The sequence below is a fragment of the Ovis aries genome, chromosome 3 (assembly GCF_016772045.2).
Source record: "Ovis aries strain OAR_USU_Benz2616 breed Rambouillet chromosome 3, ARS-UI_Ramb_v3.0, whole genome shotgun sequence".
Classification (NCBI taxonomy): Eukaryota; Metazoa; Chordata; class Mammalia; order Artiodactyla; family Bovidae; genus Ovis; species Ovis aries.
Genome location: NC_056056.1, coordinates 104,476,051 through 104,617,694, shown reverse-complemented (window position 1 = coordinate 104,617,694; position 141,644 = coordinate 104,476,051). Strand labels below are relative to the sequence as shown.

General features: G+C 46.9%; 5 protein-coding genes and 1 long non-coding RNA gene across 10 annotated transcripts in view; 5 read left to right on the top strand and 1 right to left on the bottom strand.

The window, feature by feature from the left end:
* Positions 1-16,306, top strand: part of MAL (mal, T cell differentiation protein) — a 24,058-nt gene extending 7,752 nt beyond the window's left edge. Inside the window, exons 2-4 of the mRNA XM_004006175.5 lie at positions 10,233-10,400; positions 11,849-11,974; positions 15,759-16,306. Coding sequence (XP_004006224.1) covers positions 10,233-10,400; positions 11,849-11,974; positions 15,759-15,833 — 369 coding nt within the window. The 3' untranslated portion in view covers positions 15,834-16,306. The remainder of the gene's footprint in view (positions 1-10,232; positions 10,401-11,848; positions 11,975-15,758) is intronic.
* Positions 16,307-44,954: 28,648 nt separating this feature from the next.
* Positions 44,955-65,633, top strand: LOC101117493 (myelin and lymphocyte protein-like). Of its 2 annotated transcripts, none has more exons than XM_060413985.1 (4): positions 44,955-45,563; positions 54,473-54,640; positions 55,752-55,874; positions 65,091-65,633. In XM_060413985.1, the coding sequence occupies exons 1-4, from the start codon at positions 45,471-45,473 to the stop codon at positions 65,091-65,093; spliced, it is 387 nt and encodes a 128-aa protein (XP_060269968.1). In that variant the 5' UTR covers positions 44,955-45,470; the 3' UTR covers positions 65,094-65,633. The 2 variants fall into 2 exon arrangements, with proteins under 2 accessions (XP_060269968.1, XP_027821598.1); XM_027965797.3 differs by lacking the exon at positions 65,091-65,633 and adding an exon at positions 58,744-58,938 and having other exon boundaries at positions 45,254-45,563.
* MRPS5 (mitochondrial ribosomal protein S5) lies at positions 63,244-87,430 on the bottom strand. Of its 2 annotated transcripts, XM_027967113.2 has the most exons (12): positions 87,350-87,430; positions 82,695-82,775; positions 80,258-80,395; positions 76,845-76,970; positions 75,357-75,590; positions 73,616-73,650; positions 71,848-71,938; positions 70,579-70,625; positions 70,058-70,115; positions 69,689-69,751; positions 65,870-66,006; positions 63,244-63,622 (listed from the first exon to the last, which is right to left on the bottom strand). In XM_027967113.2, exons 1-12 carry the CDS (start codon positions 87,405-87,407, stop codon positions 63,398-63,400), a joined length of 1,293 nt encoding a protein of 430 aa, XP_027822914.1. In that variant the 5' UTR covers positions 87,408-87,430; the 3' UTR covers positions 63,244-63,397. The 2 variants fall into 2 exon arrangements, with proteins under 2 accessions (XP_027822914.1, XP_027822915.1); XM_027967114.2 differs by lacking the exons at positions 76,845-76,970; positions 80,258-80,395; positions 82,695-82,775; positions 87,350-87,430 and having other exon boundaries at positions 75,436-75,574.
* A 247-nt stretch (positions 87,431-87,677) lies between these two features.
* LOC105611091 (uncharacterized) lies at positions 87,678-105,619 on the top strand. The gene is made up of 3 exons (XR_001038977.5): positions 87,678-87,793; positions 91,600-92,044; positions 98,878-105,619. It is a non-coding gene; the product is annotated as an uncharacterized LOC105611091 (long non-coding RNA).
* An 8,832-nt stretch (positions 105,620-114,451) lies between these two features.
* On the top strand, positions 114,452-124,509 carry ZNF2 (zinc finger protein 2). Of its 3 annotated transcripts, none has more exons than XM_004006173.6 (5): positions 114,452-114,495; positions 119,363-119,431; positions 120,419-120,545; positions 122,052-122,165; positions 122,661-124,509. In XM_004006173.6, the coding sequence occupies exons 2-5, from the start codon at positions 119,402-119,404 to the stop codon at positions 123,665-123,667; spliced, it is 1,278 nt and encodes a 425-aa protein (XP_004006222.3). In that variant the 5' UTR covers positions 114,452-114,495; positions 119,363-119,401; the 3' UTR covers positions 123,668-124,509. The 3 variants fall into 3 exon arrangements, with proteins under 3 accessions (XP_004006222.3, XP_042102443.1, XP_042102441.1); XM_042246509.2 differs by having other exon boundaries at positions 114,452-116,045; XM_042246507.2 differs by having other exon boundaries at positions 114,452-116,045; positions 122,049-122,165.
* A 3,296-nt stretch (positions 124,510-127,805) lies between these two features.
* On the top strand, positions 127,806-140,417 carry ZNF892 (zinc finger protein 892). Its single transcript, XM_012173864.5, has 5 exons — positions 127,806-128,147; positions 129,087-129,175; positions 133,288-133,390; positions 134,169-134,255; positions 136,451-140,417. Exons 3-5 carry the CDS (start codon positions 133,306-133,308, stop codon positions 137,719-137,721), a joined length of 1,443 nt encoding a protein of 480 aa, XP_012029254.2. The 5' UTR covers positions 127,806-128,147; positions 129,087-129,175; positions 133,288-133,305; the 3' UTR covers positions 137,722-140,417.
* Positions 140,418-141,644: the final 1,227 nt, after the last annotated feature.

Genomic DNA, 141,644 nt, shown 5'->3' with positions numbered 1-141,644 from the left:
ATTCAGGGCTGGTTTCCCTCAGGGTTGACTGGTTTGATCTCCTTGCCGTCCCAGGGACTCTCTCCCTCCCACTCTGTGATTGAGCTTCGTCTTCAGCATCAGTCCTTCCAATGAGTAGTCAGGGTTGATTCCCCTTAGGGCTGACTGGTTTGATCTCCTTGCCGTCCAGGGGACTCTGTCCCTCCCACTATGTGATCAATATTGCACTCACACTGGGGCAGAACGACCCGTGCTGAGTCATTTTAATACACCAAGGTCCTAGGACCTGAAAACATCTGTAGGAACTACAAGAAAAGCTGTCACACAGTGATGGGCAGTGGGAAGAAGGGCCACAGAGCCAGTCTCAGCTGACCTGAAATTCCACACTGGAGCCTTGGTTCCTATTAGAATGCAGTCGGGCTAGGAGGGGAGGGGCAAGAAGAGAGGAGCAGGAAGGAGGGGGAGAGGTACCCCCTCATGCTTATGACCAGTGCCGTGGAGAGAGAAGGGTTCTGGGGAGGAGGAGATTTCCCTGCAACCCCCAGGAGGAGGGACTCCAGCCTGGAGAGGGGCTGACAGTCCACACTCGTCCAGTTAACATCACTACAGACCTGAACTCACAGCCTATCTCTGAATCCCAAACCTCTCTCCATCTCCTCACCAACAGACTCAAGGCCCCTGGGTCCTGGCCTCACCCTCAGATTAGAGGGGCCCTAGTGCACACGTGCTGTTCGTGCTGCTCATGGGGGTCTCAGGGCAGGAATCCTGAAGGGGCTTGCCGTCTCTCCTCCAGTGGACACATTCTGTCAGCCCTCTCCACCATGACCCGCCCGTCCTGGGTGGCCCCAGGGGCATGGCTTAGTTTCATTGAGTTAGACAAGGCTGTGGTCCTAGTGTGATTAGATTGACTAGTTTTCTGTGATTATGGTTTCAGTGTGTCTGCCCTCTGATGCCCTCTTGCAACACCTACCATCTTACTTGGGTTTCTCTTACCTTGGACGTGGGGTACCTCTTCACGGCTGCTCCAGCAAAGCACAGCCGCTGCTCTTTACCTTGGACGAGGGGTATCTCCTCACAGCCACCCTCCTGACCTTGGAGGTGAGGTTACTCCTCTTGGCCGCCACCCCTGGCCTTGGGCGGGGGGTAGATTCTCTCGGCCGCTCCTGCACTGTCACAGCCTGGCACTCTTGGCCGCTGCCCCTGACCTCAGACGTGGGATAGCTCCACTTGGCCGCCCCCCTGACCTCAGATGTGGGGTAGCTCCTCTTGGCCACCACCCCTGACCTCGGATGTGGGGTAGCTCCTTTTGGCCACGCTTCTGTGAGGATACTGAAAGAGGAACTCCCCAGGTCGGTAGGTGCCCAATATGCTACTGGAGATCAGTGGAGAAATAACTCCAGAAAGAATGAAGGGATGGAGCCAAAGCAAAATAATACCCAGCTGTGGATGTAACTGGTGATAGAAGCAAGATCCGATGCTGTAAAAAAAAAAGATTGCATAGGAACCTGGAATGTTAGGTCCATGAATCAAGGCAAATTGGAAGTGGTCAAACAGGAGATGGCAAGAGTGAACATCAACATTCTAGGAATCAGCGAACTAAAATGGACTGGAATGGGTGAATTTAACTCAGATGACCATTATATCTACTACTGTGTGCAGGAATCCCTCAGAAGAAATGGAGTAGCCATCAAGGTCAACAAAAGAGTCCAAAATGCAGTACTTAGATGCAATCTCAAAAACGACAGAATGATCTCTGTTCGTTTCCAAGGCAAACCATTCAATATCACAGTAATCTGTCTATGCCCCAACCAGTAATGCTGAAGAAGCTGAAATTGAACGGTTCTATGAAGAGCTACAAGACCATTTAGAACTAACACCCAAAAAAGATATCCTTTTCATTATAGGGGACTGGAATGCAAAAGTAGGAAGTCAAGAAACACCTGCAGTAACAGGCAAATTTGGCCTTGGGATACAGAATGAAGCAGGGCAAAGGCTAATAGAGAGTTTTGCCAAGAGAACACACTGGTCATAGCAAACACCCTCTTCCAACAACACAAGAGAAGACTCTACACATGGACATCACCAGATGGTCAACACCAAAATCAGATTGATTATATTCTTTGCAGCCAAAGATGGAGAAGCTCTATACAGTCAGCAAAAACAAGACCGGGAGCTGACTGTGGCTCAGATCATGAACTCCTTATTGCCAAATTCAGACTTAAATTGAAGAAAGTAGGGGAAACCACTAGACCATTCAGGTATGACCTAAATCAAATCCCTTATGATTTTACAGTGGAAGTGAGAAATAGATTTAAGGGACTAGATCTGATAGATAGAGTGCCTGATGAACTATGGATGGAGGTTCATGACACTGTACAGGAGACAGGGATCAAGACCATCCCCATGGAAAAGAAATGCAAAAAAGCAAAATGGCTGCCTGGGGAAGACTTACAAATAGCTGTGAAGAGAAGAGAAGTGAAAAGCAAATGAGAAAAGGAAAGATATAAGCATCTGAATGCAGAGTTCCAAAGAATAGCAAGGAGAGATAAGAAAGCCTTCCTCAGTGATCAATGCAAAGAAATAGAGGAAAACAACAGAATGGGAAAGACTAGAGATCTCTTCAAGAAAATGAGAGATACCAAGGGAACATTTCACGCAAAGATGGGCTTGATAAAGGACAGAAATTGTATGGGCCTAACAGAAGCAGAAGATATTAAGAAGAGGTGGCAAGAATACACAGAAGAACTGTACAAAAAAGAGCTTCATGACCAAGATAATCACGAAGGTGTGATCACTCACCTAGAGCCAGACATCCTGAAATGTGAAGTCAAGTGGGCCTTAGAAAGTATCACTATGAACAAAGCTAGTGGAGGTGATGGAATTCCAGTTGAGCTATTTCAAATCCTGAAAGACGATGCTGTGAAAGTGCTGCACTCAATATGCCAGCAAATTTGGAAAACTCAGCAGTGGCCACAGGACTGGAAAAGGTCAGTTTTCATTCCAATTCCAAAGAAAGGCAATGCCAAAGAATGCTCAAACTACCACACAATTGCACTCATCTCACATGCTAGTAAAGTAATGCTCAAAATTCTCCAAGCCAGGCTTCAGCAATACGTGAACCATGAACTCCCTGATGTTCAAGCTGGTTTCAGAAAAGGCAGAGGAACCAGAGATCAAATTGCCAACATCCGCTGGATCATGGAAAAAGCAAGAGAGTTCCAGAAAAACATCTATTTCTGCTTTATTGACTATGCCAAAGCCTTTGACTGTTTGGATCACAAGAAACTGTGGAAAATTCTGAAAGAGATGGGAATACCAGACCACCGGACCTGCCTCTTGAGAAAACTATATGCATGTCAGGAAGGAACAGTTAGAACTGGACATGGAACAACAGACTGGTTCCAAATAGGAAAAGGAGTACATCAAGGCTGTATACTGTCACCCTGCTTATTTAAATTATATGCAGAGTACATCATGAGAAATGCTGGACTGGATGAAGCACAAGCTGGAATCAAGATTGCCAGGAGAAATATCAATCACCTCAGATATGCAGATGACACCACCCTTATGGCAGAAAGTGAAGAGGAACTAAAAAGCCTCTTGATGAGAGAGGAGAGTGAAAAAGTTGGCTTAAAGCTCAACATTCAGAAAACGAAGATCATGGCATCTGGTCCCATCACTTCATGGCAAATAAATGGGGAAACAGTGGAAACAGTGTCAGACTTTATTTTGGGGGGCTCCAAAATCACTGTAGATGGTGATTGCAGCTATGAAATTAAAAGACGCTTACTCCTTGGAAGAAAAGTTATGACCAACCTAGATAGCATATTCAAAAGCAGAGACATTACTTTGTCAACAAAGGTCCATCTAGTCAAGGCTATGGTTTTTCCAGTGGTCATGTATGGATGTGAGAACTGGACTGTGAAGAAAGCTCAGTGCTGAAGAACTGATGTTTTTGAACTGTGGTGTTGTATAAGACTCTTGAGAGTCCCTTGGACTGCAAGGAGATCCAACCAGTCCATTCTGAAGGAGATCAGCCCTGGGTGTTCATTGAAAGGACTGATGCTAGAGCTGAAACTCCAGTACTTTGGCCACCTCATGTGAAGAGTTGACTCATTGGAAAATACCCTGATGCTGGGAGGGTTTGGGGGCAGGAGGAGAAGGGGACAACAGAGGATGAGATGGCTGGATGGCATCACTGACTCGATGGACGTGAGTCTGAGTGAACTCCGGGAGTTGGTGATGGACAGGGAGGTCTGGCGTGCTGCAATTCATGAGGTTGCAAAGAGTCGGACACGACTGAGCGACTGAACTGAACGGAACTGAGTGCATGCATGTACGCTCAGTTGTGTCCAACTCTTTATGACGCCATGGAGTGTAGCCCGCCAGCCTCCTCTGCCATGGAATTCTCCAGGCAAGAATATTGGAGTGGGTTACCACGTCCTTCTCTAGAGGATCTTCCCAACCCAGGGATCGAACCCGAGTCTCCTGCATCTCTTGCATTGGCAGCTGGATTCTTTACCACTTGAGCCACCTGGGAAGCAAAAGGGACACTATCTAAGTCTATATTGGGAGGGTGATGTCATAATGGGTCCCCCAGAAAGAACAAGCCTACTGACAAAGGGGCCACAAGGGCAGAGCACCTCGTAAGTAAACTGAGTCACGAAGCCTTAGCACTACTCCTAGTGTTCCCCATGGGAGTAGCCTCAGAGGCCAGAGTTCTCAGTTGGTAGAGGAGGAGACGGTCCCCACACAGAGAATCTCTGACCTGCCCCCAGACACCTCCATAGGGTCAGAGGAGGGGACCTTGTGCAAATTTCTGGGCGCTGCCCCTGTCCTGGGCAGTGGTGCTTAGCTGGACCTCTTCACTGGGGTCCTGACACTTTCGCCAGGACCTGCCTCTGCCCTCGGTGGCCCCAGAGCTGCTCAGGTGGGGCTTGGCCGAGAGAGGACAGGAAGGGAGAGGCGGGCCCCAGGTGCTAGTGTAGCTTTGAGTAAAGTCTGCCTCCTTGGCCGGACTTGCCCTCAGCGCAGTGTCTGCTACATGCACGAGCAAATGACTGAATGAGTGGGTGACTGAGTACGTGAGCAGATGGAAGAAGGCTTTCCTTAGACTTGCTGGGAGCCCAGTCCCTCCACACAAGGGTGGAGGGGCTCATATCAGAACTAGCGCTTGCTTCCTGCTCGCTCTGCCTTTCAGAACCGGAAGAGGCCCCAGCCTCGCTCTCAGACCCGTTTTCTTGGGTCCTGGGGAAGTCCTCAGTGCTCTGCCCTCCCTTTCCGAGCTGCCTCCTGCCGTCTGATGCTCCCGTCCTCTTGACTTGGTGACTGTTCCCTTCTCTGCGGCTTCTGTTGCTGTTCAGTCGCTCGGTCGTGTCTGACTCTGCGACCCCGTGGCCTGCAGCACACCAGGCCTCCCTGTCCCTCACCATCTCCCTGAGTTTGCTCAAACTCATGTCCTTTGAGTCGGTGATGCCATCCCACCATCTCATCCTCTGTCATCCCCTTCTCCTCCTGCCTTCAATCTTTCCCAGCATCAGGGTTTTTCCAATGAGTCAGTGGCCAAACTGTTCTTCTAAGTTCATCCTTAGCCAGCCTCTACACACGTGCACACACACACATGCACACACACACACACGTGCGCACACACACACACAGGAGAATGCCCTCAACTTTACCTCATGGAATGATTGCTCTTTTCAGTCAACCAAGACTTAGAGCTGGGACTGCTGCTTCTCCAGGAACATGGTTTCTCTACAGGTCAGGCCACCCTCACAGGCCTGCCTGGCATCACAGTGATCCCTGACTGCCGAAAGAGTTCAGTGAGCACAGACACTTCCAGAAACACGAGCTGGAGCTGCTGTTCCTGGGAGAGCACCTGAGGGCTTGGGGGTCCCGGCTGGCTGTGTTCTGTAGCCAGTTCCCTGTAACCCTCCAGAGTTAGAGGCACAGGCTCCTGTCCACACATGCCTTCAGGACCGCCCCCTACCCTGGGAGCTTGGGAATTCTGACCCTGAGCCCCTGGAAACCACGCTGTGTGTCCGAACAACCTTGCATAGGACATCCTCTTTGGGAAATGTCTTGCCTTGTTATTGGAAGAGTGCCTGCTCGTGGTGGCCTTGACAGAGTAAAATAGAACCCCAGAAAAATATTCAGAGAATTTGAGCAATTCTGCCTTGTCCTCAGTGAACCGAGTCCTGCAGTAAAAACACTGGACGATTGTGGACCCGGAGCTCTCGGCCTTGCACAAGCGAAGGAGGCGGTCTGCCAGTCTCAAGAATGTGCCGATGGAATCCTTTTCCCTCTCTTGTAACCAAAGCTCATTGTTTGAAGGAAGGCTTTCTCATCTTTCTATGTCCTTTCTGTTCCCTTTTGCAGAAGCAGACAAATTTCCCCCAACTTTTGATTTCTGGGAGATGGTAAGGTTTTCTCTTTTCGATGCTTTTGGAATTTTAATTTTAAAATTCTGGGTCCCAGCAAGGTCTAGCAGGGATAAGTGCATGTTGCCATCCTGACTGACTGGGGTTTGCACGTGGCTGCAGGTGAGGCTTCCCCACATCATACGACAGTCGTGACAGCAAGCATCCAGATCACTTAGTGTGCGCTGCTCCTGCAGGCACAGACCCATTTCACCCCAGCCCCATGGGGTGGGACCCGCTGCCGCCACTGTTTTTCAGATAGGGACCAGAGAGGAAGGACTTAGCCCAGGGACAACCAGTTGCCAGCAAAATGTGGCAGAGCTGATGGGAACTCAGTAATTCTGAAATCTACACCCTTAACCACCTTCGCCTGCCTCCTCTTGATTAATTCAGAAATGAAAAGACAGAGGACTTCTCTGGTGGTCCAGTAGTTGGGACTCTGAGCTCCTGATGCAGGGGCCACAGGTTTGATCCCTGGTCAGAGAACTAAGATCCCGCATGCTTTGCAGCATGGCAAAAAAAAAAAAAGAGAGAGAGAGAGAAAGGACCTACTCTGAGTTCACCTGAGAGCCTTCCCCAAGACCACCTGCTGAGGAAATTTTATTCACAAAAATAATTTGATGGGGGTGAACATCCAATAACAACTTCTTGGCAATTTTTTGTCTAGTTTTGTACAACGCCCTTGGCTCTTACAGCACTTCACCTCCGCTCAGCATCTAAAACCAGACAGAGTAGAAGATGGCAGTTTCCAGTCCTAGAACACCAGGGTGGCTCAGATCCCCAGCTCCACTCCATTCACACACACAGGCTATGTCCTTGCGTCCAGAGGACACCCAAGGAGGAGTGACTCCCACGTTCGGGGCAAACAGGGATGGAAGCTTAAGAAGAGGAAAGGAAACTTCGCACTGGAGCCACTTGGGAACTGGAGCGGCATCTTGGCCAGCATTGCTAGACACTAGAGACAGAAGCCATTTCTTCTGGTTTGACAAGAGTTACCGGAACATCATCCATGGACCGACTGTGTTATGGAAACACATTCCAAAGCCTTTGCAAAGAGTTTGGGATGTCTGCTTCTTGTCCTAGAACTCTGCTCCTCTCCTGGGCATGAGACCCAGGCACTGGGGTTTTGAAGGTGACCCAGGCAGTGTAGACTGATGGTTAAGGACCACAGTGCCTTAGCCCAGGCACCACCTCCATTGTCCAGCATGGGGATCTGGGACCCAGAGAGAGCTCAACCCTGGTGACTCTCAGGCCACTCAGCTTAGAGACATTCGTCTGAGACCACCCCTGCCGGCTTCACCATCCCTGTTATGGAGGATGATGTCCAGGTTGCAGACTAGGGGTGACAGAGATGACTGGAAGCTGGAGCCATGTCTCCACTGGTGTGACTGACATTTCAAAACCATTGCCTCTCAGCGTGCTTCCTGGGAGCTGGGAGCCCCCTCCGGGTTTTCTTTAGGAGGAGAAGAGCTTGAACCCTCACCTACCCCTTCGCTCTTGACAAATATTTGGCCGGTGGGGTGCTGAGGCCAGGGTGGGGTGGACTCCCTGCCCTGGACGCCTTATCTCCTGGGTGTGGGTGTTCGGCTTGTTCTGTTTGCTCTCTGCAAACGTTGTAGGTGGAGTGTGGCCTGGCACCGGCTCAGCCACATGATTTATGCTGAATCTCGGCTTTCCACTGAGTGGGGCCAGGGAAGCCTTCAAGCAACTCATGTGGAGGTCACACTGCCTCCAGCCGCAACTTCTCCCACCCCTGCGTCCCAACCTCTTGCCTTCTTAAGCCATCCTTGCTGCTCCAGCAGCCTCTAGGTCCTGAGGTGCTTGTTCCTCCCCTGGAAAGCCTTGTCCTGACCACTTGGCCAGGCACAGTAGAGAATCTGTCTGCCAGTGCAGGAGAGGCGGAGATGTGGGTTTGATCCCTGGGTCGGGAAGATCTCCTGGAGAAGGAAATGGCAACCCACTCCAGTATTTTTGCCTAGAGAATCCCATGGCAGAGAAGCCTGGCAGGATCACAGAGTCAGACATCACTGAGTGATTAAAAACAAATGAAATCAGCTAAGTCCACCTCCCCCTTCAAACCTCTATGGGGCCATGTCCCAGTTGGTGCTACTCTGCCCGCTCAGGGCTGGTAATTGTCTTGAGTTGTCACTGACTGACTCGGGGTCTGTATGCCCCAGGCTGCTGGCATCCTGGGTTAGCAGTCTTCCCTCTGCCTGGGTGATGCCAGGCACAGGGCCAGAAGCTTCACACGCATACCCACAGTTTCAGGCAGTTCATACCACCGTAAGTACCATTTGCAGTGGAGGAAGCTGGGGCCTCCTCCAGAGGGTTTGGTGGGGAGGCCCTCCCACATTATGTGCCGGCAGGGCCCTGCTCATGTGACGGGCATGCCACATCCACCCTCTTCTCCAAGCCATGCTCTCGTGCCTTCCAAGTCCAAGTCCGTCTCACCCATCGGCACGCTCACATCCTTCTGTCCCTGTTACTGTGAAAAAGGCCTAGCAGTCTGTTTGATCTTGGAGGCAGTTATGGATGAGCCTACACACACATCTCATCCTGGCAGTCTGAGGGGTTTACCTGATGGACTTTGCTCCACTGATTATTGGAAAGTGTGTCCCACTAGCTCCAGTCACCACTAGAGGAATTTTCTGGTGAGAGCTGCCTGCATCTGACTCACTGGGCCCACCTTGGCTTTGATAACTGCAGATTCTTCACTGCACTGATTTTTCTACCCAGATGTGATGGTCCTCGTGCTTCTCAGCTTAGAGTCTCAGAGGACACCTGTGAGGAAGTGCCGCCTCTCACCCAGCAAGCGGGCAGCAGGTTCAGGGAGACAGGGTCGAGGTGTGGCCATGTGCAGTCACACCACAGGGGATGCAGCGCTAGGAGGGGGCCCATCCTCAACCCTCAGACCCTCAGGAGGATGGTGCCAAGCTCTGCAGCTCCTTGGGCCCTCTGACTGCAAAGCTGCGTGCGCCTGTGTCCCAGCCCAGGCCTCTTCTGGCTAGGGACGCTGGGGGAGGCTGAGGTGACCTCACTGGGATGGAGAGGGACAAGGAGAAGGGAAGGCAGGCACAGAGACTCCCAGCATGACTATGCCTTGTCCACAGAGGGAGCTAGACCAGGGCACTGAGGTCATGACCCCTATGTCTGTCCTTATGATCCTGGGGGCTCCCTGACCCTGAGGACGCGAAGCAGGGTGTCTTCTGGATAATGATGGCAAGGAGGGGTGTTCCTCTCATGCCTGTCCTAGGAAACCTGAGATCCAGCTGGCCTGGGCCTCCCCACTCCACCCCTCCTCCAACAGTCAGAGAACTTCTGAGACTTGGGGATTTCAAGATCAAGTTTTTTATTAAATGCTAATGATACAGTGTGGCTAATTTGTTCAGCCAAGACCAACAGAATCTGCTGCTCACTACCATTTTATAAAAGAAAGAATATTTGGGGGAGTTCCTGGGCAGTCCAGTGGTTAGGACTTGGCACTTTCACTGCTGTGGCCCTGGGTTCAGTCCCTGGCCCACAAACTGCACAGCATAGCCTTGCCCTTGCCTCGACCAGAAGGATATTTTTCTATAAGAAATACTAGGGAAGATATAATCCCAGAATTTGCCCTTTACTGATAAAACTGGATGGTATAAATCCTTTCTAGGGATAACATTTTTAAGTCACATGTGCCTTTGTTTCTCCATCTCACAAATGGGTCAGGCCCACACTTGGGACACTGTGAGGATGAACTGAGTTAGTATTTGTGAAATGCCCCTGGTTCCCCCAGCGTGACCTCGGGGCCTGGCCCTTCTGGTCTGACCGTCAGTCTTTCTCACCCTCCCTCTGCAGGTCTTTGGAGGGCTGGTGTGGATCCTGGTCTCCTCATCCCACGTGCCTATTCCCCTAATCCAGGGCTGGGTCATGTTCGCATCTGTGTTTTGCTTCGTAGCCACCACTGTCCTGGCCTTCTTGTATGTAATTGGCGCCCACGGCAACAGAACATCATGGATCACCCTGGTGAGTCCAGTGCATGTCTGGGGCAGGGGGTAGTGATGGACGCTCTCCCCCGGGAGGCGGGCTTTCCCAGTGCTGGGTGAGGAGCCCTGTTGGTGTCTCCCGCCCGCCCTCCAAGGCCGAGCGGCCCACAGCATCCCGGGGCTCCCGCGGCAGGAGGCTGACTGACACTGTCCCTGCCTGGGTCTCCGGGGGCTGCTCTGCCTTCTCCTCTGCCATCACCCCTTTCCTGGAAACCAGCAGCCCAACATCCCTCCCTGTCCCTCCCGCACCTGCCAGGGCTCGGTCGGCCTCTCCCACCACCCAGCAGGACTGGCTTTCGCCTCCAGGGAGGGGCCGGGGTGCCGGGGGTGGGTCCCGCTGCCCAGTGTGAGGCATGCTCACTGCCCCGCTCCCGTCCCCGCCTCTAACGCGGGGTCACCAGAGAGGAGCCTGGCCGGGGAAGAGGATGGCCTGTGATCTCCCTTCCGCATGAATTCTGCCTTGAGGGCCGTGAAGAGGGGAAACTGACACCTGGGCCACCTGCCCTGACCTCCCCTGGACGGGGGTGGGGCTGTTAGCCAGGCCTCTTCCTCTCCAAAGGCCTGCAGCCTAGACTTTAGAAACCCCCTGAAAATTATAACTACTCAAAAGCCTGCTCTAGTGCTTTTTTGAAAAAAAAAAAAAAAAAAACATATTTACTTGGCCGTGCGGGGCCTCCGCTGCTTTGCTTGGGGCTGCTCCAGTGGGGGTGAGCGGGGCTCTCTCTGTTGTGGCGCCCGGCTCCCCCCTGCAGCGGCTCCTCTGGCTTCCTCTGGCTGCGGCGTACGGGCTCTCGAGCTCAGGCTCCGCAGCTGCGGCGCACGGGCTTAGCTGCCCCGCAGCATGTGAATTCTTCCCAGACCAAGGACCGGACGTGCCTCCTGCACTGTCAGGTGGATTCCTGCCCACTGCGCCACCAGGGACGTTCCTTTTGTTTTGCTTTTAAACATAACTGGAGCCCCCATCCCTGGTCATCCTTCAAGAAAAAGGCTAACAACAAAACAACAATACGAATGGCCTGAGTCTTTCTGAATTGAACACCGAGGCCACATCCAAACTGGGGACTGTGACCACAGCTGACACTTCTCGGGCCCAGAACTGATTTCTACCAGTTGCAGCGGAAAGGGCCACTCCCCGACCCACGACTAGATCCCACCTCACGGGGAAGCAGCGCCCCTCCTCCAGCAAAGTCCTTACTCTGCCTCCAGACCAGCAAGACTGAGCTCAGCCCATCGACCGACGCTGGGTGATCAGTGTCTCTGAGGAGGGGGTGGGGCGGGGTGACAAAGGAAGTGGCAGAGGCTGGAGGAGGCGCCTGGCCCAGGCCAGGCAGGGTCAGGCAGGGCGGACAGGCCCTGCTGGGACCACAGCCGCCGCAGGCCTCCCAGCCGGCTGCCCCGTCTCTCTGACGGCCCTTTCTGACCCCGCAGGATGCAGCCTACCACTGTGTCGCCGCCCTGTTTTACTTTGGCGCGTCTGTCCTGGAAGCTCTGGTCACCATCGAGCTGCAAGACGGCTTCTTCTACAAATATTACCATGAAAACATCTCTGCTGTGGTGAGTCCCCAGTCAAGGTGCCCTGTTCCCAGCTCCCACTGCTCGCGTCACAGGTACTGAGTGGAAGGCTGCCCAGGCCCTCCCTGTTATTTTTTAGTTCACTAGACTTCAATTAAAATAAAACTTCCCCTCATTTCTGAAGAGACAGAGCCCCAGAGGAGGGGACTGGTGTGCCCCGGCTCCCATGACTGCCAGTCGGTGCGCACTGCCCAGGCTGGGCGAGCTTTGAGGAGGCAGGTGGAGGAGGGTGCGTGACCGCGGGGGCCGGGCAGTGTGTGAGCTCCTATGGACAACCTGATTTACCCCCCGAAGCTTCCCAGTGAACAACGGGTGGGACAGGTGCTGGAACCACCTTCCCCCCGTCAGGAGGACAGAAGGGATGAGATTATGTATCTGGGGGGCACCTTGCCTGCAAGTCTCTGAGCTCTGAAGGGAACATCCTCCGCCTGGGAAGCCAGACCCTCTGGCAGGCTGTGAGGTCATACTCTGAATCGTCTTGTTGCTGGAATGGGTCAGGATAACAGGGAATAAGAGAATATATCATTTCATAAAACTCTTTTCCAGAGTTACACATGTGTGGGCTTGCCCCAGTATGCTGACTCGTTATATCAGATACATTTCGAACTGTGGATATTATTTAAAAACCAAGAAAAAGCTTCAGAAACAGCACTTAGATTTCTAGTGAGCAACCTATGAATTAAGTAAACCCCAAGGTCAGATGTGATGACAGGTCACAAGATGCCCGCCCCAGTGCCAAAGCTGTGCTGCCCCCACCCGTTTGAGGAAAGGCAGGACAAAGGCTGAGAGAAAGCCCACGGGGTGGGCGCCGCTGGGCTCTGGGAAGGGGGTTAGTGCAGGTGCGCTTCCTGCTCCCAGAGGGACGGGTCTCGGGGAGAGTGCCTTGAAGCCTGTCTGCTAGCCTCCAGGGGCCCATCCCCTACCCTGGGGAAGCCACATGCTCCCCTCAGCTCCCAGCTGCTCCCCAGTTCCATTAGCAGGGCCTTCTCATGGTCCCTGGGACCCCCTCAACTGTCCCACAGAGTGGGAGCCTCTCCCATACGGGTGCATCTCCCAAGCTGGCTGGATTCTAAACAGAATCACAGCAGGCTCTCTTTCCCTTGAGAAGAGTCACTCGCCTCCTCCGTCACCTTCAGATGACTGTTTCATTGCCCCCTCACTAGAGAAACCACAGGTACTGCTCCCAACACGACCCCAGAAGCCTTCTCTCTGAACAGACATCAGCCAGGCTTCTGACAACCAGTTCTGTAGAATTACTGCTGACAAGGGCAGTGAAACCTAGATGGAATGTGGATAGTGGGCCAGCACTTGACTAGCAATCCGAGTGGGGTGAGTTAATGACCCTGTCCACTGGTCTAATCTCTAGTTGAAAACCGCCGGGCTCTACCACATTCTGACTTTTTTCCTTTCTATCAAAATACAGCATAGATGTCTTGGGTTTTCCTGGTGACTCAGCCATAAAGAATCCACCTGCCAGTGCAGGACACGTGGGTTTGATCCCTTGGTCAGGAAGATCCCCTGGAGAAGGAAACGGCCACCCACTCCAGTATTCTTGCCTGGGAAACCCCATGGACAGAGAAGCCTGGTGGGCTTCAGTCCATGGGGTCACAAAGGAGTCAGACACGACTTGGCAACTAAATAACAGCACAAATAGGCTTCTTGAGGGGTGAGGACACAGGGGTACAGCTTGATGAATTTCCATAATCCATCCATTATTCATAGTTCACAACCCTCCGTGTAACAAACATCCAGACTGAGAAGCAGAACATAACAAGCAGCTCCCAGAAGTCCCCTTCGTGCCCTGCCCAGTCATCGTGCCCCTTCACTCAGGATAAACCCCGTCCTGATGTCTAGCTTCTGGGACCCACTCCACCTGCTTTGGGTCTTCATGAGCACTGGGTGCCTGCTCCCATGTCTGGCTTCTCTCCCCACATCAGGATGGTGCGGCTGTTCCACACCGCTGGGTGGGGAAGTAGAGGTCTGTTCTCTTTGCTGGTTACTGTTCCACTGATGACTACACCAGCATCATCTATTTATCCTTCTCATGACTGATCATGTCCCCATATCTTTGTGAGCTCAGTTGGAGAGCGGTGCGAAGACTCTGGCAAAGTCACGGGGGCAGAATCAGGAATCTAAATGCTGCCTGCGGGCGGATATGCTGGGCTGAACACACCCCCCTCCCCCACCAACCAGGGGAAATATGAGCCCGTTTTCATGTAAAGTCACATCTTTGTATTCAAAATATCAGTTGCATCCATGCACGGGGGAGAAGGGATCCTGAATACAGGCTCAGGATGTAACCCCAGACCTTGCCCAGACTGCAGACACCTTTCCCACGATCTGGGGTGGGGTGGCGGCGGCGGAGGTGGGGGCAGTCTGAGGATGTGAGAAGGTGTGGCCAGACCCTCTGCCCCACACGCCGGGCCTTCACGAGCATCTGACCACCCCTCACTCTCTCCGGTAACTCCACGCCTTCCTCCAGCGCTCAGCTTCCCCCTCTCTCCTGGGCTGCACCAGAGGGATCCGAGGATTGGTGAGAGTTGCCTAAAAATGGCTGGAAATTTTCTGGAGAAATCTGGTGGTTCCAGGGTCTTAACCGTGGTGGACAGCAATGGCCATCACTCACGGAGAGGGGTTTCTGAGGGTCTGAGTTCACCCACTCCTGGTCCTGGCTCTCAGTCTCCCCAGTGTGCCGCCTCCCTGCCCCTCTTCTGAGGAGCTCCTGCCGAGGGTCTCTGCTGGGCCTTGAGTCCCCACATGGGACACTGCTCCTGCCTGATAGGCAGAGGCCTCTTTTGAGGGGCTTCTCACTCATCTGTGACTGCTCCCTTTGGACAGGGTATCTGATTCCCAGATGGATTTTCTTGCCTGGTTATTAAATAACTCAAGTTACTCACTGCCCCTGGCAATGAGGGTGAGGGTTCGCCCAGGTGTGGAGGCAGGGCGAGGGAGGGCACCGTGACTGCTGGTTTTATGAGAATTTTCAAGTCACGGGAGTGCAGCCAGTCGGATGCTGTGCCTGGGTTGGAAACTCTTGACCCTCACACCCAAGGTCACAAGCCAGGTGCAGGTATTTGCTAAGGGGCAGGAAACCTCTGGGGACCAGCCACCCAGAGCTGGGTGATACTCTCCAAAGCGAACACAACCGATCGGGGCCTTGAAAGGGCACGGAGTGACCTTTCTGCTGCATTTCCTGGCCTCTGCTCCCAGCAGCTCTCTCAGTAAGCCCCATCCTTTGGCCAAAAGCTCAAAATCCCTCGTCCCCATCTCAGCCCCTCACTTCCCCTGGCCTGGCTCCCTCTGAATAAAATTCTGGTCGGGGTCAGAAGATACCCAGGTGTTCAAACTCTCTTGGCCAAGGCCACTGGGATCACAGTGGCGGACTCTGGTCCTACTGGTGTGCAGGAAGGAAGTCTCCCACGGAGAGCAGGACACCGTCACCTGCAATCATCGCTGGAGGGGCCGCTGGGGGCCCTCGTCTCTAGTTAGGCAGCACTGACGTGATGACGTGCAGACAGGGGGTTGGCCTTGCACGCCAAGTCCAGCGTGCCATGAGGTCGCCTGGCGTCTGTGCTCGGCATTCTGGGTCGCACCCGGGCTCCACAGGAGAGCACGTCTGCACGTGTGACGGGAAGCAGTGGCGTCCACATGCTCCGGGGCTGCCAACCCCGAGCACCACGAGAGCGGCCAGCCCAGCATGGACAGCCCATGGCTTTCCGAACTCCCCCGTGAATAGCCAACTAATTGTCACTCATCTCGGTTGCAGGTGTTTTCGTACGTAGCCACCCTGCTGTACGTGGTCCATGCCGTGTTTTCCTTAATCAGATGGAAGTCTTCCTAGAGCAGCAGAACTTTAGCTGAACACCAAGCGGGTGTTAACCGATCGGCCGGCATTCCAACACAACACTTTAGAATGCAGAATGTTCTTGAGAACAGATAAAGAGAGGTTTATTCTCCTGTATACCTTCATGTCAGAGTAAGGGGGCTTGCTACGTTTATCCTCCGACTGTTGAGCTATCTTCCCAAGATCATTTCCTATTTGAAAGGGGGCAGTGGGGTGGGAAGTGAGGACTGACCGTGACACCGGACTGCTGGCCCCTGGACTGGATCGTGAGGACTGCCTACTGGAATTTTCCTCAGGCGCTTCTGAGGGTCCATCTTGCAGCAAGTTTCTCCATCTTCACGGATATTCTGCATCTTCAAGGATAATCTACCCGTTGTGGGGAATAAAAGTCATTCAGCAAATATTTGCAGATGTCCACGGTGGGATGGGATAAACCCTTGAAATACTTTATAAAGTGTCTTTATGTTCAATACTTTTGTGGGAGTGTTTTATTTTTTAATTCTCCAGCATGGGAACACCATCATGTCAGCCTACTTTCTGAGGACTCCTTGGGTTAGATAAAATCTCAGAGGCAGCTGCAAAGGGCACTTCAGATGACAGCTGTGTGTGCCTGGCCCCTGCATCTCCAAGAGCCCAGAGAGGGTATCCCATTCTCCCCAGCTAACAGGGAGGTCAGATGGCTTCACTCTTTCTAGAAACTCACCAAGCTATCAGCCTGGGGGACCCCTTCTTTTTCCTACAAAACAAAGGAGCCTGTGCTCAATGAGAAAGTCCTTACGCCAAAAGAAAATGGGCAGACATTTCTTCTCACTCTATACAAAAACTGATCAGAAATTTTCTGGGCAGTATGTTCTATGTCAGGCTTCCCTGGTGACTCAGTGGTAAAGAATCCTCCTGCCAAGGCAGGAGACACGTGTTTGATCCCTGGGTCAGGAAGATCCCTTGGAGAAGGAAATTGCAACCCATTCCAGTATTCTTGCCTGGAAAATCCCATGGACAGAGGAGCCTGGCAAGCTACAGTTCATAGTGTCCAAAAGATTAGGACACAATTTAGCGACTAAACAACAACGTTCTGTGTTCTATTCCCATTAGGAACGTGAATTAGAAACTGCTTTTAGAATTTCCCTGGGTCACTCCATAGGAGATAAAGGGGACTGGGCTACCATGTGAAATGAAGCGTGATGACAAGTGGCAGTGCCATGCTGGGTATGAGTTGTCTGGGTCAGAAGGAAAGAGGATGATGAGGAAGGCGGGCCCTCAGCTAGAAATGCTAAAAGCTCAGCTCCTGTTATGAAATGCTCCATTATCACTTCAATCAAAGATGTTAATGATGTTCCCGAGCTGGGACACCAAAACAAGTGCCTCAGAGGCTGGTCAGGTCCCAGCGTGGAGGTGAAGGGGCAGAGGCTGGACAATCGCTTCCGAGTGGGCACGCAGAACAAAGAGTCAAACCTCAAGCAGACATCTTACTTGACATCTTACTCCCCTTCTGGTATAGGGACCTGTGACTAAACTGGGTCTCAGTGGTGTCTTCAGGAGCTATTATCCCGTGTAATTGTACCAGAAAAGGCCATTTTCACTGAGTCCATTTAAGTTAAAATTTTATAGTATTAGGAACAAAAGGACAGGGGCTATATCCTGAAAAATACAAGTACAGGTTAAGAAATGATAGGAAGTTTGACACATATTTAACAAAATTTCCAATTAAGTGTTGACTGAGGGAAGTCTCATTTTTCTCATGATGTGCCAAGATGCTAATAGGCGCTCACATTCAACCCCATCAAAAAAAGAAAGAAAGAAACCAGAGGCTTAACTGAATGCTTTTTCAATTACCCAGTTTAAAGGAACTTCAACATGCTCTCTGTTTCCCTTTTCAGTTGCCAGTTGTCTAACTCTAAACCTTCATTAGTCCCAAGCTTTGCAGAAGATTCTCTGACACGACTTTCTCATTCCTCCTATCCTGAGTCATCTTTATCACCTGGAGTTTCATTGAGCTTTCGGTTTGCCTCCTCTCTGCAATGGGTGTAACAAGGCTCTTGCCTTGGGCCAGGCAGCTCCCGTATAGAGCGCCTCCTGTCATCCTCCAGTTGGGCACAGGACACAGCCACGACTGTCCTTCCACAGGCAGGGAGATGGGTGTGCTCGCTGGGGAGAACTGGAGCTGGTGGGCCTGGCCTCCTCTGCCCCTGAAGCTCTCTAGTCACTCCCTGCCCTCAGGTGCCCAGACCTGTCCCCACGAAGGTCTGTCCTCTGGCTTCTCAGGAAGTGACAGTGAGACAAGACCTTGTAGTGGACCTGAGGCCAGTGGGCACAGGACATCGGTGAGGGGGTGACACCGGGCACAGGGGCAGCCCTGGACCACCAGCGGAGTCTGCAGGCAGCCACGCAGCTGGGTCCCAAGGACCCCAGTCCAGGTGACACTTTGGGTGTCTTTAAGTTCACAGAACAAAGAGCTAAGATCCTCCATGGACCTGAGAAAGGGGTAAGAAGAAGCCAGTGTCTGTGCATGACCGAGAGCCAAAGCTTGCAACACAGAACAAACCACAGTGACTATAAACGAGGGTGAGGGTTGCATCACGAACCAAAGGAAGGAGACGCTGCTCTGGATCACATCCCACCCGGACATTCTGGAGGCTTCCACCTGTGACTCCAGTCTTGTGGACCCTGTGTTTCTCGGGGACTCTGGGGGACATCCGGAAGGTGTTTCTTATGGCGGGCAGGTGGCCTGGTGGGGGCTTCAGCCACATATAGTCCCCCTCTGGGAACTATCTTCTAATACCCTTCCCTTCCCCCACCCCCTTCTGCTCACAGTTGCAACAGATCTGCCCTTCTCCTGGGGAGGACACAGTTTAGAGGAGTTGAGATTCACGTTACATGCCTGGTTTGTGGTGGTTGTTGTTCAGTCACTAAGTCGTATCTGACTCTTTGTGACCCCACGGACTGCAGCACACCACGCTCCTCTGCCCTCCACTATCTCCCAGAGCTTGCTCAAATTCATGTCCGTTGAGCCGGTGATGCCATCCAACCATCTCATCCTTTGTTGCCTCCCTCTCTTGCCTTCAATCTTTCCCAGCATCAGGGCCTTTTTCAGTGAGTCAGCTCTTCACATCAGGTGGCCAAAGTATTGGAGCTTCAGCTTCAGCATCAGTCCCTCCAGTGAATATTCAGGGTTGATTTCCTTTAGGATGGACTGGTTTGATCTCCTTGCTGTCCAAGGGACTCTCAAGAATCTCAGAATCCCCACAAAAGCCCAAATGAGGGATTGAAGGACACTTCATGGTGACCTTATCGGGACAGAGGGTTCCCACTGCCAGCCGTGGGCCGTAGGCTGGTGCAGCCTCCAGGCCCACAAAAGGGATTGTTGTTCACGGAATTGCTCGGGGCGGCTCGGGGTCACAATGGGGCCTCTGAGGGCACAAAGCGCCTGTGGGCTCGCCAAGTGTTCCTGTACACATGGGCATCTGCCCAAGGCATTTGAAATAGCATGACTTGAGAAAAAGATTTAAAGTGATTTTCCCCACTCTCTCCACATAATCCACGGGCTTTGTTCTGTCTCCATCATATGGTCCTGGCAGCATCTAAGAACTGGGGTGCTGAAGACAGATGCCAGGGCTTCTCTCTGTGACCTCTCTTCTCTCACAGATGACCTGGGACAATCAGAATGCCAGGCTCTCTACGTGGTACCCAGAGAGGTTTGATACATGCAGGGAGCTCAACTTCCAAGATGTCCTTCAGTCAGTTTACAGTCAAGGAGAGCCTGGAAGGAGGCAGGCACCCAGGGACGTGATGGGACAAGACACGCCAACGACACTGCGTGCCCTGTGCTGCCTGAAGCTCTTTATTTAGTCAGTTAGTCCTCATGACAACCCTATGTGGTGGATACTATTCAGACGAGGACTCTAGACACAGAGAGGTTAAAGGATTTACCCAAGATCACAGATGAAGCAGGTGTTCCGAGGACCTAGCTCCACATCCCCCAGCATCACCTGTCATGTACCACATCTCACAGGATCTGGGGGTGCAGAGCTGCCAGGCAAATCCCTCAAACCCACAACACTGACAGGCGACAGTGAAGGTTCCAAACCACACACGGGGAGTGTCAGGGAAATCCAGGGGGAAGCCCAGCCTGCCAAGGAGGTGTGTCTGCGACAAGAGCACCTGGAGGCAGGGAAGCTTCCCCAGGCAGAGCCAGGGCAGTGATCCGCCAGGTGAGGTGGAGGAGGTGAGGTCTCAGGAGGTTAGGAGGGCCAAGGCATGGCCCTGAAGGTGAGCACCCACTGGACAGTGGCCACTCTCCTGGTGAGGGATGCTGTGCGTCTGGGCAGTCGAGGGGGTGGTAGGAGAAGAGGGGTGGACAGACAGGCTAGGCTGGGAGAGTGATCCCACGGAAGACAGTGGCTTACGGCATGGATGCTGAGCCAGCACACGAGTATGGCCTCTTACTCAGCCTCACGGCCCTTGCCTGCAGAACAGGAATATTTGTCTTGCCTCACAGGTTGTTGGAAGGATTCAAGGACTTGGTTCAGCTAAGCACCTAAAACCAAGGAAGGCTGACGGAAGTGCTAGCTGGGCTCATCATGATGGGCACAAAGGAGGGAAAGATCTAGAATGATCCTGTTTCTAACCAGGGCAGATGATGGTTATTGGCATTGTGCTTATTAATTAACCGTGTTCCCCTGACATTGTCATAAATTTGGGTTGATACTTTTGCTTTTCCCCACAAAAGTGAATATTTAGTCAGTAATGACGCACTTTAAAATAGCTTCACCTAGTTTATGACAGATTGAAATCATAAGGAAATAATCACAGTTCAGCCATACAAAATAGGGCCCATGGCCATCAAGGATCTGGTCTCAGACACAGCCTTGCACCACTGGCAACTTCAACTTTTTTCTGAACTATATCAAACCAAGGACACCAGTTGTTTTTAAACAGTATCTGCCAGCTGTGAACTTGTGGTCTCAAGGTTGTTCCCCCTTCTAACTACACAATAATTTCTGACTCCAGCTGATCCTTACCTCCTGCCAGCTCCAATTACAATTCTTGATCAGCAACTCACGTAACTAAACTGTGGCCTTGTGGGCTTCCCTTTATAAGTTCCCTCCATTTTGTGGTCTGACACAATTCAACTGCTTCTTGAATCTGGGTCTCCTGGGCTGCAGTCCTAAAAAAAAAAAAAACAAATTAATGCCTCTTTTTCCCAATTCACTCATGGCTCAGACAGTAAAGAATCTGCCTGCAATGCCGGAGACAATGGTTCAATCCCTGAGTTGGGAAGATCCCCTGGAGAAGGGAATGGCTGCCCACTCCAGTCTTCTTCTCTGGAGAACCCTATAGATAGAGGAGCCTGGTAGGCTAGAGTCCATGAGGTTGCAAAGAGTTGGACACAACTGAGTAACTAACGCACATTTTTCCAATTAAGTCTTCATTCCCCAAATTTTGGTTAACATAGTAAACCAGATTTTAATCCCTTGGGAAGGAAGTCACTTCTGCCAGAGCCCTCTGACCACTAAGTGAAGGGCACTGGGATGGCCAGAGTCACAGTCATCTGACCAGACCCTTCAGCCCCTCAGGTGCCCTGGCATGAGTAGCCAGACCTCAGAAGCCTCCCTCCTCCATCCTGGGGGCAGGGCTGGGAGGGGTCTGGGACATTACTGATGCAGAATGGGGGGCTGCAGAAGCCAAGAGACTGGCCAGTGCACCCAATGAGTTGGCACTGGAGCTGGCAATCGGCCACAGGCCTCCCAGTCACCTCCTCTGCCAGCCGCCCACCTTGTTTCCTGCCTCTGCTGCCCACCTCGTCTCCCTTCCAGTTTTCTTAAGATACAATCATCATATAACACTGGACAAGTTCAAAGTGTACAGCATAATGACTGCTCTATATATATGCTGTGAAATGCTGCCACGATTAGTTTAATTAACATCTTAATGGGCTTCCCTGGTGGCTCAGAGGTTAAAACGTCTGCCTCCAATGCGGGAGACCCAGGTTCGATCCCTGGGCCGGGAAGATCCCCTGGAGAAGGAAATGGTAACCCACTCCAGTATTCTTGCCTGCAGAATTCCATGGACGGAGAAGCCTGGTAGGCTACAGTCCACGGGGTCGCAAAGAGTCAGACACGACTGAGGGACTTCACCTTCACCTTCACTCACACAGTTAACACAATCTTTTCTCCTGGGGATGAGAACTTCGAAGATTTACTCTCTTAATGATTTTCAAATACACAGAAGTGTACTGTCATCTATCATCATTATGCTGTACAATACATGCTTAGGACTTATTTATCTCGAGTGGAAATTTGTTCCTTTGACCATTTTCACCCAGTTCCCCCTCCTCTGCCACCCACAACTGCTGGCAACCATAAATCTGATCTGTGTTTCTACCATTTCCTTTTCTTTTCCTGTTAGTTTCCACATAGAAGTGAGATGATACAGACGTGTTCTTCTCTGTCTGATTTAACTTCTCTTAGCATAAGATAATCACTGTCTCAGAGAGATACCGGCACCCACCTGTTCACAGCAGAAGCCAAGACACGGAAACAATCTAACTATCCGCTGCCAGGAAACTGAGGGCATTACACCGTCCTCTTTTAGGATCCCGCCACTGCTTCCTCCCATATGCACCGCGGCAGGACAGACAGGGAGGAGCTGAATTCACAACCTGCACTGAAGGCAGGGTCAGAGGTCAAAAAGAGCCATCTCTGTGAATGTAGGACAGTGCCCAGGCTCTGGGGCCACTAGTAGACCCTGCGGCCTTCAAACTCTGGGATGAGAACCGATGACAACCTCGTGGATCACCTAAGACCACGTCCAGCAGCAGCTGGTGGAAGGCATGGCCATCCCTGAGAATCATGTGCAGATCATTTATCTTCCTGTATGACGACAATGTGTCCCCACACCCAGCCAGCTCCAACTTTTGGGTGTCCTTCATTCTATACCCCCAGCTTCTGCTTTTTAAGCCAGCAAGCACCTCGCCCAAGAAGACGCCTTGACTGGTTGCTTCTCTGCAGAACCAGCCCACAACAGGACACAGTGAGGCTAGAAAGACTGAGGGACTCTCACCAACTCCTAGGAGAGCAAGAGGCAGAGGGAGGCAAAGGCCCTGGAGGCCCCTCCTATGACTCATTCCTATCACCCAGGTCAGGAAGGGCTGGGAGGCAGGGGGAGTGCAGGTAGACAGACCACATATTTTAGCCAAGCCCTGACTCCTGAAAGCGGGGCAGGGGCCTCCAGTCTCGGCCTGCACCCCGCCTTGGGCAAACAATGACCAGAATGCACTCTGAGATAGCTTGCCTGGGGAGCTGGCCTTGTCGCTTAGATGTTCAGATAGGGCTGCCTGCGCTTCACCCTACTCACCTGAGTCAGGTGGGTTTCCAGCCTTCGATTCTGGGGGAGGGTCCCTGACCCTCTCAGGGGGTCTCCCCACAGGGTGTCCTGTATGCACAGCCCCCTAATTGTACTGGAAGGAACAGGGGTTTCTGGCCTCACCCCCAGGCAGGTGGGGAGGGGTGATAGATGAGAAAGCTGCCCTAAGGTCACCTTAGGGCCCTTTCTGCCCCTCACCACCTGCTCAGCTCTGTCCTTCCTGTGTTAAACACGAGAGACCTGAGTGGCCAGCGTGCGTTCTCAATGGGACTGAAGCTAAGAGCTCCCCACCGCTTCTCTGCTGTCATCTCACAGCGATCCTACCAGGCAAACGCTATTACCACTTCCACTGTTCAGACTTTGGACTACAGCCCGCTGAGGTCACTGCTAAGAGGCTGAGACCAGTCCTGACCCAGGCAGGTTGAGCAGGTGCCCAGGCAGGGGAACCACCCCTGCAGAAATGTTCCACCCCCCACAGTCCCATGTACCCTCCGAGATGGGTCTCCCCAACTCCCCCAGCTACATACAGGTTCTCAGATGCCCCTGTTCACCTTTGGAGTTTCAAAGGGCCACTGTCCCCTGAAGATGCTTGCATTTCAGCACATGCATGCATGCGCCCTCAATCATGTCTGACTCTTTGCTACCCCATAAACTGTAGCCCACCAGGCTCCTCTGTCCATGGAATTTTCCAGGAAGTAGGTTGAAATTTCCTTCACCAGAGGATCTTCCTGACCCAGGGATCGAACCCAAGGCTCTCCCATCTCTTGCACTGGCAGGTGGATTATTTTATCACTGTGCTACCAGAGAGTATGTGTGGGCACCAGGACCCCATCCTTCCCACCCCGGATACACTTCCCTCAAGGAGATTGTTCTTCCAGCTAGGGTGAGAGAACAGACCCCCAGAGAGTGGACACCCCCTCACAGTCTGGCTAAAAGGACCTTGTATTTTATTTGACACAGCCACACCATCAGATGTGTTCTTAAGTCCCACCGACCTGCCTGGCTCCAGAGTCACCAGGGCCTCAGCCAGCCATGGTGGCTCATGCACGAATTGAAATCGATTTGAAACTCAGGTCTCTTCTCACCTCGCTGTTGGTTACCCACTCCAGTACAGAGAATGACCTCACCTCCTATTTCTAAAAAAAAAACTTTTCTAAGGACTAAAAATTTAAAAAGGGAGGAGGAGAAGGAAAAAGGGAAGAAGTTGTTTAGAGGAATCTCCTGCTTGGTTGTCCTCGCTGGGTTCTTTGCTTTCTCCTGGTCCTTTCCATAATACAAACCTACCTCCATCCTCTTGGGCCCTAGGGAGTTGGGGGAGGGGGTAGGAATGAGGGCGGGGCCTTCCCTTGCCCAAGCCCCGTCCTCCTCCCAGCATCCCTTGCGGCCCACAACCTTCAGCCGCCACCTGCTACCTGCTGGGTTACACCTCAGCTCCCGCCCCTCCAAACAAGACCAAGGTCAACACCGATGGAGCCACAGAGTAACAGCAAGACCCAAATACAAGAAAACAGCAACAGCCCCAATCAAACCAAAAAGACCCCAAAGCTCTCCGCCCACTGTGCTCTTCCCCTTCACAGCCAGACTTCCAGGAGAATCGTCTCCAGGCCCGTTCAGAGCTGAGCCACTTAGAGCACGACAGTGGTCACCACCAACCTATGAGCTCCCCAAGGCAAATAAGCTGGAATTCAGGTGATAGGACTAACCTCTTCTTTTGTGTGAAACCTAGTTTCAGTGGCCTACAGGGAGCCGTGTGCAGATGCCTGGCACCTAACACCTCACCAACACCCTGATTGGCAGCCACCTTGAGGAGAAGCTGCGCCCCGCAGTCAACCCAAGATGGCGGTAGTGGGCCGTGTGCACAGACGCTGCCCCGCCCATCAGTCTGAGGTTCAGGGAGCAGCGCGCCTGCGCCAGACCTCCAGGAACACGCCACGCCCGCCATAGCCCAGAGCCTATAAAGTAGTCCCGCCTTTATTGAAAATTATTTCCCTGCAAACATGAAAGAAATTGCAACTCTGAAATCTTGAGTGCAATAGGACAATGCTTCAGACACACACACACACGCACGCACACACACTCAGATATATATTTGAATCTCATTATTTGCAGTATTTTGGTAAAGTTACCACAGACACTGGCTTAGTAAATAGTGAACTACTTCTCCTAGGGTAAATATAGGATCGGGTTCTGTAAGCCTGTGGTCACTACATTTTCACCAGCAGGCAAATACATCATTTGTTCTATCTGTTTCTGTTTAAAGGTACCTTGTTTAATGTAATTTGTTGATTCATTCACATTGAACTCACGGTCAACAGCACTCTAATTTATTCTTGAATGAACCTTATTAACACAGGCATTTTCTCTGTAAGGCATATTGCAGCTTTTTAGTACTTAGTCAACAGCAGCCAGCATTATGCTTGGGCACTATTTGAAGAAGCAAAATAACCAACACAAGGCACAAAAATGCAAAACACATGGCACTAAATGGACCATAAAAAGGATGCTTGATATCAGGACAAGGGCTGAAACCTGAAGGCAGAGCATCACCTTGTTCAACCTCAGCCAAAAATTGTGTATCAGGCAAGTCAAGTTCCTAAGTAGTCTGCACATGTCCACATACGGCTGTAGAAGTGCCATGAGGGTTGATTTGGGAGTTACAGGTGAAAATTAGCAAGTGGGTCAACTCACAGTACAGAACCAGAATTAATGAGAGGCAGTTGCACATATGGCTTCCTTGGTGGTTCAGTGGTAAAGAATCAGCCTTCCAAACGAGAGACACAGGCTCAATCCCTAAGTCAGAAAGATCCCTTGGAGAAGAAAATGGCAGCCCCCTCCAGTACTCTGGCCTGGGAAATCCCATGGACAGAGGAGTCTGGCAGGCTACAGCCCATGGGGTCTCAAAAAGTCAGACACAACTGAGCAACAACAACAGTAATTGTACATATCGTTGAGGAATACATGACTGAAGTTGTATTCAAGACATTTGGCAGATACAAGACCTTTTTGAATTTATCCTCCCAGTTTGTGGTTTGGCTTTTTTTTTTCTTAATACTATCTTTTGAAAAGCAGAAGATTTTATATTTATGAAGACAGATTTACCAAAAATCAGTCACCACCTGCTCCCTACTGGGTTACACCTCAGTAACGGCACATTTTTGTGCTGTTTGTGTTTCTAAGACACCTCAGTCTTTGCCTACCCCAAAGTCTTGAAGATTCTTTTTCCTACACTATTTTCTAGAAATTCTATTGATCTAACTTTTGTGTTTAGATCTACGTTCAATTTTGAGTTAATTTTTGTGTGTAGCCTAAAGTGAGATTGATATTTTTTTTTTCCTGTACAAATATCCAAGACTTCCAGCACTACGTGTTGAAAAGACTATGCTTTTCCTCATTGAATTACCTTGGCGCCTGGGTCAAAAATCAGTTGGCCATATTTGTCAAAAATGGTTTCACAATATGCTTGTAGTCTATTTCTGGATTCTTTTTTGTGTACCCCCTGATTTGTGCTATCTTTTAGTCAATACCACACTGTTGTACTTTTATAATAAGCCTTGAAAACAGCTATTGTAAGCCCTCTTTTTCCTTCTTTTTCAACATTGCTTGACTCTTCTAGGTCTTTTACATTTCCATATCAATTTTCTGCCTAAGGAGTCTATGATTGGGATTGCGCTGAATCTACAGATCAATTTTGGGAAAACTGACATCTTAACAATAAGAATCTTCTAATCTTTAAATGTGGCATATCTCTCCATTTATTTAATCTTCTTTAACTTCTCAGCAACTATTTTTTGTTTCTTTTCTTTTATTTTTGATGGTACTGAAGAATTTATTTGCAGGGCAGCAACGGAGAAACCGACATAGAGAACAGACTTATGGACATGGGGAGAGGGAAGGAGGGGCTGAGATGTATGGACAGAGTAACATGGAAACTTGCATTACCATGTGTAAAATAGATAGCCAATGGGAACTTGCTGTATGTCTCAGGAAACTCAAACAGAGGCTCTGTATCAACCTAGAGGGGTGGGATGAGGAGGGAGATGGGAGGGGGGTTTGAGAGGGAGGGGATATACATATACCTATTTTGGGGCTCCAAAATCACTGCAGATGGTGACTGCAGCCATGAAATTAAAAGACGCTTACTTCTTGGGAGGAAAGCTATGATCAACCTAGATAGCATATTCAAAAGCAGAGACGTTACTTTGCCGACTTAGGTCTGTCTAGTCAAGGCTATGGTTTTTCCAGTGGTCATGTATGGATGTGAGAGTTGGACTGTGAAGACGAAGAATTGATGCTTTTGAACTGTGGTGTTGGAGAAGACTCTTGAGAGTCCCTTGGACTGCAAGGAGATCCAACCAGTCCATTCTAAAGGAGATCAGCCCTGGGATTTCTTTGGAAGGAATGACGCTAAAGCTGAAACTTCAGTACTTTGGCCACCTCATGCGAAGAGTTGACTCATTGGGAAAGACTCTGATGCTGGGAGGGATTGGGGGCAGGAGGAGAAGGGGACAACAGAGGATGAGATGGCTGGATGGCATCACGGACTCAATGGACATGAATCTGAGTGAACTCCGGGAGCTGGTGATGGACAGGGAGGCCTGGCGTGCTGCGATTCATGGGGTCGCAAAGAGTCGGACATGACTGAGCGACTGAACTGAACTGAGCTGATGGCTGATTCATGTCTAGGTTTGACAGAAAACAACAAAATTCTGTAAAGCAATTATACTTCAATTTAAAAACAAACAAATTTAAAAAAAGAGAGAGAGAGAGAAACCCGAAAGAGGGAGGGACCCAAGAGGAACTTCCATGGACAGAGAATGTAGAAAGACAGCCACAGTGTCTGTTTCATGCACCTTCCAGCTGCCCTCTGTGGACTTGGAGGGATGGAACCAGAGGGCAGACAGCAGAGAGGGGCAGGGCCTGGGTCATACCAACTTGGCATCCATCCTGGTATTGTCCCCCAAAACCTGGAATGATGGATGCCTGCTGGGATCTTGCCAAGCAAACCACAGTGGCCATGCTGTTTTGGGGGAGGTGAGTGTCATCCTTGAAAAAAAAAAACTTATTTTGAAATAACTTAAGACTTGAAGAAACTGCAAAAATAGTGCAGAGAATTCTCACATTCCCTTCTGTTACGGGCTGACTTGACATGATCTTACACACATTGTCAATATCCTTCCTTTTTATGCTACTGTATATGACATTTTCATTTTAAATGTTTGGTGCTATATGTGGAAATGTAATTGATTTTTGTATACTGATCTTGTATGACCTTGCTAAGCTCATTTAATAATTCTAGTAGTTTTTCATAGATTCTGTGGGCTTTTATATAGATATAATCATGTCATCTGTGAATAAAGACATTTTATTTTTTCCTTTTCAATTTGGATGCCTTTCACTTCTTTTCCTTGCCTTATGACACTGTCTAGGACCTCCATTACAACACTGAATAGTTGTAGTGAGAGTGAGTATTCTTGCTTTGTTTCCAATGTCAGAGAGAAAGCATTCTGTCTTTTACTACTAAACAAGGTACTTGTTGGAGGTATCTCACAGATGGTTTTGGTCAGGTTAAAGTTGTTGAAGTTTTTGTTTTTTATTTTCTGAGAGATTTAATCATGAAAAGTTGCTGAATTTAGTTATATTTGTCCAATGCTTTTTCATCATCTGTTGAGATAATCAAATGGGTTTTCTTTAGTCTGTTAATATGGGGAATTACATCAGTTGAATTTTAAATGTTAAACTAACTTCACATTGTAGAATATGCTCCCGTTGGCCATGATGTATTTTTAATGGATTTGTAGAAAAATGCTTTTTGTTGAATTCAACCTTCTAATATTTGCCAAAGATTTTGTGTCTTTTGTGTTTTGGCTTATAAGGTTTGTTGTTCTATAATAGTCTTGTAATGTGTTTGTCTAGTTTGAATATTAGGGTAAGGCCTGTCCCATAGAATAAGTTGAGAAGTTTTCTCTCCGTTTCCATTTTCTGAGTTCTGCAGGATTAGTATTATTTTCTTTTTAAAATGTTTGGTTAAATTAATCTGCACCTGAAGTTTTATTTGTGTGATAGCTCACATCTATCTGTTCAGTTCAGTTCAGTTGCTCAGTCATGTCCAACTCTTTGCGACCCATGAATCGCAGCACGCCAGGCCTCCCTGTCCATCACCAGCTCCCGGAGTTCACTCAGACTCACATCCATCGAGTCAGTGATGCCATCCAGCCATCTCATCCTCGGTCGTCCCCTTCTCCTCCTGCCCCCAATCCCTCCCAGCATCAGAGTCTTTCCCAATGAGTCAACTCTTCGCATGAGGTGGCCAAAGTACTGAAGTTTCAGCTTTAGCGTCATTCCTTCCAAAGAAATCCCAGGGCTGATCTCCTTTAGAATGGACTGGTTGGATCTCCTTGCAGTCCAAGGGACTCTCAAGAGTCTTCTCCAACACCACAGTTCAAAAGCATCAATTCTTCGGCGCTCAGCCTTCTTCACAGTCCAACTCTCACATCCATACATGACTACAAGGAGGTCTAAAAGCTGCTCAGAAGTTCTAAAATGTGGTCTAGAAACTCAAATGGGGAATCCCCTGGAGGGTCGCTAAAGGATACTGTGGATGGGCTGTTTGGTGAAGGAATCTCAACATCACTATCTATCCCAAGAAAGCTACTCCTTTGCAGGTCACTAATTAACTCCTGCTCACTGAATGTAGTTGACCTGAGGTCAACCCCAGTCTTCCTGACCTCTCATCAGCAGTTGATACCATTGGGACTCCTTGCTTCGACACTGCTTCCTTCCTGGGCTTCAGTGACTTCACACTGTCCTGTCTCCCATCCATTTCTCTGGCTTGGTGACCTGCAGCATTCCATGTGAAGCTACCCTGCTTTCTGCTCTGTGTCCACATTCTTCCTTGAAGAAATCACTCACACCCGTGGGATGATGCCTTAGTCCATTTATCACCTCCCTTTATCTCAGCTCCAGATCTATGGACACAACTGCCTACAGAATCTTCTAACCCCTGAAAGTCATGCCTCCATTTGATTGCGCTGTTTGTATCTTTCAGTAGAGATTTACTGTTTTCCCCTTAGCAATTCTGCACATTGTCTCTTATATGTTTTCCTGTGTTCTTTATAATTTGTGTTGCTATCATGGCTAGAATCTCTTTTATGTTACTGGTCATTCTGGGACACTGGCCACTTGACAATTTCCTATGGGGTTGCCTGAATCTGGCCATCCTAAGCCTCCCTTGTATTTGCTCTAAGAGTTTGTCCACTGATCTTCTTGGACTATGTCGGAGGATCATGTCCACTACAAATGAAGACTGGGTCAACCCCAGAGTCAGAACTAATGGTGGAGGAGTGGGCATGCATGTCCTATTTCATCCTTAAATGGAAGGAATGTTTCTAAGGCTTCACCCTTAAGTTCCAGGTTTACTCTGGTCTGTACGATGAATCACATTAAGGAAATTCTCTTTCCTCCTAGTTTGCCAAGAGATTCTTTTCAAGAGTGTGTGTAACTTTGATCAGTGTTTCGGGCCTCTCTTGGAGCAATCCCAAGGTTTTCTCTTTTAAGCTGTTACTTGTTACAAAGAGCTGGACACGACCGAAGCAGCTTAGCATCCACGCACTACTAAATTAAACTGATAGACCAGTGAACCAATTCAGAAGCCATTGTTCTGGCAGCCTCCTGGACACCCTAACCCCATCATGTGATGATTTTTCCTTCTCAGGGGATCAGACAGAGAGAATAAACCAGGGCTCATGTTCTCAGGCTGGTTTCACCAGGATCTGTGGCACTCACATAGCAGCATTGCGTAGATCTGCACACTTTCCATCTCTAACCAGTCTTTGAAGACCAGGCTTGCTTATTGTTTAGAGAACAGTTTCATTCCTCATGTTCTGAAGGAGGAAGGAGCCAAGGTAGGCTGTGCTCCAGACCTGTGATTTCTGCTTTCAGAAAGCTAGCACTCAGAACACCCCACCCCCACCCTCAGTCATGCCCTTGAGACCTGGCTATGGATTGTAGGCAAACCCCTCCAAGTCCACCTCTGGATCAAGGGTGCCACCGACACTGGAGCCCAGGACATTCAGGCTCAGGAGAAATTGCACCTTGGGTAGAGAGATGGTAGGGATGAGCAGTCCTTTGGCCTCCGTGTCGTGTTGTCTTGAAACTTTGCTCCCAGACAACAAAGGAATCAAAGAAAAGCTTTACCCAGAATGAGGAATAATTCCAGCAGGAGCCAACACACTAATGCTGTAGTGTTCTTTATGTAAGCCATAATTTATTTGGGATTTTTCTTTGGATGCACATATAGGGTTGATAGAGTTGTCTTTTTGTGTGTTGCCCAGACTTGGGAAGCTTTAAAGAAATACAGCCCTGGGCCCAAGTTCTGGAGATTCTCATCCATTTGCCCCAAGGTTGATACAAGAATCTGTACTTTTAAGAAGCTGATTAGAGTGTTATTATCAGTTTTTAACCATTTTTAAAATGTTAGTTTTCGTGGCACTGGGTCTCCAGTGCTGCGTGTGGGCTTTCTCTAGTTGCAGAGAGTGGGGCTGCTCTTCACTGCGGTGTTCGGGCTTCTCCTCATGATGGCTTCTCTTGTTGGAGAGCACAGGCTCTAGGCCATGCAGACTCCAGGAGCTGCAGAATGTGGGCTCGGTAGGTGCGGCTCTCAGGCTCTAGAGCACAGGCTCAGCAGTTGAGGCACATACGCTCAGCTGCTCGGTGGCATGAGGTATCTTCCCGGACCAGGAGTCAAACCCCTGTCCCCTGAATTGGCAGGCAGATTCTTATCCACTGCACCACCGGTGAGGTTCATTTTTTAACCACTTTTAAGTGAAGTATAGTTAATTTACAATGCTGTGTTGGCTTCAGGTGTACAGCAAAGTGATTCGGTTATATGCGCATTTGTGTGTGTGTGAATGCACCCCACTCCAGTACTCCTGCCTGGAGAATCCCACGGAGGGAGGAGCCTGGTGGGCTGCAGTCCATGGGATCGCTAAGAGTCGGACATGACTGAGCGACTTCACTTTCACTTTTCACTTTCCTGCATTGGAGAAGGAAATGGCACCCCACTCCAGAGTTCTTGCCTGGAGAATCCCAGGGACGGGGGAGCCTGGTGGGCTGCCATCTATGGGGTCGCACAGAGTCGGACACGACTGAAGCGACTTAGCAGCAGCAGCAGCATACATATATTTGTGTGTGTATATGTGTGTATATGTGGAGTTGGGCAAAAAGTTTGTTTGGGTTTTTCCGTAAGATGTTACAAAATACTTGAACAAACTTGAACTATTTGGCTAACCCAATGTATACTTTTTCAGAGTCTTTTCCATTATAGGTTATTACAAGGCACTGAATATAGCTCCCTGTGCTAGACCAGTGGTCCTTGTTGTTCACCTGCTTTATACATAGTAGGGTGTATATGTCAAGACCAAGCTCTTAATCTGCCTACCCCCACCCTCTACTGTCCTCTCTGATAAGCATGCATTTGTTTCCTATGTCTGTGAGTCTACTTCTGTTTTGTAAATAAGTTCACTTATATCATTCGTTTACCCCCACATATAAACGATACCATATGATATTTGTCTTTCTCTGTCTGATTTACTTGACTTAATATGACAATCTCTAAGGTCATCCATGTTGCTGCAGATGGCATGAGTTCATTTCTTTTTATGGCTGAGTAATATTCTACTGTGGGTGTTTGCGTATACATATATCTCGCATCCTTTTTGGAAGGCCCTGATCTCAGCATCGTTATCACTGAAACCTAGAGTTTCACGGAGGGTCTCAGAGATCACCTGGACACCTTACAGCCTGATCCTCTAGGGCCAGCTCTAGCCAGAGTGAAGCAGGAGTGTGTGTGTGTGTGTGTGTGTGTGTGCGCGCGCGCGCGCGCACATGCACACTGCCAAGTCCAGCTCTCCTAGAGAGCTGGGGGGCTTTCTGATTTTATAAACCTATGGCCCTCACCCTGAGGACCCTGGGGACTGGATCTGAGCATCATCTGTAATTCAAGCTCCTACATGCCCTTCAGCACTTTTTTTCAGATATGTGTAGATGTGTTTGTGATGCTAACAAGCATCATTTAAAAACATAACCAAATTCAGAGCAGCTTTCTGTTGGTTTTTATTTTCTTTATCAGCAATCATTAGAACTGCATCTACTCTTAGATATATCTCGGGGAAGGAGCCAGTATATGGTTTTTATTTTTTATTTTCCAGATTCTAAATAGAGATCTTCATCCATGGAAAGGCTGGGGATTCAAGGGGAGAAGATCTCTCCAGAATCAGCAATGGCCTTTGAGTTAAGGAGCAGTTGTGTGGCCAGCAGCCATCCCCCCCCAGCTCCGCCCCACTGGGGTGACCCACTGGCCAGATGCCATCAGGGATTTGAGCCACACCAGTCTGTGACAGTGAGGGCTTCATAGGAAGGGAGGCTTCGGAAGGGAGGGAGCCATTTGACCCATGCAGGAGAGGGAGGCAACCTGGCGGCCATCCAAGTGGATGCCTCCCCACCCCACTGAGGCTGACTCACATTCTTAGGGGTTTCTCAGCACGCCCAGCTTCTGGGCACTAGCAGCCTCAGCCTGCTGTAAGGCCCCAACACACCAGAACAGGCCCTCACTGCCGAGCAAACTCAAGGCCCCTCTCTAGGTGTGACTGAGCAATGAATGCGGAGAAACCCAGTGAGCGTAGACTCCCAGGCTCACATCACATGTGCTGGCCACTGGAAGTCCCACGTGGCTTCCTGCTGAGGGGAGGGCAGGCTTTGTCCCTATGAGTCCCAGGACACAGAAGCCCGGACAATGGTGCCATTTGAGAGTAGGCAGCAGTGTGAGTGCGTGTGTGTGTGTGTATACGTTTGCACACATATGTGTAAGTAAAAGACTGTATTTTCCTGAACTATCTTTTTTCAAAAATGCATATTTATTTATTCACTTATTTGGCTATGCCAGATCTAGGTTGTGGCATGCAGGATCTTCCAACTCTGTTGGGGCGTATGGGATCATTTGGCAACCCACTCCAGTATTGTTGCCTGGAGAATTCCATGGACAGAGGAGCCTGGCAGACTGAAGTCCAAGGGGTCGCAAAGAGTCGGACATGACTGAGTGACTGAGCACGGGATCACTGGGCTTCCCAGGTGGCACCAGTGGTAAAGAACCCGCCTGCCAGTGCAGGAGACGCAAGAGACCTGGATTTGATCCCCGGGTCGGGAAGATCCTCTGGAGTAGGAATTGGCAACCTGCTCCAGTATTCTTGCCTGGAAATCCCGTAAACAGAGGAGACTGGTGGGCTACAGTCCATAGAGTCCCAGAGTTGGACACAACGAAGTGACTGAACACACACACACGGGCTTATTAGTCGCAGCATGCAAACACGCAGCTGCAGCCCGTGGTATCTGGTTCCCTGACCAGGGATTGAACCGCAGCCCCCAACATTGGGAGCACAGAGTCTTAACCACTGGACCACCTAGAAGTCCCTCCTGAACTGTCTTGAATCTCCACCCTATTCTCACGGCTTTTCCCCCAAGCCCATTCGCTCCAGCTAGGAAGTCCTATTTGTCCTGCTGAGCTTCTGAAAAATCATCCCTCCGACCTTCTCAAGGGAACCTCAGGCCTTGTTGTTCTCGCCCCTGCCAACCAGTGCTCTGCTTTGCGAAAGCTGGCACGACACATGCTCAGATCGCTGCTCTTGTGCCCACTCTCAGAAGTCTGGTCTCCGAGGATCTCCATTTCCAAATCCTGAAATACTCATTCTTGCTCTAGTACTTTGGAGCAGTTTCTTTGGAAGCTGCCTTCCTGCTTTACAGCTTAATAACAGGAATTCCCTCAGGGTTCTTTTTAGCTCAGTAGAAGGGAAGGAGGGACTAGATGGGACCCAGTGTTGGGAGTGGTTTATTGCTCTGTTGGAAGCCGCCAGCTTTGGGCAGAAGCTGCCAGGGAGGGCTACCAAGAAGGCTCTGGGTAGGAGGGAGGCTCTCACCAGCCCTGGGAGCAGAGGGTGAGGGCTCTTGGAAGTCTGCTCACAGCTGGTGGGCTTGGAGTAAACAGAAATAAAACCCCCAGGGTGGTGGGTGAGGACAGCTGGAGGTTGGAGAGAAGTCTTGCTCCCCACTAACAGCTTGGGACTCAGAAGGGGAGTGCTACTCACATTCCCGTGGGGCCTCTGGAAAGGGCTGGACAGGTTCAGGAAGGAAGAGACTGCAGATGGCCGGAGAGGCACGTCACCAAGCGGGACTTCAGGAAGGGGTGCGGCTGTGGGGGTCTCTTCTGAGGACTGCTGTGATCCCAGCATTGGCAGAGGGCCTGAGGTTAAAGTCCCCTTTAAAAGGACACACACGGGTTTCCTGAGGGCCACAGAGAACATGGCTCGTGGGCTTCAAGGAATGACCCTGGCTGCAGGGATGGCAATCCCCCTCACCCATGATGCTCCCTGGTAGCTGCCCAGAAGACGTGTCCCGGACCCAGCTCAGGAGGCAGACGGAACATGTACTGGGCCTCTCTCCCTGGCCTTCAAAATGATATGCTTTTAAGAGTGTTTGCTGGTGGCTCAGTGGTGAAGAATCCACCTGCCAGTGCAGGAGACACGGTTTGATCCCTGGTCTGGGAAGATCCCACGTGCTGTAGAGCAACCAACCCCATGCACCACAACTACGGAGCCTGTGCTCTAGAGCTCTGCAGAGGAGAAGCCGCTGCACTGGGAAGCCTGTGCACCACAGTCAGAATAACCCCCATCGCTGCAGCCAGAGAAAAGCCCGCACAGCTACGACCACCCAGCACAGCCGCAAATAGATAAGTATTAAAAAAAAGAGTATTTGTCAACATGAATCTTAGTAACTGAGCTCCTATGAACCAGAGGTCATCACCACTTCCATAGCGACAGCTCCATTTGTAGGATGAAAAATCTTACCCTGATTGTTTGGTTATATCTGCGATGCTCCCAAAGAGAGAGACTCCTAGTTTAAGTTTACCAGACACTGAGTTCATCCCCAGGAATGAGATGAGACAAAAATACTACCACCCTGCTGTGTGGGCCCCTACAGATTCCCCCAGAGGCAGAGACAACTTTCTTTCTAAGAAATCACCATTGTCCAAAGTGAAACTTAAGCTCAGGACTTACAGCTGCTTACTCAGGCAGGGCTTCCAGTGAGGGTCTCATGGCTGTGTCAGTCTCCTGAGTGAAGGACCCGGGGTTCTGCCTACTCAGTGTCAGGAACTGTTCCCCATGAGCCTGGAATAGCAGTCTCAGCCCCAGTTAATGAGCCGCTTGGTCTACCCTTGTTTTATTTTTAATTTTTTTGCTTTTTTTAAAAAAAAATATGTATTTATTTATTTTTGGCTGCACTGGGTTTTAGTTGCAGCAGCTGGGATCATTCCTCGTGGCGTGCAGGCTTCTCTCTACTTGTGGCATGCCGGTCCAGAGCACGCGGGCTCTGCAGTTGCAGTGCGTGGGCTTTGGTGGCCCACGGAAGGTGGGATCTTAGTGCCCTGACCAGGGATTGAACCCATGTCCCCAGCATTGGAAGGTGAATTCTTAACCGCTGGACCACCAGGGAAGACCTATCTCCTTGTGTTAGACCCTGAGAAGTAACAGCAGCCCCAGCCCACACAGCTGGCTTTTTCTGACTTCTTCATTGGCCATATGGCAGAGGTTGGACTGAGTCTTCCATCAGTTGAACAAGGAAAGGTTGTTTTCTTTCTGCCCCTTAGCCCGTAGGCTCTCTCTTTGCATCACTAATCAAAGAAAGAACCTTCTGAAGATTTCCAATGCCACCTAATCACCATTTGCAAGCCCTGCATGAGAGGAAGAGAGGCAAATGGGCTTCTTTCAAGACTAGTCTTTGTAGTCTTCCAAACATATTCCAGATCTGGAATATGTTTAACTTGAACTGGGATGCTGCTGCTGCTGCTGCTGCTAAGTCGCTTCAGTCGTGTCCAACTCTGTGCAACCCCAGAGATGGCAGCCCACCAGGTTCCCTCATTCCTGGGATTCTTCAGGCAAGAACACTGGAGTGGGTTGCCATTTCCTTCTCCAATGCATGAAAGTGAAAAGTGAAAGTGAAGTCGCTCAGTCGTGTCCTACCCCTAGCAACCCCATGGAGTGCAGCCCACCAGGCTCCTCCGCCCATGGGATTTGCCAGGCAAGAGTACTGGAGTGGGTTGCCATTGCCTTCTCCTAGTAGGGGATTATAGCTCCTAGGAATCCCACATCTAGCAGTTCAAGTTGGAATGATTTACCTGTGTAGTGGGCAAGCATTTCCAACTGCACAATATTTCTTTGAGAAGAGAGATACTTTCTACTAGAATGATCAGTTTCTACAGGGTAGCAGGTACTGCCTCATTCAGTAAACAGAACAGGGACTATTGGGGGAGCTCTGCCTGCCCCCTGGTGGTTGTAACTATAATTTCTTAAATGCATTTTTATTCATTCCGTTTAATCTGAGCTCAGTCTTTGTTGCTGCGCGTGGGTGCTGCCATGGGCTTTCTCTAGTTGCAGTGTACGGGCGTCTGGTTGCAGCGGCTTCTCTTGGTGCACAGCGGGGCTCCAGAGCACAGGCTCAGCAGCTGTGGCCCAGGGCTTAGTTGCTCTGCAGTATGTGGAAGCTTCCCGAACCAGGGATCAAACCTGCATCCCCTGCATTGGCAGCCGGATTCTTGACCACTGGACTACCAGGGTGGTCTCGTAACTGTAACTTTTTAACCATTTTAACGACGTTTCAATAACAAAGGACACATGTTTAGAGTATACACTTTGGAAAATGTTGACATTGCATGTACAGTGAAGCTATCACCCGAGTCAAGATAATAAGCATACCCGTTGTTTGCAAAAGTTCCTTATACCCTTCTGTCATCCCTCCCTCCACCCTCTCCTATTCCCAGGCAACCACTGATCTACTTTTTGTTACTATACATTAACTTGCACTTAATAGATTATTACAAAAAAAGGAATCATACAATGAGATAAATCTTGTCTGCCTTGTTTTACTCAACACGGTTATTTTGAGATGCATCCATGTTGGGTATGTATCCTGCTTATCTCTGAGCAGTAATCCTCATATGAACATAGTCCAGGGCGTGTATACTTTCACCTGTTGAAATATACCTGCATCGGTCCAGGTTTTGCCTATTATGATTAAAGCTGCTATGAACATTTATACTCCAGTCTTGGTAAGGCTTGCTTTCTCTTGAATACATGCCTAGAGGGAGAATGGCCAAGTTGTAAGTGTATCTTTGACATTTAAGCTGTCAAATTGCTTCCAAAGTGGGTGTGCTAGTCTGCATTCCCATCAGCAATGCACAACAGCTTCAGTTGTCCCAGATGCTCACCAACATTTGACAGTAAATCTTAATTTTGGACATCTTAATTGGGGCATAGTGGTATCTTAGTGGTTTTTATTTGCATTTCCCTAATTATTGATAAGGGCTTCCCTGATGGCTCAGTGGTAAAGAATCTGCCTGCCAATGATGCCAATGCAGGAAACGAGGGTTCGATCCCTCGACTGGGAAGATCCCCTACAGAAGGAAATAAGCAACCCACTCTAGTATTCTTGCCTGGAAAATCCCATGGACAGAGGAATCTGGTGGGCCATATAGTCCATGGGGTTGCAAAGGGTTGGACACGACTTAGCAACTAAACAATTCTTAATAAACATCTTTTCAAGCCTGTTTGCCAGTGCTATATCTTCTTCGGTGAGGTGTCTGTTCATGTGTCTTGTCCATTTTTTATGGGGTTGTTTCTTTTCTTATTGCAAGTTTTCATAATTCTATATGTATCTGAGTACAAGTCCTTTATTAGACAAGTGATTCATGAATATTTTCTCCAGCCTGTGGCTTATCTTTTCCACATCCTCAACAGAGTCTTTGAGGAGAAGAAATTCTTAAATTTGATGCAGCTTAATTTACCAGTATTTCATGGATCATGTCTTTGATATTCTATCTGAGAAATCTTTGCCTAACCCATGGTCACAAAGATTGTTCCTCTCTTTCCATCTGCAAATTTTGGATTTGGGTATTACAAATAAGTCTAGGAAATATTTTCAGTTAGTTTTTGTATACGGTTTGAAATATGAATCAAAGTTCATTTTTTGTATATGGACATCCAACTATTGTTGGAAGAGGGTGTTGCTTTCAACAGTGCACTCTCTGGGCAAAACTCTATTAGCCTTTGCCCTGCTTCACTCTGTACTCCAAGGCCAAATTTTCCTGTTACTCCAGGTATCTCTTGACTTCCTCCTTTTGCATTCCAGTCCCCTATGATGAAAAGGGATCTTTTTTGGGTATTAGTTTTAGAAGGTCTTGTAGGTCTTCAGCATTGCTGGTTGGGGCATAGACTTGGATTATTGTCATATTGAATGGTATGCCTTGGAAACGAACAGAGATCATTCTGTCATTTTTGAGATTGCATCCAAGTACAGCATTTTGGACCCTTTTGTTGATTTATTATTTTCAGCCAAAGATAGAGAAGCTCTATACATTCAGCAAAAACAAGACTGAGAGCTAACTGTGGCTCAGATCATGAACTCCTTATTGCAAACTTCAGGCTTAAATTGAAGAAAGTAGGGAAAACCACTAGACCATTGAGGTATGACCTAAATAAAATCCCTTAAAATTATACAGTGGAAATGACAAATAGATTCAAGGGATTAGAGCTGATAGACAGCATGCCTAAAGAACTACAGATGGAGGTTCATGATATTGTACAAGAGGCAGTGATCAAAACCATCCCCAAGAAAAAGATATGCAAAAAGGCAAAATGGTTGTCTCAGGAGGCCTTACTGAGAAAAGAAGAGAAGCTAAAGGCAAAGGAGAAAAGGAGAGATATACCCATTTGAATGCAGAGTTCCAAAGAGTAGCTAGGAGACATAAGAAAGCCTTCCTCAGTGATCAATGCAAAGAAATAGAGGAAAACAATAGAATGGGAAAGACTCAATCTCTTCAAGAAAATTAGAGATAACAAGGGAACATTTCATGCAAAGATGAGCACAATAAAGGACAGAAATGGTATGGACCTAACAGAAGCAGAAGATATTAAGAAGAGGTGGCAAGAATACACAGAAGAACTACACAAAAAAGATTTTCATGACCCAGATAACCACGATGCTGTGATCACTCACCTAGAGCCAGACATCTGGAGTGCAATGTCAAGTGGGCCTTAGAAAGCATCACTACAAATAAAGCTAGTGGAGGTGATGGAATTCCAGTTGAACTATTTTAAATCCTAAAAGATGATGCTGTGGAAGTCCTGCACCCAATATGCCAGCAAATTTGGAAAACTCAGCAGTGGTCACAGGACTGGAAAAGGTCAGTTTTCATTCCAATCCCAAAGAAAGGCAATGCCAAAGAATGTTCAAACTACTGCACAATTGCTCTCATCTCACACACTAGCAAAGTAATGCTCAAAATTCTCCAAGCCAGGCTTCAACAGGACGTGAACCGTGAACTTCCAGATGTTCAAGCTGGATTTAGAAAAGGCAGAGGAACCAGAGATCAAATTGCCAACATCCACTGGATCATCGAAAAAGCAAGAGAGTTCCAGAAAAACATCTGCTTCATTGACTACACCAAAGCCTTTGACTGCGTGGATCACAACAAAGTGTGGAAGAGATGGGAATATCAGACCACCTTACCTGCCTCCTGAGAAACCTGTATGCAGGCCAAAAAGCAACAGTTAGAACCGGGCAGGTTCCAACAACAAACTGGTTCCAAATTGGGAAAGAAGTACGTCAAGGCTGTATATTGTCACCCTGCTTATTTAACTTAAATGCAGAGGACATCATGGGAAATGCCAGGCTGGATGAAGCACAAGCTGGAATCAAGATTGCAGGGAGAAATATATATAACCTCAGATATGCAGATGACACCACCCTTAAGGCAGAAAGGGAAGAGCCTTGATGAAAGTGAAAGAGGAGAGTGAAAAAGCTGGTTTAAAACTCAGCATTCAAAAATGAAGATCATAGCATCCAGTCCCATCGCTTCATGGCAAATAGATGGGGAAACAGTGGAAACAGTGTCAGACTTTATTTTGGGGGCTCCAAAATCACTGCAGATGGTGACCGCAGCCATGAAATTAAAAGACGCTTGTTCCTTGGAAGAAAAGCTATGACCAACTAGACAGCATATTAAAAAGCAGAGACATTACTTTGTCAACAAACGTCCGTCTAGTCAAGGCTACGGTTTTTCCAGTGATCACGTATGGATGTGAGAATAGGACTATAAAGAAAGCTGACCGCCGAAAAATTGATGCTTCTGAGCTGTGGTGTTGGAGAATACTCTTGAGAGTCCTTTAGACTGCAAGGAGATCTGACCAAAGGAAATCAGTCCTGAATGTTCATTGGAAGGACTGATGCTGAAGCTGAAACTCCAATACTATGGCCACCTGATTTGAAGAACTGACTCATTTGAAAAGACCCTGATGTTGCGAAAGATTGAAGGTGGAAAAGAAGGGGACGACAGAGGATGAGATGGTTGGATGGCATCACTGACTCGATGAATGTGAGTCTGAGTGAACTCCGGGAGCTGGTGATGGACAGGGAGGCCTGGCATGCTGCAGTCCATGGGGTCACAAAGAGTCGGACATGACTGAGCGACTGAACTGAACTGAACTGAACTGATCCAACTATACCAACACTGCTGGTTCTATCTTTTTCTCACTGAATTGCCTTTATATCTTTGTTGAAACTCAACTGATCACATTTGGTGGATGTATTTTTATACTCTATTCTCTTCCATTGATCTATTCGTCTATATTGATGCCAACACCATACATCTCAATTTCTGTAGCTTTTTAGTCTGTGCTGTGTGCTATGCTGAGTCACTCAGCCGTGTCTGACTCTATAGCCTCCCCAGGCTCCTCTGTCCATGGGGATTTTCCAGGCAAGAATACTGGAGTGGATTGCCATGCCCTCCTCCAGGGGATCTTCCCAACCCAGGGATTGAACCCAGGTCTCCCACATTGTAGGCAGATTCTTTACCATCTGAACCACCAGGGAAACCCAGCTTTATAGTCTACTTAATCCCAAATATTTTCTAATTTGCCCAATTTAATTTTCTCACAGCCTTGTGCTATTTACAATATTTTCCAAATATTTGGATTTTTCAGATATTATTGATTTCTAATTTAAAACATTTGATCATAAATACACTTTGTATGACTTGAATCCTTTTATACTGGTTGAAACTTGTCTTCTGGACCATAGTGGTAAGTGTCCTAAATATTCTTGAATCTAAATGTAAAACATAAACCTCTTCAGTTCAGTTCAGTTCAGTCACTCAGTCGTGTCTGACTCTTTGTGACCCCATGAATCGCAGCACACCAGGCCTCCCTGTCTATCACCAACTCCCGGAGTTCACTCAAACTCATGTCCATCGAGTCAGTGATGCCATCCAGCCATCTCATCCTCTCTCATCCCCTTCTCCTCCTGCCCCCAATCCCTCCCAGCATCAGGGTCTTTTCCAATGAGTCAAATCTTTGCATCAGGTGGCCAAAGTACTAGAGTTTCAGCTTCAGCATCAGTCCTTCCAATGAACACCCAGGACTGATCTCCTTTAGGATGGACTGGTTGGATCTCCTTGCAGTTCAAGGGACTCTCAAGAGTCTTCTCCAATACCACAGTTCAAAAGCATCAATTCTTCGGCGCTCAGCTTTCTTCACAGTCCAACTCTCACATCCATACATGACTACTGGGAAAACGATAGCCTTGACTAGATGGACCTTTGTTGGCAAAGTAATGTCTGTGCTTTTTAATATGCTATCTAGGTTGGTCATAACTTTCCTTCCAAGGAGTAAGTGTCTTTTAATTTCATGGCTGCAGTCACCATCTGCAGTGATTCTGGAACCCCCAAAAAATAAAGTCTGACCCTGTTTCCACTGTTTCCCCATCTATTTCCCATGAAGTGATGGGACCAGATGCCATGATCTTCGTTTTCTGAATGTTGAGCTTTAAGCCAACGTTTTCACTCTCCTCTTTCACTTTCATCAAGAGGCTTTTGAGCTCCTCTTCACTGTCTGCCATCAGGGTGGTGTCATCTGCAGGTCTGAGCTGAGCAGGCCTCACTCACCCCACAGTCCCAGGAGGCCACCCAAGGCTGGAGCGCCCACAGCAGGACTGTATGCACAACGGGGTGAGCGACGGGTGCGCTTCCACCAAGGATGGGTTTCTCCTGGGCTGGGAGATTTTACTTGCTGATGAAAATTCTAGTTCCTTTTTGAAACTGTTTCCTTCCCTAGGATTGCAAGGCCCCTTTTAAGAGTTCAAAGTGAGGCAGCGGGGATGTACACAGATCATCCTTTGGGTGCTCCAAACATTGGGTGCTAAGTCGCTTCAGTCACTTCAGTCCCACCCTTTGCAACCCTATAGACTATAGTCCACCGAGCTCCTCTGGCCATGGGATTTCCCAGGCAAGAATACTGGAGCGGGTTGCCACTTCTCTAGAGGAACTTTCCAACCCAGGAATCGAATCCTCATCTCCTGTGTCTCCTGCCCTGGCAGGCGGGTTCTTTACCACTAGTGCTTCCTGGTAAGCTCAGATCAGCCTTTGATTTGGGTCAGATTCCAGGTGCAACTTGCTGGGCAGGTGGCAAATTCTGCTGCAGAGCTACAGGGTCCCACCCCTCTTTGGGACAGGGAGATTGAGTCAGATTAGTCTCAGGGCTGAATGGGGGGACAAGACTAAGTTGAGATATGCTTTATACTATTTAGTTTGACGTAGTTACTTTAAAAAGACAAAAGAAGGGGAAGTATTTTTAATCTTAAATGAGAAGAGGAAAAACTCTTGAGTTTTTCTTTTTCTACATCCAGAATTCAAACCACCACGGCCTGTGTTTTTTAGCAGGTTTGTCTTCGAGGCAACTAACACCAATTTTTAAAGTTCTGATTCTATGGTGAGGCTCATTAACACATACAAGAGAGCAACAGAAGATGAGATGGTTGGATAGCATCACCTATTCAACGGACAAGAACTTGGCAATCTCTGGGAGATGGTGAGGGACAGGGAGGCCTGGCGTGCTGCAGTCCCTGGAGTCGCAAAGAATTGGACACAACTTAGCGACTGAATAACAACATATACACAATTTTGCCTCTTTTCTCCCGAGCCCAGCCTGCCTTTGGCCTTTCCAGCTCTGCCCCAGGAGCCACTCTGGTCCCCACAGAGATCATAGTCTTTCCAGCCTTCAAGACTCTCCAGGCGCACCTTGCCCCCCTCTTCTTGCTCAGGCTCGCCTCCCTGTCCTCTTGCAGAACCCATCTGTGCCTGTTTCCTTCTGTCCTGAATGTCTCGGCTCTTCCCCCTGGTTCCCCAGCAGAGTGGCTCTGACCCCCTCAGAGATTGCCATATCTATCCGGCAGCTTCCCAGCGTGAGGAGCAGGGCCTGACCATCCTCCGGGGCCAGTGCCTGCTGCTCCTCTGCAGGGAATGCTGCCTCCTCCCTCCAGGTAACCACTGCTCACTCCTCAAGGGTCCCTTCCTCCACAAGCTCCCTGGACCCCGAGCCGGAGCCAGGCTGGGCTGGTGGGTGCTCTTGGGTCTCTCTGCGCTCTCCTCCCAGCATCAAATGAGGTCATGTGAACAAAGAACCTATGGGGTCCTAGGCACTTAGCAAGAACTGGGCAGTGCTGGCTCCCTCCCCGCTCCAAAGTTCAAGGCCGAAGTGACTGCCCTCAACCCATCGCCCAGCAGCTCCAGCGTGGAGTGCAGGGACGACGGGGCAGGGTTCCCAGTGCTGGCTCCTGGGGCTCAGGGAAAGGGGACGGGAAGCCAGAGCGAGTCTCAGCACCGGCCCTGCAGCTGTGGGCAGGACTGGGAACTGGCGCTTCCTGGAGCCTGGAACCAGAGGTCACAGATGCTAACTCACCCAGCAGAGAGACGAAGAAGTCCGCCCTGAGGCCAGCTGGAGCAATGGTGACGGCAAGAGTGTGAAGACAAGGAGTTCTGAGTGCTGGTTTTTGACAGAGATCATTCTTAAGGGATGGTGACCATCGCTTGCTAAGACCCAAAGTGTGCGAAGCGCCTAGCCGAAGTGGTTTTGTTAGGCTCGAGTTTGGAGGTGGAGTGCAGACCTGGGACGCAGGAGCCAAGTCCCCGCCCCTACTCCCGGGTGGTTCAGGGCGAAGCCCGACGGACTAGGGCGGTGGCAGGGCCCCGCCGGCAGCGGCCTGGGGCTCCTCTTTCCTTGGCCCCGAAATTCCGGCCTCAACCCTCGCGGGTGCACCTGGCTCCCGAAGCAAATGCTCGGTCAGCGCGGAGCCAGAGACGCGCGCCTCTGATTCCGAGGCGGACACCCGCGCGCCTGCATGGCCACCGGAACGGCTTCGGGCGGCCACAGGCTGCCCAGGGGTTCCGCGGTCTTCACCACCTTCCCCGACCTGCTCTTCATCTTCGAGTTTGTGAGTCGCGGAGGACCAGGGAGGGCGGGCTGGGACGGGATGGGCTGGGCAGTGCCGCGCGCGCTCTCCCCGGGAGAGCGCCCTGGTCCGGGCACTGGGTGGGGTAGAGAAGGAGAGTGAGGACTGTCTCTTCCCCACCGCCACACGCAGTCTTCTGGCCCCTTCTAGCCCACGACGACGGGGAGACCGTCACCGGGGCTTAGCTGGAGAAACCAAACACACGGCTCAGTGGTCGGAAGCTGGCCCGGGTCCACCGGCAGCGCGCCGGTACCAAAGCTGCGCTCCCAACTTGCTTCCCATGGGCTTCTTGGAGATCGACGTCCTTGTAGAGGCGCCCAGCTCTCTCCATGGTTAGGAATTTGTTTTAAAAATATAAAAATCGGCAAAAGAAAGATGAAGTATTACCAAAAGAGGTGTGGGGATAGGGCTGGTGTTGGAGGAGAAACCGAATCCGGATTATTTTCTCTTGGACGTTTCTGGCGAGTGAACGGAATTTCGGCAATCTGGAAATGATAAAAGCGGCGTAGTTTGCTCGCCACAGTCATTGTGCCCAGTGTGAAGCATGGAGGGAGGGAGAGGGGCCTGTGAGAGCCGGGTGACCTTGAGCATCCAAGGTCTCCTTCCCCTGCAGTTGGTCCCTCCTTACACTGGAGCCGCACAGCCTCAACCCGCGGCTGCGGGAACGCACTTCCTCCTCTGGGCTCCTGTGAAGTGCTCCCTGTGGGACTCAGCCTAAACTTCCCAGGGCCTCGCCTTAGGCGGTGGAGGGGTGGCAGGCAGGCTGTATTCCTTCTGTGGCTTTAACACCAGAAGCCTCGAGTCTCATTTCCCTGAAACCCCACCGCAGAAATGGCCGCCTGGAGAGTCCCTTGGAAAAGAAAACGTCCAAACCTGTTTAGAAACGGGACCCCAGCTTCTTGTCTCCTGATTGTGAAGGAGATGTGAACAGCAAAGGAAGCAGGTTCTGTCTTCCCTGGAGGGTTCGGGGAGATGGCAGAAGGGGTCAAGGTAGCCTGGTCAAGGAGCTGACATCTAGGCGAGGCCCTGGACACCTCTGGAGCTAGCCAGCCACACCATTTGTAGGTGGGGACACTCAGGCCCAGAGTGGAAAGGACTGGTATCCACTAGAATGTCCCTTCCCAGACCACTCATCTCCGCTTCCAGTCAGCACTGAGCCTGTGCTTGCTCAAGGTTTCTGGAAATGATCCTGTAGAACCTAAGACCAGGGAATAAGTAGTAAATGGCTGGTTCCTTCAGAGCCTACTGTGTTTACAAAGGCAAGTTTTGTGACCGAAAGAGACGCTGGCTAAAGGTGAGGTGCGGCGGGGCAGAGAGAATTTTTCAGCAACAAAAGGACTTGCTAGTGTCTCGTAGGTTGCCGTGATGAGCGGCTTGCTCTGCCTTTGTAACTGTTTGGGGGGCATTATAACAAGAGTCAGGAGTGTGTTAGTTGGGCTTCATGCAGAAGACTCTGGTGCACCCTCCTCCTCTTGCGCGGACAAGGTCTGGCTCAGGTGGCAGCAAGTGTGTGTGCTGGGGGTAGGGGGATCCCGGCATCACAGAAGGGACCTCCCAGTGCCCTCGGCCTCTTTTGTCATCACAGATTAGTGGATGGAGTGCCAGAGTGAAGGATGAGCCCAGCCTGCTGGGGGGAGTCCTAGATGATGAGGAGGATCTCCCTAAATCAACAAAAGTAGAAAACCAGGTGTAGGAAATCTCAGCTCTATGGACTACCTGAAATGCGTCATTTTGATGCCTGCAGATAGTAGCGGCTTCTAAGAAAAATGTCTCCTTTACCCCAGATCCTTCTCTCACACCTGTCTTAGAAGTAATTTTTTTCTCTTCCCCATCAGCCCCTGCTTTCAGGATCACACCCCTCCCACTTCTAGAGGGCCCTGATGCCTCAGTGTCATCCCAGATTTTTTACTTCCTCCTTGAATTGGGGATGGGCTCACTGGGTGCCTGGGAGGGCAGAAAAGAAAGCAGAGGCCCGTTCTTTACATTTTCGTCTGTACAAGTGGTGCACATACAAAGCTGTACGTGCTTTGATGTGTGGAAAGAGAACTAAAGGGCCTAGGAAGGAGCTGGTCAATCTGGGGAGGGCTGTTTATGTTTTTTTTTTTAATTATGAACCGTTTCAACAACAAAACATATACACCCCAGTTAAGAAGATGGACAAAGGACTTGAATACACAGTACTCCAAAGAAGACATGCAAATGGTCAATAAGCACGTGAAAAGATACCCATCATCATTCATCATTAGGAAAATGAAATCAAAGCCGCGGTGACTACTGACCCATTGTGCGACAGCTACTGAGCCTGCAGGCCCCGGAGCCTGCGCTCCTCAACTAGGGGAAGCGCTGCCAAGAGCAGGCTGCGCTGCAGCTGGAGAGGGGCCCCGCCCCACGACTAGGGAAGAGCTTCCGCAGCAGTGAAAACAAAATGAAAAAGTGAAATATTTTAAAAGCACAATGAGCTACTACTCCACGTGAAATTAGGACTACTGTTATCAAAAAACTGGGAAATACGTTACGGCTAAGATGTGGAGAAATTGGGACCCTCAGACATTGCTGGTGGGAATGTAAATTTGTTCACCTGCTATGAAACACAGTTTGGTAAGTCCTCAAAATTAATTACCAGCCATCATCACAAAACTCTACAATGATGGAGAGGGTGTGGAGAGAAGGAAATGCCTCCTGCACTGTTGGTGCAAACGTAAATCGGTACAACCTCTATAGAGAACAGTAGTATGGAGACTCCTTAAAAAACTAAAATAAAGCTGCCGTATGATACTGCAATCCCACTCCCGGGCGTATATCTGGAGAAAAACATGGTCTGAAAGGAAATGTCCGCCTCAGTGTTCTTTGCAGCACAGTGTAAAATAGCCAAGAAATGGAAGCAATCTAAATGTCCATTGACAGATGAATAGGTAAAGAAGATGAGGAAATACATGCAGTGGAATATTACTCAGCCATTTAAAAGAATGAAATAGTGCCAGCTGCAGCGACATCAGTGGGCCTGGAGATGACCATACGAAGTGAAATAAGTCAGATATCCCATGATATTGCTTATGTGCAAATCCAAGTATACAAATGAACTTATTTATAACAGAAACAGACTCACAGAGAATAAACGGCTACCCGGGGGAAGGGGCAGGGGCAGGGATAGATTGGAAGTTTGGGATAGACATGTACACACTGCTATATTTTAAATAGATAACCAACAAGGACCTACTGTATAGCACAGGGAACTCTGCTCAATATTATTTAATAACCTAAATTGGAAAAGAATTTGAAAACGGATAGGTGCATGTGTATGTATAGATGAATCACTTTGCTGCACACTTGAAATGAACACAACTTTGTTAATCATCCATCTTCCGATGTAAAATTAAAATTTTTAATTAAAATTTCAAAAACATAATAATAATCACCACATGACCCAGCAAGTCCAAACCTAGGTTTATGACCAAAAGAATTGAATACAGAGAGCTGAATAGGTTCATAAATATGCATGTTTATAGCAGCTCCATTCACAATAACGAACAGGTGGGAATAGCCCAGATGTCCCATCAGCGGGTGAATTAATAAAGAAACTGTGACATTCCATGCAATGGAATATTACTCAGCCTTAGAAAGGAATGAAGCATTGATCCAAACTGTAGACTTAATAAATCTGAAACCGCCATGCTCAGAAACCGACACAAAAGGTCACATGGTGCAGGATCCCATTTATATGAAAGGCACAGAATAGAGAAAGCTATAGACACAGAACACAAATCGGTGGTTTACCAGGGCCTGAGAAGAGAGGGAAATGGCGAGCCGTTTAATGGGCATGGTGCTTCCTTTTGGGGTGATAAAATGTTTTGGAGTTAGAGATGGCAGACTGCACAGAATCATGAATGTATTAAATACCACCGACTGGTCAAGGTGAAATGGTTCATTTCCTGTTGTGCCAATTCCACGTCAGTTTGTTTTTTCCAGGTTCAATGAATGAGACAGGGTGCTCGGCGCTGGTGCACTGGGATGACCCAGAGGGATGGGATGGGGAGGGAGGTGGGAGGGGGTTCAGGATGGAGAACACATGTACACCCGTGGCGGATTCATGTCAATGTATGGCAAAACCAATACAATATTGTAAAGTAATTAGCCTCCAAAAATAAATAAATAAATAAAAAGCGAATCTAAAAATAATAAGAAGAATTTATTTATTTGGGCTGAGCTGGGTCATCGCTGCTGTGCGGGCTCCTCTGGTTATGGGAGCGGGCTGACTCCCACTGAGGTGTGTGGGCGCCTCCTCTTCTCGCAGCCCACAGGCTCGAGGGCATGCGGGCCTCAGCCGCGCGGGCTCCAGGGCACAGGCTCAGTAGTGGCCCACGGACTTAAGTGTTCCGAGCCATGAGGGATCGTCCCAGACCAGAGTTCAAACCGGCCTCTCCTGTATTGGCAGGTGGGTTCTTTACCACTGGGCCACCAGGGAAACCCCTCCACTTCAGCTTCTTAAAAATTAAGAACTATTTCAAACATTATAGAAAAGTATATATAATATTTTTGGAGAAGGAAATGGTAACCCACTCCAGTATTCTTGCCTGGAGAATTCCATGGAAAGAGAAGCCTGGCGGGCTACAGTCCATGGGGCTGCAAAGAGCTGGACACAACCGAGTGGCTAACACTACACCATATACAATACTTTAATGAATGCCCTTGTACTTATCTCTGTTTTGTCAAGTCTTAATGTTCCGCTCAGTATTAAGGGAACAGAACTTTCAGATGACATCTAAGCCCCCTGGATACTCTGCTTATTACTGTCTCTTCTTCCAGCTACAGAACCACCCCTAAGCTGAATGTGTGTTCAAGATTAAAACTTGACTGCACCCCTAACTACCTATGACTACACGTGGTGTGGTTTTATGTTTTCTCACTTTATGAAAGTTTTGTTGCCCTGTACATATCCTTGTGCAACAGGCTTTTCATGCAGCCTTGTTCTGAGGTTCGTACATGTTGACGCTCTTTATGCATCTTCTGTTGACTGGCGTTTGGGCGATTTCCAATCTGCTTCGTTTTGATATTGCAGACGGCACTGCCAAAGAACATTCTTGGATGTTGGGAATTTCTTTCAGGAACACACACACTGGGTCATAGGGGTTGCACATCCTCCTATTCCCAAATGTTAGCACATCAGTGTCCAAAAGGGTTATTCCCCCTTCCACAGCCCAGGAGCGGAGTTACCAAGAAGCTAATAAATATTAATTAAGCTTGGGACCCCTGCTTGCGCAGACTGTTCCCAAGACCCTGGCCTGCTTTGCATTCTTTTAGAAAGAAGGTTCCCATATTGTATAACCTTCCTGACTCCCACCAGCAGCTTATCAAAGGCTCCATTGTTCCCGGACCTTGCCTCACTTGGGGGTCAGACTTTGTAATTTTCTGCTAGTCCAACGGGTGTGAAAGGCTTGATCAGCTTTTTAAAATCTGTGGTCCAGTGAGTTGTTGCTTACTCCCAGGCCATACTCCCATACCTGACTTCCCAATAGCCTGGGAGTTGCAGATGCCAGACCTTCAGCCTCCAGGTCAGCAGGGTGGACACCACTCCCCCCGCAAGACCAGGACACTGCCGGGGAGCAGGGAAGAGTGGTATCTCTGGTGGGGAATGGCAGCTCTCCCCGGGCCTGCACCCCTACCCTGGAGCTCCTGACCTCTGAAGGCTGCAGGGCCGTCACAGGAAGAGGGAGACAGGCACGACTGGGTGCTGTAAGCCTGTCTCTCTGAGCCACACACACCACGCAGCTGTTGCCAGAAGTGGGGTCACGGGGGGAGGCGGGGGAGGGCCACTTCCTCTGCAGTTCACCAGCCCCAGGGCCGAAGGACAGCTAGCAGCAGGAGCAAGGCTCGTGGGGCCGTCTCCTCGCCACCACTGCCGCTCTTCTCCCGGCCATTCTAGAGCCGACCCTACATACGAGGGCAGTGTCATGGTGAGCTGCCCTTGCGTCACCTTGTGTAAATGTCTCACACACGCAGGGGTGTGTGACCTGGGCTCCACAGCCAGCCTGTCGAAGCTGGCACTCAGCAGCTGTGGCGATGTGAGCAGGCAACTGTGCCTCAGTGTTTGCATCAATAAAATGGGGACATGGCAATATAAACCTGTGGGATGCTGTGAGGAATAAGTGAATGTCATATACACAAAGCTCTTAAGACAAGTGATGCACACAGTTACTGCTCAGTAGCAATCAGGTGCAATTATTAATTTATTAATGCCTCAAATGCATGGTCTGAGATCACCTGGCTAGTGTGTGCTGAAAGGGGGCAAGTGGGGAGAGGGCAGGGGCAGTAAGGATGATCCACACCACCTTTTCTTTAGAGGCCCTTCTCAGGCAGGACGCTGAGTAGATTCGGGGGTGGGTGAGGCTGTTGAGGGAACATTCAACTTGTCTCTGGGTCAAGTACCACACAGATAACCTATCTCAAGAAGGGCGTCCCAAAGACTCTTCTCCCCAAAGAGGGGAAACGGAGGGCAGAAGTGGGCATGTCCTCTGCCAGGAGCCGCTCTGGCCAGCCTGACCAGGGGTGGTGACCAAGGAGAAGAGGATGCTGTGGCTGCCCCTCCTGTCTTGTGCCTTCAGGGTGGCACCAGCACGGTGCCAGGACCCTGGGGAAAGCTCTGTGAATTCTGAGCATGTATTAATAGCAAACTGCTATATCTGCCAGAAGGCGTAGGAGCAGTTACCACTGGGCCTGTCGTGTCAGTTTATCACCGTCTGGCCGGGCACTGTTTCAGGGCAAGGGCACCCCTGGCACTAAACCTTGCCCCCAATCTCCCAGAGCCTCCATCGTGCCCTCCAGCTGCCTGCTGATAAGCCAGACACTGTGGATCGAGGGACCTGGCCAGAAGGGGGCCACCCTTCCAGCTCTTACATCTTAGGACTCCTCCCTAAGACAGACCAGCCCTCAGTGGCCGCCGTTCACGGTGCCCCACTGTGGGTGCCGGTGCGGCTAAGCCCTTCATACCCCGCTGACCTGGAAGCCCACTCTGAGAGCACCCTTTCCTGTGCTGCAGGCCAGTCCTGGGGTCTGTTCCCTGCCTGACACGTGACTCTGCCCATGTCCCTGGCACACACACGGGGCTCTCTGAGACACTAGGTCTCAGCATGCGTCCGCAGGGAAGGGACTGGCATTTATCTCCTACCTGGCCAAGGTGTATGAATCAGAAGAGAATCCTCGACCACAAGGGCAGAAGGGTAAAACTGACGCCCACACCCTTCCCAAAGAGAGAGCCTGGGGCCCTGCAGAGCAGCGCCGTTGGCTGGGGCGCTCTGCTCACTGCTGCAGGCGCACTGCTGTGAGCTCACCACGCTGCCGGCCCCCTGGGTGCCTCCCATCAGATCTCCTGTTTTTCTTGCACCGAACCCACTCCTGTCTGATCTAAGAGTCCAAGGATTTTTCTTTTTTTTTGTCTCTTACGGCTGACATTCATATTTTTCATGAAACCTCCTTATTCCTCTGTATCCTGCTGGGTAAAGCCAGTGGGCACAGGGAGGGAAGAAGGTCCTTCCAAATGAGGGCAAGCCTGTCTACAAGCCCTTGGCTTTGTGGATCTGAGGTCATGACCTCTACATCTGTCCTTACGCTCCTGGAGCTCCCTGACCCTGAGGACAGCAAGCAGGGTGTCTTCTGGATAATGACGAGGAAAAGAGTACTTCTCTCATGCCTGCCCTAGGTCATCCAAGACCAGGCCCTCTTGGGTCCTTCCCACTCCTGCCACGTCTCCAGTAGATAGAGTGCTTCCTGGACTTGGTCATTTAGGGGCCAACTTTTTTTAATGCTAATAGCATAGTGTAGCTAATTCATTTTGCAAAGTAAAACCAAAAGGATCAACTAGCCACTACCATTTTATAAAAGAAAGGATATTTTTATATCAAAAATACTTGCTGTTATTCAGTTGCTCAGTCATGTCCGATTCTGTGACCCCATGGAATACAGCACACCAGGTTTGCCTGTCCTTCACCATCTCCTGGAGTTTGCTCACACTCACGTCCATTGAGTCAATGATGCCATCCAACCACCTCATCCTCTGTCATCCCCTTCTCCTCCTGCCTTCAATCTTTCCAGCATCAGGGTCTTTTCCAATGAGTTGGCTCTTTGCATCGGGTAGCTAAAATATTGGAGCTTCAGCATCAGTTCGGTTCCAATGAGTATTCAGGGTTGACCTCCTTTAGGATTGACTGGTTTGATCTCCTGGCAGTCCAAGAGATTCTCAAGAGTATTCTCCAGCACCACAGTTCAAAAGCATCAAGTGTTTGACACTCAGCTTTCTTTATGGTCCAGCTCTCACATCTGTACATGATGACTGGGAAAACTATAGCTTTGACTATATGGGCCTTTGTCAGCAAAGTGATGTCTCTGCTTTCTAATACGCTGTCCAGTTTTGTCATAATTTTTCTTCCAAGGAGCAAGCATCTTTTAATTTCATGGTTGCAGTCACGGGATTTTGGAGCCCAAGAAAACAAAATCTACAACAGTTTCCACTGTTTCCCCATCTATTTGCCATGAAGTGATGGGATCAGATGCCGTGATCTTAGTATTTTGAATGTTGAGTTTTAAGCCAGCTTTCTCATTCTCCTCTTTTACCTTCATCAAGAGGCTCTTTAGTTCCTCTTTGCTTTCTGCCATCCAAAAATTAGGAAGGATATAACCTCAGAACTAGCTCTTCTAATGATAAAACTGGATGGCATAAGTCCTTTCTAGTGCTAACAAAATTTTACCTTGTATATGACTCAGTTTGCCCATCTCACAAATGGTTCAGTATGAGGATTAACAGAATTAAATATTTGTGAAGAGCCCTGGCTCCCCAGAGTAACCTCTGGGCCTAGGCTCTCCTGGTCTGACCGTCACCCCTTCTCTCCCTCCCTCTGCAGGTCTCTGGGGGGCTGGTGTGGATCCTCATTCTCTTGACCCAGGTGCCTGTCCCCCTGGTCCAGGGCTGGGTCCTGTTTGTGTCTGTGTCCTGCTTCGTAGTCACCACGCTCCTGCTTTTCCTCTACACTGTTGGTGCCCATAAGAACTGGAATTTCTGGATCACCTTGGTGAGTCCAGCCCTGCATGTCTGGGGCAGGGGGTAGTGATGGACGCTCTCCCCCAGGAGGCGGGCTTTCCCAGTGCTGGGTGAGGAGCCCTGTTGGTGTCTCCCGCCCGCCCTCCAAGGCCGAGCGGCCCACAGCAGCCCAGGGCTCCCGCGGCAGGAGGCTGACTGACACTGTCCCTGCCTGGGTCTCCAGGGCCTGCTCTGCCTTCTCCTCTGCCATCACCCCTTTCCTGGAAACCAGCAGCCCAACATCCCTCCCTGTCCCTCCCGCACCTGCCAGGGCTCGGTCGGCCTCTCCCACCACCCAGCAGGACTGGCTTTCGCCTCCAGGGAGGGGCCGGGGCGCCGGGGGTGGGTCCCGCTGCCCAGTGTGAGGCATGCTCACTGCCCCGCTCCCGTCCCCGCCTCTAACGCGGGGTCACCAGAGAGGAGCCTGGCCGGGGAAGAGGATGGCCTGTGATCTCCCTTCCGCATGAATTCTGCCTTGAGGGCCGTGAAGAGGGGAAACTGACACCTGGGCCACCTGCCCTGACCTCCCCTGGACGGGGGTGGGGCCGTTAGCCAGGCCTCTTCCTCTCCAAAGGCCTGCAGCCTACACTTTAGAACCCCCTCCATTCACAACTACTCAAAGCCCCGTTCTAGTACTTTTCTCCTTTTAACTATCTGGAGCCCCACTAGACTGCTCCCCAAAATGAACAACGAAACAATGGACACGGCCTAACCTTTTCACTCTGCACTGGCGCCAAGACCACATCTTAGCTCCGGACTGTGACCGTGCATAACACATCTCACGTCCAAAACCGATTTCCAACAATCCAAGAGGCCCTCTCCCAGCCCTTACTAGATCTCATCTCAGGTGAAAGTCCCTGCTCCTTTAAAGTCCTTACTCTGGCTCCCAAACCAAGGAGCAGCCCTGGTTAGTTAATCAGTCCTTGTGAGGAGGGGGCTGGGGTGGATTGGAGGTTGGGCGGGGAAGGGGCAAAAGGAAACCATGGAGGGTAACAGAGGGGCCTGGCCAGGCAGCGACAGGTGGGGTCAATGGGCCCCCCGGGACCATAGGTGCCCACGCCACCACTGGCACCCCATCTCTGATGGCCCTCTCTGACCTGCAGGACACAGCCTACCATTGCCTCGCCGCCCTGTTTTACTTCAGCGCCTCTGCCCTGGAAACTCTGGTCACTATCGGCCTGCAAGATGACATATACAGACATTACAGTGAAAACATCTCCGCTGTGGTGAGTCCTCAGCTCAGCCTCAGTGTCCACAGCTCCGGCTGCCCACCGACGGGGCTTCTGAGCAGAAGGGTTCCTGAGTCCTCCCTGGTGGTTCTTAGTTTGCTTAGTTCTCAACCAAGTAAACCTTCCCCCTCGTTTCTGGAAAAACAAAGCCCCAGACGAGGGAACTGATGCGCCCAGACCCCCTCGGGCACAGTCAGAGCTGCAGTGCCCAGGCCTGCGCTAGCCAGGAGTCTGAGCCTGGGCGGGCTTTGACGGGGCAGACGTGGGAGGCGGCGTGACCGTGGGGGCCTGGCGCTGTCGGAGCGCCTGTGAACAGTCTCATTTTCCCCTCACAGCAGCCCGAGAATGCGGGTGCCGTTATCACACCCATTTCACAGACGGGGGACCAGGGCCCCGAGAGCCTGCACAACCCCCCCAGGGGTGACCAGGAACTGGAGGGCCCGGGGGTCCAGGCCAAGTGCTCCGTCACCCACACTCTTAGCACAAATGTGAGCACAGAGTCTGCCCACCTGGGCTCCAGGCTGTCCCTGAGGGTCTTCCAGGGAAGCTCGCGGTCAGGGTGGGGGCAGTGTTGAGACCAGGGATGGGAAACTGAGGGCCAGTGCCTCCCAGGCCCTGGCTGTGGGGCTGCGGGGAGGCCCCTCCAGGCACAGCGTGTCCAGACCTCCAGCTGTGGGTGTCTGCTTCTGGGATTAGCCCTTTGTCTCTTGTCCACGGTATCTCCTTCCTGACTGCTCTGCGAACCTGTGCAGTAAGAGGGTGTGAACCTCACACTAATTCTTTCTGCGAGTCTCTTGCGCCTTCCGAGCCTGTTTGCTCACCTGTAAAATGAGATAGCAATTCTTTTTGTTTCCCTGGAGGATGAGAGAGCTATTAAACCACTTCTTTCCAAGGCTTCCCAGGTAGCAATGGGTAGAACAGGGGCTGGAACCTCCCTCACCCCATTAGAATAGATGGGGTGAGACTGTGTCTTGGGGGCACCTTGCCTGCAGGTCCCTAAGCTCTAAAAGGAACATCCTCCCACTTCAGGGACAAGACCCCTTAGGGGGCCGTGAGTTCATGACTTAATTTTCTCGTTGCTGAAATGGATCAGAATGACAGGGAGTTCAAGAGAGAGGGGACATATGTATAACCTGTGGCTGATTCATGTTGACGTATGGCAGAAACCAACACAATACTGTAAAGCAATTACCCTCCAATTAAAAATACATAAATTAAAAAAAGAATGGCAGGGAATGAGAATGTATTGTTTCCTAGAACTCTTTTCCAGAGTTGTGCTTGTGTAGGCTTGCATCAGGGTGCTAATTCATATGAGATGCATTCCTAACCATAAACATTGTTTAAAAGGCAAGAAAAAGTTGAAGAAACATTACTCCTTACTTAGATTTCTAGGAAATCCTAGGTCATATGTGATGACAGACCACAACATGACCATCCCAGGTGCCAAAGCTGTGTTCCCTCACACCTTTTGGGAAGGGTAGATCGGAGGGCAGCAGAGGACGAGATGGTTAGACAGCATCACTGACTCAGCGGACATGAACTTGAGCAAACGGGAGATGGTGAAGGACAAGGAAGCCTGGCGTACTGCAGTCGATGGGATCACAGAGTCGGACACCACTGAGTGAACAACAGAACAGAGATTGAAATAAAACCCACGGGGTGGGCGCCGCGGGGCTCTGAGAAGGGGGTTAGTGTGGGTGCCCTTCCTGCTCCCAGAGGAAGGGGTCCCGGGGATAGAGCCTCGAAGCCTGTCTGCTAGCCTCCAGGGGCCCATCCCCTTCCCTGGGGAAGCCACATGCTCCCCTCAGCTCCCAGCCGCTCCCCAGTTCCATTAGCAGGGCCCGCTCATGGTCCCTGGGAACCCCCTCAGCTGTCCCACAGAGTGGGAGCCTCTCCCATACGGGTGCATCTCCCAAGCTGGCGCCCAACTACAGCAAGGCAGCACCTGGGTTGCTCCTCTTGTCCTTGGGAGGGTCATCCGCCTCCTCCGTCACCTTCAGATGACTGTTTCTACACCCCACAGTAGAGAACCCGTAGGTACCTCCCTCATCCCAACCCCAGCAGCTGGAAATCTTGACCCCACACCCAAGGCCAAGCCAGATGCAGATGTTTGCTTGTGGGCAGGCAGCCCTCGGGGCTAGCCGCTCCGAGCTGGGTGATAGGATAGACGGTGCCCAGGTGAAAAGATGGCAGGTCAGGGCCTTGACCAGGCACAGTGTGACTGTTTGCCACATTTCCTAGCCTCTGCTCCCAGCAGCTTTCTCAGTAAGCCCCTTCCTTTCAGTAAAAGCTCAACATTCCTCCTTCCCATGCCAGTCCGTCACTTCCCGTGTCCTGGCTTCCTGGCCTATGGTTGTGAAATTCAGGATCTTAGCGTAAAATTCTGGTGGGGGTCTGAGGATGTCCAGGCAGCAATGAGACCTTAACCAGAGCCAGCAAACCCACGCGGTCATATTCTCTGAGCCAGGCTGCTGGAATCAAAGCTGGGGGACTCTGGTCGTCCTGGTGTGCAGGAAGGAGGTTTTCCATGAAGAGCAGGGGATATTTGCCTGCAAATATCTTTGGAAGGGTCTCTGAGGGCCCTCGTTTCCAGCTGGGTGGCACCAAATGGAGATGTGTGATGGCAGATGGTTGACTTTGCATGCCAAGGTCAGGGAATGCAATAGGTCACTGGAGTCAGTGCCTAGAGCATCCTGGGCTACACTTGGGCTCTGAAGGAAAGGATGACTGTGTGAGTGACGGGAAGCAATGGCTGTCCACACACTTCAGGGCCAAGTGTCATGCGAGCAGCCAGCCCAGCTTGGAAGGCCCATGACTTGCCCTCTCACCAGGCACCCCCGTTAATGGTTATTTTTCTTGGTTGCAGGTGTTTTCAATCATAGCCACACTGCTGTACATGGTCCATGCTGTGTTTTCTTTAATCAGATGCAAGGTTTCCTACAGGAACAGAGAACATTCCTGAAAACAGACAGTGGTCACTAATCAGGCCGTCTTCCAGCATAACATTTGAGGCTGCAGAATTGCTCTCGATTGTGGAAAAATAAAACAAAAAGCGACGTTCTCTCTCTTTGTGGGTGCTGTGTTGACTGTTCATGTACCTTAGTGTCAGGGTAAAGGGCTTGCTACCTGTAGCCTCCAAGAGTTGAGAAGTCTTTCTAGGGTCATTTCCTATTGAAGGCGGTGGTGGCTTGGGAAGTGGGGACTGTGATCTGAGAGACCACAAAACAAGGATCCCCACTGGTCTCTGGACTGAGTCCTTGTTACTGTCAATTGCAATTTTCCATGGGCTCTTTTGAGTATTCATCTTGCAGCGTGTTTCTAGGTCTTCAAGGACATCTTACATCTTCAAGGATATTCTAGTCGTCACAGAGGAGAAAACTCTCCCAGCAAATATTTACCGATGTGCAGGAAGAAACATGATAAACTCTTCAAATAATTTATAAAGTGCCTTTATGGTCAATACTCTCATGGGGTTATTTTTTGTTTTTTTTTTTAATTCTCCCATGTGGGCAACACCATCATGTCAGCTTTCTTTCTAAGGAATCCTTGCTTAGACCAAATCTCAGAAGCAGCATCAAAGGGCAGTTCAGATGACAGCTGTTTGTTATTCCAGAGTAACTGTACCAGGAAAGGCCACTTTCACTGAATCTACTTAAACCTTCAGCTAAAATGTTCCAGTAGGGACTTCCCTGGTAGTCCAGTGACTAACACTTCATGCTGTCAATGCAGGGGGCCCAGGTTCCATCCCTGGTCAGGTAACTAGATCCCACATGCCACAACTAAGACCCAGCACAACCAAATAAATAAATTCTTAAAATGTTGCAGTAAATTAGGGGCAAAAGATTTGATCGGGGCTTATCCTGAAAATTTTAAATACAAAGAAGTGATAGGAAGTTTGTCACATGTTTAACAAAAATTGCAACCAAGTGTTGACCGAGGAAGTCCCATTTTTTCATAAAGTACCAGTGATGCTAACACAGGCTCATGTTCAACCCCCCCCCCAAAAAAAGAAACTGCAGGCTTAGCTGAATTTCCCAAGTTTTCTCAAGGTTTTGAAATTTCAGTCATTCTCTTTATAAGGAAGCTGTGACATGCTCTCTTTCCCCCTTTTCAGCTGCCAGTGGTCTAACACTAAAGCCTCGTTAGTCCCAAGCTTTGCAGAAGACTCTCTGACGTGACTTTCTCACCCCTCGTATCCTGAGTCATTTTTATAATGTGCAGTTTTAATGGCATTTGATTTGCATCCTCTTCGCACTGGATGTAATGAAGATGGGAAGCCTCAGAAACTGCCCTCCCTGTTCCCCTTCACCCAGACCGCTGGCCTCCCTACCCCCAGCAAACCTTGGTCCAGTCTTCCTGCTGGTGCATCTCATTGCTCAGCTCTGTCTGCATCCAGCTGTTTAGGAAGCGTCTGCAGGTACAAGTTCTGGCCAGTGGGCAGTCCTCCCTGCTAAGTGCAGTGCTCCCAGGAAACCCATGTGGCCTGGCGAAGAGGGCATGTAAGAAGCTGGGCAATAGCAGAAAGGTCCTCAGACCACAGAGACTGGATGCTGACGGAGCACCTACTCTGTGCTGGGACCTCCAGGTGCGAGGTGCTGTCTGCTCCCCAAGCCCCTCATGGCTAGCATGCCTCAGTTCTTCAGTTCTGCCCTTGGGTCTTGAGCAGGAGGGAACGTCCTCTGGGGCAAAACTCGTTGCTCTCCCCAAGGACAGTGGGACATGCCTCAGAGGTTGTCTTCTTGGTCCAGCCCTGTCCTGGACCAAAGGGCTGGTCACACCAAAACTCAAACACAACTGCCCAAAGGACCCACATTGCACTGTGACCTTGTTGCCTGCCACATTTGGAGCTCTTGCCCTGGGCCAGGCAGCTCCCGTATAGAGCGCCTCCTGTCATCCTCCCAGTTGGGCACAGGACACAGCCACGACTGTCCTTCCACAGGCAGGGAGATGGGTGCGCTCGCTGGTCAGAACTGGAGCTGATGGGGCTGGCCTCCTCTGCCCTTGAAGCTCTCTAGTCACTCCCTGCCCTCAGGTGCCCAGACCTGTCCCCACGAAGGTCTGTCCTCTGGCTTCTCAGGAAGTGACAGTGAGACAAGACCTTGTAGTGGACCTGAGGCCAGTGGGCAGAGGACATCGGGGGAGGGGGGGGTGACACTCGGCACAGGGAAGTCCTGGACCACCAGCAGACTCTGAAGGTGGCCACGCGGCTGGGTCCAGGTCCTGGGCACAGTGCACTTCCTGAAAGGGCTGCCTGCTCTGAGCAGCAGTCAAGGCCAGGCCCGTTCAGGCAACCACCGAGCTCCACATTGCAGCCCCTATGAGGCCAAAGAACCCTGTTCAACCGATGCTTTGTGAAGGTGTATACTTGGGTGTTTTTAAGTTCATGGAACCAAGACCCAAGACCCTCCTTGGGCCAGAGAAAGGAGTCAGAACCTGATGTCTCTGTGTGACCAAGAGTCAGAGGTCCATATTGCAGCCCGCTAAAATCAAAGCCCCCACCCCCAGTCCAGCTGGTGCTTTGTGAAGAAGGTAACTGCGTGTCTTTAAATTCATGGAACAAAGAGCCAAGTCCCACCCAGCCTGAGCAGCCAGGCCTCAGCACCCTCAGTCTGCCCCACGCCTGCCCTAGGGGACAGCAGTCCCAGGAGGGGCTGGGGCCACTACAGATGGAGAATAGGAGGCTGCGGGGCACCAGACTGGCCAAGTGCGCCCACTGGGTTGGTGCTAGGGCTGGCACTCGCGGTGGGCCTCCTGGGCACCCTCTGCCCGCTGCTCCCTTGCCTTCCTGCCCTACTGCCCTCCATTTGTCCCCTCCAGTTTTACTAAGATCCAGTTGTCACGTAACACTGGAGAAGCTTAAGGTGCACAGCATGAGGATTTGCTCCAAAGAAACCAAAGGCCTAAATGTAAGGCCCAAACTTGTAAAACTTTGAAGAGAACACAGGGCAAACGCTTCATGACACTGGATTTAACAATCATTTCTTGTACAGAATGCCCTGCTGCCGCTGCTGCTGCCAAGTCGCTTCAGTCGGGTCCGACTCTGTGTAACCTCATAGACAGCAGCCCACCAGGCTCCTCTGTCCCTGGGATTCTCCAGGCAAGAACACTGGGTTGGGTTGCCATTTCCTTCTCCAACAGAATGCCACAGATGCATACAATAAAAAACAAAACTAGACTCTCTGAAAATTAAAAAGTTTTGCACCTCTCCCATCTGGAAATTCATGTGTACCCTTTATCATATCCTTTTATACCAAACTGGCAGGCAGAAAGTCATAGCAACTTCTGATTTATAGTTATCAGTCCGAAGCCTAGTAACAACCAGACTTGCGACTGGCTATGAAGTGGGGTGGGCCAGTCCTGGGGAACTGAGCCCTTAGCCAGGGGAGTCTTGACGTAAGCTCCAGGTAGGCAGTGTCAGAACTGAGCTAAACTGTAGGACATCCAGCTGGTGTTGCAGAGGATTGCTTGGGAAGGAAACACCCCTCCACTCCACCCCCACATCTGCTATCAGAAGTGTGGGGAGTGTGGCCAGCATGTGAGTAAAGGGGATACACAGGAGGGCAGCTTGGCTTCGCCCCACTCAAAATGACAAAAGGACTCTAGGAATACCAGGGAAGAATGACTGGAAGAGCAAAAACGTGGGTCAGTAAAATAGGCTTTTCTTCTTCTTGAGCTTCGATATTGCGTTTGATGGTTGAAGCAAAAGTATAATGAGTCTAACGTGGTTCTCAGTGCAGGCAGAGGAAATTCTAAAACAATTATACAAACAGGGGAGGTAAAGGGATTTGAAGACAGGTAAGGTTCGTATCCTTCACTCAAACCAGTACAAAGTCAACACCAGTAAGTGACATAAGCATAATGTAATACCTAGTGTGCGCACACTAAGTCGCCTTAGTCCTGTCCAACTCTGCCACCCCTTGGACTGTAGCCCGCCAGGCTCCTCTGTCCATGGGATTCTCCAGGCAAGAATACTGGAGTGGGCTGTCATGCCCTTCTCCAGGGGATATTCCCAAACCAGGGATCAAACTGGCATCTCCTGGAGCTTCTGCACTGCTGGCAGATTCTTTATCGCTGAGCTATTAATAATACCTAGAGCAACCACCCAAACACGGATACAGAGGTTTACTAAAAAGAGAATTTCTAGAGTCAAAAAGAACTAAGCTTGCATGTTTTCCTCAGCTTTCTAATTGTGTTACAGTCAAGTAACTGGCTGCACATTATTTTTCATCAGGTCAGACTAGAAGCCCTGCCTCCCCAATGCATTTGATTTTTACTAGTTTAAATAAATATTTGAAGTAGTTTTTAACTAAGACACGTATGTAAAGTTCCTATCACAGTGACTGGTATGTATGATATGCTCAATCAATTACATCTGCATTTTTTATTATTTGTAAATAAAGAAATGTAAGGTTGGCCTTTCCTTTTTTAAAAAAAACCCAACAATCTCAAGTGTGAGAGAATGAGTCTCTCCCAGGTGCGGGAAGCACCCAGTGCCAGGCTGGCTGAGGCAGGAGGGAGGCCTACATGGCAGCTCTCTTTAAACCTGACCACACAGAGCGCTTCATTCCCTGCATGGCCTTGACGTCGTCCCAGTCCAATTTGATGTCTGGAACCTCATCTTCCGGCTCCGGATCCTTTCTCAAGGCCCCCTGTGGTGAGGCAACCACGATGGGCAGAGGGCCACATTCCTCCCGGAATTCCACAACATGAAGACTCTTCTTATCAGCCAGCTGTTGGTGGGTTTCCTGGGCACAACCAAACGGAGAGAACACCATGTTAGGTCTGTGAGGCTGGTCTTACGTGGTCTGCCCCTGATGTTCACCTGGCCTGGCAGAACTATCTGCCTGATTAAAATGTAGCAACTCTTTAGAGTTCATTAACTGAGGGTGATTAATACAGCAGGAAATGTGGCCCAGGTAATATAATATCAGGTTTATTAGCTAACTGAATACATGTAAGAGTGATTGAAAGTAAGATTTTACTTAAAAAAAAAAAAAGACACAAAAAAATCTGAAGTCTTTAACTTAAACAGCAGGAACTTCCTGCGGCTATGCTAACGGTGACCTGCTAGGGGCAGCAGCAGCCCACCTCACCTCCCCACCCCCAAGGGCCATGAAGAAAGGGCCTTGGCCTCCGGTCTCCTGTTGTCCCCACCCTCCCAGTCATGTGCCATGCTGCGCCCCAAAGTGAACTTGAATCTCATCATGCCCCTGCTCTAGCTGCCAATTTACGGGACATGCAGGGAGAGAGGACGTCAAGTATCCTCAGATATCCAGCACCAGACTGGGACAAACAACCCGATTTCTTCAACAACAAAAAACATAGAGAAAAAAGAAAAACAGAACTTCCAGATTAAAAGTGATTTAAAAGACACAGCAGAGATTTTAAATGTATTGATCTTTTCTGCCATCTGATTCAATAAACTATATAAAAAATGTTTTTTAACCTGACATGGATACATTTCTATGAACACTGACTAGATGTTTGATATTGAGCTACTGGTGATTTTTTAGGCATGACGGTAGTACTGTCCGGTACTTTTTAATCCTTATCTTTTAGAGATATATGATGCAATATTTATGTGTGAGATAAATATGTCTGAGATTTGGTTCAAAATGACTGGGGGTGGCTGGGGGTGCATGAGCAGCTAACTGTTGGTGTGTAACAGAGCCGTGAGGATTCATAACAGATGGTAGCCATAAAAGTCTGGAGACAGGGGAGTAAACTCGATAGACGGTTTACAGATAGTATATTAAAATACCTAAAACACCGTGAGGATAGTACACCTTGCACTATTCTAATCCTGCATATATTTGAAGTTAGAAGAGAGAAGTGCTAATTCATAAACAAATAAATAAACCGGAGTGTCTTATCATCAGTGGCACGTCGCTTACACTGGTGTCATTTTCTTTGAGTAGCACAACGCAACTTTTTATAGCTGATGCCATTTTAGAAGAGAGGATACGTAGTCACTGTAGCCAAAGATTCAAAGTACTAACACAAAACAAAATATCACATGAAGAGCAGGTCTGCTTGACCATATAACCCCAAAACAAAGGTTTTACGTTACACCCAACAATTAAGTCTCTAAAAGTAAGTTTAAATTTAGAAGTGCTTTTGAAAGATGTTTTCAGACAGTACTAACACACAGCTGATCAAAGACGTTCTTTGAGGCAAAGCTTTTCTTTCAATTAGTTTTCCTGTTTTGAACAGTGACCACTACAATTACTCCCTGGATCACTTTATTCAGAAACAGCCAGCGCACTCTGTCCACCCGCCGAAGTCCGCAGCAAATGGAGGCCCGTGAATGCCTCTTGAACCCGGCTATCCTGCTCACCCAGCCTTGCTGAGGTCCACCCAGCCCTTCTTTCAAGGGACAAGCCAGCCCTGCAGACCTGAGGAGGGGCCCCTGCAATGACAGCCCTTCCCCCCTGCCACTGGTGCGACTGTGAGCCCAGCCCAGGCTGAGGGTGACCTGGGCAGGGGCCCGGCGGCCCCATCTCTGTGCAGAAATAACCTGAACCACCGCGTGCACGGCTCCTACTGACTCAGATGTCGCCCTGAACAACCTCTGCCGGCGACATGAAACTGACTCGGGACCACTCTCGAGTGCAAGTGCCCAGGGGTCTCCACCCTAGTTCCAGCTGAAAGGACAGAATTAGCAAAGGGACTTTCTCTTTTTATTTAACATTTTTATGTTGTCGGAGTTTTTGAACAAGCACATATTCTTTCCATAATAAAAGCAGATTATAATTACTGGCTTTTAAAAATACTTAACTTTAAAACTTCAAAAACCCATGCAGCTTTTTTTAAAAGGATAATCCCCATGAATTACCTCTTCAGTTGGATTAATTAACCTGATGCAGCCAGAGACTGCCTGGTCCTCAGGTGGCCCAAGAGCAACTCCAGGACTGCCCAGGAGACGCTGGTCTCAGAGCACGCCACGGAAATACAAACTGGCTCCTCAGTTTCCGAGCGCAGGGCTGACCTACCTGGTGCGAGAGCCCCTGGAAGAGGCCCCGGGTGAGGTTGAGCATGTTGATGGAGCCAGAGACCTTGGCATACATGTCTTTGATGCCGATGAGCCGGCAGATGGTGGTGATGGCTCGGTGGCAGCGGAGGCCATAGCCTGCAAAGAGGAAAATCAAGTCAAACGCCTGCCCACTCGCCCACGGTGCAGGTGGCGCCACCTGCTGGCTGCACATGGCTTCCAGCTCTGGGTTCAGATGTTGGTTCACATTCTGGGTTCATCACTTCCCAGCTGGGTGGCCTTTCACAACTTCCCAAACTTCCAGGATGACACTGATTTAAACGAGATGCTATAAGGACCAAGTAAATAATATATATGTTTCTGGACTTCCCTGCTGGCTCAGTGGTGAAGAATCTGCCTGCTAATGCAGGGACCGTGGGTTTGATCTCTGGTCCAGGAAGATCCCACATGTCTCGGAGCAATTAAGCCTGTGCCCCACAACTCCTGACTGTGCGCACACCGCAGCTAGAGAAAGCCCGTGAGGAGCAACAGAGATCCACACAACCAAAAACTAATTAAATGACTAATTTTAAACTATACATACCTATAAGTTTGTTAAACACATGGACAAAAAAATAGGGCTGTTAAGACTAACAGAGAGCCTGAAGTTTCTTGGCACCCCATGTCCATGTTAGCTAAGGCTCACCAGGCACCCCTGTTCTCACCCTCCTTGAATGGTCAGCTGCACTGAATAGAGACATCATCCACTTCCTCCTTCCGGAAAAACTCTTGGCTTCAGTAACACACCCTCCCCCAGATTGCCTCCTAGTTACTGGCCCACCCTTCTCACCTCCGTGCTGGCCTCTAAATCTTCAGTGGTTTCCTCTCCAGCCACTCACCCTACTCTTGGCTACCTGTAATCCCTTCCCATGTTGTTGCTGGTTAGCTGCTCAGTCATGTCCAGCTCTTCATGACCCCATGGACTGTAGCCCAGTCAGGCTCCTCTGTCCATGCGATTCTCCAGGCAAGAATACTGGAGTGGGTTGCCACTTCCTTCTCCCAGGTATCTTCCTGACCCAGGGATCGAACCCGCATTTCCTGCGGCTCCTGCATTGGCAGGCAGATTCTTTACCACTGCACCACTTGCGAAGTTCTCTAGCACTCTGATTAGCCAGGCATAAAACTCAGCACATATCTTAAAGCTGAGCTGAAAAATACAGCTTTAATCAGAAGACAGGAAAGATTTTAAAAAAAAAAAAAAAGTAACTTCTGCAATTAGAACCAGCAGTCTTTCAAAAATCATTCAGATAAAGATGTATCCAAATAACAAGTCTAACAAAAACATTACGCAAGCCACAAATGCAAGCCATATATATGTTTCCAAATTATCCTGCAGAAACATTTGTACTTGAATTACATTTTTACTCCTCAATTACTTGAACAGCTTATCCGGGAACAAAGCCAAAGATTTTGTTTATTGGTGACGTGATTCATAATGCTGGACCTCATCGGGATAAGAAACTCAAGTACTACATCCCCGAAGTTGTTTACACTGGCGTCTACCCGCCTTATGCAGGAGGAGGCGGATTCCTCAAGGAAGCAGATTCCTCTACTCCGGCCACCTGGCCCTGAGACTGTACAGTGTAACTGACCGGGTCCTTCTCTACCCCATCGATGATGTTTATACTAGAACGTGCCTTCAGAAACTCGGCCTCGCGCCAGAGAGACACAAAGGCTTCAGGACATTTGATATAGAAGAAAAAAGCAGGGGTAACATTTGTTCCTATGTAGAGTTGATGTTGGTACATAGTAGAAAACCTCAAGAGATGATTGATATTTGGTCTCGGTTGCAGAGTGCTCATTTGAAATGCTGAATTATGTGCAAACTACATTTTACATAGAAATGTATCTCAAATAGTTCCCATTTGCGTTCTCTTCCATTAGAGGTTATTACTATGTAAAACCATCAAAATTGCCTTTATAGGTCATGTCCATTTGACGGCCTCTAAACCCTTCAGTTCAGACGGTAAAGCGTCTGCCTGGAATGTGGGAGACCTGGGTTCGATCCCTGGGTCAGGAAGATCCTCTGGAGAAGGAAATGGCAACCCACTCCAGTATTCTTGCCTGGAGAATCCCATGAACGGAGGAGCCTAGGGGGGCTACAGTCCACGGGCTTGCAAAGAGTTGGACACAACTGAGCGACTTCACTCACTCACTCACTCACATATTTAAAAGATGTTTTCAAAGGAGGTATGTCTACAACATTATCATTTCAATATGTCATCAATACCATAATATTTTTGAGCTATTCCTTTATTTATTTATTTTTTCATATGGAGTCTTTGAAATCTGGTGGTATCTGACACAGGGGCTCCCAGAAGCCACCTTTCACGTACTCAAAAGCCAAATGGGACAGCACAGATTTAAACCTTAATGTCCAAATGCTCAACTCAATACTTTTTCTAATGATAAATGTTTGTATTATCTGGCATATGAATGATTACTCATGATTTTGAAGCAGAAGGCAAGTTCAGGTGCACTAATATAATTGGTGCTGCATTTGATTTTTTTTTTTCTTTCTTATTTCCATGCCATGACTCTAGCAAAGCTGTACTGAAGCTTTGGCATGAAAAACTTAAATCCTGTGTGCATTCTATCTCCTGAGCCCGACTTTTTCAGATATTACCTAGAGTTACGCAAAACCATTTTTACTGTAGAACCACAGGTGAAACACACATCAGAATGTTTAAGAATTCTACTGCCTGAGTATACTGGGCATAACTGGCATAGCCCCATGACCCTAAATTCTGACTGACTGCTCTTCCCAAGACAGGACAAGGGCCCATCTCCAGATCCTCAGAGCCTGGTGTGCACCCGGCTCACCAAAGTTGTTCAATTCACACTTAATGATGAGAGGAAATTAATGGAACTGAATACACTATTGGAAAAGAACCATCTGTAGCATCCATCAGTGAATTCTCTAGGAGTAACCAATGCTTTTGAAGAACTGATGCTTTTGAACTGTGGTGTTGGAGAAGACTTTGGAGAGTCCCTTGGACAGCAAGGAGAGCCAACAATCCATCCTAAAGGAAATCAGTCCTGAATATTCATGGGAAGGACTGATGTTGAAGCTGAAACTCCAATCCTTTGGCCACCTTATGTGAAGAACTGACTCATCAGGAAAAGACCCTGATGCTGGGGAAGACTGAAGGCGGGAGAAGGGGACAAGAGAGGATGAGATGGCTGGATGGCATCACCAACTCAACAGACGTGAGTCTGAGTAAACTCCAGGAGTTCGTGACGGACAGGGAGGCCTGGGCTGCTGCCGTCCATGGGGTCGCAAAGAGTCGGACACGGCTGAGCGACTGAACTGACTGACTGAACCGATGTTCCCACTACAAACTCAGCTGCTCCCCCAGCTGCTGTGTCCTGTTCACCAAGTGCTCTTCCCACCTACAGCTGCCCCTGGAATGTGTGATCATATGAGTCTAGGTAGCTTGACTACTTTTTTTACAAAAAGTCATTGAATTATACATTTTATTCATTTATTTTCTGTCGTGATTTGCAGTACGTGGGATTTCAGTTCCCCAAATGGGGATCGAACCTGAGCTCCCTGCATTGGAAGCTTGAGGTCTTAACCACTGGCCCACCAGGGAAGTCCCAAGGCTGACTGCTTTTTACTTCCCCAAAAACCTAATCTACTTAACTCTAACTTAGGCCTGTCCATTTTGGTGTTTTCAAAATGAGTTTAGGCAAAGGTGAGCAAAAACAGGGGTCAGGATGAAACTGGTACAGTTTCTCTGCTTTCCCTCCAACACATCATAAGAATTTTTTTAGTTACCTCTGGGCTGTTTCTTCATCTTGATATGTGTCCTTTTAAATGTTAAGGAAATATCATGGTATACTGGAGGGTAAAAACAGAAACATAGGAAGGGTTAGGGGTACAGCTTTAATGCCCTTGCAAACACCACAAAGCAACCGACACGACCCTAAGCAGCCATCATGCGTCGGCCACGGATGAGTAACCAACTCTGATTTCACTCATTACTAACCTTCTCATGAGAGCAATTTCGTTTCTACATTTTATATATTTATGTGAAAGAAGGTAGTAACATGCAGAGAAACACAAAAATACCCACAGAGACATATTGCCACATATAAAGAAACAAGTGTAAGCCTGAAAAGTTTAAAAGAAACGATAAACACTCACTGGTATGGTCTTCATATCGTTCTATATAATGCAAATAGTGAACGGCTCTATTCTTTGCCTGAAAGAAAGAAGGAAAATCATTTTCTTAGATCTCTTGTTGGGAATTTACATTTTCTCAGAGATTCAAAAAATACCTTTTATAAAATATTTTATTATGGAAACTGCAAATTTACACCAAAGTTTCAGTAGATGCTTCCAAAAGTCAAAGATTTAATTTTGGAAAAAAAAAAAATAATAACATCACTACCACAGCAAAAGAAATAAAAAGCCCAAAACCAAAACCAAATCAATAATTCCTTAATACTGTTTAACATTCTGTCAGTGTTCAAACACTCCCCACTATCTCATAGTCCCAGTAAGCAATCACAAGTTCAGAAATGATGCAAGAACACAGGCCCTTCTGAAATTGCCTTTTATGAGATCAGTAACTTTTGACAGTAAGTATTTTTCTATGGTTCCCACGAAGTCTAGCACAGACATTATTGATCTTTTACTGTTAACAAAGAAAAACATGTACATACTTTTCTGAAAGCATCTGCCCGTTCAGCGGCTTTCCCAATGGCAAAACCTTTTAAAGAAAAAGTAAAAATATTTGAGGTGGCAATTTCACTGCAAGAAATTTCCCCTATCGGTATACTTGCAAAAGTACAATAAATGACATGCACAAGCAGCTCACTGTTGGGCTTCTCCGGCGGCCCAGTGGTAAATAATCTGCCTGCAGAAGACGCAGGCATGACCCCTGATCTGGGAAGATCCCACACGCGGTGGAGCCTGTGCACCTCAGCTACTGAGTCTGTTCTCTGCAGCCCAGGAGCCACAGCACTAAAGCTCCCGCACCCAGAGCCTTCTCTGCGACAAGAGAGGCCGCTGCATGAGGAGCTCGTGCACGGCAACTAGAGAGCGCCCCGCTCAACACCGGCAGCGCAAAGCCCGCACAGCAGCAGAGACCCAGGACGGAAAAAATAAAGAAACCAGGTCATCTCTACAGAAAATATATGGTGGTATAGGAGAAAGAATTTCTGGGTAGAAAAGGAACTGTTCAAGAGTCGTTTCCTTTGGCAACATTCTATCTACAGGTATTATAAATACCTGTTTTATAAAGTGTCAGTATGAAAAAATAAATAAATAAAGTGTCAGTATGGATGTAAATAGGCAGTTTTCCAGTTTTCTTTCCCTTACACATTCATGTGTCCATTTCAAAAACAGATGTTCACTGTGGAAACTTTACTGAAGAGTATCAAGAAGAAATCTGAGGAACCGGCAAACATACTAATTAAACATTCTTAATCTTTTCAGTGCATACTCTTCCAATCCTTATAGGCTTTTCTTTGCACATAAACATACTTTTTAAAAATGGGATTATGTTAGTCTTATGTGAAGTGGTTTCAGTTTGTCTGTTCGGCCTAACGCTTCTTTGGTGAGCAATTTCCCGTAACTGTTTACTGGCTGTAAAGTGCCACAATGCTCGGTCACGCACGCTCTCCTGGTAACCGTGTCCCTGCTGCGGATATTTGCCGTCTCTCTCCCACCCCCAGTCTTCTTCCACTATCACACATAATGCACCCGGGTCTTCAGCCTTTTAAAACAGTCGCCGTCCTCATGGGGAAAAGCAGGTGTGGGAAGAGCTCTCTTTTCCCTCTAAGGCATTACTTGGGCTCACCACAAGGTCTGCGAGCCTGAGCCACTAAAAGACAGTCAGTGGAATCAGCCTGAAGCCACTGAGGGCACAGCTGCGCGCAGGCCGTGCCCGTCCAGCCCCAGCACCCAGCTCCTCATGCCCTACCCCGCACCTGCGGCTCCTCGGCCGTTGCCCACAGCGACCAGGACGCGGACGGATTTCTTCCTTCCCTCCTTGGCGGTCATGTTGAAAACATTTCTCACCTAGAGGACAAGATGGCCATACATGTTACCCCTTAAGGAAATTCTGGAGTAGGGAACCGGAGGAGCCTACAGACACACAGACACACACACACACACAGACACACACAGACACACACACACACAGACACACACACACACAGTGAACACACACAGTGAACACACACACACACAGAGACACACACACACATAGTGAACACACACACACGCACACACACACAGTGAACACACACACACACAGTGAATACACACACACACAGTGAACACACAGACACACACACAGTGAACACACACACAGACACACAGACACACACACGCACACACACACAGTGAACACACACACAGTGAACACACACGCACACACAGACACACACAGTGAACACACACACACAGACACACACACAGACACACACAGAGAACACACAGACACATACACACACACACACAGTGAACACACACACCATCCCTCACTCCCACGAGCACAAACAGCACACTTCCTCCACAGGAAACCTCCATCTGGGCTCTTCAGGAGTAAAATGGAAATAGGACTTTCTCTTCTTATTTCACAAGCTGGTTAGATGATCTGACTGAGATAACTTCTAAAGAGATTTGAAACTGTAAAACACAGTCTATCTTATTTTAATGAAGGCACCACATGAAAGAAAAAAAGTTGCTGATTAGACCTGAACACAGTTGGTAATCGACTGACTGACACATCCCAATAGCAGAGATGCTAAAATATGAAAAAGTGTCAATCTTACAAATGATAAAACGCAGGGTTCAGAAATAACCAGCACAGAAGTGGATCTCTATGGATCAGACTCAAGAGAAGACAGAAACTTCTGAAACACCTGACTGCTATGCACTGTAGAAAAACCTACATTTGGGGGCATATTTATACATTCACCAAGAACTACCAAACTGCTAACTGCTTACGCAGTGGCCCCTTTCCCATAAAGTGAACTTAAAGAAAAAGGGAGCTCAAGGAAATCACCCCCACGGACAAAATTCTTCAAAGGAACTAACTTCCACAAGCGGTACACCAAGACCCAAAGACGTAAAGTACTTGTAAATGTATTTTAAACTTGAATGTAATTGATACTGAAGAAATAATGTATGCAATCAATCACAAACTCAACACATTCCATATGGCATTTAATACCAAGTGTGAGCTCAAAGGGAAGTTGATGATTTCAGGAAATGCCCTGGAAAAAGCGATTGAAATTGACCTGATACAGACTTCAGTTTCAAGAGCCTATAAGCAGCCCAGCAGAACCTTTCCTCAGCAAGAGCTGGACATTCACAGTAACTGCAAGCTTTCTACCCCTCCCCACGTCTCCCCTCAACCTCTGCTTCCTGAACTAAGTGTCAGATACAGTTGATTCTGAGAGAAGCTGCTACTGCAGCCTTTGCTTTAAGGAGGAAATTTAACGCAGTCTCCCAACTCTGCTATCAACACCACCACTTGCCGCGAGACCCTGACGAGCAGCCCCCCAAAAGGGCAGCAGTCAGGGGAGAACCGGAATTGAAGTTTCACCGTTTCCTCCCACAAAGCAGCCCTACAGCTCAGAAAGCCACACATCTAAGGCTCTCCCCACTGTTCCTCCTGCCGCACCCCTCAACATCTACTGCCCCAGCTTCTCCGGAGGCTTAACTCGGTATTTAGTTCAGCATGCCTACCTCAAGTATCCTGGTATCGAAATCATCATACGTTTCTGCAGGGAGGAAAAAAACAGGAATATAGGTAAATGCGTCCATGTAATTAGTGCATGACAGCATTTTCTAACAGCGGCACGGTCACTGGCGTTTCACTGAGAATCTCAGATATTTTGGTGCCACTGTCAAGGCCGCACCCTGGTCCTCATCACTACCAGAAACTGTTCCACCCCTAACTTCATAAACCCGGCCACCATCTTCCTGACTGCTTTCTCCTACCCCTCCAGCTCGCACTCAGCAACTCAAAGGTACTGGTTCTTGGGGCTTGGCCAGCATCTCCAGACTCTTGACCCCCGCTCCCCTTTCTCCATCACCCCTCTGGTCCTCCAGCCTCTGCCACCCAGTCAAGACACTACCGTCCACCACTTCCGCTAGGTCTTGTGAATGTCCTCAACTCGCTCGCCTCCTCCCCCCTCCACCACACCATCCAGGATGCAGTCAGTGCAGCTGTCTGGCCACACCTGACCTGCTGGGTGCGACAACAGAGAAGTCAAAGCATGGCACACACTGGGGCCACTAAAAACTCACGGTCTCCAATTCAGCTGAGTGCTCTCAGCTGTCTGCGGGCCTTCTACGTCCTCTTACTTAGGTCTCTCTCTTCTCACCACAGCAGCTATTTCAAACACTCCCTGTTCTTTTGACTATAGAAAATCTATATCCATAGACAATGGAACAACCAGCAAAATGTAAGTTTATGTACCATTAGCTGGCTTCAGTGATTATCAACTCACGTCAATCTTCTTTCCTCTAAATTCGGTCCAATTCCCACTCCACTGGGTAATTCTGAGGCCAGCCCCAGACACGTTACGTTTGCATCAACACACTCTGGTGGCCACACTTGTCCATGTGCCCATCTCCTTCTCAAAGACTCAAGGAAGCCTCTGGAGAGACGACACTCACACTGCCAAATTACAGCTCACCAGACTCTGCCCACTGCCCTTTCTTATGTCACAAGTTCATCCATTTATCTACAGGCTAAATCTGGACCCCCAAGAGGGACTTAAGGTCATGGGGTTTTTTCCTCTCCCCCCATATCGTATTCTCCCAGTGGAAGTATTCTTCTAAGTCCTCAGTGTGCTCGCCTGAGTCTCTCCATCTCAACCTCTCCTCTCCTCTCCTCTTTAAGCCAAACTTAAGAAAGCAGCCAAACTCTTGCCTGCTTTCTCATCTCCTATTCACAGACATGAATAAAATTTTCAGATGGTTTTTACTTCTTTACATACTCAGGAAACAGTGGGGGAGATGGCTTTGTTTTCTAATTTCATCTGATAAATATTATCAACTTTTATTTCATGTGTTGTTTTAGGATGCTTAATGACAACTATTTGGTTTCTTCTGTTATCAAAATAGCATTCCCAAGGCATGTTGCTCCATACCAACAGCACTTGGGAAACTGCGTGCTATGGGTGACTCGGAATAGGCGTAATGCACACCACCACACTCGAAGGCTCGGAGAAGCCACACAAGAAAGACACCAGAACCCAGTGCTCTGCATCCTATCTGTGGAATACTTCTTGGTTTACAGGGTTCTAGTGTCTTATAAAATACAGTTGGTTAACAATGTGAAGTTATTCCAGTGATATTCAAATTCTCATTTTAGAAAAGGGCAATCTAAACAGAGGAGTAAATAGAAGCATATTAAAGAATTCCAGAAACTAGCAGTGCCCTCTCCATCACAACATAAGTGAAACCAGGACTCTGCTACCTCCATTGGGACCGGGGTCAGGGGGGCCAAGACTGACGCCACCCCACGAGTTTCCGCTCCATCCTCGCTCCCGTTTAACCTTCATCTTCCTCTTCCGCTCCCACTCTTCTCTCTGTTGGACCATATCCACCTCCACCTTTTCTTGCTCTTCCTTGCTTCTTTGAGTGATGGTCTGTATAGCTCCACTTTTCATAAGTGGGGCATTCAGACCAGGCCATAGGAAGCCACGGCGCCCTGAAGGTTTAAAAACACACAGAAATAATTCTTTTAAAAGCATTCATTTCTTGAGTATTAAAATGCCAGGCAATGGGCATACAGATAGACACTGCTGGTGGGAGCTTACACTAATATACTCACTCTACAGGCCACTTGGCACCGCCTACTAAAATTTTAAACATGCCCATCATAACAGCCAATAATTCCACTTAATGGTACTGCCTAGAGACACACTGCCACTCGGTTATGAAGCATATGTGTGCTTGAACAAGGGTGTCCACTGAAGTGTTATTTGGAAAGGCCAAAAAGAGAAACAATCTAACTGTCTAGCAATATTGAAACAGCAAAATGAACTGTGGCTTATCCAACCTATGAAATATGCTGCATTAAACTCAAAGAATAAGGCAGCCCTGTAGGTCCTGATATGGAATAACTTCTAAGACCTATTACTGAGTGAAAAAAAATGAAGTATAAGAGAATATGTATGTGATATGATCTAATTATTTTTAAAAGAAAATGTATATTCCTCTTAGGTTATGTATACAAAAGCATTAGAAATGTCAGGATTGTTAATCGGCTATAACCCGATACAAAATAAAAAGTTTAAGTTAAAAAAAAACAACAGAAAATGTCAGAAGGAAACACATCAAAATGAAATCAGTGGTTTCCTTAGCAGAGGCAACTGAGATTAAAGAAAATAAAAAAGGCATCAAGGGACTTCCCTGGTGGTCAAGCAATTAAGACTCCTCACTTTCCATTCAGGGGATCCCCAGTCCACAAACTAAGACTCCCACATACTTGTTTTTTGTAAATAAAGTTTTATTGGAACACAGCTATGCCCATCCGGTTATGTATTACCTATAGCTGTTCGTCTGCTACAAGAGCAGAGTTGAATGGTTGTAACATGGACCATCTGGCTCACAAGGCTGAAAATACTTACTTCCTAACCCTTAGCAGAGAAAGTTAGCTAATTCTAATTTTCTACAACTGAACTGTAAATTCTTTGAGCACAGGGCCTTTCACAGCAGATGCCACACAAGGGCACTTAAGGCCTGTGGAATAAATAGCTCAATGAATGAATCTCTTTCTATGGGATTTTCTTCCCCTGAATCATGGGGCAATAAGCCATTTGGCTGGACTCTAAAACCACATTTCCTAATGCCCTTCATGAGAAATGGTTTGATGTTTCTAGTTCGTAAAACATTCTATCAAGTTTTGGAGAGAAAAAAAAACCTTAGAGAGCACAATCGCTGTTCTCATAAGTAAGTTTACCTTCACCAATGATCTGACCCCTGTTCAAGTCCTTCCTTCTCTTTCTCTTGGTTCTTTTGCCTCTTCCTTTTCTTGCTCCAGCACCAGTTTCTGCTAAAGCACCCTTCCAGAGCTCGTCTGCTGTCACTGTAAAGAGACAGGTGTCACAGAATTTCTTCAAGCAGTGGTTCAGGGCCTACTGACTTACTCCTGCTGAGTAAAAACGGCTGGAAGAAGGTGGGTCTCCTGCATCACTATGGCAATGAAAGCAAAATTAAAACATCCTTTGCACATTCCACATGATTTCCATTTGAAAAACCCAAGATTTGACGCTACTCCTTTTACAGAATATGGCCTCCCGAGCATAACAGACAACCAACATTTACATCCCAGTTACTTTTCTATAGATGTGTTTCCTGAACATTTTATCACCTGTGTGACAGGGCTCTTCCCTGCCCTCTTGCCTCCACTGTAACTAGCCTAGAGGTTAAAGAGTCTGCCTCCAATGTGGGAGACCTGGGTTCGATCCCTGGGTCGGGAAGATCCTCTGGAGAAGGAAATGGCAACCCACTCCAGTATTCTTGCCTGGAGAATCCCCTGGACGGAGGAGCCTGGCAGGCTACAGTCCACGGGGTCGCAAAGAGTCGGACACGACTGAGCAGCTGCACCTTCACCTTCAGCCCAAAGAACCAACTCTACAATTTGAACCCATAAAACTTAATCATTTATTTGTCTGCTCCATTCTGAAAATGCCCTATATTTCTGTATATCCTTCAAAACAAGATGCCCAAATTCGTCTTCAACGCTAATGAAAACCTAACCAACACTTGGGAAGGATGAGCATGCATGGGGTCTGACAGTCAGTCCTCGCCCATGCACGTCTGTACTTCTTAGGTGATTATCTTATACTGCGATGTACAGACCCTGACACCACTGATTTGTTTCCATCTGTGAATTTCTGGGCTCTGCCAATCTTTCCTGCCATACATTGCAGAGAGTATTTTCCCCTCTGTACTTGTGGAACATTCAGATTCTTTACTTCTGATTACTTCTGAATTTTACTGGTATAGCCACGTTGTTTATTAGATTTAAACTGTCTTCACAAGGACTCTGCCTTTCACGTGATCACCAACTGATTTTATGACGACCAATTATTCCATTACCAATTTAATAAAGAATCAGAGCCATACAAACGTTGTACTAGTCAAAAATCTAAGACACATATATCTACATGCCTGAAATACTAAACACATTCTAGAAGTCAAACGAGCATCTTCATTTTCCTTTTCTTATGAGCCCTTAGGCTTCAAAGGTTCTACCTGCTTGCTTCCTGAAAGGCCTTACACTTTGATCCTTTGGTTTGATAAAATGAAAAGAGGAAAATGTTTTGGATTTATAGTATTTTTTAATGTTTCGCATCTATCGAGTACCCTGTTTTTCAAAATACACATATTATTAGAACTAATCTTTGCAACCGAAGCTCAGAAAAATAGGTCAGTTTCCACATCACATGCTGCTTTGTGTATTCCTGATCAAAGCAAAGAGTTAAACTCAAACTTTAGACTGACACTGATTCATTTAAGAGAACCACAGGTTTGAAATAAAATTACCAACCTCAAACTAAACTCTCACTAAACACTGACTTTCTTTCTTTATTCCTTGAAAAGGATGGTATCTATAAATGCCATCAAAAACTTGAAAGTTCACAGTACAAGCACTTTTAATGGAGATAAATCTGGATTCCAGAAAAACATCTACTTCTGCTTCACTGACTGTGCTAAAGCCTTTGACTGAGAGGATCACAACAAACTGTGGAAAATCCTTCAACAAATGGAAACACCAGACCACCTTACCTGCCTCCTGAGAAACCTGTATGCAGGTTAAGAACCAATAGTAAGAACAGGACATGGAATAATGGACTGGCTGCAAATTGGAAAAGCAGTACATCAAGGCTGTATATTGTCACCCTGCTTATTTAACACACGTCATGCAAAATGCCGGGCTGGATGAAGCACAAGCTGGAATCAAGATTGCTGGGAAAAGTATCAATAAACTTGGACATGCACATGGCACCACCCTTACGGCAGGAAGCAAAGAGGAACTAAAGAGCCTCTTGATGAAGGTGAAAGAGAGAAAAAGTGGGCTTAAAACTCAACATTCAAAAAATGAAGATCATGGCATCCAGTCCCATCACTTCATGGTGCATAGATGGGGAAACAACGCAAACAGTGACAGACTTTATTTTCTAGGACTCCAAAATCACTGCAGATGGTGACTGCAGCCATGAAATTAAAAGATGCTTGTTCCTTGGAAGAAAAGCTATGACCAACCTAGACAGCATATTAAAAAGCAGAGACATTACTTTGCCAACAAGGTCCATCTAGTCAAAGCTATGGTTTTTCCAGTAGTCATGTATGGATGTGAGAGTTGGACCATAAAGAAGGCTGAGCACCAAAGAACTGATGCTTTTGAGAAGACTCTTGAGAGTCCCTTGGACTGCAAGGAGATCAAACCAGTCAATCCTAAAGGAAATCAGTCCTGAATATTCATTGGAAGGACTGATGCTGAAGCTGAAGTTCTAATACTTTGGCTACTTAGACGCTGGGAAAGACTGAAGGCAGGAGGAGAAGGGAACGACAGAGGATGAGATGGTTGGATGGCAACAATGACTCAATGGACGTGATTTTGAGCAAGCTCTGGGAGTTGGTGATGGACAGGGAGGCCTGGCGTGCTGCAGTCTATGGGGTCACCGGACATGACTGAGCGACAACAATACAACAAGAACAATCTGGATTTGGCCCCAGACCACTGCAACAAAGTGACCAGCACAGTCAAGTGAGCCACACAAATTTTTGGTCTCCAAGTGCATACAAAAGTTACGTTTACACTATACCGTAGTCTTTAGCATGCAATAGGATCACGCAGAGTCGGACACGACTGAAGCGACTTAGCAGCAGCAGCAGCAGCATTATGTCTAAAAGCATTATGTGTAAAACAACAGTATACACTTTAATTTTAAAAATATTCTATGGCTAAAAATGTTCATCTTTAGCAAGTCAAAGTAGCAACATCAAAGATCACTGATCTCATATCACCATGTCAAATATAATAATAACTCAAAAGTTTGAAATATTGCAAGAATTACTAGACTATGTCACAAGAGACACAAAGTGAGCAAAGAGTGTTAGAAAAAATGGTGCAGACAGATTTGTTCCAACACAGGGTTGCCACAAATGTTAAATGTGCAAAAAATGCAATATCCTCAAAACACAAAAAAGCAAAGTGCAATAAAACGAGGTATGCCTGTACATCATGTATTAACCTCTGAAGTGTAAATTCGTTTAAGCAGAAGAAAAAGCAGAAAAATTAAGATACCAAAGCACCTTTTATTTTCCTGTTTCATGAAATGGGAAGTTTGTGGCCAGACTACATACATTTAGTGAAGAAACTATAGGATCTGTACTGCTGGGCCGTCAAGTTGCTGGGAGCAGAAACGCAGCACTGTGTCTGTAGCACGCGGGCCAAGCGGGTAAAATGACAGCTGTCTCTGGTTCCTGCAGATGACAAAGGGCCTGTAGGTAGACAAGAGTAAAACTGTTAGAGGCTCCACGCCTGCGCAGAAACACTGCCAGCGCCAGGCAGCGCCGATAAATTAACTCTTACTGATAAAAACAAGTCACTAAAATGCTGAACTTTTAAGAATCGTATTTTGAGGACAGTTCTTTCTTTAAAAAATAAAAGCAAACTTTTGGACACTGGCTCAGATAATACAGGGAGATCTCTCTGGACCTGTCAGCTTGCTGAGTAAACAGTTCAATTAAAAATAAATAGAAACTAGTGGCTTTTCATTTTAAATAAATTCGGGTCTTCAACAATCACTCTACATCCCATTACGCTGGACACATTTTAGTTTTTCTTGTAACCCCCTCAATGTTCAACAAAATACCAAGTACACATTAATTTATTCTTGCTGTTTAATGTTGCAGTCCTTGAAATACTCAGCTCAGCTCAGCTCAGTCACTCACTTGTATCCGACTCTTGCAACCCCATGGACTGTAGCCCACCAGGCTCCTCTGTCCACGGGATTTAGATCGCATCAAACCTGTGCTTGCGTCTATGCTCAGAAAAAGCAGACATGGGGCTTAGTTAAATCTTCAATTAGCAAAACGATGTTAACAGGGAAAAGAATAATATACACTATCTATTTGTAAATATAACCAAGTAGAAGTTAAAACAAAGTGTCACTGGAAAATGAGAAGGCCTAGCAAAGGGAAATGGTTTTAAGGTATAAACCTTTTGGTATTCCTTGAAAGTGTAGTATTTAAGATAGCAATCTTCAAAGTAGGAACTACTCTCCTCATTTTACACACAAGGAAGCTGAGGGTGTCGTTTGGTCGTGGTTGCACAGGCAGAAAAAGTGGAGGACAACTGTGTCTTCATTCCACCAGACATTACTCTCCTCGCCCCAGAGCCTCCTGTGGGACTGTCCCCCTAGCAAGAGTGCTGCTTTCTGGCCTTCCTCGCAGAACCCTTCTCCAGGCCCTGTATCCGCTCAGGTTGGGACACTGCCGGGCTCAGAGTCAAGGGCAGAGTAGGTAGTTTATGACTGAACGCATCACCTGAACAACAAAGAAACAGATGCAGGAAGAGCCAGGCGCTCGGACCACTTGAACAAGCACAAAGGCGTCTCAACTGCAGGGCTAACAAGATGAAAGGAAGACTAAAGGCAAAGTCCAGCCTGGGAAGGACACAGCGAGACTCCAACTCTGCCCTAACCAGAGACCACGCAGAAGAGGCCACAAGCATAACTGGCCATAAGCATGACATGATATTCCCAGGTGGCTTGCTCAGGTGTAAAGAACCCGCCTGCCAATGCCGGAAGTGGGAGGTCAATCCCTGAGTCGGGAAGATCCCCTGGAGAAGGAACGGCAACCCACTCTAGTATTCTTGCCTGGGAAATCTCATGGACAGAGGAGCCTGGCAGGCTACAGTTTATAGGGTCACAAAGAGGTAAGGTTCGTATACTTCACTCAAACTAATACAAAGTCAACACCAGTAGTGATATAGGTATAACGTAATACCTAGTGTGTGCACGCTAAGTCGCCTCAGTCCTGTCCAATTCTTTGCAACCCCATGGACTCTAGCCTGCCAGGCTCCTCTGTCCATGGGATTCTCCAGGCAAGAATACTGCAGTGGGTGGCCGTTCCTTCTCCAGGGGATCTTCCCGACTCAGGGATTGACCTCCCATCTCCCGCATTGGCAGGCGGGTTCCTTACAGCTGAGCAAGCCACCTGGAATATCATGTTATGCTTATGGCCGGTGGTCAGAGAGTCAGACACGACTTAGTGACTGAACAACAAGAACAAAGCATAACACGGGCTCAGCAAGCACCAGCTTCCTTCCTTTTTGCAAAGTGAGTGAAGAGAGGGCCTGGCACTGTCAGGAAAGAACAAAAACCTTCTGCAAACACTGTGTTTCAAGGAGGCGTCACAATATTCAAAACACCTCAGGACCCAGTCCTGTCATTACTGGCTGTGTGACCTGAAGCAAGTCACTTAGCCTCTAAGAGACTCATTTTAGCATCTGTAAAATGGGAATAACAACTCCATCACTAAAAACTGGTGTGAGGATTAACCAAGATAACATACTATTAACCTGACACACAAATCATTATTCAATAAATCGTGGCTGTTATATCTTAGAGCCTTGAATTATAACAGCCATTATCATTAAAAATTTGAAAAATACTCTTTAGACCTTACCCATTTCTATTATAAAGAATGTACTTCATTCACTTACATTTTAGAAACTACACGAAGTACTCTTAACATCAGATCTTAGAAGAAAAGGTAGTTAGATAAATAATCTCACCATTGCTGGGAACAGCCTTCAACGCCCAAATGGAAGCTGTTGGAAAGGTGTTTAGGTAAAGCTGCCTGGACCATAAATGACCTGTAAATTTAAAAAAAAAAAGGTTAAGATATATTTCTACATGAAAAGGAACATTTTTAACACCTAAGGAATAGCAACATCTATAGTATAGAAGAACCAAAACAAGTAAATGAAGTTTCTGGGCACCATGACCACTTGCCCAAGCAGATGCCATCACATCACACTGACTGCTTCACACTCACATCTGACCTGTTATCAAGCCTCACACACTCTCCTCAAAATAGGGCATTCGTTAACCATCAGTTCAGTTTAGTCGCTCAATCGTGTCCGACTCTGCGACCCCATGAACTGCAGTACACCAGGCCTCCCTGTCCATCACCACCTCCCGGAGTTCACTCAGACTCACGTCCATCGAGTCCGTGATGCCATCCAGCCATCTCATCCTCTGTCATCCCCTTCTCCTCCTCCCCTCAATCCCTCCCAGCATCAGAGTCTTTTCCAGTGAGTCAACTCTTCTCATGAGGTGGCCAAAGTACTGGAGTTTCAGCTTTAGCATCATTCCTTCCAAAGAAATCCCAGGGCTGACCTCCTTCAGAATGGACTGGTTGGATCTCCTTGCAGTCCAAGGGACTCTCAAGAGTCTTCTCCAACACCACAGTTCAAAAGCAGCAATTCCTGGCGCTCAGCCTTCTTCACAGTCCAACTCTCACATCCATACATGACTACTGGAAAACCATAGCCTTGACTAGACGGACCTTAGTCGGCAAAGTAATGTCTCTGCTTTTGAATATGCTATCTAGGTTTATCATAGCTTTCCTCCCAAGGAGTAAGCGTCTTTTAATTTCATGGCTGCAGTCACCATCTGCAGTGATTCTCGAGCCCCCCGAAATAAAGTCTGACACTGTTTCCACTGTTTCCCCATCTATTTCCCATGAAGTGATGGGACTGGATGCCATGATCTTTGTTTTCTGAATGTTGAGCTTTAAGCCAACTTTTTCACTCTCCTCTTTCACTTTCATCAAGAGGCTTTTGAGTTCTTCTTCACTTTCTGCCATAAGGGTGGTGTCATCTGCATATCTGAGGTTATTGATATTTCTCCCGGCAATCTTGACTCCAGCTTCTGTTTCTTCCAGTCCAGCATTTCTCATGATGTACTCTGCATATAATTTAAATAAGCAGGGTGACAATATACAGCCTTGACGTTCTCCTTTTCCTATTTGGAACCAGTCTGTTGTTCCATGTCCAGTTCTAACTGCTGCTTTCTGACCTGCATACAAATTTACCATCTGGCAAGTGCAAATCAAAACTACAAATTTAGACCACGTCACCTCCACTAAGATCACTATAGTTAAAAAGACAGTAAATAAGTGTTGACAAGAATGTAGAGAAATAAAAATCCTCATGCTGGTGGGAATGTAAAAAGGTACAGCGACTTTAGAACACAGTCTAGCAGTTCCTCAAAAAGTGAAACATGGGAGTCTCCATTCAATCAAGCAATTCCACTCCCAAGTACACAGACATGAGAAATGAAGATAGACACACAAAAACACTGCACACAAATACTTACAGCAACACTACACACAACAGCCAAAAGGTAGAAACAACCCACATGCTCAAGTGATGAATGGATAAACAAAATGTGGTACATACACAGAAAAGAGTATTATTCTGCCCTAAGAAGGGAGAACTGATTTATGCTACAACATGGACAAATCTGAAAAACACTATGATAAATGAAAAAAGACAGTCAAAAAAGATCATATATTACATGATTTCATTTATACGAAACACCCAGAACATGCAAACAATAGAAGAAAAAAAGTAGATTAGTGGTTTCTGGGGGCTGGGGGAATAGGGAACTGGAGGACATGATGGGTAAGGTTCTTTCTGAGGAGATTACAATGCTTTAAAATTGATTATGGGGATGGTTACACAACTCTGTCAGTCAGTCAGTGCAGTCGCTCAGTAGTGTCAGACTCTTTGCGATCCCACAAATGGCAGCACGCCAGGCCTCCCTGTCCATCACCAACTCCCAGAGTCCACTCAAACTCGTGTCCACTGAGTCGGTGATGCCATCCAACCATGTTATCCTCCATCGTCCCCTTCTCCTCTTGTCCTCAATCTTTCCCAGCATCAGGGTCTTTTCAAATGAGTCAGCCCTTCGCATCAGGTGGCCAAAATACTGGAGTTTTAGCTTCAACATGAGTCCTTCCAATGAACACCCAGGACTGATTTCCCTTAGGATGGACTTGTTGGGCCTCCTTGCAGTCCAGGGGACTCTCAAGAGTCTTCTACAACACCACAGTTCAAAAGCATCAATTCTTCAGCACTCAGCTTTCTTTATAGTCCAACTCTCATATCCATACATGACCACAGGAAAAACCATAGCCTTGACTAGACAGACCTTTGTTGGCAAAGTAATGTCTCTGCTTTTTAATATGCTATTTAGGTTGGTCATAACTTTCCTTCCAAGGAGTAAGCGTCTTTTAATTTCATGGCTGCAATCACCATCTGCAGTGATTTTGGAGCCCCAAAATATAAAGTCAGCCACTGTTTCCCCATCTATTTCCCATGAAGTGATGGGACCAGGTGCCATGATCTTAGTTTTCTGACTATTGAGCTTTAGGCCAACTTTTTCACTCTCCTCTTTCACTTTCATCAAGAGGCTCTTTAGTTCTTCTTCACTTTCTGCCATAAGGGTGGTATCATCTGCATATCTGAGGTTATTGACATTTCTCCCGGCAATCTTGATTCCAGCTTGTGCTTCCTCCAGCCCAGCGTTTCTCATGATGTACCCTGCATATAAGTTAAATAAGCAGGGTGACAATATACAGCCTTGACGTACTCCTTTTCCTATTTGGAACCAGTCTGTTGTTCCATGTCCAGTTCTAACTGTTGCTTCCCGATCTGCATACAGATTTCTCAAGAGGTAGGTCAAGTGGTCTGGTATTCCCATCTCTTTCAGAATTTTCCACAGTTTATTGTGATCCACACAGTCAAAGGCTTTGGCATAGTCAATAAAGCAGATGTTTTTCTGGAACTCTCTTGCTTTTTCAATGATCCAGCAGATGTTAACAATTTGCTCTCTGGTTCCTCTGCCTTTTCTAAAACCAGTTTGAACATCTGGAAGTTCATGGTTCATGTATTGCTGAAGCCTGGCTTGGAGAATTTTGAGCATTACTTTACTAGCGTGTGAGATGAGTGCAATTGTGTGGTAGTTTGAGCATTCTTTGGCATTGCCTTTCTTTGAGATTGGAATGAAAACTGACCTCTTCCGGTCCTGTGGCCACTGCTGAGTTTTCCAAATTTGCTGGCATATTGAGTGCAGCACTTTCAGAGCATCACCCTTTAGGATTTGAAAAAGCTCAACAGGAATGCCATCACCTCCCCTAGCTTTGTTCATAATGCTGCTTCCTAAGGCCCACTTAACTTCACATTAGAGGATGTCTGGCTCTAGGTGAGTGATCACACCATCGTGATTATCTTGGCCGTGAAGATGTTTTTGCACAGCTCTGTAAATATACTAAAAACCACTGAACTGTATAGTTTAAGAAGGTGAATCATATGGTGTGTAAGTTACATCCCAATAAAACCACTATGAAAAAAATATTTATACACTAAAAAAAAGAAAGAAAAAGGCTCTGGAACCAGGTGGTATGGCTGCAAAAACCTGACGTCCTTCCAGTCTAACCTTGAACAAGTTTCTCAACCTGTGTGTCCTAATTCCCTAATCTGTAAAATGGGAATGTAAAGGTATCTATCTCATAAAGACATTGTGAAGATGAAGGAAAAAAGCATAAAGAGCTTAAGACAGACCCTGCTACACCTAAGAACTCAGGGAGGAAAGCTGCAGATGCTAGGTGCTATTTGAACAGGACTTTGAAAAAAGAGGAGGTGGTCACAAACATAAACAAAAGTAAAAATATTTCTCAGGTCAGATTTTCCGACAAAGGGTTTCAGGTCAAGTTTCCTAACAAAACAAGTTACAAAAGAGAACTTTTCGATTTTCACAGATCTTTAGATTTCACAATTACGAATGCTGGATTGCAGGTTTATAATAAAATAAAATAGAGCGATCAGAGGTCAGGTCAATTGTATACTGGTTCCTAGAGATAAACGTTGCGCTGGAGGATAGTAGGCTGCCTCTCCTCGGGCTGCAAACAACGAACATGGGGTGGGGGACACTACCAACATCCTTCTTTTTAATAAAGAGCATTGATCAGCCCGAAATCTGAAAGAACTGACACTAATCCTATCCGCCTCAAGCTGGAGGACAGCCTATTTCCCTTTCGAGCTTCTCTGGCCTCGATCTACCCGCAAGTCGCGCCCGCGGGGAAGGCGATGCTGGCTTGCAACCATCCTCCTTACTTAGCCGAGCATGCACCAGCCGCCTGGTGAACTGGAAGGGACCCTGGACCTCGTGCAGGCCATCCTCACTTTACACACCCAGGCCCTGTGCGAACGCACGCAAGGTCACACAGCAGACCCCAATGAGCCGGTAACCCGGCGCGAGGGGCCAGGAGCTGCGGCTTCCTGCTTTTTCCCGCCCGGGCGAATGCAAGCCCCGGGAGAGCCGCCCCCACCCCCGCTCCCGCTCGGCTCAAAGCTCCGGCTCCCAGCGTCCCGGCTCTCACCCGCCGAAGCGCCGCACAGAGCAGGGAGGAATCCCGCAGCGCGCACCGCCGCCGCCATGGTGGAGGCCCACGAGCGCCTCCGGCCGAGCAGCCTTCCTACCGCCTGTCGTGACTGCTCTCCATCCACCGGCCGCGGACCTCGGCCCGAGACTGAATCCCCAAGGTCCGGGGGCCGCGCCGCAGCGCAGGCCCGAGTGAGGGGGCGTCCGGACAGGCAGCGGGGTGGGGCGAACCCGGCCTCGCTGCGGACAGCCCCCCGCGGGGTCCTCGCGTTAGGACCCAGGGGCGGGGCTTGGGCCGGCGCCGGGGTGGGCGGGGCTGGCGCGCTGTCTTCTGCGGGCGGGACCCCGGGATCTAAAGAGCTGCGAGCGGCGTGGGCCGCTGACAGAATCCTCTCACTGAATGAAGCTGATGCTGTGGACTCTTCCCAAACCGAAATGAGAGGTACGGACGAGCACGGAGCGGGGTCTAAGTGAAGGTCGAAGCGGGGAATGGTGCACACGGAAGAATAAAAAAGCCGTTCACAGCCAACTCCAGCAGCGCTCTGGATTGGGGAGAAGCACTGCGGCGATGAAGGCGAATCCATATCCAGAGTGTCAGAACAAGCGGCTGCTCCTTTCTTAGGAGAACTGGCCCGATGTGGTCAGTCTGCAGCAAGTTAGCTGACTGAGCCTTCGGGGTGTTCTGTCTTACTGAGGGCTCAGTGTTGGTCTCTGCTGTTAGGATATTGAACGCTCGACAGTGGCTATAGCCATATTGGCCCTAGTCAGGGAAAGTCTGTGTTGTTGAGCTCAAACATAACTTCCATCCCTAGTGCATTGCCCTTGAGTCCATTTGGCTGGGGGAGGAAGCAGACTGACATTCTCAGGTTGGTTATTCTGTCCACCTCATTAAAATCCTCCTCTTTGGTAAGCATTCATATGGAACATAGTTAAGTTCACATTCTGTGCCAAATTAGAAAAGTCTGTCCACACCCTCTTCCCCGCATCTCTTTGAATTTTCTAATCCCATTCCTTTCAAGTACCTGATCATCCAGCCCAGCCATTAGCCATGGTCCATGAAAAAGTATAGATCTTTACATCTGATCGGGCAAAATGAACAACCAAGTGCACTGCTCAAAGTTCTGTCCACTGAGAGGATTTTCCTCCACCTCTGTTCCTCAGAGCTTTCCCAAAGTGGAATGTTGTGCAGCTGTGTCCTTTTAGGCCATGCCTACATACCTTGCAGAACCTAAGAATTTTGTTCTTCAGGCACCTGGTCGCATGGAAGTTACCGTGAAGCTGTAGGTGGGGGTTGAAGAGAGAAGATAATACAGCAAGAATAGAGGGCACCCAGTTCATGCTGGACAGCTCAGATTACAAGGGAATTTGACCCATAGCCAAGCATTCAGGTTCTGCTTTGTTTTTTCTTTTATTTTAAAATAATGATAGATTTATAGGGAGCTGCAGAAATAGTACAGAAAGGGCTCCTGCACCTTTCACCCAGTTATGTCCAACGGTAGCATCTTCTACAGTCATCCCTCAGTAGCCACAGAGGATGGGTTTAGGACCTTCCATGGATACCAAGACCCACGGGGGCTCAGGTCCCATAGTCGGTATTCTGAATTCATGGTTCCATATCCATGGATTTAGCCAACTGCCTATCATGTTTTTGTTGTTTAGTCGCTAAGTCGTGTCCCATTCTTTTGTGATCCCATGGACTATAGCCTGCCAGGCTCCTCTGCCCATGGGATTTCCCAGGCAAGAATACTGAAACAGGTTGTCATTTCCTTCTCCAGGAGATCTTCCCGACCCAGGGATCAAACCCACATCTCCTGGGTTGGAGATTGGCAGGCAGATTCTATACCACTGAGCCACCAAGGAAGCATATCATGTAGTACGACAATATTTATTGAAAAATTGTGCATATAAGTGGACCGATGCAGTCCAAACCCATGTTGTTCAAGGGTCAACTATGATACAGTATCAAAACCCTTGTACATATTGATAAAATTCACAGAATTCGCTTGGATTCTATCAGTTTACATGCATTCGTGGGGTGGAGGTGATGTGGGTGTGTATGTAGTTCTATACAGTTTTTGTCACGTGTGGATTTCTGTAACCACCACAATCATGGTAGAACTGTCATCACAAAGATCCCTTATGCTTTCTCTTAAGAGTCACTTTCTCCCTCTTCTGTCTTCCTCCACCATCCCTAGCCCTTGGCAACCACTATTATGTTCTCCGTGTTTAAAATTTTGTCATTTTGGGAATGTTATGTAAATGGAATTAGTTACATGTGCTTTGGAGATTACAGCATAGTACCCTTGATGTCTTTCCAAGTTGTTGAATGCATCAGTAGTTTCTTCCTTTTTGTTTAACCATTCATCATTATAGAATATGTATATAGTTTATCTTCAGTTTTTGGCTATTTCAAACAAAGCTGCTATGAACATTCATGTACATTTTTGACATTTAAAAAATTTTGCTATAAAATATGCATAAGATAAAATTTACTATCATAACCAAGTGTACACTTCAGAGGCATTGAGTCCATTCACATTGTTGTGTGGCCATCCCTATGATTCATCTCCAGAACTCTTTTCATCTTGAAAAGATGAAAAACAGGAACTCTGTACCTATTAAGCAGTAATTCACCATTCCTTTCTCTCTCCAGTCTCTGGCAAGCACCATTCTATTCTTTGTCTCTATGAATTGGATTAATTATCTCATAAGTGTTTGTCCTCTTGTGACTGGTTTATTAAACTTAGCATTATGTCCTCAAGGTTCATCCATGTGTAGCGTGTGTTAGAATTTCCTTCCTTTTTTAAGGCCAGGTAATATTCCACTGTGGGGCTTGTCAGATGACTCAGTGGGTAAAGAACCTTCGTACAATGCGGGAGATGCTGGAGATACAGGTTCAGTTCCTGGGTCGCGAAGATCTCCTGGAGGAGGGCACAGGAACCCACTCCAGTATTCTTGCCTGGTGAGCTCCATGGACAGAGGAGCCTGGTGGGCTACAGTCCATGGGGTCACAAAGAATCAGACGTGACTGAAGTGACTGAGCACAGCACAGCATAATATTCCACTGTATACTGTATTGTTTATTCATCTGCCGATGGACAGTTGGGTTGCTTCTACCTTTTCGCTCTTGTGAATAATATTACTGTGAACATGGGGTGTGTGTTCGGTCATGTAAATACCCGAAAATAGCTTTTCTAGTCCCTGCTTTCAATACTTAGAGGTATATACCCATCATGTGGGCTTCCCTGGTGGCTCAGTGGTAAAGAATGCCTGTCAGTGCAGGAGACGGGTTTGACCCCTGGCGAGGGATCCCACATGCCACAACGAAGACCCAGCACAGCCAAATAAACAAATAATTTTAAAATGAACTACAACCTAAAGAACTTCAGTTGCTTCTGTTGCCTAGAGAAGTACCTCTTATAAGGGCCTCGGTTCATGTGAAGAAGATAATATGGAAGTGAAAGGAAATTCTCTAGCAGATCATGATGCCAAACAAACTGCCTTAACCTAGGTGAGAGTCCTAACTGAACCCTCAAAGGGTAAATCTCTGGAGGAATTCAGAGAGACCATTATGAAACATCAGCATTTATCCTCTGATTCTGAAAAAGAAGAATGTTTTTTAAAAAATGTAACCTTCACTCATGGGCTTCCCAGATGACACAATGGGAAAGAATCCACCTGCCAATGTAGGGACGCAGGAGATGCGGGTTCGATCCCTGGATCAGGAAGATGCCCTGGAAGAGGAAATGGAAACCCACTCCAGTATTCTTGCCTGGAGAATTTCACGGACACAGGAGCCTGGTGGGCTACTCTCCATGGAACTGAGACAGAGGAGCCTGGTGGGCTACACTCCATGAAACTGAGAAAGAGTCAAACGTAACTGAGGATGCAGGCAACTTTCACTCAGGTCATTACTGGGGCTCCCAAGATGGCCACTTGGAGGCGCCAGAGGATTTCAGATGGATACCAGCTAAAAATTTTTTTCCCCCATAAAACTTTACATCATGATACAGACAAATTGGTTACTATCTTAAATTAACATTGATAAATAAACTGAAAAAAAAAAACTTTTAACAACTTATATTTAGGTCATGTGACACGTGTAAATATAATCTTTGAAGAACTAAAAGTGGAACATGGCCAGCAACCAAGGCCTCAAAGATCCCTGAATACTTTCAGATGGATTTTATCCAGCTTCTACCTTTCATGAAATTAGAATGAGTTTTACTTTTTTTTTTTTTTTTTTAGGTTATAGCTCAGTTTTATTTGGCAAGCAAAGGAAAATACTTCCTCAAGGCATGAAGGCAGGCCAACCCAAAAGAAGTGCGGCTCAACTTTGGCTCCTCTTTTTCTGTTTTTCTCCTTCCCCTGAGCCTGCCCTATGTAAACTGGGCTAGCCTGGAGGCCTCTTTGCTTCACCTGAAGTTCTCACTCTGGTCCTTGGACCTTCCTTGTTCTGCTTTCGTGGGCTTTTTCCTCTTTGTCTTCTAGCCACTGCTATTTTGGACTCCTTTTTCCTATTCTACGTACCTAACATTCCCTGCTCAAGAGAGGGGAGGCCCAATTCTTTGGCAGTAGGGGTGTTGAGGTCTCTCTGGCTTCTTCCTGCTGAACTGGGACAGTGAGGGCGTTTGGGCCTCCCCCTCTTGCTAATCTCAAGCCTCAGAGTCCTTATGGCGGTGTTCATCTACAGGTGAGTGACATTTTCCATGGTCGACTGTTTTATGTATTCTTGTTGAACTGGCACTGCACGTTGTAGCTTGTTGACCTGGGCAGAGACAAAACAGGTTAGACAATTGATAATACATGGAGCAATCATAAGCAGCATCAGTATGGTGATAACAGGGAATAGTAGGGACATTCAGTTCAGTTCAGTCGCTCAGTCATGTCCGACTCTTTCGACCCCATGAATCGCAGCACACCAGGCCTTCCTGTCCATCACCAACTCCCGGAGTTCACTCAAACGCATGTCCATCGAGTCGGTGATGCCATCCAGCCGTCTCATCCTCTGTCGTCCCCTTCTCCTGCTCCCAGTTCCTCCCAGCATCAAGATCTTTTCCAATGAGTCAACTCTTCACATGAGGTGGCCAAAGTATTGGAATTTCAGCTTTAGCATCAGTCCTTCCAATTTATACCCAGGGCTGATCTCCTTTAGGATGGACTGGTAGGACCTTGTAATCTAAGGGACTCTCTCAAGAGTCATCTCCAACACCACAATTCAAAAGCAATAATTCTTCAGCGCTCAGCTTTCTTCACAGTCCAACTCTCACATCCATACATGACCACTGGAAAAACCATAGCCTTGACTAGACGGGCCTTTGTTGGCAAAGTAATATCTGCTTTTTAATATGCTATCTAGGTTGGTCATAACTTTCCTTCCAAGGAGTAAGCATCGTTTAATTTCATGGCTGCAATCACAATCTGCAGTGATTTTCGAGCCCCCAAAAATAAAGTCTGACACTGTTTCCACTGTTTCCCCACCTTTTTGCCATGAAGTGATGGGACCGGATGCCATGATCTTTTTCTCTGACTATTGAGCTTTAGGCCAACTTTTTCACTCTCTTCTTTCACTTTCATCAAAAGGCTCTTTAGTTCCTCTTCACTTTCTGCCATAAGGGTGGTGTCATCTACGTATCTGAGGTTATTGATATTTCTCCCAGCAATCTTGATTCCAGCTTGTGCTTCTTCTATCCCAGCGTTTCTCAGGATGTACTCTGCATATAGTTAAATAAGCAGGGTGACAATATACAGCCTTGATGTACTCCTTTTCCTATTTGGAACCAGTCTGTTGTTCCATGTCCAGTTCTAACTGTTGCTTCCTGACCTGCATATAGGTTTCTCAAGAGGCAGGTCCGGTGGTCTGGTATTCCCATCCCTTTCAGAATTTTCCACAGTTTATTGTGATCCACACAGTCAAAGGCTTTGGCATAGTCAATAAAGCAGAAATAGATGTTTTTCTGAAACTCTCTTGGTTTTTCCATGATCCAGCAGATGTTGGCAATTTGATCTCTGCTTCCTCTGCCTTTTCTAAAACCAGCTTGAACATCTGGAAGTTCACGGTTCATGTATTGCTGAAGCCTGGCTTGGAGAATTTTGAGCATTACTTTACTAGCATGTGAGATGAATGCAATTGTGCGGTAGTTTGAGCATTCTTTGGCATTGCCTTTCTTTGGGATTGGAATAAAAACTGACCTTTTCCAGTCCTGTGGCCACTGCTGAGTTTTCCAAATTTGCTGGCATATTGAGTGCAGCACTTTCACAGCATCATCTTTCAGGATTTGAAATAGCTTAACTGGGATACCATCACCTCCACTAGCTTTGTTCGTAGTGATGCTTTCTAAGGCCCGCTTGACTTCGCATTCCAGGATGTCTGGCTCTAGGTGAGTGATCACACCATCGTGATTATTTTGGTTGTGAAGCTCTTTTTTGTAGTTCTTCTGTGTATTCTTGCCACCTCTTCTTAATATCTTCTGCTTCTGTTAGATCCATACCATATCTGTTCTTTATCGAGCCCATCTTTGCATGAAATGTTCCCTTGGTATCTCTACTTTTCTTGAAGAGACCTCTAGTCTTTCCCATTCTGTTGTTTTCCTCTATTTCTTTGCACTGATCACTGATGAAGGCTTTCTTATCTCTCTGTGCTATTCTTTGGAACTCTGCATTCAGATGCTTATATCTTTCCTTTTCTCCTTTGCTTTTCGCTTCTCTTCTTTTCACAGCTATTTGTAAGGCCTTCCCAGACAGCCTTTTTGCATTTCTTTTCCATGGGGATGCTCTTGATCCCTGTCTCCTGTACAATGTCACGAACCTCCATCCATAGTTCATCGGGCACTCTGTCTATCAGATCTAGTCCCTTAAATCTATTTCTCACTTCCACTGTATAATCATAAGGGATTTGATTTAGGTCATACCTGAATAGTCTAGTGGTTCCCCCTACTTTCTTCAATTTAAGTCTGAATTTGGCAATAAGGAGTTAATGATCTGAGCCACAGTCAGCTCCCGGTCTTGTTTTTGCTGACTGTATAGAGCTTCTCCATCTTTGGCTGCAAAGAATATAATCAATCTGATTTCGGTGTTGACCATCTGGTGATGTCCATGTGTAGAGTCTTCTCTTCTGTTGTTGGAAGAGGGTGTTTGCTATGACCAGTGCGTTCACTTGGCAAAACTCTATTAGCCTTTGCCCTGCCTCATTCTGTTCTCCAAGGCCAAATTTGCCTGTTACTCCAGGTGTTTCTTGACTTCCTACTTTTGCATTCCAGTCCCCAATAATGAAAAGGACATCTTTTTTGAGTGTTAGTTCTAAAAGGTCTCGTAGGTCTTCATAGAACCGTTCAACTTCAGCTTCTTCAGCGTTACTGGTTGGGGCATAGACTTGGATTACTGTGATATTGAATGGTTTGCCTTGGAGACGAACAGAGATCATTCTGTCGTTTTTGAGACTGCATCCAAGTACTGCATTTTGGACTCTTTTGTTGACTATGATGGCTACTTCTAAGGGATTCCTGCACACAGTAGTAGATATAATGGTCATCTGAGTTAAATTCACCCATTCCAGTCCATTTTAGTTCACTGATTCCTAGAATGTCAACGTTCATTCTTGCCATCTCCTGTTTGACCATTTCCAATTTGCCTTGATTCATGGACCTGACATTGCAGGTTCCTATGCAATATTTTTCTTTACAGCATTGGACCTTGCTTCTATCACCAGTCACATCCACAATTGGGTATTGTTTTTGCTTTGGCTCCATCCCTTCATTCTTTCTGGAGTTATTTCTCCACTGATCTCCAGTAGCATATTGGGCACCTACTGACGCGGGGAATTCCTCTTTCAGTATCCTATCATTTTGCCTTTTCATACTGTTCATGGGGTTCTCAAGGCAAGAATACTGAAGTGGCTTGCCATTCCCTTCTCCAATGGACCACATTGTGTTAGACCTCGACAGGGCTGTAGTCCATGTGATCAGATTGGCTAGTTTTCTGTGATTATGGTTTTAGTGTGTCTGCCCTCTGATGCCCTCTCGCAACACCTACCATCTTACTTGGGTTTCTCTTACCTTGGACATGGGGTATCTCTTCAGAGCTGCTCCAGCAAAGTGCAGCCACTGCTCCTTACCTTGGATGAAGGATCTCTCCTCACGGCCGCCCCTCCTGACCTTGAAGGTGGAGTAGCTCCTCTCGGCCCTCCTGCGCCAGAGCAGCCACAGCTCCCTGGACATGGGGTTGCTCCTCTTGGCCGCCTCCAATGCCAAATTCCCCATTGCGAGAAGAAGGATCCCCCAAAGAGAGACTGTAGCCACCCTAAGGACTCTCCATCTCGTTCCTGTAGATCTGCATGTTTTTCTTGAGATTGTGAGACTTAATTTAACTTAGCTGGAGGTATTTACCTGGAAACAACACGTCTCATTCAAGATGGATCAAGTCCCTCCTTGTACAGGGGTCAGATCTATCTCCTGTCTATTTTGGGGTACAACCCCTGCCAAGCTGTGTTGGCTCTTTAGAGCTATCCTGGGAAATCCTATCCCCAGAAACTTGATTTTGGGGATGGCACTCATTTGTAGTCCTGAATAGATATCTGAGACCTCCCAGGGGCTCACAGGTGTATCGAGTATCCTCTTCAGTTTTCTTCCATGGCTTGACTCATGAGTAGTGAATCCAGGAGTCATGTCCTGGTACCTTGACTGCTATGGGGGTAGAAAGTATTACAGGATAGGGGCCCTTCCATGTGGGCTGGAGTTGGGCCTTTGGGGACCCATCTTTCCGGACTTTAATTAGGGCTTGAGTCCCTGGAGCATATAGTGGTGGCTCTTTAGAATCTTTTGGGTCCTGGCTGACATCCTACAAGCATATATCCTGTTGGAATTGCACAATGGCCATGGCATAAGACCGGAGGGTCTGAGCCTCTGGATCTGGGAAGAGGTCATTGACATCAACAAAAGGTCTGCCATATAGCATCTCATAAGGACTAAGACCAACCTGTTCCTTAGGGGCAATGCGGGTACAGAGGAGAGCTATTGGTAAAGCCTCCTTCCATCTCAGGGAGGTCTCCTGGGTTATCTTTTTTATTGCTGATTTTAAGAATTGGTTGGCTCTTTCTATTGTCCTGAAGACTGAGGCCTCTGGGCACAATGGAGATAAGAAGAACTGTACAAAAAAGATCTTCATGACCAAGATAATCATGATGGTGTGATCACTCACCTAGAGCCAGACATCGTAGAATGTGAAGTCAAGTGGGCCTTAGAAAGCATCACTACGAACAAAGCTAGTGGAGGTGATGGAATTCCAGTTGAGCTATTTCAAATCTGGAAAAGATGATGCTGTGAAAGTACTGCACTCAATATGCCAGCAAATTTGGAAAACTCAGCAGTGGCCACAGGACTGGAAAAGGTCAGTTTTCATTCCAATCCCAAAGAAAGGCAATGCCAAAGAATGCTCAAACTACCGCACAATTACACTCATCTCACATGCTAGTAAAGTAATGCTCAAAATTCTCCAAGCCAGGCTTCAGCAATACATGAACCGTGAACTTCCAGATGTTCAAGCTGGTTTTAGAAAAGGCAGAGGAACCAGAGATCAAATTGCCAGCATCTGCTGGATCATGGAAAAACCAAAAGAGTTTCAGAAAAACATCTATTTCTGCTTTATTGACTATGCCAAAGCCTTTGACTGTGTGGATCACAATAAACTGTGGAAAATTCTGAAAGAGATGGGAATACCAGACCACCTGATCTGCCTCTTGAGAAACCTATATGCAGGTCAGGAAGCAACAGTTAGAACTGGACATGAAACAACAGACTGGTTCCAAATACAAAAAGGAGTACGTCAAGGCTGTATATTGTCACCCTGCTTTTTTAACTTATATGCAGAGTACATCCTGAGAAACGCTGGGATAGAAGAAGCACAAGCTGGAATCAAGATTGCTGGGAGAAATATCAATAACCTCAGATATGCAGATGACACCACCCTTATGGCAGAAAGTGAAGAGGAACTAAAAAGCCTCTTGATGAAAGTGAAAGAGGAGAGTGAAAAAGTTGGCCTAAAGCTCAGTAGTCAGAAAACGAAGATCATGGCATCCGGTCCCATCACTTCATGGCAAATAGATGGGGAAACAGTGTCAGACTTTATTTTTTGGGGCTCGAAAATCACTGCAGATTGTGATTGCAGCCATGAAATTAAAAGACGCTTACTCCTTGGAAGGAAAGTTATGACCAACCTAGATAGCATATTCAAAAGCAGAGATATTACTTTGCCAACAAAGGCCCGTCTAGTCTAGGCTATGGTTTTTCCAGTGGTCATGTATGGATGTGAGAGTTGGACTGTGAAGAAGGCTGAGCGCCAAAGAACTGATGCTTTTGAACTGTGGTGTTGGAGAAGACTCTTGAGAGTCCCTTGGACTGCAAGGAGACCCAACCAGTCCATCCTAAAGGAGATCAGTCCTGGGTATAAATTGGAAGGACTGATGCTAAAGCTGAAATTCCAATACTTTGGCCACCTCGTGTGAAGTGTTGACTCCTTGGAAAAGACTCTGATGCTGGGAGGGATTGAGGGCAGGAGAAGGGGACAACAGAGGATGAGATGGCTGGATGGCATCACCCACTCAATGGACGTGAGTCTGAGTGAACTCTAGGAGTTGGTGATGGACAGGGAGGCCTGGCATCCTGTGATTCATGGGGTCACAAGGAGTCGGACATGACTAGCGACTAAACTGAACTGCGTGACCTTAGAAGTAAGTGATGTCCCATTGTCCCTTTATAATGACCTGGGAAGACCAAATCTCGCACTGATTTCATGGAGCAGTTTTTTTACCACCTCCTCGGCCTTCTCCAGGTGGGAAAGCCTTCAATCCATCCTGTGAATGTATCTGTCATGACTAATAGATATTCATACCCTTGAGAAACTGGCATCTGGGTGAAGTCCCTCTGCCAATTCTCTCCTGGGTAGGTCCCACAAGTGTTTTACTTTTTAATATGTCTGTTTTAATGGTGGACTGAAGGATCTAATTGCCATGAAAAGCTATAGTCCTTCCTAAAAACTGCTTGATTTTGTGTTTCCAACTTAGGACATCCCATTTTTTATATCAAGTGGTCAAGGCACACACTTTACAGAAATCAGTGGCATTATTAACATTACCAAAAATCTCAGAACTCTTTTGCTGCCTGGTGAAGGGTACTCTCACAAGTACCTTATGGCCATATGGTTCACTCCCTTGGGAATACATCAGTTGTCTAAGAAATGAACAGTTATTTGGAAATTCCACTTCCAATACTAAACTACCCTGCTGCATGCAGACATGGCAAAAATATTACAGGGGATTCATATATATCCAGTCCTGTCATCAATAGGTTAAGGACAGCTTCCCACAGCCACTTCCTAAATAGCCTCTTTGTGATCCTCAACCATGAGATTTTTTTTGTAAGACATCAGAGAGAAACTGCTCTTGAGCATTACTGTATGGAACCTTATCAGATACTGTTAACTAATGCAGCAGTGAACCTCCAGAATGTCAATTCTTCCATACATATTTTACAGCTAAAGAAGAGTTTCAGAAATGACACAACTGGAAGTCTATTCCAGCAGAGGACTTCAGACTGAGGATTTTCCAAGGTGCTCTAAAGCAACTGGTCTCCAAACCAGCTGACTGAAGACCTTCGGAATAAATAGAGGACTTCAGATAAGGGATAGCTTCTGCCCAAGATGTCAGACCAACACCGGTGGTAAAGCCCTGTTTTGTCTACCATGATACTGTAAATCAATTTTATTTCCAAAAAAAAAAGGAACCCAAAAAACCCCTATTTTATTTTTCATCTGCTTGCCCATAGTTACTCTTCTCATTTCTATTGATCCCTAGTTGTTATCCATCCATAATGACCTGTTTTCTCTTTTCTTTCCTCTTTGTTAGGTCAGAGCATACTCATTCGAATACCATTTTTCATGCTTATATCATGCTCACACGCTCAGTCATGTCTGACTCTTTGCAACTCCATTGATGGCTCCTCTGTCCATAGGGTTCTCCAGGCAAGAATACTAGAGTGGGGTGTCATTTCCTCCTCCAGGGTATCTTCCCCATTCTTAGATTATCCTAAATAATTGCCACTGCTCGAAATCTTACCAGCTTCTGGGTATGCCATCCATTGGCAGATCACCATGACAAATATATTTGAACAGTTCTAGTCTCACCAAATGACACAATGGAGAATTAAAGCCAGTGGCTTTTCCATTATCATCTACAGGGACAAATTATCTTAAATCAACCTGTGACTTTGCTAATGTCCCTGTCTCCCAGTCTTGAGGGGGACTATATCCTTAACCTGTGGCATTTAACCCAACACTGGTAGTTGGAATGAGATTTTATAAATAAAATTGCAATAAATTTTCATGCACAAATCCAACAAGCTACCCACAAAACGTAGAACAATACTAACCTATACCTGAATTTGAAAAATAATTACAGGAAGCAATATTGTATTTTTTTAAGAAAATATTTAATTGGTAGTTTTCTAGAAGGAAAGATTTTTATCTAGTACGAAAATTTGTAGTCAGGGTACCAAGAAAACATGGGCAATACAAGTTGTTTTTCAAGTTAACACATGATTAGTAAGCATCTATTGGGTGCTCATTTCTGAGAGGAAGTATGAGAAATGACCTGAAGCAGCTGATAATCTGGTTCAGGAGACAAGAAAATGGCAAGATAATAAACAACCAATGATTTAAATAGATTAAGACACTGATAAGAACTACTCCAAGTCGAGATATCTTTCACTTGCAAATATTATGGACGACTAACCTGGTAACACAGTGGATAGGAATCTGCCTGCCAGTACAGGGGACACAGGTTTGATCCCTGGTGGGAGAAGATTCCAGTTCAGTTGCTCAGCTGTGTCCAACTCTACGACCCCAAGGACTGCAGCACGCCAGACCTCCCTGTCTATCACCAACTCCCAGAGTTTGCTCAAACTCATGTCCATTGAGTCAGTGATGCCATCCAACCATCTCATCCTTTGTCATCCCCTTCTCCTTCCACCTTCAATCTTTACCAGCATCAGGGTCTTTTCAAATGAGTCAGTTCCTCGCTCAGGTAGCCAAAGTATTGTAGTTTCAGCTTCAATATCAGTCCTTCCGATGAATATTCAGGACTGATTTCCTTTAGGATGGACTGGTGGATCTCCTTGCTGTCCAAGGGACTCTCGAGTCTTCTCCAACACCACAGTTCAAAAGCATCAATTCTTCGGTGCTCAGCTTTCTTTATAGTCCAACTCTCACATCCATACATGACCACTGGAAAAACCACAGCCTTGACTGGACAGACCTTTGTTGGCAAAGTAATGTCTCTGCTTTTTAATATGCTATCTAGGTTGGTCATAACTTTCCTTCCAAGGAGTAAGCATCTTTTAATTTCATGGCTGCAGTCACCATCTGCAGTGATTTTGGAGCCCCCCAAAATAAAGTCTGACACTGTTACCACTGTTTCCCCATCTATTTCCCATGAAGTGATGGGACCGGATGCCATGATCTTAGTTTTCTGAATGTCGAGCTTTAAGTGAACGTCTTCACTCTCCTCTTTCACTTTCATCAAGAGGCTCTTTAGTACTTCTTCACTTTCTGCCATAAGGGTGGTGTCATCTGCATATCTGAGGTTATTGAGATTTCTCCTGGCAATCTTGATTCCAGCTTGTGCTTCCTCCAGCCCAGTGTTTCTCATGATGTACTCTGCATATAAGTTAAATAAGCAGGGTGACAATAGACAGCCTTGATGTACTCCTTTTCGTATTTGGAACCAGTTTGTTGTTCCATGTCCAGTTCTAACTGTTGCTTCCTGACCTGCATACAGATTTCTCAAGAGGCAGATCAGGTGGTCTGGTATTCCTATCTCTTTCAGTATTTTCCAGTTTGTTGTGATCCACACAGTCAAAGGCTTTGGCATAGACAATAAAGCAGAAATAGATGTTTTTCTGGAACTCTTGCTTTTTCAATTATTGAAACAGGAGATGGCAAGAGTGAACGTCGACATTTTAGGAATCAGTGAACTAAAATGGACTGGAATGGATGAATTTAACTCAGATGACCATTATATTCACTACTATGGGCAACGATCCCTTAGAAGAAATGGAGTAGCCATCATAGTCAACAAAAGAGTCCAAAATGCAGTACTTGGATGCATTCTCAAAAATGATAGAATGATCTCTGTTTGTTTCCAAGGCAAACTATTCAATATCGTGGTACTCCAAGTCTATGCCCCAACCAGTAATGCTGAAGAAGCTGAAGTTGAATGGTTCTATGAAGACCTATAAGACCTTCTAGAACTAACACCCCAAAAAGATGTCCTTTTCATTATAGGGGACTGGAATGAGAAGATTCCACATGCCAACTAAGCCCGTGCGCCACAACTACTAAGGCCATGCTCTAGTGTCAACAACTATTGAGCCCAAGCACTGCAACTACTGAAGCATGCATGCTCTAAGGTTTGACAGCCACAATTAATGAGCCCCTGTGCTTCAGCTACTAAAGCCTACACGCCCTAGAACCCTCACAGCACAACTACTGAGTCTTCATGCTACAGCTACTGAAGCCCATACCCCTAGACCCTATGCTCCACAATAGGAAGCCACCACAGTGTGAAGCCCGCGCACCACAACTAGAGAGTAGCCCCCACTCTCTAGAACTAGAGAAAGCCTGTGTGCAGCAGTGAAGATCCAGCAGAATCAGAAATCAGTAATTAAAAATAATACTTACGGAAAAACAGATGCTTTTACAATTGCAGTTGAGTAAGATCTGACTTCCCATCAGTATTCAAGAGAATTCTTCCCAGATGAGGGGACATTTGAATAGGGTTCTGACTGATCACCAGGCTTTAGACAGTGGAGAGGGCATTCTAGGCTGGTGGAACAGCTTAGGCAGAACAGCCCAGGCTAGGAAGTGTGGACGCATGTTTGAGGTATGGCAAGCAAGCTAGTTTGTCTGAAATGGAGGTTCTTGTCAGGAACAGCAGGAGGTTAGGGCAGACTGAAGAGGGCATTGAATGTCAAACTGAGAGGTTAGCCTTTATCCTATAGGCAAAACAGAGGCTTTGGGGTCAGGACGGGGTGGCAGGATGGGTGCCTACTGCTGAGAATGATTAACATGGCCAGAGATACATAAGACAAAGGGACTATGTTAGGCAAAAACCAGCTACAAAGTTGCAGGCATCCAGGCATATAAAGTGACCTGAGTGAGGGTTAGAGAAGGACAGTTGGGGGAAAAAAGATATATATATGGGGCTTCTCTTGTGGCTCAGTTGGTAAAGAATCCGCCTGCAATGCAGGAGACCTGGGTTCAATCCCTGGGTTGGGAACATCCCCTGAAGAAGGGAAAGGCTTACCCACTCCAGTATTCTGGCCTGGAGAATTGCATGGACTATACAGTCCATGGGGTCACAAAGAGTCAGACATGACTGAGCAACTTTCACTTCACTTTGCCCTTTGAAAGAAAACTTAACCTGTTACTAATGTAAAATATGTATGAGTTATCTGGCGTTGTTTTGGGGATTTTCGTTTGCTTTTGAAACACTATGTGACTGAAGCCTGTGCTATACTGATTACACTGATGAGGCTTCCCCCCAGTATAAATTCTCCCATGTATGGAGACTTCCCTGGTGGTCTAGTGGTTAAGACTTCACCTTCCAAAGCAGGGGGTGTGGCTTCGATTCCTGGTCAGGGAGTTAAGATCCCACATGCCTCATGGCCAGAAAACCAAAACATAAAACAGAAATAATATTGTAACAAATTCAATAAAGACTTTAAAAATGGTTCATATAGAAAAATATTAAAAATAATAAATTATCTGATGTTGAATGTGTGACCCACTAACTAAAGCCTTTCCAAATCCATGATATTCACATAGTTTCTTACTGGTTTGGATTCTCTCATGTTTGGTAAGGGAGGAGGTATGATGAAAGCCCACCCACTCTTAATAGAGCTTCGGTTTGGTGTGTCCTGTCTGATGTTGAACAAAATGTGTCCTGTGTCCTCTGACCAAAAGTCTTCCCACATCCATTGCACTCCTAGGATCGCTTTCTAATATATAATTCAGTACATCCTCTGAGGTTTAGTGGTGTGTGTTTTCCAGCTGAAAGCCTTCCTGCATTGGCTGAATTCGTAGGGTTTTTTTCCCAGCATGACTTTTCTGATGTTTAATAAGGGAGGCAGTGTGAGCAAAGGCTCTCCCACACTCATTACATTTGTACGGTTTCTCTCCAGTATGGTGTCTGTAATGCTGAGTGAGAGAGGAACTCTGGCTAAAGGCTCTCCCACACCTGTTACATCTGTAGGGTTTCTCTCCTGTATGAAATCTGTAGTGTACAACGAGAGAGGAACTCTGGCTGAAGGTTCTCCCACATTCTCTACATTCATAGGGCTTCTCTCCAGTGTGAGTTCTCTGATGTTTAATAAGGGATGAAGTATGACCAAAGGCCCTTCCACATTCATTGCATTTGTAGGGTTTCTCTCCTGTATGAAATCTGTAATGTAGAACAAGAGAGGAACTCTGGCTGAAGGCTCTTCCGCATTCGCTGCATTCATAGGGCTTCTCTCCAGTATGAGTTCTCTGATGTTTAATAAGGGATGAAATATGACCAAAGGCTCTTCCACATTCATTGCACTCATAGGGCTTTTCTCCAGTGTGACATCTCTGATGGCGCTGAAGTTCTGACTGGAAATGGAACACCTTCCCACATTCACTGCATTTGCAAGATTTCTTCCCTGGTTGGGTTCTCCGAGAGTTACTTCTCCCTGAAGTCTGTCTGAATTCTGTATCACAATTATAGTATCCTTCTCCTATGGGAACATGGTGTTGGTTAATAGGGACTGATCTTAAACCTGAACTGGTCCCAAATTCATTCCATTTATGACCTCTCTTAAGGGTGGGAGGAGATTTTTGAGTGAGTGGCGTTTCTTTCAGATGTCTCTCCTGTTTTTTGGGATGCATCTCTACCTGGTCATCCCAACCACAGGTTGCTTTCAGTCTGGAGGTCCTGAGTTCATCGCTAATGTGTTTCTCCACTGATGCTCTCTGAAATAATTCTTCTTTGGAAAGTCCCTGACTTAGCATAGGTTCCTTGGTTTGAGGCCTCCTCTCCCAATCTGGAAAAAAACAAAAAAGACAGGCTGGTATTACCTGTTCTATGTGCCAAGAGGAAGTAAAGTCCTATGATAGATGTAAGATAATTAACCTTTAAAATAATACCTAAAAGAGGGTACAGTCTCTTCCAAGAATGGTGTATGTCTGAAGAACATTTTGGAAGTGCCAAGAATAAGATAAGCAGGTAACTGGAGATTAGAAAAACTTGAGAGAACAGTGTTGGGACTCCAGTACACAAGGTAAGGGCTTCCCTGGTGGCTCAGTGGTAAAGAATCAGCCTGCAGTGAAGAGATGCAGGTTCAATCCCTGGGTCAGGAAGGTCCTCTGGGAAGGAAATGGCAACCCACTCCAATATTCTTGCCTGGGAAAGTCCATGGATAGAGAGGAGCCTTGAGGGCTATAGTCCATGGAGTTGCAGTCGGACATAACTTAGCTACTGAACAACAGTAACACAAGGTAAATCCAAAGACTGTAAAGATGAGAGGAGGGTAGGAAGATGCCCTCCACAAAATCTTCCCTCAACACCTCAGTCCACACCACACATTATTGTGTATTATATATATAGTATAATATACATACTGTATACATTTAACATCTATTACTGCATGTAACTGTGATAGCAGAATAATTATCCCCCAAAGATGTCCAAGTCCATCTGAACATATTTATGTATTCAAATCCCAGGAACATATAAACATGTTACTTTAAATGGCAGAAGAGACTTTGCAGATGTGATTAAAGGCACAGACCCTGAGGCCGGGAGATTATCATGAGTCATTCAGGTGGGCCCAGTCTAATCACATGAGTTCTCAAAACCAGAGACAGTTCCTGGCTGAGTCAGAGAGATGTGGTGTGAGAAAGACTCGACCCATCACTTCTGGCTCTGAAGGTGGAGGAAGGGACCCACGGGCCAAGGAATGTAGTAGTCTTTAGAAGCTGGGAATGCTCCTCAGCTTATAGCCAGCAAGAAAATGAGAAACTTGGTCTGACCACTGTAAGGAATTGGTTCTGCCAACAACACAGATGAACAGGAAACAGACTGTCCCCTAGACACTCCAGAAAGGAACTCAGCCATGCTGATACCTTGATTTTAACAGTGTGAGACTCATACTTGATTCTGAGTTGTGAACTATGAGATAATAAACTTGTGTTGATTAAAGCCGCTAAGTTTGTGACAATTTGTTTCAGCAACAATAGAAAGCTAATACAATAATAGTGACCCTTCTGAACAGAGAAATGACTGGCAATGCCTAAGCAGGGCTCCCACAGGCCAGATTTTGAGCCAGTAGGTCTTGTGGGGATCCTGAGGATCTGAATGTTTAACAAGCTCCCCTAGAGATTCTGAAACACACTATATTTGTAGAACACTGTAAACAGACAGATACTGATGATGAGACTAGATCCAGATGCCAGACCCTTGCCCTCATTCTGGAAGGAAACACGATCAAGAGAGTACCAATACAGAGATCAGCATCTTCTCTGTCCTCTTCTGGAGTCTTGAGGCCCAGACTGCACTCTCAGGATTTGAGCCCTGCTTTGGGGAGCTTCAGCTCTGGCCTGAGGCTGATTCTGTTTCAAAGATGGACACGGACACAGACTGTCATCTCCTGCAGTATGCTTGGGTTGCACGTGGCAGGCAGGAGAGCTTTGTGTCCGGAATTTTGTCCCAAGGGGTGGAGCCTACCACCCCGAGGACTCAAGTCACCTAGGAATTCAAAGAGATGCCATCAAGAGCTGGTAAGAAGTGGTCTTTGTTCTTAGAACCACCTCTGTTGTAGTTCAATTTAATAAAGCCTGAAGTGTCTTCACCTTGATCTTCCTGACGTCATCTGTCAGGATGTCCCTGCTGGTAGCCCTTTAGTTTCTGGGCTACTTAACTGTTCTGTTTGATCTGCTGCTAACTCTTTGTTATCCTTGCTGATATAGGACTTAACAACTGTTGGTCCTTAGACTCCATCTAACACTGATCGTGTGACATCTACTGATGACGCATAGTCCCAAGAACCCTGAAGGGTGAGCAGAGATGGGCAGATGTTTATTTCTTATCCACATTACTCACAAGAAACAAAGGAAAGATAAACACTAGAGAAGAAAATGGACATCTTTTCATACCAGAAAACATGATAGAAGCCTACAAGTATTCAGAATAGTGGAGTGGAGGGCTCTTGGCAAGCAACTTCACCTTTTCAAAGAAAAGGGCTCCTGGCAAGTGACCACACCTTCTCAAAGAAGAGGCCCCTGACCAACGGTTTAAAGGAACTTTCCAGTCACAGTTGGCCCTTATGATGTGTACTCTTGTTTTAGCCTGACTCTCACCTGAGTGGACACCTGTTGAGATTGCTCTTTCTAAAATACAGGGCTCTTCCCCTTCCTCCAACTGGCAGATCATATATGGTTTGGACACTGGAAACCCTGGTGGTAGAGAAGGAAAAGGATCATGGTATGGGTATGTAAGAGGCCAACGCTTGTGGACAGCCTGCAACTAAGCATGGTGAAGTCATAAAGCTTCTTACTCTGATCTCGCACACAGCGGGACTTTCCTACGAGGAGAAGAAATACTGAATCTCCTGGGCCCCAAGAGCAAATAGATGTCTAATTCTGGAATTTCAGGGCAAAAGCCAGCCAACAGGCCCAGACACCCCTAGCTTTTAAACACCAAGGAACTAAAGATGGCCTGATGGGCAGGCTCTGGGCTTTGGAGGAGCTGAGCTCACCCAGGGAGGCCAGGTTCTTGAAATTCTCCAGCATCACCTCCCGGTACAGGTCCTTCTGAGTAGAGTCCAACTGCCCCCACTCCCACCAGGTGAATTCCACAGCCACATCCTCAAATGTCATCAGGTCCTGAAACACAGAAGACAATCCTGCACCCTCAGAGAGTACACTCATGGCCCTGAGAGGAGAGGAGACGGGTGTCTGAATAGAACCTTAGGGTGTACAAAAAGGCCAAGAGTTCCTGGCTATCACAATGCCAGGTTTTATCATCTGAAAAATATTTTAAGCTGCTCCAGGGACTGTGTCATCCTTACTACTCAGTATCCCACGCAATGCCCACAGATCTCAACACCCAACTGCTTAGAAATATAATCAGGGCCTCAGGAGAATCAAACCTTTAGGGACACTCCACTTATGTGAGAGAAATAGATACAATCCATTTCCTCAATTTTCAGAATGTCTCACAATTTAGTGACATTTAAATAGAATCAATAAAAATAACAAACTGATTAAAATAAAAATAACAAACTGCATTCTGAGTGTATTATAGTGTCAACAGTCTTCTAATTAAGTATTTTTGAAACTTGTGGCCTAGGATTTCTACGATAATTCTTACCAAGGCCAAATAAAATCATTTGGGGCTTAGGATAACTTATCCCATAACAGCTGCCAGCATACAGTTCAGTGAAAGTATGTAAAATGGACTTACAATGAATTAGTAAGTCTTTTGTGAGTCTGATTACTATAAATCATCTCCCCAAAAAGCCTAATCATTTTTCAGTTTCTAAATGTGCAAAGTTGAGAATGAGAACCCCAGATCTCAGGGCCTCACAAGGTACAACCATTCTGTGGGTCCCAGCCAGAACTATCCTGTCAGCCTCTATAACGAAAATACTCTCAATTGACTTACATTGTACAATAAGCTATAAACTATGAACTAAAAAGCAGATAAGTGAAGGTAGTATAAACTCCTTTTACTTTCCCCTCAAAATGTTTAAAAGTCAAATCCCATTTAGATACTGATTCCCCAGAATAAGCCAAACTAACAATTTTATATTAAAGGCAGTCCAAAATAATCAAATGTGGAGAACTCACTACCTTAGTGACCCAAATGATAGATTGTCCTATTTGTGCAAAATGTTCATTGGCCCTCCCTACAGAATTGATTTTCCTACCCCACTGACTCAGGAGTACTCAAGTCCTTCACTGTCACGTTCGGAATGTGAAGCAAGTGGCATGAGCTACTTACGAGCAAAAGCTTTCCCAGTCAGCTTCTACAATTGCTGCTCTGAGAATGGCAGATGATCCCAGAGTGAAGATGTGGGGCAAAACCATAGCTTGCATGTAACGTGGACAAGAAATAAACCGTTGTTGGTGTAAGCGTCTCAGGATTCGCTGTGTTATCACAGTATTACTAGCCTCAACGGACTCATTTATAAAGCTGGTACTCCAGGTGTTCTGCCATAATAAAAAAGCCTAAAATACATGATAGTGGCTTCAGGGCCAGGCAGTAGAAAACACTGGCAAGATGGCAACCCATATAGTTTGGTGGTGAACTGTGTGCTAAAACTTGATGCGATAACTTGAAAGAGGAACAGTGCAAGCATGAGCAGGTGATGTGATGAGACAAGGAGGGAGGCATAGCGTCAGCGGTATGAGCTGGGTCACTGGCTACGTGTGGCCAAAGTATGACACACACACAAAAATTAGTCTAAGAGTTTGCTGATTTGCAAAATTAAAATGTAAGGCAAAGAAAGTGTCCAGAGGGGCTTCCCTGGCCGCCCAGTGGTTGAGACTCTGGGCTTCCAATTCAGGGGAAGTGGGTTCAATCCCTGGTTGGGGAACTAAGATCCCACATGCCACATGGCATAGCAAATATATATATATATATGTATATATGTATATATATATATATTTTTTTAATATTTTAAAAGAAGAAGAAAGTGTCCCAGAAATTCCAGGACTTGCAAGGTTGGAGACTTAATGAATACTCATTTCCAACCGGTCAAAGACAAAATAGATATAGCTTTTGCATGACAAAAGATGATTAAAACCCAGCCTAATGGCAAGGACTAAGTCATGAGTGTGATTGTCAGACCTTTTGTTTCAGTTCAGTTATGGCTCCCAGTAAATCCTCTCAGTGGGACCGAATTGCTCAGAGTGACTAAAATTAAGGTTTTGCCAAGGAAACCCCAGAAGCTCCACAATTAAGTCTAAAGAGAGGGGCATATTTCAATAACAACTGTGGGAAAAGCTGTTGATATACAGAGCTAATGGAAGCAAATGCACAAAAAGCTGGTCAAGTTTTTGAGAGTCACACTGAAGGTGCAAGACTTGAAACAGTCTTGGGCCATCAAACTACTCAGGATAAAAAAGCTGCTTAGCCCTCAAAAAAAGTTTAGTATCATCTTCATATGCAACCAAGGGAGATACTGCAAAAGGAAGAAACTTCTGGAGGGCAGAGCCAAGAGCCAAGGAGAACACTGGACTGGGAGCTATACTCAGACAGCAAAACCAGGACACATAAAAGACCCCTCCCCAATCCCAAGGCCAGGGTCCTCAGTGTGTCACCACACTAATCCAGGAAGATAACAGGTGCACAGGGGCCCAGTCTCACTCAGCACAGGGCCCTGGGGCAAGGAGACCAGCAAAAGCCTTGATGGGCTCTGCCTCCTGCAGAGCAGGAATTGGGTCCAGTTCCCTTTGGCTCCAGAGAAAAGGAGGCAAAACTCTCCATAGTTCAGGCATTTGAGAAAAACTTAAAGAGAACCCCAACTCACCTGCGGTCTGGCTTTCAGGAATAAACTGGCTGTTCCCTTTTCTCCTAGGCATCTCTCTGGAGGAAGAGCAGGGTCCTGAGAAGGGAGAACTAGGAAGGTAAAAGGAAGGTAATAAGGCTAACCCTCATGAGATTTACAGCTCCCTGACTCCCCCAGTCAGTGTGTTGCCCCCATGGTTTCTGGGGATAAGGCTGGACCTACGGGAGCTGAGGGACAGGCTACAGGCTGCCTGTGCACACTGCTGCATGAGGCCCCCTCTTGTCCATAGGCCACAACAAGCTGTAGGTAGCTGGAGGGTGACCAGTTTGGCCACTCCTTTGTGGTCACTGGACCTCCAGTATGCAGGTCCTATATTAGGCCTTTTGAAAATATAAACATGGAGAAGTAGTTCAAGGAACTTTAAATGTCACCTGAGGGTATAAGACAGGTTAACAAGACAAAATAAGGCCTAGGACAAGACCACATAAAGATATGGGACTTTGCGGAAGTCACACCTCTCCTTGGAAAGTAGTGCAGAGGCCAGGTCTTCCTGAGACGCTTTCCTGAGTGTTCTAAAGCATCATTAGGTCTCTGAAGCATATTTTAAGAGCCCCTTTATTATAAGGCCAGGGCTTCCCAGGTGGCTCAGTGCTAAAGAATCCGCCTGCCAATGCAGGAGACTCGGGTTCAGCCCCTGGGTCCGGAGAAGGAAATGGCAACGCACTCCAATATTCTTGCCTGGGAAATCCCAAGGACAGACCCTGCCCCGCCAGTGGGGCTCCCTGCCCCCATCCTATGGTCCTCCTTCTCCTCCTAGACCCAGACTGACTCCCCAGGAGGGTTCCGGCCCGCGGCACCCTCGAGAGCCAAACCTGAAACTCTGGAGTCCATAGCTGGGGCTAGTCCTTTCACTAGGTCCAAATCTCTGTCATTCTGCGGCGGCCCTGCGATACTCCCGGGGCTCAGAGAGCGGGGAGCGAGCCAGATGACACCGGGCATCCCCACTTCGCGCAGGGACGCCCAGCCGACCCGCAGGACCCAGAGCTGGGCCGTCAAACCCAGACTGGCGTCCCAGCTGAGCGCAGTGCGGCTGCGGCTGTGGCTGCGGGGGGAGATGCTCTTTCCCCTCTCGGACTCCCAGACGCCTCAGAAGCCCGGCCGCCGCCTTCCTTCTGGAGACTGGACTCTGGGACCCAGCTCCCACCGAGACCACTAGGAAATGGCCACAGCCATACCCTAGATCTCGGTGCCCGCGCTCCTCCAGAATTGCTTCTGGAGAGCTCACAGGGAACCGATGGGCCCTGCAACTCTGCGCCCAGTTCCAGGCCTTCTCAGCCCCTCGCGGGCGGGCAGACGAAGGAACACTTCGCACTGTCACTGGCTCAGGGCGCAATGCCCATGGCTGGCCTGCGCACCAGGAGTAGCTGAATCCACAAAGATCCAAGCAACACCCGGATTCCAGCCCCGCCTCCCGAGACCCGTCCTGAGCCTGCGCGAGAGGAAAGCCACCACGCCGGGGTCCCCAGAACAAGCGTCGGGGGCGGGTCTGCGGGGGGAGGTCGAACGAGCGGCGCCTGCGCACTGGCAGCTTGGGAACCTTGGGCGCTCTGCTCTGGCAAATTGCAGACCGGGCAAGTGCGCACCAGCTACCTGGACAGAGGTTTCACTCTGCCCCTAACTCCTTTTCACCTCCACCCCCCACCCCCCCCCATGAAAGTGAAAGAAGAGAGTGAAAATGTTCGCTTAAAGCTCGACATTCAGAAAACTAAGATCATGGCATCTGGTCCCATCACTTCATGGCAAATAGATGGGGAAACAGTGGAAACAGTGGCTGACTTTGTTTTTCTGGGCTCCAAAATCACTGCAGATGGTGACTGCAGCCATGAAATTAAAAGACGCTTACTCCTTGGAAGGAAAGATATGACCAATTTAGATAGCATATTCAAAAGCAGAGACATTTCTTTGTCAAAAAAGGTCTGTCTAGTCAAGGCTATGGTTTTTCCAGTGGTCATCTATGGATGTGGGAGTTGGACTGTAAAGAAAGCTCAGCACCAAAGAATTGATGCTTTTAAACTGTGGTGTTGGAGAAGACTCTTGAGAGTCCCTTGGACTGCAAGGAGATCCAACCAGTCCACCCTAAAGGAGATCAGTCCTGGGTGTTCATTGGAAGGACTGATGTTGAAGCTGAAACTCCAATACTCTGGCACCTGATGCGAAGGGCTGACTCATTTGAAAAGACCATGATGCTGGGAATGATTGAGGGCAGGAGGAGAAGGGAACTAGAGAGGATGAGATGGTTGGATGGCATCACCGACTCAATGGACATGGGTTTGGGTGGACTCCGGGAGTCGGTGATGAACAGGGAGGCCTGGCGTGCTGTGATTCATGGGGTCGCAAAGAGTTGGACACGACTGAGCAACTGAACTGAACTGAACTAATGTTAAGGTAATTAATCATCAAGTGTAACAGTTAGAGGAAGGCTTTTCCCAACTTTCTCAGCCATAATTTATTGCTTCTTCCATTCTACTCCCATAGTGTCTTGGACATGACATAATTGTAGCACACACTGCTTTGTGTTGTAATAATTCCAAATTCTGATTTGTCCATTGAACCATGAGTTCCTTTGGGGGCAGTAACTGTGTTTTATTTGTACCAATGCCTTGACTATTGTAGGCAGTTTAGGGTTTTTTTTAGTTTAAGTGTAGACTTGTTCCTGACTGTAGACTTTATCACATTTTTGGGGGGGTATAATTCAAGTCTTCCCTGGAGCTATAGATCAGTGGTCTTAGCTTTAGCTGCACATTAGGATCACTTGCATACAGAGAAATTTGTATGCAGGTCAAGAAGCAACAGTTAGAACTGAACATGGAACAACAGACTGGTTCCAAATTGGGAAAGGAGTACATCAAGGCTGTATATTGTCACCCTGCTTATTTAACTTATACACAGATTAGATCATGATAAACGCTGAGCTGGATGAAGCACAAGCTGGAATCAAGATTGCCAGGAGAAAATATCAATAACCTCAGATATGCAGATGATACCACCCTTATGGCAGAAAACAAAGAACTAAAGAGTCTCTTGGTGAAAGTGAAAGAGGAGAGTGAAAAAGTTGGCTTAAAAATTAACATTCAGAAAACTAAGATCATGGCATCTGGTCCCATCACTTCATGGCAAATAGATGGGGAAACAAAGGAAACACTAAAAGACTCTATTTGGGGGGGGGGCTCCAAAATCACTGCAGATGGTGACTGCAGCCATGAAATTAAAAGACGCTTACTCCTTGGAAGAAAAGTTATGACCAACCTAGGCAGCATATTAACAAGCAGAGACATTCCTTTACCAACAAAGGTCTGTCTAGTTAAAGCTATGGTTTTTCTAGTAATCGTGTATGGATGTGACAGTTGGACTATAAAGAAAACTGAGCGCTGAAGAATTGATCCTTTTGAACTGCGGTGTGGAGAAGACTCTTGAGAGTACCTTGGACAGCAAGGAAATCCAACCAGTCAATCTTAAAGGAAATCAGTCCTGAATATTCATTCAGGAAGGACTGATGCTGAAACTGAACTTCCAACTTTGGCCATCTGATGCAAAGAACTGACTCATTGGAAAAGACCCTGATGCTGGGAAAGATTGAAAGCAGGAGGAGAAGGGGATGAGAGAGGATGAGATGGTTGGATGGCATCACCGACTGGATGGACATGAGTCTGAGTAAACTCTGGGAGTTGATGATGGACAGGGAAGCCTGGTGTGCTGCAGTCCATGGGGTCGCAAAGAGTCGGACTTGACTGGGCGACTGAACTGAACTGAGGATCACTTGCAGATCTTTTCAAACTCTCACTCTTCAGAAGGAGGCCCAGGCATCAATAAGTTAAAGCTCTTCAGGTGATTCTGGCATGCAGCTACGGTTGAGAATCCCTACGATGTCTCCAACGAGAGTCCTTCCAGTAGCACCATGGAAGGCTGGCTCCTTTATGCTCAAAATGTAGGAGTCGGCACTGTTGCCCAATTAAATACACGTATATCTTGAGTTCTATCTTAAGCAGAAAAATGTGCACATGCGCAGCCCCATCCTCAGACACAAAGTCTGCGTCTCTCCTGCCCAAACTTTATAACCGACAGTTAAAAAATAACCTGAAGCAGAAACAAGGCCCTTCGGAAATCCTTCTCAGTAGGGATGAGTCCCAAGGCTGAGAGACATATTTCCTTAGGACGGCCCTCCCATCGGAGGTCCAGAGGGACGTGAAATCACACATAAGCAGTACTTCCAGGGGGAACAGAAGCCTCACAAGCATCCAAGACCGGTTGCTTTTTCATGACCAAGCTGCCGCACTAGCACGTAGGATTCGGTCCAGCGCCGCCAACTCGTCTCAGAAGCGTACGCTCGCGCAGATCTTTAAACGTCATATTAAAGCGCTCCCACCGCTGAGACTTCTGGGAAATGGAGTCCCCAAGGCCGAACTATGGTTGGGAGCGCGGGCGTCAGAACTCTCTGCGCAGGCGCACTGGTTTCCCGACCCGAAGAGGCTCCGTCTTCCTGGGTCCTGAGCAGTCTGTGCCGGAGGTGAGAGCTGCGGGTGTGTGCTATTGAGCCGCCGAGAGAGCGCAGCGGCAGAGAGAATGGGATACTGAGAACTTGGGGGAGGTGCAGTAGGAGTAGAAGAGGTGAAGCGGGCGGAGCCAGCCTGCAGAACGTGTGTGTGTTTGTTGTGCGTGCGGCGACGTCCCTGCTCGGACAAGTGCGGACTAGGAAAGTTGTACCCGCATCCCAGTGTGTGCGTGTCTCGTGTGGGCACTGTTAGCAGTGGCCTCTCGGCGTGCCCCCACTGTATGTCAGATCCCGGCTCTGCGGTTGGAAGTTAGCAGGCTTCCTTCGCCCCTCCGGCACCTTCTTCTCATAACAATTGCTTAATAAACGTGGGTGGAATCGACACTAAATCTAGGGTTCCGCCCACTCCAGTTCCTCTCTTTTCCAAAAAGCGCCTCAGATTGTCTCGTTTAGCTCCCCTCCCTAGACCTCTGTACGGGTGATCAGGGGGCCTTCGTGGCGGAGGTAGGATTTGCTGTGGGAAAAAAAAAAAAAAATACGAAAGAAGTAGCGAAGTGATAGGCAGATTTGAGAAGGAAATGCTTTTTATAAGAGTGAAGCGTCGAGGAATAGTGGGAGACAAGGATGGGGAAAAGCACACTGTGGTCAGGGCATAGAGGATCAGGACAAGACATGGTCAGCAGGATGGATTTTATGGGGCTGATCGGGGATTGACAGGAATAAAGCTAATTTCGGTGCTTTTATTCTAGAGGTCACATTCATAATTAGAGAGGGGAAGGGACTAGTGTAGGGAGCCAGTCAGGAATGCTTGGTAGTGGTCATAGTCCTGAATCAAGCTGTCATGAGCCTGAATTATGATGGTGTCAGTGGTAGGGAAAGATACAAATGACATTGCAAAAGAAGAGTCTGAAGGACCTGGTAACTTTGGGAGTTAAGAGAGCCAGGAGAGAGTTTGAATTTGGGGCACCTGGGAAAATAATAAAACATCTGCTGTAAGTGTAAGGGCTTCCTTGTGGCTCAGCAGTAAAGAATCTGCCTGCCAACACAGAAGACGCAGGTTCAATCCCTGGGTTGGAACAATCCCCTGGAGGAAGAAATGGCAACCCACTCCAGTATTCTTGCCTGCAGAATCCCATGGACAGAGGAGACTGGCAGACTATAATCCATGGGGTCACAAAGAATCAGACTCAACTTACTGACTAAACAATAAGGAGAACTGTAAGGGCAGGGGAAGGGATTGATGTGGGGAACTGCATAGGGATAGATGGTTTTAAGATGCTGACAGAATGCCTAACTCGAAATACTTAGTCATTTGGAAATGCAGGATGAGTTTGGAAGAGAGAGTGGGACTAGATTCAAGAGGCATTTCTGTAGAGGTGGAAAATTAAGTACCAGGTGTGCGTGGACTTTCTGCGAGACAGCAAGAACACTATACACAGTCTGAGCGCTGGGCAGCATGAGAAACTTGCCAAAACAGTCAAAAAGCTTCAGAGAAATAAAGAGAAGAGGACTATTGGAAGCAGAGCTCATAAATGCCTTGGCAGTTTTCAAGCGTACAGTTTCAGGTGTGTGCAGGGTTTGTCCAGTACTCTGTGACCCCATGGACTGCAGCACACCAGGCTTTCCTGTTCTTCACTGTCTCCTGAAGTTCGCTCAAACTCATGTCCATTGAGTCAGTGATGTCATCCAACCATCTCACCCTCTGTCGCCTCCCTTCTCCTCCTGCCCTCAATCTTTCTCAGCATCAGAATTTTTTCCAGTGAGACAGTTCTTTGAATCAGGTGGCTAAGGTATTGGAGCTTCAGCATCAGTCCTTCCAATGAATATTCAGGACTGATTTCCTTTAGGATTGACAGATTTGATCTCCTGCAGTCCAGAGGACTCTCAAGAGTCTTCTCCAGCACCACTATTTGAAAGCATCAATTCTCCAGCACTCAGCCTTCTCAGTCGGTAAAGAATTTGCCTGCAGTGCAGGAGACCCGGGTTCGATCCCTGGGTTGGGATGATCCCCTGGAGAAGGAAATGGCAACCCACTCCAGTATCCTTGCCTGGAAAATCTCATGGACAGAGGAAGCTGGTGGATTGCAGTCCATGGGGTCGCAAAGAGTCGGGCACAACTGAGCGACTAACACACAACACACAGCCTTCTTTATGGTCCAGCTGTCACACCCATACATGACTACTGGAAAAAGCATAGCTTTGACTTTGCAGACTTTGTCGGCAAAGTGATATCTTTGCTTTTTAAATATGCTGTCTAGCTAAAGCTAGGTTTTAAATAGCTTTTCTTGCAAGGAGCATGCATCTTTTAATTTCATGGCTACAGTCACCACCTAGAGTGATTTTGGAGCCCAAGAAAAGAAAATCTGTCATTGCTTCTACTTTTTTCATCTTCTGTTTGCCATGTATCTTAATCAATGTGTAAATACTCAAAACACACATATATAAAATTGCAATTTATTCTATCAATGAACATGAAAGTTGTTTGTAGTTTACCCTAGTGATCTTTTCCCCACTTCAGATTTGTGTTGCCACTGCAGTCATATATCAAGGTTTCCTACATACTTGGATGTGTTTGGGGATTTTCAGTTTATCAGTTTAACAGTTTATCAGTCTGTTATTTACATGGCTATCTTTTTCATGAAAATAAATCATTATACTGTAGAGATTTAAAAGTGCTAGCTGTTCCTGGGTTCAAATTCTGCCTCAGCCTCTTACAAAGCCTAAATTTCCTAATTTGTAAAACAGTACCTACCTTACTAATTTACGAACATGGAATTCAACTGTTCTTGTGAAGAGTACTTAGCATAGTGCCTGGTAAGTAGCAAAAGTTCAGTAAATGCTAGTTATTACTAATATATCATAAAATAATATTTTAATATGATACCATTACTATATTAACATGATAATATCAGTTATATTCCATTGTGTGTATGAACTGGACCATACACACAATGGCATCAAATCCTGTATTTTAGAAACTTAAGATAAGTTTTTGCTCTCCTAGGACTTCCCCGGTGGTCCACTGGTTAAGAATCCACCTTGCAATGCAGGGGACACCAGTTCAATCCTTGCTTCAGGAAGATTTCACATGCCATGGGGCAGCTAAGCCTGTGTACAACTACTGAGCCCAAGCTCTAGAGCCCATACTCCCCAATAAGAGTAGCCCCCACTTGCCACAGCTAGAGAAAGCTTGTGCACTGCAACCAAGACCCAGCGCAGCCAAAAATAAGTAATTTTTTTTTTTGCTCTTCTGTAGATTAAATGAGATGACATATAGAGTGCTTAGGAGGTTGCCTCAAATGGCACTCAGTAAAGGTTAGCGTTAATGATAGTTAATAAAAAGCTTTGTGTATGTTTTTCTTTAGGAAAAACTCCAAAGAAGTTGCTGAGTCAAAAGTATGTGTTTTAAGGCCCCTGATAGAAATTACAAATTCTCCAGGCCAGAATACTGGAGTGGGTAGGCTTTCCCTTCTCCAAGGGATCTTCCCAACCCAGGGATCGAACCCAGGTCTCCCACATTGCAGGCGGATTCTTTACCAACTGAGCCACCAGGGAAGCCCTTCTGGTGGGGTCAGAGCCTTATGGAATTCTAAGAATAAATACAGCTAGTCTACATGCAAATTGGGGTCCAGGCTGATGCTGGGGTGAAGTAGGGTTTCAGGGGCCAGGGATTCTTGGGGCTTTGCTTTCAATGCTTCACCACCAACATACTTGCCTGTGTTAGTCTATTACAGCCTGTTCTCTACCCCGTGCCCCCCACATACTCATGGATTCTGCCTCCTGGTACCTTTGGTTCCTCTGACCCTCATGGCTACTTCTGTCCCTCATGATATACTTTCAGCTCATTGCCCACTGGTGGAACTAGGTTCCTTTTATTTTGTGAAAGCCTCTTAGGCTTTGTGTGAATCTTAGTCATTAAACTTTACTTGAGTTAACTGAGTATATCTCAGTTTCTCACATAAAGAGTCTAATTAAGACATAGTCAAATCAAGCATTTGGGGGATTCCTGAGTGGGGCATGGGGATTGTGTGGTCCTGAGAAGGAAGAGGGAAAGGTATATCTGAGGCTTGCTGAGTACTGTCCTGCAGTTAAGGCAGTGTGTTCATTGATCCTTGTTATGCATTCGCCCATCTAACTTGTGGTCCTGGCATTTCTTAGTTCACGATCCTGAGGATGGATGTAATCTTTTGAAGCCAGACCACAAATCAGTCCACGGGTCAGCCTCTGGACTGCCCACCTGTGGCCTAATCAACATGGCCCCAGGATTGAGACTCAGGGTCATGTGGAACAAGCTGTGGCTGCCCCAGTGTTGCTCCATTAGCACCGGGTGTTGCTGTGAATGGGGTACTTTTCTTTTGAAGAGGCTGTAGGTGTTTCCTTGACTGGACTTGCCCATATAGCCATTCATAAAACTTCTTACACTTTTTGTCTGACTCTTTGCAACCTCATGGACTATAGCCGGCCAGGCTCCTCTGTCCATGGGATTCTCTAGGAAAGAATACTAGAGTGGGGTGCCATTTCCTCCTCCTTCAGCACCACCTGGGAAGCCCCATGATGAACAATATTTAATGTGAATTTATAAAGACAATATGAGCCTTAATATATTCTCAACTGCCAGGAATAGAACTTTACCTCTAAGATCGTGGTAAAACCAAGCACCACACTGTTTTCTGCACAGCCTTGCACTCCATTTCTGGGATGGGGTGGGCTTGCTCTTGGCCTTGCTTTTCTTTGCTTTCCCTTTGTGTAGGGTGTTGAGGATGAGGGTGGGTACATAACTCACTGGTGAGTGGAGATTTCTTGCTTCATGGGTCACAAAACTACTAAACGAGACTGGTCTTTCTCACATCCTGCTTCTCAACCCACCTCTCTACCTCATTAGGACTCAGCTCTTCTCTGCAAGGAGAGCACACTGGAGGGAATGGCTGCTGTGTCTCCAACGAGATGCCAGGTGAGGCAGACTCTTGTGTTTCTGAAATACTGTTAGGCTCCAGAATGTAACCACTTTTCTTTCCGTCTTGGGGCTTCGTGGCTTCTTTGCTCAAACCCAACCAGGTGGAGAAAGGACTCCATAAGGAATGTCTCCTTCCCATTTGACTTGTGTTGGTATCTTTCAGTGACCCCTTCTCGCCTTGAATATGTGCCTGCTAGCCTGTCACCAGGGACACAGCCTCCATTGCCTTCACTCTGATTTTGCCTTAAAACTGATGGTAGGGGTCTGATGAGAAGGTCTGTGGAGCAGCAGGCAGTTTCTAGTTCTGATTTCCCTTTAGTACATCCACAAATGGACTGAAAGTAGGCCCCCATATTCCAGGGAGTGTTGGGTTAGGCAGAGAATGTGACACATACTATAAAGCACCCCAGTGAGGTTGAAATAGTCCTAAGAGAGTTTTTGTGCAGGTAGGGACACACAGCTTACCCCCTTTCTGCCCCAGGGCAGAGAGTTTTTAATTCTGAGCTCTGCTTAGAACCTCTGCAGACATTATACAAGAGAATATCCTTGTTTTTACAAAATATACACTGAAACATTAATGAGTAAAAAGGCATCATGTTTACAAGTTACTTTAAAGAAGTTTGGAGAAAAGATAGGCAAATGTGTATATTCTGAGACAAAGATAAAACCAATGTGGAAAATGTTAACATTTGGGGATGCTGGGAGAAGGGTCTTTGTTCTATTCTTCCAAGTTTTCTGTAAGTCTGATAAAAGAGCCCCTGATACTCTGAGGCTCAGCTAGAAAGGTAGTGTGGGGTTATGCCCAAAAAGTCATGCCTCAGGGCTTTATGGCACTTTCCCCAAATGCTTCAAAACTGTTCTTTGTCAGAACCATTTTCTTTCCACTCCCCCAGCATCCTCCAAGCTGTTGTCATATATGACAGTTTAGTCTGGTCCATGTAAGAGAAGGATTATGAATAAGGGAGAACATGATTGTGTTTCCAGGACCCAGTGACATTCGAGGATGTGGCCATAGTCTTCACAGATGAAGAGTGGAGGAGTCTGGTCCCTACTCAGAGAGACCTCTACAAGGAGGTGATGCTGGAGAACTACAAGAGCATCGTCTCATTGGGTAAGGAGAGCTTTCCACCAGAAGTAGAGCCTGTACGGAGTTGATGTGGAGTTGAGAGGCTAACATATTGACACCTCTTCTTCTCCCACCTGAGTGGGAGCCCCTGAGAGACAAGCTGAAAGAGCAGAGGGATGTGACTTAGCACTTACAGTGACAGTGGCTTTCTTAATCCTGAACCCCAGCCTGCCAGGGGTCGTTGAGCTGTAAGCAGACTGGACAACCACAGGCCCCCCTCACTGAGCAGCCTAGCCCTGCACCACAGAGGGCTCACCACAACTAGAGAAAAGCCTGCACAGCAGTACAGACCCAGCACAGCCACAAATAAAAAAAAATTTTTTTAATGGTGAGGCAGAGCTGTGCTAATTAAAATAATAGTTTAAATTTATTATTATGTGAAAAAAATCAAGTTTACAGTTCAGCATTATTTCATTATCCAATTTTTTTAAACCATCTGAGCCACCAGGGAAGGCCTCCAGTTTTAACTTTTGTTTTTTAATTGGGAGACTTCTGCCTAAAATGATCTTTTACATATAAAAGGGTCTGGCGTGTATTACATACAATAAGTCATGATGGATTTAGAAATTATCAACTTGCAGATATCAAAATAAATCAAATAGAAATTATTTTAGATGGGGTAGGCTTATTTTCCAAATAATGCTCTCCAGTAGTTTTTTTTCCCCCAAAATTGAGATATAATTGTCATTATTCAGTTTTTAACAAAGTATATCTATAGGTATCTTTCTGTATTACAGTGAATAGAAAGAAAGAAATGGGGACTTCCCTGGTGGTCCAGGGGTTAAGATTTCACCTCCCAAAGCAGAGGGTGCCAGTTCAATCCCCAGTCCGGTTTGATCCCTGGTCTGGGGGGTAAGATCCCACATGCCTCAAGCCAAAACACTGAAACGTAAAACAGAAGCAGTACTGTAGCAGGTTCAATAAAGACTAAAAATGGTCCACAGCAAAACAAAAGAAAGAAATGAATACAAAATACAAAAGGTGATTTTTTCTTATTGTCTATGCCTCTAGTTTTCCTACAGTGAACACAATCCAATTGCTTAAGTAAAATCATACTTAATATGTTTATGTTAGTTGCTCAGTTGTGTCCAAAAATAATTGTACTAAAGCATAAATAAGCAAAAATGGGCACCTACATTACACATTCTTATTCAAGGTAATCTTTTTTCATTCTCATCTTCCCTGAGGTAAGGACTCTTCTGCCATCCTACCAGTGCCAGAGCTAGAAGCATCCCAGTCACTTCATGGGGGAAGAATAAACATATTAATTCAAATAGAGTCTATCCACTCTGACTAGATGCCACTTGTTCCCTTTTAGAACCTTAGTCTTGACCTCCATTCAGAGGTTCCTGCACTTCTGCATACCTCATGTGCACTTCCTGCCTTTTGCATTTTCTCTCTGAAATACTTAAGAGGCTGGAATTTGCTTTGGAATCGTTGTGTATTTTCATCACATATGACCACCTGGTTTGTTTCTTTCTCCACAAGCAGGACTTCCAATACCCGGACCTGATGTGATTTTTCAGCTGAAGAGAGGGGACGAGCCTTGGCTAGTGGAGTTTCATGAATTTGAGGGAAAAGAAGGTGCAGAGAATGTCTCTCTAGGTAATCGAGTATGAACTGGGCAAGAGAGTTTTGTTTTGCTTTGTGTTTGGTATTTGGGTGCATGTGGGAGGGAGTATTGAGTATCATATTTTTCCTCAAATTCAAGTCTTCTCGTATATTTTTTATTCTCTGTCACCCACAAGTTTTCTTTTTTCCCCATCTATACCTTGAAGTATTGTTCACCTTCATTCACCAAATGTTTACTTTTTCAGACTTGTCATGTTGTCCATTCAAACCCCTCCACTTAGCTGACACTCCTAATTAATCTGGCTCTTTCTGATGGAAATTCTCCTCTTTTTTGAGATTTTCCACTACCAGTTCTATTCCTTGTTTCAGTCCCAGGTCTTGGTTTCTCCCTAGAGTGCAATATTATTTGTGGAAGCAAGCAAAGTGACTGTCATTACTTTTCAAATTTATCACAGTATCCCTCCTTTCTGTGCTAACATTTCCTAACCCAGGAAAGAAACATGCATCTGTATTTTCTATCCATTCCAGATTGGGAGACTAAGCCTGAGATTCAAGGTGCTTCAGAAGAAGGAAAATCAGAAGGATCATTGAAGGAAAAGCTTGGAAGAAAAGGTCCTCCATCTCCTAAATTTGAAGTTTATGTACTGGATGGCAGGTTGGGAACAGAGAAGGAAAGCCCTACAGTTGAGGCCTGCAAGAAACCCCCTTCTCTGGAAGAAAGCTTGCAGCACAGGGCAGCCCCTCCCAAGAAATTTCTCACTAAAGAGAGAGACCAGGAATGCAGCAACTGTGGGAAGACCTTTTTTGACCACTCCTCCCTCATCCGCCATCAGAGGACTCACACTGGTGAGAAGCCCTATGACTGTCCCGAGTGTGGGAAAGCCTTCAGCCACAGGAGCAGTCTCAGTAGACACCTGATGTCACACACAGGAGAGAGCCCCTATGAGTGCAGTGCCTGTGGGAAAGCTTTTTTCGACCGTTCGTCCCTGACTGTACATCAGCGAATTCATACTGGAGAGAAGCCCTTCAAATGCAGCGAGTGTGGAAAAGCCTTCTTTGACCGCTCATCCCTTACCCGCCACCAGAGAATCCATACTGGAGAAAGTCCTTATGAATGTAACCAGTGCGGGAAAGCCTTTAGCCAGAAAAGTATTCTTACGCGACACCAGCTAATCCACACAGGCCGGAAGCCGTATGAATGTAATGAGTGTGGGAAAGCCTTCTATGGGGTCTCATCACTGAATAGACATCAGAAAGCCCATGCTGGAGAGCCTCGCTACCAGTGCAGCGAGTGTGGGAAGGCTTTCTTTGACCGCTCCTCCCTGACTCAGCACCAGAAGATTCACACTGGAGACAAGCCATACGAATGCAGCGAATGTGGGAAAGCCTTTAGCCAGAGGTGCCGGCTCACCCGACACCAGAGAGTTCACACAGGAGAGAAGCCGTTTGAATGCAGCGTGTGTGGGAAAGTCTTCAGTTCTAAATCATCAGTTATTCAGCATCAACGGCGTTATGCCAAACAGGGAATAGACTGAGTGGGGTGAAAGCTTTAGTCCAAGGATCTCCACGAAAACTCAAGATAGGTCTTCCCCCTCTTAAATCCATCACCTGGTCGTCACACCTGTGCTGGCTACCCCTCTCCATTTTCTGCCTCTCTGCAGCCACAGTGTTTGAAGAAACACTGTCCATCCACTGTGTTACAGAGGTGATGTGGGATGCCAGAAATTAGGATGTGACTTTAAAGAGTCAGCATTCTGAAGACATTTGTCAGACACTAGGGACAAAGGTTAGGAGGCAGTCCTTAGACAAACCTCTTGTCCAAAGCCCCAGGCATCTCTGCACTTTATATAACTGGAGGCCACAGCTGGACAGGAAAGGCACCCTTTATGTCAGAGCAGCACTGTTTCCAGAAGTTCTTTTTTTATAGCCGTTAGTCCCTCAGAGGATTTTGGGCACTGACCTTGTCCTGTTGTGTCCCATCATCTAGATCTCTTAATACTACTGCTAGTAGCTAGCACTTACTGAGCGCTTATTATGGATTAAGCACTCAGCTGAGAGTTTTGCAAGAAGTAAATTATTTGGTCCTTTCAACAACCCTTTGAAGTAGGTACTGTTACTCCCCACAATTTACAGATGAACAAACTGACATTTAAAGAGTAACTTGTCCAATGTAACAGCTAGTACAAGGAAAGTCAGGTCTTGAATACAGGTCTTCCTTCAAAATCTCTACCATAAGGCTATAGGGTTTGCTTTATTATTTATGTATGTGTATTATCTCAACTAGATTGTAAGCAGAGACATGACTTATATGTCTTTGTATCTCACACAGTGCCTTGCAAATAATAGGTGCTCAATAAATATTTATCTGAATTAATAACTTTTTGACTACCAAATTCTATTTAAAACACCTCTTAGAGTCACAGCCTTTCTCTGAATTTCAGTCTCACCTGTACTTTTGTCATCTTGGGCTTCTATTACTGTAGTAGTCACTCCCTGGTCTGAATTCTTTCCTCCTGTTTATTGAGGAGGGGGATATCAAGCTATGGCCCAATAATAGGCAAACCCCAAATAAACCAAGATTCATTTCTCACATAAAATCAGATGTGAGTCAGTCTTTCTTCCTCACCTTCATCATTTAGAATATGTTGCCTCCAATGTCCAGAAAAGGCAATGGCACCCCACTCCAGTACTCTTGCCTGGAAAATCCCATGGGCGGAGGAGCCTGGTAGGCTGCAGTCCATGGGGTCGCGAAGAGTCAGACACAACTGAGCAACTTCACTTTCACGCATTGGAGAAGGCAATGGCAACCCACTCCAATGTTCTTGCCTGGAGAATCCCAGGGAGCGGGGAGCCTGGTAGGCCGCCATCTATGGGGTTGCAGAGTCAGACACGACTGAAGCGACTTAGCAGCAGTAGCCTCCAATGTCATCATGGGGGATATTCTGGGATATTTTTAAAGGCCATCACTTATATCTCATCAATCAGAACCCAGCACCAAAAGGCTAGAAGGTCAACAGGCACCTCAATAATTGGTTAATATTGACAGCCCCTGTCCCAAGTTACATCTTTCCATATCACTGTTAGGTCAGCCTTTCCAAGTGACCCCCTTCCTGCCCACCATTGCCTTATTCAAGACCTAAAATAGCTCCCTGTTTAATGAAGGTGTCTCTGAATATTTAAAGTCTGCCCTGACATGACCCTGCATTACTCAACTTGAAGCCCTGACTCCCCAGATCCTTCTGTTCCCTGTTGTTTAGTCACTAAGTCATGTCTGACTCTTTTGACCCCATGGACTGTAGCCCGCCAGGCTCCTCTGTCCATGGGATTTCCCAGGCAAGAATACTGCAACAGGTTGCCATTTCCTTCTCCAGGGGATCTTCCCAACCCAGATATAGAACCCATGTCTCCTGCACTGCAGGGGGAGTCTTTACCACTGAGCCACCAGGGAAGCTCTATTTCCTAGGCCCTGCCCTATATTTTTATTTTCTTGAAGGGGAGGCACCAGGCAACTTTGACTCCAGGCATCTGCATTCCCTTTGTTTACTTAAGGTGAAGCCCAGAAGATCTGATTCTGAAAGACTGGAATGTAGCTACCCTGCATGAACCCTAATGGACCAAGATCCATTTCTCCCTGGGAGTTGAAATCTAGTTCAAGAAACTGGATTGCCAAACAGACCCTTCCCTAATCTACTCAACCCTACTGGTCTACCTGTCTTAAAGCAGATGAGCAGCAGGGAAGACTTTTCACATGCAGACTTTCAAAGCAACTTGAGTTAAAACCAGAGTGCAGAATCTGTTGGAGTGGATAATATGTGCTATTATTTAATAATGTCAAGTAGAAAATAAAAGGAACTACTGCCAAACTTTTGGCTGATGACTGTTCTCTGAGAGTTCTGAATCTTTATTGCCTTGTTAAAAGTAAGCTGAAGGTCCAGTTTTCCCTAAGATGCTCTGCCATTGTCAGCAAGATTAGACAAGAATGAATTCAGAATTCTAATCGACATTTGGGTAAAGTGATAATTGAAACAGAGTGGGAACATAAATTCAGCAGTTCTCCTTTTGTTACCTTTTAAAACTTGGGAGATGTGCAGAGCATTTTTAAAAGGTAAAGTACCTTTCCATCTCCTGCCAACAATTCTGAGGAAAGGGCCATTTACCTCTTAACTGATACCTCCCAGTAGGACATGGAGTAATGGAGACTTTTCATTTTGAGGTTTTAGCTTCACCGGATGGCCACTAATAAGATCAAATCTTGGAATCAGAAATTGGCATTCTGAGCATATAAGGCAAAAGACTTGGTAGTGTTTGTAGGGTTTTAGCCTAAGATTTTAAAAGTGGTTTTGAAGAAATGAAATAATTTCTCTGGTGCTTAAATAAGCCCTAAGTTTTAAGAGAGAATTGAAAACTTACCATACAGATTACCAGAAGCACTCCAGGAATCAACTCTTAAGAAAAGGATGAACTCTGAGATAAAGTGAATATGGTAGAGCAAACGTGGGCAGCAAAGCCTGGGGCAGATAACTGGTGGGACTACTAATCCCAGAAATTTATCTGGGATGCCAGGATGGCCAGGTTGGCCAGCTTCTGAGCTCTGCAGCACTCACTCCCTCACTCATCCCCAGGCCTGTGCTACTAAGAATACATTAACCCCCACAACTCATATGAATAACCAGAGGTGAGGAGGAGCTGGAGAACAAGGTTACCAGGCGCCAGTCACTAGGTAACATGTTGATAAAGCCAGAATCGTGATTCCTCAAGAAGTCGAAGAGAAAAACAGCTGTGGATGTTAAATTCCTAAGTGGTCTCTGCTACTGAGGCGGGACTTCTATGGTAAAAAAGCAGAAAGTAGTTGAAGTGGCCCATGTTGAGCTGAGGTGATCCTTTCCAGTTTTTCCCTCTTCCATGGTGATTCACTGGTTCCCTGTTTACCTCTCTTAATATCAACTTTCACGTCAAAGTTACTGGCCTCTGATGGCACTGGAGCTTCTTAAGGAAGACAGGGATGCTTTATTGGAACGATGTTGTGCTAAACACAAAGACAGACTAGAAGGCAACAGTGACCCTCAAATATAAATTTAGGAAATCTAATAAATTTATAACTCAAGGTCAATCCACCCTTAAAACAATGAGGACTCACTGGGGACCAAGGGATTCCAACTCCACTCTGCTGTTTTGTGAGACCAAGATCTAACTTTTGAGATGCTACTTTTCCTTATTCCAAGGTGCTGCCTGGTTACTTGAGGTAATCTGTCTCCACCCCACCCCCACCCCAAGCCGCAATGGTGTGGAGGCGCTGTAGAGGGGAAGCGACGGAGTGGAGTGAACAGCCGTTGGGATGCGGGCGCCTACCCTCCGACGGAGCGCAGTGGTCAGAGAGAAATGCTGGTGGGTGGGTGGCGCCCTCTGCCAGTTACAGTTGCGGAGCGAATGTCCCTCTCGAGGCGGGTTTTGGTTCGGCAGCCCAGAGTAGACACTGACGAAGCGGCGGCCCCTGTGGCGTCCAGGAAGGAGCTCTCCGAGGGGCTGAGCACCTCTAGGGACCCAGCACAGCCGCGAGGTTCCACGGATGCCCAGCCCCGAGCGCAGAATGTAGCCTGGCCAGCGGCCCGCGGGGTCCTCTGGGAAGCAGCATCCGGTAATACGCGCCGCGCCCCGCGGAGGATTCTGGGAATTGTAGTTCAGCAGCGAGTTCGGGCCGGCGCGACTCAGCCCCGCAGGCTCCTAGATGCCTTTGTCGCCCGCCGAGCTTACTCAGTGTTGTTCATGAGGTCGAGCCTGGGGTCCAGGAGGACTGAGTGCGTGTTTTCTTGAGTCTGAGTGCCCCGAAGGAGGGCCGGGGAAGGCCCCGGGGTGGAGGGCGCCGAGCTGCCCAGCGAGGGTCGCGCGAGCGTTCCCGGGCCTCTAGGTGGACCGGCGCGGTGGACCCCAGGCCCCTCGCGGCTTCCCCGCTCCCTTTTCCCGCAGTCGTCACCAGCGCTAGCGTGGAGGGAGTCGCCGTGGAGCCGAAGGGCAGAGGTGAGGATTTCAGAGGGATGCCGCCTGCTGGAGAGAAAAAAGGAGAAAGGCTGCCCTCTGGCTGGGGCAGGCTCAGTAAGAACGCACAGAACGTCTCCTAGGAGTTGATCTCACTTTGGGGTTTAAGGCCCCGACCTGCATTGCCCTGCCGGTCTTTCCGGTGCCCTGCCGTCTCTAAGTTGATGTATGCCTTCTTTGCCCACGAAATCGACAGATCTGAACATTTGGCTTTTTGATAATGACATTTGTTCTCACAGGAGCCCCGTAAGGCTGTTGTAGAGGAAGGAGAATATCCAAACGGACCCATTTGGCAGATGGGGAAAGTGAGGATTTGAGAAGTCACAGGATTTGTTTAGTGCCCTGGATTTTTTTCCCACATGGCCCATTGCTTTCCTGAGAAAGCCAGTATCCAAAAAGAATTTAACTAGTCTTTCACCCTGTAAACCTGGAATAGAACAGGAAGGACTCATTAAGCCAGGCAGGGATTGACATAAGCGGGACTCCGCGTCTGTTTTGACTGTCACTCAGCAGATAAGAGATATAAATAAATATGTCTTTAAGTGTCCAGGATCTTACAGCAACGTTCTGCTGGAATTTAAAGGCAGAGTAGCGGTTTCATGCATTGGAGAAGGAAAGGGCAACCCACTCCAGTGTTCTTGCCTGGAGAATCCCAGGGACGGGGGAGCCTGGTGGGCTGCCGTCTATGGGGTCGCACAGAGTCGGAGACGACTGAAGCGACTTAGCAGCAGCAGCAGCAGCAGCGGTAGGAGATTCCTGAGGCAGCCATGGTCATGGCTGTCTTGTTTCAGAGATGTTGTGGAATTGTCCGTTGGTTCCCTGTGTTGATTCTTCCTAGGTAACAAGTAGTTGTGTCTGGCAGTTTCTGGGAGTTTACTGCAAACAAGAGTAGTCACCCTGGTTCCTGTTTTCTATTTATAGGGTCACTTTCTGAGGATTCAGACCTTCCTCAGGCTGGAAACCCCAAAGAAAATGGCCTGACCACTGTGCTGCTGACCCGGGCATCCCAGGTGGGTTTAAATTTCTTATTTTTTTCTGTTCTTGGGACATGAATATGATTTCCAGCATTGTTATGGATTTGCTCAGCCCTGATTCCTAGCCCACTGGCTTCATCCTGATAAACTGATGAGTGATGAACCTGATAGTAATTGCTCCTGTCTTGTGCAGAACTTTCCCTCCTGGCGTGACTTCGCTGTCTGCTTAGTGCTAGATGCGCACACGCTATTCTGTGCTGTAATTGGCCTGCTCGTGAGATGCAAAGGAATAAAAGCCAGTTGCCTCTGCCTCCTGAAGTTTGCTGAGGAAACAAGGTATAGATAAGGAAGACAGTTAAACAGGGGCTTCCCTGGTGGTCCAGTGGTTAAGAATCCACCTTGCGATACAAGGGACACTAGCTGAATCTGTGGTCAGGGAAGATCCCATGTGCCTTGGGGCAGCTAAGCCCTTGCACTGCAACTGATGAGCCCATGTGCCACAATTACCGAAGCCTGCACACCCTGGAGCCTGTGCTCTGCAACGAGAGAAATGACCACAATGAGAAGCCCTCACACTGCAACTAGAGAGTACCCCTCGCCTAACACAATTAGAGAAAGCCTGCATGCAGCAACAAACACCTAGCACAACCAAAAAAACAAATAAATATTTCTTAAAAAATAATTAAACAACAAGAAGAAATATTTATTTTTCTAAATGCAGAAAATTGTTAAATACTGAAATTACTAGTACAACAAAGTATTAGCTCCAGTTAAAAATAAATTAATCAATTACAAAAAATTTCACTTCTGACCACAGACTCTACATTGCCTTGTAAGAGTGGTGGCCACCAAAAGAACATCATTTCCTTTCATTAGTTGTGTATAAGGATTTAATTCTTGACTGTAAGATAGTAAGATTTTTAAATAAAGAAACTTTTCAAAATAAAATAAAAAAGAATAGAAATAAATTACTAGTACAGACAAGTCATCATAGGCCTTAAAGAGGTTTTTCATCCTCTATTTAGGGGGGGATGTGCTGGCATAAAAGCTGCATTTTGAAAGACAAGAGAGAGTACATAGTTGGAAAATAGAATATAGGAATATTCCAAGAGAGAGAACAGCTTTGGATAAAAGTCTCCAAGTGATGAGAGAGTCAGAGATTTTCAGAGGAAATGTGTGTCACTGTGGAGTAAGCTGGATGGAGTGTGGTGAGAAAAGCACATGCCTGCCGTAGCCAGACCACAGGAAAGTCTGCACAGGATCTTTTGTAACTTTTCATTTATTTTTTGAAATTTATGCTCGGTTGTGCTGGGTCTTTGTCTCTGCGCTCAGGCCTACTCTGGTTGCCACAGTGGAGGCTGCTCTTTGTCGTGGCGCGCGGGCTTCTCATTGTGGCGGCTGCTCTCGTTGCAGAGCATGGGTTCTAGGTGTTTGGGCTTCAGTAGTTATGGCTCAGAGGCTCGGTGGTGGTGGTGCACGGGCTTAGTTGCTCCTTGGTGTGTGGACTTTTCCTGAATCAGGTATCAAATCTGTGTCCCCTGCATCAGCAGGCAAATTCTTAACCACTGGAAGGGGTTAACCACCCTTCCTAACCACCAGGGAAATCTCACACAGGATCTTATTCCAAAGACAGATAAAGCCCCATGAAAGTTTTTAGAGTCCCAGCAAGACAAAACATGCCATGACTGATTAAACAGAGAAGATGAGTCAAGGTGCCCTGTAGGATCTGGAGCAGGGAGAACCCTGGGAGAACAGGAGACCTTGTGGTAAGGCATTGGGACTGCCCGTCATCCTCATACCCGCCTCACAGCATCCAGGTGCTGACGATTTATGCAAAACTCTGGGAGGAAACACCAGTACTGATTCAGACCTGAATGGGTAGATGTCTTTCAGAGGAGGAGAAGTAGGTGACAGAGGATGAGATGGTTGGGTGGCATCACCAACTCAATGGACATGAGTTTGAGTAAGCTCCAGGAGACTGTGAAACACAGGGAAGCCTGGTGTGCCGCAGTCCATGGGGGTGCAAAGGGTCCGACACAACTGAGAGACTGAGCAACAACAGCTTTCAGAGGAAAGAGGGGAGATCTGCTGCCTACTGGACAGTGCGTGATTGTAGGCCCCACACAGGCACACTGAGCAGCAGTTCCCTCCAAAAATGAGTTTGGTTGCTGAGGTTTTCTCAGAACTAAAGCCTGAAAGGAAGTGCTAGGTAGTCTGTCCCTGCTACTTTGCTTGTAAAGAAAAGACACTGTATGAATTATATTGCTGAAGCAATATGAAGCATATGACCTTAAGGGACCCTAACTTAAAATGGGAAGTGATTTCATAGTTAGAAAATAGTGTTAGAAAAATAGTTCACTTATTTTGAGCAGAGAATATTCAAGTAGGTAGTTCTTTTCACTTTATTTCATTATGTGAATTACTTTACCAGTTATTTTTGGAGGATATATATACATATGTGTGTGTGTATGTGTAGTCATAATTGGGGCTTAAAATGCTGTTTTATAAATAAATCTATATGTGTAGGAAACATCTTAATTTTTTTTAATATATACACACTGAACAAACTTTTTAGCCAGTTCAATACATTTATATTCAAGGGGCTATGGCAAAAGTGGTGTTTCAGAGAAACCCATAACTGGTTCATTTGCTAGCATCCCAGGGATTGGTCTGTTTCAATGTGTCTCCTTTAACTTGAAGTTGTATAAAAAAAGTTTTAATAGAATTAGAAAAATTATGAGACATTTGTCGTTCATGAACAGATTCAGGTATAGATTCAAAGGAACATTACCCACCCTGCTCACTCTCCCTACATTTGAGTGAACAATCTAAACTTTTTGCCTGTCATCTAGGTCAAGGAAAGGTAAAGTAAACACTTCTGCAGTGTTTTCAACATTTGATAAACTTCCGTTCCCCTCCCACCTCTGTCCCCATGCACACTTTCATAGAACACCCCATTTAAACTTGTTTCTATTCATTCTTGTTCAAACATTCCTCCCTTCAGCTCATTGACAAATATTTACAGTGTTCCTGCTCTGTGCCAGAGACTAGGGCTGCTTCATTGAGCCAAATTAAACCTGGTCTCCACTCCTGTGGAGATTAGTGTCTAATGGGACAGACAGATGTTCATCACAGAGTCCTCTCACCATGTGCATAACCCAGGAAAAGGGAAAACCCATGGTGCTACAACCTAGAGAGTCAGGGAAGGCTTCCCTGAGCTGAGAGCCAAAGTGTGAGTAGGATCGAAATAGCTGGAAGGGGGACTTCCCTGGTGATCCAGTGGTTAAGACTCCATGCTTCCAAAGCAAGGGGCACAGGTCCGATCCCTGGTATGGAAACTAAGATCCCCCATGCCACATGGCATAGCCAAAAAATTTTAAAAATAAATACAATTTTTTTAAAAAACAGCTGAAAGTATGGGGCAGAGGGGGCACTTTCAGGAACAGGAAGCAACGTGTATAAAGGGGCGGAAGTAGTTGTGGTCCACATTTCAGGCAGCCACCAGCTGGAGCACAGAGTATATAGGAGGAGTGGAGTGAGATGGGATAGAGAGTAGATGGTGGGGCTGGGTGGCAGAGTAGTCAGACTGACTGGGGAGAAATGGCGAAAACACTGGGAACTCATAATAATTGGGGCTTAAAATGCTGTTTTATAAATAAATCTATATACTGTGACACATGTAGCAAGCATCCTAATTTTTTTTTTTAATATATTGGACTGATTATATTGTCAAAGGAAAACTAGAAGGAAAAGTAATTCCTATTTATTGAATCTCTTGTATTTTTAAACCCTACCATAAAGAAAGTGCTTAATTTATAATTAGATTTCCTCTACTCTCCCATGTCTAAATAGTAAGGATTTCTATAGTTCTATCATTTAACTTGTCGATACATAAACTAGGAGCTTGGTATCCTCGGATTTTACCCTGAAGGTGTTCCTTCCCAACTGCAGGTTATATTCGATTCTGGTGCATGGAGGTCAGGAACGAGTCTGTGGTTGTAAATACATCAGTGTTGGAATGGTAGAGGTCATTTTGCCTAACCTTCATATTCTCCCTGTCTTCCTTCTCCTATGCCATCTTCTTGAGTCCTGCCCAGAGGCTTCTGGTAGGAGGTCCCTTGGTGAGCGCTGATGTGGTTGGTTTTCAGGGATCGACGATCAGGGACATGGCCGAGACTCTCACCCAGTGGGAACAGCTGAACCCTCCGCAGGGAGGTGAGCCTGAGAAGCCTAGGAATCTGGTCTTGCTCGGTAAGCAGCACTCCCACCCCACCCCCACCCTGTGAAATTACCCAGTGTGGTAGCTTGGCTTCCTCAGTTCCTAGGAGCTCTGAGGTTCTTAGATGCAGTGATTCCTAATCCTGGGGTAAGGCAGGTATCTGCTACTCTTTTGTTTCTAAACACAAGCTTAACACTTCTAGAATCAGAAATGAACACCTTTTAAAAATTGTATTTGCCAGGGCAGTAACCATCCTTCTTCCCTGTTTCTCGGCTGAGGATGCTGAGACAAAGCTCTAGGAGAAATGCCTCTTAAGAAATGGGTGTGGAGAAGGAGCAGCAACCCACTCCAGTATTCTTGCCTGGGAAATCCCACTGACACAGGAGCCTGGTGGGCTATAGTCTATGGGGTCGCAAAGAGTTGGACACTTGGCAACTAAACAACAGCAAATACTATCAATTAGATTGTGGTCTGGGAAGTATTTCTTCATGAAAATGGTACATAAAATGGAGAGTGAAGTGACCTAGTAATATGGAATATAGAATTTTATAAGAAATTTGTATAGAATAATAGTTGCAAATATTCAAATAATAAATCTGTGGCTAAAGGGGAAAAAAAGGAAATGGGTGCTTATTCTTTTAATAGGGAGAGGTGAAAACAAGTGATTCACTGGTTCTGAACTCAAGTAGACCCCATATCAATCTTCCTAACTTCTTCAGAGAAATCCTGTCTTATCCTGTTCTCTCTGACAAGCAAGTCGCTAACACTGAACATATATACTGAGACTCCTTTTTCTTTCCCTGTAAACAGGGCTTCCAATTTCCAAGCCTGATGTAATCTCTCAGTTGGAGAGTGGGGAGGCGCTGGAAAGAAAAGTCTCAAAAGCAGCTAATCCAGGTGAGTGACGGTTGGAAACCATGAACAGAAAACCCAGATGGGAACAGCATCTTAGAAATGCTTTATTTTGCTAGACCTAAGGAAAGGTTAAAATGCCATTCTCCTGGGCCTCATTGTATCTCTGTGGATAATGATCTGTTATAAAATCGTAGGTTTATTTTTTGGAAAACAAATACTTTCCATCCTTTCAAATTAGTTCTCTTCTCCAAATAAGGTGAAGTGAAATCAACTCTTAAATATTTATTAATAATTTGGGTACAAGGCTCTAAACCAGGCTTTTTAATATATGCTATTTTATTAATATCTCTTCAGGATAAGTTGACTTTTTGTCTCAGACCAGTGACCATAAATTGGTCTCTGAGTTTTCCCTTGCCTTACTGTCTATCTAAATGGGGGCAGCATAGCATAGTGGTTAAGAGTGCAGACTTTGGAACCACTTTTCCTGGGTTCAAAGCCAATTTGAACTACTCATCAGCTCTAACCTCTAATAGATGAATTATCCATTTGTTTGTTTAGTCAATAGGTTGTACTGAGCTCTTTTGCTACCCATGGACTATAGCCTGCCAGGCTTCTCTGTCCATGGGGGATTTCTGGACAAGAATACTGCAGTGGGTTGCCATTTCCTTCTCCAGGGGATCTTTCCAACCAAGGGACTGAACCCATGTCTCCTGCATTGGCAGGTAGATTCTTTGCCGTCTGAGCCATCTGGGAATTATCCATTCTGTGACTCAAATTTCCCAACAGTAAAATGGGGAATATGTAACGCAGATAACAATAGCTCTTAACTCATAGGGTAGTTGTGAGGATCAAATGAAAGAGTCTAAGAGAAATGCTTAGAACAGTACCTGGCTATATGCTAAGCAAATGATAACTAAGGATTTGGTCCTGCTAACTCTTTAAAAGATTTGAGCCTGTCTCTTCTATCAAACTGGATGCTGTGATAGACCACCAGCTAATTATACTTTCTTTAATTTTTAATTTTATTTTCTTATCCCTGTCTACTTAGGCAGCATATTACTGCCAGATTCCCCATGGTGAGCTACTTAACTCTTCCAGTTCCGTATTCCTCTTCCTGCCCTCAAGACCTTTGCTAATCTACCTGCCTAGTCATTGTACCTTCTCTCTTCAGCTTGAACCCTTAACACCAGACAGGCAAGTCTCTGACTACCCTGCACTAACCACATGTTCTCTATGAATGTTTGGGGCTTCGGTTCTTCCACTCCCCTTAGCTGAAAGTCCGTTTGCCTTTAACCTGTTTCTACCTACTTGTCCTTAAAAATCCCAGCACTTCCCTGATTATATGTCATTGAGAACATTGTATTGTATTGATTTATGTCATGTAAAGTCTTGGTTGTAATGGATACTGATGACCATTTAAGCCTGGAATATTTAAACATTGCTAGCGGTCCCCTCCCCGTCCCCTCCCCCAAACTGTTACTAAAAAGTCTAGAATTTGAGGCTCAGCCTGGACTAATCTGAGTCTGTGAGGGGTTTGAACTTCCCCTCCCCACACACTGCTCGTTTTTTGAAAAACTTGGTTCTGGCTTACTCTTTCAAGTGTTTTCAGTGTGGAGTGATCAGAGCTGCTAAGTTGCCTTTCAGTTACTAATTTAATTTGTAGATCTGGACTACCTTGAATGCTAGCTTCTGGGATTTGTGTCACACTCTGAGACAGTGGAACCAGCAAAGATTTTTGTGTTAAGAGGTATGGTTTTAGAAGTTCAGTCTGCTGGCAGTGATTGGGACATACTAGAACAAGAAAAGATTGGTGGGAAGGTCAGCTGACAATGGACATTCTCAGAACGTGATGCTCTGATAAGGTTGTGACAGTGGGCAGTCCCTGGAAGACCATCCCTCTCTGATCCCAGCCCAGTCTCCACCAGACCATGTTTGTTATCTGCTGTTTTCCGCGTCACCTCTGTTTTGTCTTGTTCTATTTCTCTTTCTCATTTCCTCCCCTGCTAGACACAGGACTGTTGAGTACCTGCTCACCTCTCCCTTTATGCTTCTGCACCCCTTTGCCCAGTCATTTTTCTTTTCTCATACTCTCTTAAGATTGCAAGGCTATTTGTGAGAACTTCCAAGCTCCTCTGTTCCCTGTAAGCATTTTTTGTTTGCTTCATTATTTTCCTTTCACAGCAATTATTTTTCTCCCAGTGTAAGAAATGATAACATTGTAGTTTTGTTTATTTCAGACTGGGGTACAGGACCAGAGAGCAAGGAGGTAACCCCAGAGCAGGATATTTCTGAAGAAGAATCAACCCCTGGGGTGTTAGTAGAGAGATTTCCAAAGGAAAGTTCCAGTGAATGTGAAGATTCTTTAAAGAATCAGCAGGAAAACCATGAGAAACATTTAATACAAGAGGTTGGCCCTCAGACGAAACCTTCTGGGGAGAGAAGCTACCAGTGTGATGAATTTGGAAGAAATTTTAGTCGGAGGTCATTACTCGTCCAACAGCAAGGAGAGAGACGACACAGCCGTGATTCATTTAAAAAGAACTTGAAGCAAAATTCAGATCTAATGAAACATGAAAAAATCTGTGCAGGAAAGAAACCTTGGAAGTGTAATGAGTGTGAGAAGGCCTTTAGTTATTACTCAGCTTTTGTCTTGCATCAGCGAATTCACACAGGAGAAAAGCCCTATGAGTGTAATGAATGTGGGAAAGCCTTCAGTCAGAGCATACACTTGACTCTGCACCAGAGGATTCACACAGGAGAGAAACCTTACCGATGTCACGAATGTGGGAAAGCCTTCAGTCACCGCTCAGCCCTTATTAGGCATCATATAATTCATACTGGGGAGAAACCTTATGAATGCAACGAATGCGGGAAGGCCTTCAATCAGAGTTCATACCTCACTCAACATCAGCGAATTCATACTGGAGAGAAACCTTACGAGTGTAGTGAATGTGGGAAGGCCTTCAGCCAAAGCACATTCCTTACCCAGCATCAGGTCATCCACACTGGAGAGAAGCCTTATAAATGTAATGAGTGTGGAAAAGCTTTCAGTGATCGCTCAGGCCTCATTCAGCACCAGCGAACTCATACTGGTGAGAGGCCTTATGAGTGTAACGAATGTGGGAAGGCCTTTGGCTACTGCTCAGCTCTGACTCAGCACCAGAGAACTCACACTGGGGAGAAACCCTACAAGTGCAACGATTGTGCCAAAGCCTTCAGTGACCGTTCAGCCCTTATCCGTCATCAGAGAACACACACTGGAGAGAAACCTTACAAGTGTAAGGACTGTGGAAAAGCCTTCAGCCAGAGCTCATCTCTTACAAAGCATCAGAAAACTCACACTGGAGAAAAACCCTATAGGTGTAAGGAATGTGGAAAGGCTTTCAGCCAGAGTTCATCCCTTTCTCAACATCAGAAAACTCATTCTGGTGGGAAAGTCAAGGAATATGGAAAAGCCTTTAGTGAGCATTCAGCCTTCAACCAGCAAAAAAGAATTGATACTGGATAAAAGCAATGTAAATGCAATACATTCAGAACATCCTTACTGAACAATTATTATAATGCTGTGAGGGCTACAAAGGAATTAAGAATATGTTACAAAAGATTTAATTGAGAAGTCATTGGTGATATGGGACACAGCTTACTCAGAATGTAAGAAAAGGGTTTTGCATTTTTAAAAAATATCCTGACAGAGGACACTGAATTTCCCTAGGGAGAGAGGAAAATTATTTCCAACACCCTGATGTGTATGTAAGCTACCAAATCCTTGCACAAGAAACAGGGTGTGCCACGATGGGAAGAGGACATCTTGACTGGGCTAGATGTTCTCATAATACTAAGGGGATGACATTTTAAAGGGATAAATGGTCCTTTTAGGCAAATTGAATAGAAATCAGAGGTTGGCAATTTGCATTGTCTGTCCAGAGTTGAGAGTGGTGGTGGAAGAGACGTTGTCCTTGGTCTTAAATACAAGAATTAAGTGTGTGCTCAGTTGCTAAGTCGTGTCTAACTCTTTGCAACCCCTTGGACTGTAGCCCGCCAGGCTCCTCTGCCCGTGGGACTTCCCAGGCAAGAAGACTGGAGTGGGTTGCCATTTCCTTCTCCAGGGAATCTTCCCAACCCAGGGATTAAACCTGTATCTCCTGCATTGGGAGGCAGATTCTTTACCACTGAGCCACCTGGGAAGCCCTATCTAATATATAGTCAGTTTTATTTCATTCACAGTTATCCCAAAATGTCATTTACAGCTCCACCATCCATTTTCAATCGATTATAACACATTGCATTTTCTTTGCCCTACCTCTGTAGGCAGCTTCAGTCTAGAATGATCTTTCAACCTCTTTTTGTCTTTCATGACATTAACATTTTGAGGAGTCAAGGCCAGTCATTTTGTGGAATGTCCCACAGTCTGTATTTTCTGATTACTTTCTCATGATTAGAGCCAGATTAAGCATTTTTAGCAAGAAAGCTACCTGGCTTGTGTAATCCTCAAATCGTATCAAGAAACTCAAAATGCCAGTTTGTCCTGCTGTTCCTAATGCTAAGTTTGATTACTTTGTTCACATGTTTGTCCAAATTCCCTCATTATAATTAATCATCTCTCCTTTTCGACTTAATAAGTCATCTGAATGTATTACTTCCCAACAAAAGTTCACCTCGTGTTTTGGACTCCATTGAAGATCCTTGCCCGTATCAGTTATTCCACTGTGCATTAGTGCTAAGTCCCTTCAGTCGTGTCAGACTCTTAGTGACCCCATGGACTGTAGCCTGCCAGGCTCCTCTGTCCATGGGATTCTCCAGGCAAGAATACTCGAGTGGGTTGCTGTGCCCTCTTCCGGGGGATCTTCCCGACCCAGGGATCGGACCTGCATCTCTTATGTCTCCTGCATTGGCAGACAGGTTCTTTACCACTAGTGCCACCTAGGAAGCCCAACTATCTTGTATGCATCAGTAATTTGTTCTTTTCCACTGACAGTATAGTATTCCATTGTATGAATATACTACAATCCGTTCTACTGTTGACAGATATTCGAGTTGTTTCTAGTTTGGGGCTATTATAAATATAACTGCTACGAACATTCCTGTTAGGCCTATGCTTTTCTGTTGAGCGTATACCTAGGAGGAAAATTCCTGAGTCATGGAGCAGACGTATATTTAGCTTTAGAAGATAACGTCAAGTGGTTTCCAGACAACTTTTACCAATTTAAAACACCTCTGTCATTAAAGCATGAGCATTCCAGTTTGTCTACACTCTAATTTTAGTCTTTAAATTTTTTAACAATCTGGTTCATGTGTAGTGGTCTCTCGTGGTGGTTTCAATTTTCATTTTTCTGATAACTAATGATACTGATCACTTTTTCAAATGCTAATTGAACATTTGGATATCTCTTTTTTTAAGTGACTATCTTACCAAGTCCAAGCTACTATGACTTGCCAAAATGACAGGGAAATAAATCTAGAGACGAGTTGTTGGGGCAAGGAGTAATGACTTGTTCAGAAAGCCAGCAGACCAAGAAGATGGTGGACTAATGCCCCAAAGAACCATCTTCCCTGAGTTAGAATTCAGGCCTCTTTTATACTAATAGGCAAGGATGTAAAGTCCTGATTCTGGCCAGACTCCAGCGCAGACTGTTAATTTCTTCCTGCATGTAGCCATTCACAGGTGGGTATGGTCAGGATGTTTACTGTGAGCTAAACAAAGGTCTTTTCACTGAAAACTCATTACCGGGGAGGCAGGGTTCTCAGAGACTGTTGTTTAGTCACTCAGTCGAGTCCAGCTCCTTTGTGACCCCATGGACTGTAGCCCTGCCAGGCTCCTCTGTCCATGGGATTTCCCAGGCAGGAATACTGGAGTGGGTTGCCATATCATTCTCCAAGGGGTCTCCCCAACCCAGGGATCAAACCTGCACCTCCTGCCTTGGCATGTGGATTCTTTACCACCAAGCCACCTGAGAAGCCCCTCTCAGAGATGGACCAGTAGATATGATTTAATTTATAGGCAGCATCCCTTTAGTGATTGACTTAATAATAGAACACAAAGTTTCCTCCCTGTTAACAACTATTTAAGTCATTTGTTCATTAAAAAAGATTCTGATTCATTGGTGGAAGTTCTTTATATGTATTCTTGATATAAGTTCTTTGTTAGTTATCTGTATTAGGAATATTATCTCCCATCATTTTGTTATAATAAAATGTAGAAAGTGAGAATCCTTCTTGCTGGCCGCTCCATCCTTAGTCTGACATGGAAGGGGTTCCAGGCTTACTTTTTTTTCTTTCCTTGTACCGAATCAGAAACCAGCCTTTCTCCGAAGATCCTTGGTTTCTTTTAGTAAGAAGTCCTTCTTCTTTTGGTTTTGATGTCTGAAGGTAGCTCTTATATTTTTATAAGCAGACCTATGATGTTTTAATCCAGCATTTCCATTTGTGTAGGGATTTTATTTTTAAAATATTTACTTATCTATTTTTGGCTGTGTTGGGTCTTAGTTGCAGCACAAGGGATCTTTCTTGTGAAGTGAAGGCTTCTCTCCAGTTGTGGCCTGTGGGCTCTGTAGTTCCCACATGCAGGCTTATTTGCCCCATGGCATGTGGGATCTTAGTTTCCTGGCCAGGGATCGAACCCATGTCCCCTGCATTGGAAGGCAGATCCTTAACCAGTGGACCACCAGGAAAGTCTCTGTGCAGGGAGTTTTAGAAAGAAAAGCTGTCTCATCAAACCTTGATGTAATAGTTTACATGAACGCGGGAACGCTCATTCTCCTTGTTTTGCTGCTCACGTAGAACTGGACTTCTCCAAACTGGAAATAAAAGGAAACTCATATACTGTTGATGGGAAGGTGAAAATGCTACCACCACTTTGGAAAAATGGCTTAGCAGATTCTTAGAAAGTTAAATGTGTACCTACCCGTTGACCCGGAAATCTAACTCCTGAATATTTACCCAAGAGAAATGAAAACACTTGTTCACAAAAACACTTACACAAGATTGTTCCTAGTAGTGTTATTTTTAGCTCTCAAAACTGGAAACAGCCCAAATGTCACCATCAGTACAATGGAAAACTAAATTAAGGCTTATTCACACAATGGACTGCTGTTCAACAATAAAAAGAATGAGCTACAGACGAATGGGGGCTTCCTAGGTGGCTCAGTGGTAAAGAATCCACCTGTAATTCAGGAGACCAACTGCAATGAAGAGACCCGGTTCAGCCCCTGGGTCAAGAAGATCCCCCGGAGGAGGAATTGGAAACCCACTCCAGTATTCTTGCCTGGAAAATCCCATAGACAGAGGAACCTGGTGGGCTACAGTCCACCGGGTCACAGACCAGTCAGACAGCACTCAGCCGCTAAACTAAAGCCATTGTCCTTTTAAGAACTTCCCTGTAGTTCCCTTTGTCGTCACCGGGTGGCAGTGTCATACCAACCAGTCTGGAGCTGG

What these genes read in the sequence shown, in the direction of transcription:
- ZNF892 (XM_012173864.5), top strand. Translation starts at nt 133,306, where the DNA reads ATGGCCGAGACTCTCACCCAGTGGGAACAGCTGAACCCTCCGCAGGGA. An exon ending in TAGGAATCTGGTCTTGCTCG is followed by an intron (nt 133,391 to 134,168) that starts GTAAGCAGCACT and finishes CCCTGTAAACAG; the next exon opens with GGCTTCCAATTTCCAAGCCT. An exon ending in CTCAAAAGCAGCTAATCCAG is followed by an intron (nt 134,256 to 136,450) that starts GTGAGTGACGGT and finishes TGTTTATTTCAG; the next exon opens with ACTGGGGTACAGGACCAGAG.
- LOC101117493 (XM_027965797.3), top strand. Translation starts at nt 45,471, where the DNA reads ATGGCCACCGGAACGGCTTCGGGCGGCCACAGGCTGCCCAGGGGTTCC. An exon ending in TGCTCTTCATCTTCGAGTTT is followed by an intron (nt 45,564 to 54,472) that starts GTGAGTCGCGGA and finishes CTCCCTCTGCAG; the next exon opens with GTCTCTGGGGGGCTGGTGTG. An exon ending in GGAATTTCTGGATCACCTTG is followed by an intron (nt 54,641 to 55,751) that starts GTGAGTCCAGCC and finishes TCTGACCTGCAG; the next exon opens with GACACAGCCTACCATTGCCT.
- MRPS5 (XM_027967113.2), bottom strand. Translation starts at nt 87,407, where the DNA reads ATGGCGGCGGCGGTGCGCGCTGCGGGATTCCTCCCTGCTCTGTGCGGC. An exon ending in TGACCCCGGTCCCAATGGAG is followed by an intron (nt 73,651 to 75,356) that starts GTAGCAGAGTCC and finishes TCCTCCCTGCAG; the next exon opens with AAACGTATGATGATTTCGAT. An exon ending in TCCAGGGGCTCTCGCACCAG is followed by an intron (nt 63,623 to 65,869) that starts GTAGGTCAGCCC and finishes GGTTGTGCCCAG; the next exon opens with GAAACCCACCAACAGCTGGC.
- ZNF2 (XM_042246507.2), top strand. Translation starts at nt 116,013, where the DNA reads ATGCCTTGGCAGTTTTCAAGCGTACAGTTTCAG. An exon ending in TGTCTCCAACGAGATGCCAG is followed by an intron (nt 119,432 to 120,418) that starts GTGAGGCAGACT and finishes TTGTGTTTCCAG; the next exon opens with GACCCAGTGACATTCGAGGA. An exon ending in TGCAGAGAATGTCTCTCTAG is followed by an intron (nt 122,166 to 122,660) that starts GTAATCGAGTAT and finishes TATCCATTCCAG; the next exon opens with ATTGGGAGACTAAGCCTGAG.